The sequence below is a fragment of the Aphelocoma coerulescens genome, unplaced genomic scaffold, assembly GCF_041296385.1.
Source record: "Aphelocoma coerulescens isolate FSJ_1873_10779 unplaced genomic scaffold, UR_Acoe_1.0 HiC_scaffold_238, whole genome shotgun sequence".
Taxonomy (NCBI): domain Eukaryota; kingdom Metazoa; phylum Chordata; class Aves; order Passeriformes; family Corvidae; genus Aphelocoma; species Aphelocoma coerulescens.
Genome location: NW_027183583.1, coordinates 1 through 140,448, shown reverse-complemented (window position 1 = coordinate 140,448; position 140,448 = coordinate 1). Strand labels below are relative to the sequence as shown.

The 140,448-nt window shown below is 49.5% G+C and overlaps 3 protein-coding genes and 1 long non-coding RNA gene across 4 annotated transcripts; 2 read left to right on the top strand and 2 right to left on the bottom strand.

The window, feature by feature from the left end:
• Window positions 1-42,890: 42,890 nt before the first annotated feature.
• LOC138101338 (E3 ubiquitin-protein ligase RNF31-like) lies at window positions 42,891-96,398 on the bottom strand. Its single transcript, XM_068999135.1, has 21 exons — window positions 96,395-96,398; window positions 95,355-95,458; window positions 90,507-90,665; window positions 87,716-87,871; window positions 86,647-86,700; window positions 86,136-86,187; window positions 84,340-84,473; window positions 82,649-83,083; window positions 81,420-81,695; window positions 74,841-75,023; window positions 72,614-72,844; window positions 70,798-70,860; window positions 68,578-68,751; window positions 64,690-64,788; window positions 63,290-63,379; window positions 60,154-60,268; window positions 53,744-53,862; window positions 50,517-50,630; window positions 49,279-49,336; window positions 46,141-46,237; window positions 42,891-43,137 (listed from the first exon to the last, which is right to left on the bottom strand). The coding sequence occupies exons 1-21, from the start codon at window positions 96,396-96,398 to the stop codon at window positions 42,894-42,896; spliced, it is 2,961 nt and encodes a 986-aa protein (XP_068855236.1). The 3' UTR covers window positions 42,891-42,893.
• Window positions 96,399-107,701: 11,303 nt separating this feature from the next.
• On the bottom strand, window positions 107,702-113,435 carry LOC138101334 (uncharacterized). Its single transcript, XR_011147107.1, has 3 exons — window positions 113,391-113,435; window positions 112,736-112,783; window positions 107,702-107,849 (listed from the first exon to the last, which is right to left on the bottom strand). It is a non-coding gene; the product is annotated as an uncharacterized lncRNA (long non-coding RNA).
• Window positions 113,436-113,770: 335 nt separating this feature from the next.
• On the top strand, window positions 113,771-132,797 carry OXA1L (OXA1L mitochondrial inner membrane protein). The gene is made up of 10 exons (XM_068999137.1): window positions 113,771-113,833; window positions 113,938-114,021; window positions 116,676-116,865; window positions 118,327-118,470; window positions 120,361-120,446; window positions 123,478-123,642; window positions 124,632-124,736; window positions 127,188-127,359; window positions 132,434-132,514; window positions 132,638-132,797. Exons 1-10 carry the CDS (start codon window positions 113,777-113,779, stop codon window positions 132,745-132,747), a joined length of 1,194 nt encoding a protein of 397 aa, XP_068855238.1. The 5' UTR covers window positions 113,771-113,776; the 3' UTR covers window positions 132,748-132,797.
• A 1,562-nt stretch (window positions 132,798-134,359) lies between these two features.
• MRPL52 (mitochondrial ribosomal protein L52) lies at window positions 134,360-140,142 on the top strand. The gene is made up of 4 exons (XM_068999134.1): window positions 134,360-134,503; window positions 134,698-134,767; window positions 137,087-137,154; window positions 140,075-140,142. Exons 1-4 carry the CDS (start codon window positions 134,476-134,478, stop codon window positions 140,140-140,142), a joined length of 234 nt encoding a protein of 77 aa, XP_068855235.1. The 5' UTR covers window positions 134,360-134,475.
• Window positions 140,143-140,448: the final 306 nt, after the last annotated feature.

Genomic DNA, 140,448 nt, shown 5'->3' with positions numbered 1-140,448 from the left:
CCCCAAAATCCCTGAAAATTCCCCCAAAAAATCCCAAAAAATTCCCCCGAATTCTCCCCAAATCCCAGAAAATTCCCCCATGAATTCCCCCCCAAAATCCCTGAAAATTCCCCCAAAATTTCCCCCAAAATTCCCCTGAAAATTCGCCCCAAAATCCCTGAAAATTCCCCCAAAAAATCCTCCCAAAATTTTCCCCAAATCCCTGAAAATTCTCCCCAAAATTCCCCCCCAAAATCCCTGAAAATTCCCCCATAATTTCCCCCCAAAATTCGCCCCAAAATCCAAAAAATTCCCCCAAAATCCCTGAAAATTCCCCCCAAAATTCCCCCAAATTTCCCCAAACTCCCTGAAAATTCCCCCAAAAAATCCCAAAAAATTCCCCCGAATTCTCCCCAAATCCCAGAAAATTCCCCCAAAAATTCCCCCAAAATTTCCCCTGAAAATCCCAGAAAATTCCCCCAAAATTTCCCCCCCAAATTCCCCTGAAAATTCGCCCCAAAATTCCCCCCAAATTTCCCCAAAGTCCCTGAAAATTCCCCAAATTTCCTCCCAAAATTTTCCCAAAATCCCTGAAAATTCCCCCAAAATTCCCCCCCAAAATTCCCCTGAAAATTCGCCCCAAAATCCCAAAAATTCCCCAAAAATCCCTGAAAATTCCCCCAAAAATTCCCCCCAAACTCCCTGAAAATTCCCCCAAAAAATCCCCAAAAATTCCCCCAAATTCTCCCCAAATCTCTGAAAATTCCCCCATAAATTCCCCCCCAAAATCCCTGAAAATTCCCCCCAAAAATCCCAAAAAATTTCCAAAATGTTTTCCCAAAATCCCTGAAAATTCCCCCATAAATTCCCCCCCAAACTCCCTGAAAATTCCCCCAAAATTTCCCCCCAAAACCCCTGAAAATTCCCCCAAAAAATTCCCAAAAAATTCCCCCGAATTCTCCCCAAATCCCAGAAAATTCCCCCATAAACTCCCCCCCAAAATCCCCCCAAATTCCCCCAAAAATTCCCCCAAAATCCCTGAAAATTCCCCCAAAAAATCCCCAGAAAATTCCCCCAAATTCTCCCCAAATCCCAGAAAATTCCCCCAAAAATTCCCCCAAAATTTCCCCCCAAAATCCCAGAAAATTCCCCCAAAATTCGCCCCCCAAAATTCCCCTGAAAATTCGCCCCAAAATTCCCCCCAAATTTCCCCAAAGTCCCTGAAAATTCCCCAAAAAAATCCCAAAAAATTCCCCCCAAATTTTTCCAAAAATCCCTGAAAATTCCCCCAAAAATTCCCCCCAAAATCCCTGAAAATTCCCCCCAAAATTCCCCAAAACCCTTGAAAATTCCCCCAAAAAATCCCCAAAAATTCCCAAAAAATTTTCCCAAAATCCCTGAAAATTCCCCCATAAATTCCCCCCCAAACTCCCTGAAAATTCCCCCAAAAATTCCCCAAAACCCCTGAAAATTCCCCCAAAAAAATCCCAAAAAATTCCCTCAAATTCTCCCCAAATCCCAGAAAATTCCCCCATAAATTCCCCCAAAATGTCCCCCCAAAATCCCAGAAAATTCCCCCAAAATTCCTTGAAAATTCCCCCAAAAAATCCTCCCAAAATTTTCCCAAAATCCCTGAAAATTCCCCCATAAATTCCCCCCCAAACTCCCTGAAAATTCCCCCAAAAATTCCCCAAAACCCCTGAAAATTCCCCCAAAAAATCCCAAAAAATTCCCCCAAATCCCTGAAAATTCCCCCAAAATTCTCCCCAAAATTCCCCAAAGCTCCCAGAAAATTCCCCCATAAATTCCCCCCAAATTTTCCCAAAATCCCTGAAAATTCCCCCATAAATTCCCCCCCAAAATCCCACAAAAATTCCCCAAAAAATTCCCCCAACCCCCCCCAAAGTGGGCGTGGCCTAAAGAGGAAGGGGCGTGGCTTAAAGGGAAATGGGCGTGGTTTAAAGGGGGAGGGGCGTGGCTTAAAGGGGAAAGGGGCGTGGCTTAAAGGGGAGGGGGCGTTGCCCAAAGGGGAAGTGGGCGTGGTCTAAAGGGGGCGTGGCTTCAAGGGGGAGGGGCGTGGCTTTTAAGGGGAAACGGGCGTGGTTTAAAGGGGAAATGGGCGTGGCTTAAAGGGAAGGGGCGTGGCTTAAAGGGGGAAATGGGCGTGGCTTAAAGAAGGGGCGTGGCTTAAAGGGGAAAGGGGCGTGGTTTAAAGGGAACTGGGCGTGGCTTAAAGAAGGGGCGTGGCTCAAAGGGGAAAGGGGCGTGGTTTAAAGGGAACTGGGCGTGGCTTAAAGGACAAAGGGCGTGGCTTAAAGGACAAGGGGCAGGGCTTAAAGGGGAAATGGGCGTGGCTTAAAGGGGAAATGGGCATGGCTTAAAGGGGAGATGGGCGTGGCTTAAAGGGGGCGTGGCCAAGGCTCACCCAGGCAGAGGGCGAAGGCCCGGGCCACGAGGGGGCGGGGCCAGGCCGGGTCCAAGATGGCGCCGAGCTCCGCCCCCTGCGGGGCCCGGGCGTGGTCCAGGAGGAGCCTGAGGGGGGGGGGGAGGGGCGGAGAGAGGCGGGGGTTGGGCGGGAAAGTCCCCCCCGAAAATTTCCGGAGAAATTCCCGGAAATCCCCGAAAAATTCCCCCCAAAAAATCCTGAGAAATTCCCAAAAAATCCCCAAAAAATTCCTGAAAAATTCACCTGAAATTCCCAAAAAATTCCTGAGAAATTCCCGGAAAATCCCCGAAAAATTCCTGAAAAATTCACCTGAAATTCCCAAAAAATTCCTGAGAAATTCCCGGAAAATCCCCAAAAAATCCCACCAAAAAATCCTGAGAAATTCCCGAAAAATTCCTGAGAAATTCCCAGAAAATCCCCGAAAAATTCCCCCCAAAAAATTCCTGAGAAATTCCCGAAAAATTCCCCCAAAAAATTCCTGAGAAATTCCCAGAAAAAGCCCAAAAAAATTCCCGAGAAACTCCTGAAAAATTCACCACAAATTCCCAAAAAATTCTGGAGAAATTCCCGAAAAATTCCACCGAAAAATTCCAAAAAAATTCCCCCAAAAAATTCCTGAGAAATTCCCGAAAAATTCCACCAAAAAATTCCTGAGAAATTCACCCGAAATTCCCAAAATTCCGGAGAAATTCCTGAAAAATTCATCCCAAATTTCCAAAAAAATTCCTGAGAAATTCTCGGAAAATTCCCGAAAAATTCCACAAAAAATTCATCCGAAATTCTGGAGAAATTCCCTAAAAAATCTGAAGAAATTCCTGAAAAGTTCATCCCAAAACTCCCAAAAAATTTCTAAGAAATTCCACGAAAATTCCGGGGAAATTTCCGAAGAATTTATCCAAAAATTCCAAAAAACTTCCTCAGAAATTCCACAAAAATTCATCCCAAAGTTCCCAAAAAATTCCTGAAAAGATTCCTGCAAAATTCATCCCAACATTTATAAAAAGTTCCTGAGAAATTCCTGAAAAATTCATCCAAAATTCCCAAAAAAATCCTGAGAAATTCCACAAAAAGTTCCTGAGAAATTTCAGAAAAAAATCCTGAGAAATTCCTGAAAAATTCGTCCAAAAATTTCCAAAAAATTCCTCAAAAAATTCCTGGGAAATTCAAAAAAAATTCCGGAGGAATTTCTGAAAATTTCATCCCAAAATTCCCAAAAAATTCCTGAGAAGTCCCACAAAAAAATTCCTGAAAAATTTCACAAAAATTCCCGAGAAATTCCTGAAAAATTCTTCCAAAATTCCCAAAAAATTCCTGAGAAACTCCACAAAAAATTCCGGAGAAATCCCCAAAAAAATTCATCCAAAAATCCCCCAAAAATCCCCCCAAAAAATCCCAAAAAGTTCCTCAGAAATTCCCACAAAATCCTCAAAAAATTCCCTCAAAAATTCCCAAAGAATTCCCAAAAAAATCCCAAAAAATTCATCCAAAATTCCTCAAAAATTCCCAAAAATTCCGCAAAAATCATGAAAATTTCCCCAAAATTTCCGCCAAGTCTCCCTCCAACCCTCGGAATTCCCCAAATCCCCCGAAAATTCCCAAAATTCCCCGAAATTTCCCCAAATCCCCCCCAAATTCCCGGCCCCACCTCCTGAGGTCGACGGGCGGCGCCTCCGGAAGCTCCGGGAGAACCTCGGGGGGCGGGGCCGGAGGGGGAGGGAGGCTGGGGGAGGGGCGGCAGCGTCAGAGGCCATGCCCACCCCACCCGGAGCCCCGCCCACTTCTTAATCCCCGCCCCGATGCACTTCCGGTATAAAACCCGCCCACTTCCGGTCTAAACCACGCCCCTTCCGGTGTTCACTAAATCGATTTTTGCTTTTCCCCAATCACTTCCGGTTTTTTCACATTCACTTCCGGTTTTTTCACATTCACTTCCGGTTTTTTCACATTCACTTTTGGTTTCTTCGCATTCACTTCCGGGGCTTTTTACACTCACTTCCTGTGTTTTCACATTCACTTCCGGTTTTCCACAGTCACTTCCGGATTGTCACACCCACTTCCGGGTTTCCCACAGTCACTTCCGGCTTTAGCCCCACTCACTTCCGGCCGCCATTTTGATTTCCCCCCTTTTTTCTCCAATTCCCCCCAAATTTCCCAGGATTCCTCCCCACTTCCGGGTTAGGCCCCACCCACTTCCGGCCGCAGTTTTTAACTTCCCCATTTTTCCTCCAATTCCCCCCAAATTTCCCAGGATTCCTCCCCACTTCCGGGCCTGATTTCACCACCCGTTTCACTTCCGGGTTAGGCCCCACCCACTTCCGGCCGCCATTTTGAATTTCCCCCCATTTTCCCTCCAATTTCCCCAAAATTTCCCAGAATTCCTCCCCACTTCCGGTCCTGATTTCACCCCTATTTCACTTCCGGGTTAGGCCCCACCCACTTCCGGCCGCCATTTTGAATTTCCCCATTTTCCCTTTAATTTCCCCAGAATTTCCCAGAATTCCTCCCCACTTCCGGGCCTGATCCCACCCCCTCACTCTACTTCCGGGTTATGACCCCCCACTTCCGCCCGCCATTTTGAATTCTCCCTTTTTCCCTCCAATTCCCCCCAAATTTCCTCCCCACTTCCGGGTTAGGCCCCGCCCACTTCCGGCCGCCATTTTGAATTTCCTTATTTTCCCTCCAATTATCCCCAATTCCCCCCAAATTTCCTCTCCACTTCCGGGTTAGGCCCCGCCCACTTCCGGTCTAGGCCCCGCCCCCTCTCTGACCTGGGCTCCTCCTCCAGCGGCTCCAGGGAAAGCTCTGGGGGGGGGAGGGGCGGGGTCAGATCCAGGGCGGCCCCGAAATCCCCAAAATTCCACCCAAAAATTCCCCAAATTTCCCCAAAATTCACAATTTCCACCCAAAATTCACAAATTCCACCCAAAACTCCCCAAAATTCCACCCCAAAATTCCCAAATTTATCCCCAAAGCACAAAATTCCCCAAAACTCCCCAAAATTCCCCCCAAAAATTCCCCCCAAAATTCCCCAAATTCCTAAAATTCCCCGAAATTCCCCAAATTTCACCCAAATCTCCCAAATTTACCCCAAAATACAAAATTCCTCAAAATTCCTGCAAATTTCCCCCCCAAATTTCCCCGAAATGCCTCAAAATTCCAAATCTCCCAAATTTTCCCCAATTTTTTCCCAAATTCCCCCAAAATTCCCCAAATTTTTCCCAAAATTCCCCCAAATTTCCCAAAATCCCCAAATACCCTTAAAATTCCCCAAATTTTTCCCGAAAATTTCCCAAAATTTCCTCAAATTTCCTCCAAATTTCCGCAAATTTTCCCCAAATTTCCCCCAAATTTCCCCAAATTTCCCCCAAATTTCCCCAATTTTTCCCCAAATTTCCCTTTTTCCCCCCCGAATTCCCGAATTGCCCAAAATCGCCGTTTTTGGCCCCATTTTGGCTCACCGGAAGTGGGCGGGGCCAGGCTCGGCTCCGGCGCCTCCCGCAGCACCTGGGGGGGGAGGGGCGGGAAAGGGGCAGCGAATTTGGGGCCAAATCCCCGGAATTTGGGCAAAATCCAGATTTGGGGCAAAATCCGGAATTTTTGGGGCAAAATTCGGACGTTTCAGAGAAAAATTTGGAATTTTGGAGCGAATTTTGGGGGATTTCGGGCAAAATTTGGTATTTTTGCTCAAAATTTGAGGAATTTTGGGGCAAAATCTAAAATTTTGGGGCGAAATTTGGGATTTGGGGCAAAATTCGGGGATTTTTGGGCAAAATTTGCGATTTTGGGGGGGAAAATTTGGAATTCTGGGGTAAAATTGGGGAATTTTGGGCAAAATTTGGGGATTTTAGGACAAAATTTGGGATTTTTAGGGCAAAATTTGGAATTTTTGCTCGAAATTTGGCGAATTAGGGGCGAAATTTGGGATTTTCAGAGGAATATTTGGAATTTTGGGGTGAATTTCGGGGATTTTGGGCAAAATTCCGGATTTTTGGGGCAAAGTTTGGAATTTTTGCGGCAAAATTTGGGGATTTTAGGACAAAATTTGGGATTTTGAGGCTGAATCCCGGGAATTTGGGCGAAATCCCGATTTGGGGCAAAATTCGGGAGTTTTGGGGAAGAATTTGGGGATTTTAGGACAAAATTTAGGATTTTGGGGCAAAATTTGGGGATTTTGGGAAAAATTTAGGATTTTGGGGCAAAATCGGGAATTTTGGGGCAAAATTTGGGGATTTTTGGGGGAAAAATTTGGAATTTTTGGTGGAAAAATTGGGATTTTGGGGGGAAAATTTTGGGGGCAGAATTTGGTGCCGATGGGGCAGGGTGGGATCTATGGGGCAGAGAGAATCTATGGGTCAGGGGTATCTATGGGGCAGATCTATGGGTCAGATCTATGGGTCAGAGGGGATCTATGGGTCAGATCTATGGGTCAGAGGGGATCTATGGGTCAGATCTATGGGTCAGGGATGGATCTGTGGGTCAGATCTATGGGTCAGAAGGGATCTATGGGGCAGGGATGGATCTATGGGTCAGATCTATGGGGCAGAGGAGATCTATGGGGCAGAATCTATGGGGCAGGGATGGATCTATGGGTCAGGAATTATCTATGGACCAGAGGGGATCTATGGGGCAGGGGATATTCTATGGGTCAGATCTATGGGTTGGGGTGGATCTATGGGTCAGATCTATGGGTCAGGGATGGATCTATGGGGCAGGGCTATCTATGGGTCAGATCTATGGGTCAGGGATGGATCTGTGGGTCAGACCTATGGGGCAGGGATGGATCTGTGGGTCAGGGTTATCTATGGGTCAGATCTATGGGTCAGATCTATGGGTCAGGGTTATCTATGGGTCAGATCTATGGGTCAGAAGGGATCTATGGGTCAGATCTATGGGGCAGGGGTTATCTCTGGGTCAGATCTATGGGTCAGAAAGGATCTATGGGGCAGGGATGGATCTATGGGTCAGGGGTTATCTATGGGTCAGATCTATGGGGCAGGGTTATCTATGGGTCAGGACCTATGGGTCAGAGAGGATCTATGGGTCAGAGGGGATCTATGGGTCAGAGGGGATCTATGGGTCAGATCTATGGGTCAGAAGGGATCTATGGGTCAGATCTATGGGTCAGAGAGGATCTATGGGGCAGGGTTATCTATGGGTCAGATCTATGGGGCAGGGATGAATCTATGGGGCAGGGATGAATCTATGGGTCAGATCTATGGGGCAGGGGTTATCTATGGGTCAGAGGGGATCTATGGGTCAGATCTATGGGTCAGGGGTTATCTATGGGTCAGATCTATGGGTCAGGGATGGATCTATGGGTCAGATCTATAGGTCAGATCGGATCTATGGGTCAGAGAGGATCTATGGGTCAGATCTATGGGTCAGAGGAGATCTATTGGTCAGGGATGGATCTACGGGTCAGATCTATGGGTCAGGGTTATCCATGGGTCAGATCTATGGGGCAGAGAGGATCTATGGGGCAGGGGTTATCTATGGGGCAGGAATGAATCTATGGGTCAGGGATGGATCTATGGGTCAGGGATGGATCTATGGGTCAGATCTATGGGTCAGGGATTGATCTATGGGTCAGAAGGGATCTATGGGTCAGATCTATGGGGCAGAAGGGATCTATGGGTCAGATCTATGGGTCAGGGTTATCTATGGGTCAGATCTATGGGTCAGGGGTTATCTATGGGTCAGATCTATGGGGCAGGGATGGATCTATGGGTCAGAAGGGATCTATGGGTCAGATCCATGGGTCAGGGTTATCTATGGGTCAGATCCATGGGTCAGGGATGGATCTATGGGTCAGATCTATGGGGCAGCCCCACCTCCACCTCGCTGGGCAGCTCCGGGGCCGGCGGGCGGGGCCGGGGGAGGGGCCGGAAGCAGCGAAGCCAAAGCTCGGCCAGGTCGGGGGGCAGCGGGGCTGGGGGGCAGAGAGATGGGGGGCAGGGATGTGTGGGGCAGGGAGAGATGGGGGGCAGGGATGTGTGGGGCAGGGAGAGATGGGGGGCAGGGATGTGTGGGGCAGAGATGGGGGGCAGGGATGTGTGGGGCAGGGATGGGGGGCAGGGATGTGTGGGGCAGGGATGGGGGGCAGGGATGGGCGGCAGGGATGGGGGGCAGGGATGTGTGGGGCAGGGATGGGGGGCAGGGATGGGCGGCAGGGATGGGGGGCAGGGATGTGTGGGGCAGGGATGGGGGGCAGGGATGTGTGGGGCAGGGATGGGGGGCAGGGATGGGCGGCAGGGATGTGTGGGGCAGGGATGGGGGGCAGGGATGGGCGGCAGGGATGGGGGGCAGGGATGGGGGGCAGGGATGTGTGGGGCAAGGATGTGTGGGGCAGGGATGGGGGGCAGGGATGGGGGGCAGGGATGGGGGCAGGGATGTGGGGCAGGGATGGGGGCAGGGATGTGTGGGGCAGCGGGGCTGGGGACAGAGAGATGGGGGGCAGGGATGTGTGGGGCAGGGATGGGGGGCAGAGATGGGGGGCAGAGATGGGGGGCAGGGATGAGGGCTGGGTGTGGGGCAGAGATGTGGGGCAGCGGGGCTGGGGGGACACAGAGAGAGAGAGATGGGGGGCAGGGATGTGTGGGGCAGGGATGGGGGGTGTGGGGAAATGTGGGGCAGGGATGTGTGTGTGGGGCAGCGGGGCTGGGGGGACACAGATGGGGGGCAGGGAGAGATGGGGGGCAGGGATGTGTGGGGCAGGGATGTGGGGCAGCGGGGCTGGGGGGACACAGAGATGGGGGGCAGGGATGTATGGGGCAGGGGGAGATGTGGGGCAGGGATGGGGTGTGGGGCAGGGATGGGATGTGGGGCAGGAGATCTGTGGGGCAGAGCCAGGATGTGTGGGGCACAGGGATCTGTGGGGCAGAGCCAGGATCTGTGGGGCAGCAGAGATGTGGGGCAGGGGGATCTGTGGGGCACAGGGATGTGTGGGGCAGAGGGATGTGTGGGGCACAGGGATCTGTGGGGCACAGGGACCTGTGGGGCAGGGGATCTGTGGGGCAGAGCCGGGATGTGTGGGGCAGGGGATCTATGGGGCACAGGGATGTGTGGGGCAGGGGGGATGTGTGGGGCAGAGCCGGGATGTGTGGGGCAGGGGATCTATGGGGCACAGGGATGTGTGGGGCACAGGGATGTGTGGGGCAGAGCCGGGCTCTCACCGTGGGCGGGGGCGCTCAGGAGCTCACTTGGGGGGCGGCGCATTCTGTGGGGCGGCTCCTGCAGCTCCTGTGGGGCGGAGATGTGGGGCAGGGGGGAGCTATGGGGCAGAGGGGGATCTAGGGGGCAGGGGGGGAGCTATGGGGTGGGGGGATCTATGGGTCGGATCTATGGGGCAGGGGTGGCTCTATGGGATCTATGGGGTGGATCTATGGGGCAGAGGTGGCTCTATGGGATCTATGGGGTGGATCTATGGGGCAGACCCCGATCTATGGGGCAGACCCCGATCTATGGGGCAGACCCACACCTATGGTATCTATGGGTCGGATCTATGGGTCAGACCCGGATCTATGGGGCAGGATCCTCACCCTGGGGGCGCAGTCGAGGCTCTCTATGGGGCAGGGATGGCTCTATGGGGTGGCTCTATGGGATCTATGGGTCAGATCTATGGGGCAGACCCCGATCTATGGGGCAGGATCCTCACCCTGGGGGCGCAGTCGAGGCTCTCTATGGGGCAGGGGTGGCTCTATGGGATCTATGGGGTGGATCTATGGGGCAGGGATGGATCTATGGGTCGGATCTATGGGTCAGACCCACATCTATGGGATCTATGGGTCGGATCTATGGGGCAGGGATGGATCTATGGGTCGGATCTATGGGTCGGATCTATGGGGCAGGGATGGCTCTATGGGATCTATGGGTCGGATCTATGGGTCAGCCCCACATCTATGGGATCTATGGGGTGGATCTATGGGGCCGGGATGGATCTATGGGTCGGATCTATGGGGCAGACCCGGATCTATGGGGCAGGATCCTCACCCTGGGGGCGCAGTCAAGGCTCTCTATGGGGCAGGGGTGGCTCTATGGGATCTATGGGGTGGATCTATGGGGCAGGGGTGGCTCTATGGGATCTATGGGTCGGATCTATGGGGCAGGGATGGATCTATGGGATCTATGGGTCGGATCTATGGGGCAGGGATGGATCTATGGGTCGGATCTATGGGTCGGATCTATGGGGCAGGGATGGATCTATGGGTCGGATCTATGGGTCGGATCTATGGGGCAGGGATGGCTCTATGGGATCTATGGGTCGGATCTATGGGTCAGCCCCACATCTATGGGATCTATGGGGTGGATCTATGGGGCAGGGATGGATCTATGGGTCGGATCTATGGGTCAGCCCCCGATCTATGGGGCAGGATCCTCACCCTGGGGGCGCAGTCGAGGCTCTCTATGGGGCAGGGGTGGCTCTATGGGATCTATGGGTCGGATCTATGGGGCAGGGATGGATCTATGGGTCGGATCTATGGGTCGGATCTATGGGGCAGGGATGGATCTATGGGATCTATGGGTCGGATCTATGGGTCAGCCCCACATCTATGGGATCTATGGGGTGGATCTATGGGGCAGGGATGGATCTATGGGTCGGATCTATGGGTCAGACCCACATCTATGGGATCTATGGGTCGGATCTATGGGGCAGGGATGGATCTATGGGTCGGATCTATGGGTCAGACCCACATCTATGGGATCTATGGGTCAGATCTATGGGTCAGCCCCCGATCTATGGGGCAGGATCCTCACCCTGGGGGCGCAGTCGAGGCTCTCTATGGGGCAGGGGTGGCTCTATAGGATCTATGGGTCGGATCTATGGGGCAGACCCCGATCTATGGGGCAGGGATGGATCTATGGGTCGGATCTATGGGTCAGCCCCACATCTATGGGGCAGACCCTGATCTATGGGGCAGGATCCTCACCCTGGGGGCGCAGTCGAGGCTCTCTATGGGGCAGGGGTGGCTCTATGGGGTGGCTCTATGGGATCTATGGGTCGGATCTATGGGTCAGACCCGGATCTATGGGTCAGCCCTCGATCTATGGGGCAGGGATGGATCTATGGGTCGGATCTATGGGTCAGCCCCTGATCTATGGGGCAGGATTCCTCACCCTGGGGGCGCAGTCGAGGCTCTCTATGGGGCAGGGGTGGCTCTATGGGGCAGGGATGGATCTATGGGTCGGATCTATGGGTCAGACCCACATCTATGGGATCTATGGGTCGGATCTATGGGGCAGGGATGGATCTATGGGATCTATGGGTCGGATCTATGGGTCAGCCCCACATCTATGGGATCTATGGGTCGGATCTATGGGTCGGATCTATGGGGCAGGGATGGATCTATGGGATCTATGGGTCGGATCTATGGGTCAGCCCCACATCTATGGGATCTATGGGGTGGATCTATGGGGCAGGGATGGATCTATGGGTCGGATCTATGGGTCAGCCCCCGATCTATGGGGCAGGATTCCTCACCCTGGGGGCGCAGTCGAGGCTCTCTATGGGGCAGGGGTGGCTCTATGGGTCAGGGATGGCTCTATGGGGTGGCTCTATAGGATCTATGGGTCGGATCTATGGGGCAGACCCCGATCTATGGGGCAGGGATGGATCTATGGGTCGGATCTATGGGTCAGACCCGGATCTATGGGTCAGCCCCCGATCTATGGGGCAGGATTCCTCACCCTGGGGGCGCAGTCGAGGCTCTCTATGGGGCAGGGGTGGCTCTACGGGATCTATGGGTCGGATCTATGGGGCAGGGGTGGCTCTATGGGATCTATGGGTCGGATCTATGGGTCAGACCCACATCTATGGGGCAGGGACAGATCTATGGGGCAGGGGTGGCTCTATGGGATCTATGGGTCGGATCTATGGGGCAGACCCACATCTATGGGATCTATGGGGTGGCTCTATGGGATCTATGGGTCGGATCTATGGGGCAGACCCGGATCTATGGGGCAGGGGTGGCTCTATGGGATCTATGGGTCGGATCTATGGGGCAGACCCGGATCTATGGGGCAGGGACAGATCTATGGGGCAGGGGTGGCTCTATGGGATCTATGGGGTGGATCTATGGGGCCGGGATGGATCTATGGGTCGGATCTATGGGGCAGACCCGGATCTATGGGGCAGGGACAGATCTATGGGGCAGGGGTGGCTCTATGGGATCTATGGGGTGGATCTATGGGGCAGGGGTGGATCCATGGGTCAGACCCGGATCTATGGGGCAGGGGTGGCTCTATGGGATCTATGGGTCGGATCTATGGGGCACACCCGGATCTATGGGGCAGACCCACATCTAAGGGATCTATGGGTCGGATCTATGGGTCAGCCCCCGATCTATGGGGCAGGATCCTCACCCTGGGGGCGCAGTCGAGGCTCTCTATGGGGCAGGGGTGGCTCTATGGGGCAGGGATGGATCTATGGGTCGGATCTATGGGTCAGGGATGGCTCTATGGGGTGGCTCTATAGGATCTATGGGTCGGATCTATGGGTCAGCCCCACATCTATGGGGCAGGATTCCTCACCCTGGGGGCGCAGTCGAGGCTCTCTATGGGGCAGGGGTGGCTCTATGGGTCAGGGATGGCTCTATGGGGTGGCTCTATAGGATCTATGGGTCGGATCTATGGGGCAGACCCCGATCTATGGGGCAGGGATGGATCTATGGGTCGGATCTATGGGTCGGATCTATGGGTCAGCCCCACATCTATGGGATCTATGGGGTGGATCTATGGGGCAGGGATGGATCTATGGGTCGGATCTATGGGTCAGCCCCCGATCTATGGGGCAGGATTCCTCACCCTGGGGGCGCAGTCGAGGCTCTCTATGGGGCAGGGGTGGCTCTATGGGGTGGCTCTATGGGATCTATGGGTCGGATCTATGGGGCAGACCCGGATCTATGGGGCAGGGGTGGCTCTATGGGATCTATGGGTCGGATCTATGGGTCAGCCCCCGATCTATGGGGCAGGATTCCTCACCCTGGGGGCGCAGTCGAGGCCCGGCCGCCGCAGCCGCTCCCGGAGCCGCCCGGGCGGGATTTGGGTCCGGGGGTCCCACAGGGGAGGGGGGAGGGGCCGGGGGGGGGGAGGGGGAGGGGCGGGGGGGGGAGGAGGGGGGGGGAGGGGGACGGGGGGGAGGGGCGGCAGCTCCGGGGGGGCGGGGCCTGCGGGGGAAGGGCGGGAATGGGGAACTCCGGGGAATTCCAGCCAAAAATTCCCCCAAAATTCCCCCAAAATTCCCAAAAAATTCCACCCAAAATTTCCAGAAATTCCCACAAAATTCCCAAAAAATTCCCCCCAAAATTCCCCCAAATTCCACCCAAAATTCCACCCAAAATTCCAGAAAAACCCCCCCCAAAATTCCAGAAATTTCCACCCAAAAATTTCCCCCAAAATTCCACAAAATTCCCCCAAAATTCCACCAAAATTCCACCCAAAATTCCACCAAATTCCCCACAAAATTCCACCTAAAATTCCCCAAAATTCCCCCCAAAAATTCCAGAAATTTCCTCCCAAAATTTCCACCCGAAATTCCCCCAAAATTCCAGAAAATTTCCCCCAAAACTCCACAAAATTCCCCCAAAATCCCAGAGAATTCCGCCCAAAAATTCCAGAAATTTCCTCCCAAAATTTCAACCTGAAATTTCCCCAAAATTCCCACCAAAATTCCAGAAAATTCCCCCCAAAATCCCCCCAAAAATCCAGAAATTTCCTCCCCAAATTTCCACCCGAAAATCCACAAAATTCCCACAAAATTCCCACAAAATTCCTCCCAAAATTTCCAGAAATTCCCACAAAATTTCCAAAAAATTCCTGCCAAAATTCACCCCCAAAACTCCAGAAATTTCCTCCCAAAATTCCCCCCAAAATTCCAGAAAATTCCACCCAAACTTCCCCACAAAATTCCACAACATTCCCTCCCAAAATTCCCCCCAAAATTTCCACCCGAAATTCCACAAAATCCCCCCAAAATTCCAGAAATTTTCCCTGAAATCCCGCCCAAAATTTCCAGAAAATTCCCCCCAAAATTCCCCCAAATTCCACCCAAAATTCCACAAAATTTCACCCAAAATTCCAGGAAATTCCACTCCAAATTCCAGGAATTTCCTCCCAAAATCCCACCCAAAATTCCAATCAAAATTCCAGAAAAATTCCCCCCAAAATTCCAGAAATTTCCACACAAAATTCCCCCAAAATTCCAGAAAATTCCACACAAAATTCCCCCCAAAATTCCCCAAAATTCCACCCAAAAATTCCAGAAATTTCCTCCCAAAATTTCCCCCCAAAATTCCACAAAATTCCCTCCAAAATTCCCCAAATTTCCACCCAAAATTCCAGAAAATTTCCCCCAAATTCCCCCAAAATTCCCCCCAAAATTCCCCCCAAATTTCCTCGCAAAATTCCCACATTTTCCCCAAGAATTCCCCCAAATTCCCGCTTTTCCCCATTTTCTCTCAAGATTTCCCAAAACTTCCCAAATTTCCCCAATTTTTTCCCAAAATTCCCCCAAATTCCCCCAAAATTCCCCGAATTTCCCAACTTTCCACCCAAGATTCCCCCAAAATTCCCCCAAGTTCCCCAGATTCCCCTCAAATTCTCCAAAATTCCCTGAAATTCCCTGAAAATTCCTGAATTTCCCCAAAATTCCAAAAAATTCCCCAAATTCCCCCAAGTTCCCCAAATTTCCACCCAAAATTCCCAAATTTCCACCCAAAATTCCCCCAATTTCCCCCTAAATTCCCAAATTCCCCCCAAATCCCCCAAAATTCCCAAATTCCCTGAAAATTCCACAATTTCCCCCAAAATTCCCCAACTTTCCACCCCAAATTCCCCCCAAATTCTCCAAATTTCCCCAAAATTCCCCAAATTCCAAGTTCCCAAATTTCCACCCAAAATTCCACAAAATTCCCCCAATTTCCCCCCAAAATTCCCAAACTTCCCCAAAATTCCACAAATTTCCACCCAAATTCCCCCAAAATTCCTCCAATTTCTCCAAATTTCCCGAATTCCCACCCAAAATTCCCCAAATTTCCGAAATTCCACCCAAAACTTCCACCTTGCCCAAATTCCCAAAATTCCCCCAAAATTCCCCAAAAATTCCCCAAAAATTCCCCAAAAATTCCTCCAAATTCCCCCAAAACTCCAGATTTCCCAAACTTCCCCAAATTCCCCCCAAATTTCCCCCAAATTTCCCCAAAATTCCCCAAAATTTCCCCAAATTCCCCCAAATTTCCCAAATTTCCACCCAAAATTCTCGAATTTCCCCCAAATTCCCCCATTTTCCCCCAAATTCCCCCCAAAATTCCCCCAAATCTCCCCCAATTTCCCAAAATTTGCCCCAAAATTCCCCAAATTCCCCCATTTTTCCCCCCAAAATTCCCCAAATTCCCGTTTTTTCCCAAATTCCCGCCTTTTCCCCCCGAATTCCCGCGTTTCTCACGGGGGGGGAGGGGCAGCTCCAGCTCCAGCTCCGGCGCCTCCGCTGGGGGGAGGGGAGAGCAAAGTCACCCAAAATGGCCCAAAATGACCCAAAATGGCCCAAAATGAACCAAAAATGGCCCAAAATGAACCAAAAATGGCCCAAAATGACCCAAAATCCACCCAAAGTGACCCAAAATGGCCAAAAAATGACCCAAAACGGCTCCAAATCCACCCAAAATGACCCAAAAATTACCCCAAATCCACCCAAAATGACCCAAAATGACCCAAAAATGGCTCAAAATGGCCCCAAATGACCCCAAATGACCCAAAATGACTCAAAATGGCTCCAAATCCACCCAAAATGACCCAAAATGGCCCAAAATGACTCAAAATCAACCCAAAGTGACCCAAAAATGACCCAAAATCCATCTAAAATGACCCAAAAATGACCAAAAATAGCCCAAAATGGCCAAAAAATGACCCAAAGTGACCCAAAATTCACCCAAAAATGGCCCCTAAATGATCCAAAATGACCCAAAATGAACCAAAATGACCCAAAAAAGGCTCCAAATCCACCCAAAATGACCCAAAATTTACCCAAAATGGCCCAAAATGGCCGAAAATGACCCAAAATGGCTTCAAATCCACCCAAAGTGACCCAAAAATGACCAAAATGCCCTAAAATGACCCAAAAATGGCCCAAAGTGGGCCCAAAATGACCCAGAATGACCCAAAAATGACCCAAAAATGGCCCAAAATGGCCCAAAAACGACCCAAAAATGGCCCAAAACGACCCGAAAATGACCCAAAAAAGGCCCCTAAATGACCCAAAATGGCTCAAAATGAACCAAAGTGACCCAAAATGGCTCCAAATGACCCAAAACGAACCAAAAATGGCCCAAAAATGACCGAAAATGACCCAAAAAGGCCCAAAACGAACAAAAAATGGCTCAAAATGACCCAAAAAGGGCCCAAAATGACCCCAAATGACCCCAAATCCACCCAAAATGACCCCAAAGTGGCCCAAAAATGACCCAAAATGAACCAAAATGACCCAAAAATGGCCCAAAATGAACCAAAATTACCCAAAATGGCCAAAATGACCCAAAATGAACCAAAAATTACTAAAAATTGCCAAAAAATTACCCCAAATCCACCCAAAATGACCCAAAAATGACCAAAACAGGCCCAAAAATGGCCCAAAATGACCCAAAATGAACCAAAAATGGCCCAAAATCCACCCAGAAATGACCCAAAAATGACCCAAAACGGCACAAAAATCCACCCAAAATGACCCAAAATGAACCAAAATGGCTCAAAATCCACCCAAAATGAACCAAAATGACTCAAAAATGACCCAAAATTGCTCCAAATCCACCCAAAGTGAACCAAAAATGGCCCCAAAATGACCCAAAATGACCCAAAAGGACCCAAAAATGACCCAAAATGACCCAAAACGACCCAAAAATGACCCAAAATGACTGAAAACGGCTCCAAATCCACCCAAAGTGACCCAAAAATTACCCCAAATCCACCCAAAATGACCCAAAATGACCCAAAAATGGCCCAAAATGACTCAAAATCAACCCGAAGTGACCCAAAAATGACCCAAAAATGACCCAAAATCCATCTAAAATGACCCAAAAATGACCAAAAATAGCCCAAAATGGCCAAAAAATGACCAAAAATGACCCAAAAATGACCCAAAATGACCCAAAATGAGCCAAAATTCACCCCAAAATGGCCCCTAAATGACCCAAAATGGCACAAAATCCACCAAAAATGACCCAAAATAGCTCCAAATCCTCCCAAAATGACCCAAAAATGACCAAAATGCCCCAAAATGCCCCAAAAATGCCCCAAAATGGCCTAAAATGAACCAAAAATGACCAAAAATGGTCCAAAATGACCCAAAATCCACCCAAAGTGACCCAAAAAGGGACCAAAAATGACCCAAAATGGCTCCAAATCCACCCAAAATGACCCAAAATGACCCAAAATGCCCAAAAATGGCCCCCAAATGACCCAAAAGTGGCCCAAAAACGACCCAAAAAAAGGACCAAAAATGACCCAAAAAGACCCAAAATCCACCCAAAATGACCCAAAATGGCTCCAAATCCACCCAAAGTGACGAAAAATGAACCAAAAATAACTCAAAATCCACCCAAAATGACCCAAAAATGATCCAAAATAACCCAAAATCCACCCAAAGTGACCCGAAATGACCCAAAATGGCCCCAAAATGATCCCGAAATGACCCAAAATGAGCCAAAATTTGCCCAAAAATGATCCAAAATCCACCCAGAAACGACCCAAAAACGGCTAAAAAATGACCCAAAAATGGCCCAAAATGACCCAAAATGGCCCAAAATGACCCAAAAACGACCAAAAAGACCCCAAATGACCCAAAAATGACCAAAATGCCCCAAAATGCCCCAAAAATGGCCCAAAATGCCCCAAAAACGAGCTCTGACCTTCGGCCTCCAGCAGCAGCTGCAGCTCCCGCGGGGTCACCTCGGGCAGCTCCACCTGGGGCACCCAAAATCCCCCAAAATCACCCCAAAATCCCCCAAATTCACCCCAAAATCACCCAAATTCACCCCAAAATCACCCAAAATCACCCCAAAATCACCCAAAATCACCCCAAAATCCCCCAAATTCACCCCAAAATGGCCCAAAATCACCCCAAAATCACCCAAATTTACCCCAAAATCCACCCAAATTCACCCCAAATCACCCAAAATCACCCAAATCACCCCAAAATGGCCCAAAATCACCCCAAAATCCCCCAAATTTACCCCAAAATCCCCCAAATTCACCCCAAATCACCCCAAAATCACCCCAAAATGGCCCAAATTTACCCCAAAATCCCCCACATTTACCCCAAAATCCCCCACATTTACCCCAAAATCACCCAAATTCACCCCAAAATCACCCAAAATTACCCCAAAATCCCCTAAAATCACCCCAAGTCACCCCAAATCCCCCAAATTCACCTAAATTCACCCCAAAATGGCCCAAAATCCCCCAAATTCACCCCAAAATGGCCCAAATTCACCCAAAATGCCTCAAAATCCACCCAAAATCCACCTCAAATCCACCCCAAAATCCACCCAAAATCCACCCAAATTGCCCCAAAATCCACCCAATTTGACCCAAAAAAATCCCCCCTAAATGGACCCAAAATCCTTTTTTTTCCCAAAATCCCCAAATTTCCCCCCAAATTCTCATTCATTTTTCCCCAAAATTCCCTTTTTTAAAGTTTGCCCAAATTCCCAGATTTTTTGCCCAAAATCCCCATTTTCCCCCCAAAATCCCCCAAATTTTTCCCCAAAATCCCCCTTTTTCCCCAAAAATCCCAATTTTTGCCCAAAATCCCCTTTTTTCCCCCCCAAAATCCCCTTTTTCCCAAAATCCCCAAATTTCCCCCCAAAACCCCCCAAAATTTTTCCCCAAATCTCCATTTTTTCCCCAAAACCCCCCTTTTTCCCCCAAAATCCCCAAATTTTGCCCAAATTCCCAGATTTTCTCCCCAAAAATCCCCATTTTTTTCCCAAAATCCCCATTTTTCCCCAAACCCCCCAAATTTCCCCCCAAACCCCCCATTTTTTCCAAAATCCCCATTTTTCCCCCCAAAATCCCCATTTTCCCCCAAAATCCCCAAATTTCCCCCTAAAATCCCAAAATTTTTCCCCAAAAATCCCAATTTTTGCCCCAAATCCCCATTTTTCCCCAAAATCCCCAAATTTCCCCCCAAAAATCCCCAAATTTCCGCCAAAATCCCCATTTTCCACCCAAAATCCCCAATTTTCCCCAAAACCCCCCAAATTTTTCCCCAAAATCCCCTTTTTTTTCCCCCCAAAACCCCCCAATTTCCCCCCAAACCCCCCAAATTTCCCCCCAAATCCCCCTTTTTCACCCCAAAATCCCCAAATTTTGCCCAAATTCCCAAAATTTTCCCCCAAAATCCCAATTTTTACCCAAAATCCCCATTTTTTCCCCCCAAAATCCCCTTTTTCCACCCAAAATCCCCAAAACTTTTCCCAAAACCCCCATTTTTCCCCAAAATCCCCATTTTTCCCCCAAAATCCCCAAATTTCCCCCCAAAATCCCCATTTTTTCCCCAAAATTTTCCCCCAAAACCCCCATTTTTTGCCCAAAATCCTCTTTTTCCCCAAAATCCCCATTTTTCCCCAAAAATCCCAATTTTTGCCCAAAATCCCCTTTTTTTTCCCCCCAAAACCCCCCAAATTTTCCCCAAAATCCCCAAATTTCCCCCCAAAATCCCCCTTTCCCCCCCACCCCCCCCCCCCGTTTCCCCCTCCCCCACTCCCATTTTTCCCCTTTTTGCCCAAATTCCCGGGTTTTGGCCCCAAATTTCACCTCCTCGGGGGGGGGTGGGGGAGGGGCCGGCTCCGCCTCCCGCAGGGTGATGGCCTCGGCCGCGGCCGCCAGGGGGCGCTCTGCGACACAACCACCGTTCGGGGCAAATTCCGGCAATTTTGGGCAAATTCGGGCAAATTCGGGCAATTTTGGGGAATTTTGGGGAATTTTGGGAATTTTGGGAATTTTGGTATTTTTTGGGGATTTTTTTGGGATTTTTTGGGGATTTTTTTGGGGGATTTTGGGGATTTTTTGGGGATTTTTTGGGGGGAAAATTTGGGGGATTTTGGGCAATTTTGGGGAATTCTGGAGAATTTTGGAAAATTTTGGGGAATTTCGGGCAATTTCGGGCAATTTCGGGCAATTTTGGGCAATTTCGGGCAATTTTGGAGAATTTTGGGGATTTTTGGAGAATTTTGGGGGATTTTGGGGAATTTTGGAGAATTTTGGGATTTTTGGGGAATTCTGGGGAATTTTGGGCAATTTTGGGGAAATTGGGCAATTTTGGAGAATTTTGGAGAATTTTGGGATTTTTGGGGGATTTTTGGGGAATTTGGGGGATTTTTTTGGGGGATTTTGGGGATTTTTTGGGGGAATTTTTGGGGGAAAATTTGGGGGATTTCTGGCAATTTTGGGCGATTTTGGGGAATTTTGGGGAATTTTGGGCACTTTCGGGAAATTTTGGGGAATTTCGGGCGATTTTGGGGAATTTTGGGATTTTTTGGGGGATTTGGGGAATTTTGGAGAATTTTGGGATTTTTTGGGGATTTTTTGGGGGATTTTTGGGGGATTTTGGGGAATTTTGGGGGATTTTGGGGAATTCTGGAGAATTTTGGGGAATTTTGGGCAATTTTGGGGAATTTTGGGGGATTTTGGGCAATTTTGGGGAATTTTGGGGAATTCTGGGAATTTTGGGATTTTTTTGGGATTTTTTTGGGGGATTTTTGGGGGATTTTGGGGAAATTTGGGGAAGTTTTGGGCAATTTTTGGTCCCAGTTCCCTCCCAGTTTGTCCCAGTCCGTCCCAGTTCGTCCCAGTTTGTCCCAGTCTGTCCCAGTTCCTCCCAGTTCCCTCCCAGTAAGGCCCAGTCTGTCCTAGTCCATCCCAGTTTGTCCCAGTTTGTCCCAGTTCCCTCCCAGTGCCCTCCCAGTCCTTCCCAGTCCGTCCCAGTTCGTCCCAGTCCATCCCAGCTTGTCCCAGTTTGTCTCAGTTTGTCCCAGTCCCTCCCAGTTTGTCCCAATCCATCCCAGTCTGTCCCAGTCCCTCCCAGTTCCCTCCCAGTCCCTCCCAGTTCATCCCAGTCTGTCCCAGTCCATCCCAGTTCATCCCAGTTCGTCCCAGTCCGTCCCAGTTTGTCCCAGTTTGTCCCAATCCCCTCCCAGTCCCTCCCAGTCCCTCCCAGTTCCCTCCCAATCCATCCCAGTCTGTCCCAGTCTCTCCCAGTTCCCTCCCAGTCCCTCCCAGTTCATCCCAGTCTGTCCCAGTCCATCCCAGTCCGTCCCAGTTTGTCCCAGTTTGTCCCAATCCCCTCCCAGTTCCTCCCAGTTCCTCCCAGTTCCCTCCCAGTAAGGCCCAGTCTGTCCTAGTCCATCCCAGTTTGTCCCAGTCTGTCCCAGTTCCCTCCCAGTGCCCTCCCAGTCCTTCCCAGTCCGTCCCAGTCCTTCCCAGTCTGTCCCCGTTCGTCCCAGTCCGTCCCAGTTTGTCCCAGTCCATCCCAGTCTGTCCCAGTTTGTCCCAGTTCATCCCAGTTCCCTCCCAGTCTGTCCCAGTCCCTCCCAGTCAGTCCCACTCAGTCCCAGTTCCTCCCAATCCCTCCCAGTTTGTCCCAGTCTGTCCCAGTCCGTCCCAGTTTGTCCCAGTTTGTCCCAGTCCCTCCCAACCCCTCCCAGTCCCTCCCAGTTTGTCCCAGTTCATCCTAGTTCCTTCCCAGTATGAACCAGTAACACCCGAGTCCCCTCCCAGTCTGTCCCAGTTCATCCCAGTTCCCTCCCAGTCCCTCCCAGTTCCCTCCCAGTCTCTCCCAGTTTCCTCCCAGTCTGTCCCACTCTGTCCCAGTCCATCCCAGTTTGCCCCAGTCTCTCCTAGTCCCTCCCAGTTCCCTCCCAGTTTGTCCCAGTCCCTCCCAGTCCTTCCCAGTCCGTCCCAGTTCGTCCCAGTCCCTCCCAGTTTGTCCCAGTTCCCTCCCAGTTCCCTCCCAGTATGAACCAGTAACACCCGAGTCCCCTCCCAGTCCCTCCCAGTTCCCTCCCAGTCCAAACCACTCCCTCCCAGTTGGTTCTCTCCCAGTTGCTCCCAGTCTGTCCCAGTTTGTCCCAGTCCATCCCAGTTCCTCCCAGTTCCCTCCCAGTCTGTCCCAGTCAGTCCCAGTTCCTCCCAATCCCTCCCAGTCCATCCCAGTTTCTCCCAGTTCCCTCCCAGTCTGTCTCACTCTGTCCCAGTCCATCCCAGTTTGCCCCAGTCATTCCCAGTCCCTCCCAGTTTATCCCAGTCCCTCTCAATCCCCTCCCAGTTCCCTCCCAGTCCAAACCAGTCCCTCCCGGTTCTCTTCCAGTTGCTCCCAGTTTGTCCCAGTCTGTCCCAGTCAGTCCCAGTCAGTCCCAGTTCCTCCCAATCCCTCCCAGTCCATCCCAGTTTCTCCCAGTTCCCTCCCAGTTCCCTCCCAGTCCATCCCAGTTCCCTCCCAGTCTCTCCCAGTTCCCTCCCAGTCCCTCTCAATCCCCTCCCAGTTCCCTCCCAGTCCAAACCAGTCCCTCCTGGTTTTCTTCCAGTTGCTCCCAGTTTGTCCCAGTCTGTCCCAGTTCCCTCCCAGTCCCTCCCAATCCCTCCCAGTCCCTCCCAGTCCATCCCAGTTTGCCCCAGTCATTCCCAGTCCCTCCCAGTTTATCCCAGTCCCTCTCAATCCCATCCCAGTCCCTCCCAGTCCCGCCCAGTTTGTCCCAGTCCATCCCAGTCTGTCCCAGTCCCTCCCAGTCCAAACCAGTCCCTCCCAGTTCCCTCCCAGTGCTCCCAGTCCATCCCAGTCCCTCCCAGTCCCTCCCAGTTCCATCCCAGTCCCTCCCAGTGCTCCCAGTCCATCCCAGTCCCTCCCAGTCCCTCCCAGTCCCTCCCAGTTCAGACCTGGCAGCTCCGGGAGCTCCTCCGGCAGCAGCGCCTCGGGCTGGGGGGGGGAGGGGAGAGAATTGGGGTGAAAAAGGGGGAAAATGGGAAAAATTTGGGGAAATTTGGGGAAATTGGGCAAAAATGGGAGAAATTTGGGGAAAATTGGGAATTTTTGGGGAAAAATGGGGGAAATTGGGGAGAAATTGGAGAAAAAATGGGAAAAATTGGGGAGAATTTGGGAAAATTTGAGGGGAAAAAGGGAAAAAATGGGGAAAATGGAGGAAAATGGGAAAAATTGGGGAGAAATTGGGGAGAAATTGGGGGAAAAAGGGAAAAACTGGGAAAAATTGGGGGAAATTTGGGCAAAATTGGGGGGGAAATGGGGAAAAATCGGGGAAAAATGGGGAAAAATTGGGGGAAAATTGGGAAATTTGGGAAAAACTGGGAAGAATTGGGGGAAATTGGGGAGAGATTTGGGGAAAAAAGGGAAAAAATGGGAAAAATGAGAAAAATTGGGGGAAAATTGGGGAGAAATTGGGGAGAAATTGGGGGGAAATGGGGCAAAAATGGGAAGAATTTGGGGGAAAAAGGGAAAAAATGGGAAAAATTTGGGGAAATTAGGGAAAAATTGGGGAGAATTTGGGAAAAATGGGGAAAAATGGAAAAATTGGGGAGAAATTGGGGAGAATTTGGGGGAAAAAGGGAAAAAATGGGGGGAAATTGGGTGAGAAATGGAGGACAAATGGTTAAAAATGGGGAGAAATGGGGAAAAATGAGGGAAAAAAGGGGGAAAATGGGGAAAATTGGGGAGAAAAATGGGGAAATGGGGAAAAATTGGGGAAAATTGGGGGAGAATTGGGGGGAAATGAGGAAATTTGGGGAAAAATGGGAAGAATTTGGGGGAAATTGGGGAAAAATGGGGAAAATTGGGAAAAATTGGGGAAAATTGGGGAAAATTTGGGAAAAATTGGGGGGAAAATGGGGAAAAATGGGGAAAAATTGGGGAGAATTTGGGGGAAAATGGGGAAAATGGGGGGAATGGGGAGAAATTGGGGAAAAACGGGGAAAAATGGGAAAAATCAGGGGAAAATTGGGGAGAATTAGGGAGAAAATGGGGAAATTTGGGGGAAAATAGAGAAAAAATGGGAAAAATGGGGAGAAATTGGGGAAAAATGGGAAAAATTGGGGAAAAATGGGGGAAAAATTGGGGAGAAAGAGAAAAAATAGGAAAAATGGGGGCATTTGGGATAAATTGGGGGAGAAATTGAGGAGAAATTAGGGAAAAATGGGGAAAAATTGGAAAAAATGGGAAAAATTGGGGAAAAATTGGGGAGAAATTTGTGAAAAATAGGAAAAAAATGGAAAAAAATGAGGAAAAATGAGGAAAAAATTGGGATAAAAGGCCAAAAAAGAGGAAAAAGGCGGGAAAATTGGGAAAATTGGGGGGAAAAGGGGGAATTTGGGGTGAATTTGGGAGGAATGGGGAAAAATAGAGAAAAATGAGAAAAAATGGGAAGAATTTGGGGGGAAAAGGAAAAAAATGGGGGGAATGGGGGGAAATTGGGGAAAAATGGGGGAAAAGTGGGAAAAAACAGGGAAAAATCAGGGGAAAATTGGGGAGAATTTGGGAGAAAATGGGGAAATTTGGGGGAAAATAGAGAAAAAATGGGAAAAATGGGGAGAAATTGGTGAAAAATAGGAAAAAAATGGAAAAAAATGAGGAAAAATGAGGAAAAAATCAGGAAAAACGGGAAAAAAAGAGAAAAAGGCAGGAAAATTGGGAAAAATGGGAAAAATTGGGGAAAAATTTGGGGAAAAATGGGAAAGAATGGGAAAAAATGGGGGGAAAAGGGAAGAAATGGGGAAAACAAGGGGAAATTGGAGAAAAATGGGAAAAATTGGGGGAAAATTGGGGCGAATTTGGGGAAAAATGGGGAGAATTTGGGTGGAAAAAGGGAAAAATTGGGGAAAATGGGGGAAAATGGAAAGAATTTGGGGGAAAATGGCAGGAAATGGGAAAAATGGGGGAATTTGGGATAAACTGGGGGAGAAATGGGGAGAAATTGGGGAAAAATTGGGGAGAAACAGAGGAAAAATGGGGAAAAATGAGGAAAAAATTGGGATAAAAGATAAAGAGGAAAAACCCAAGAAAATTGGGGAGAATTTGGGGAAAAATGGGAAAAATTGGGGAAAAATGGGGAAAAATGGGGAAAAATGGGGAAAAATGGGGAAAAATTGGGGAAAAATGGGGAAAAAATGGGAAGAATTTGGGGGGAAAAGGGAAAAATGGGGAAAATGGGGGAAAATTGGGAGAAAAAGGGAAAAAATGGGAAAAATTGGGGGAAATTTGGGAAAAATTGGGGAAAAATGGGGAAAATTGGGGAAAAATAAGAAAAAATTTGAAAAAAAATGAGGAAAAATGAGGAAAAAATCAGGAAAACGGGAAAAAAAAGAGGAAAAAAGCAGGAAAATTGGGGAAATTGGGGAAATTGGGGGAAAGGGGGAATTTTGGGCGAATTTGGGAGGAATGGGGAAAAATAGAGAAAAATGAGAATAAATGGGAAGAATTTGAGGGAAAAAGGGAAAAAATGGGGGGAAAATGGGGGGAAATTGGAGAAAATGGGGAGAAAGTGGGAGAAAATGGGGAAATTTGGGGGGAAAAAGGGAAAAAATGGGAAAAATGGGGAGAAATTGGGGAAAAATGGGAAAAAATGGGAAGAATTTGGGGAAAAATTGGGGGAAATTGGGGAAAAATGGGAAGAATTTGGGGAAAAAATGGGGAAAATGGGGGAAAATGGGGAGAATTTGGGGGAAAATGGGGAAATTTGGGGGAAAAAAGGGAAAAAATGGGAAAAATGGGGGGAATGGGGGGAAAAATTGGGGAAAAATTGGGGAGAAATTGGGGAAAAACAGGGAAAAATGGGGAAAAATGGGGGAAAATGGGGAGAATTTGGGGGAAAATGGGGAAATTTGGGGGAAAAATGGGAAAAATGGGGAGAAATTGGGGAAAAATGGGGAGAAATTGGGGGAAAACGGGTGAAAATAAGAAAAAAAATGGAAAAAAAATGAGGAAAAATGAGGAAAAAATCAGGAAAAACGGGAAAAAAAAGAGGAAAAAAGCAGGAAAATTGGGGAAATTGGGGAAATTGGGGGAAAGGGGGAATTTTGGGGTGAATTTGGGGGTTTTTGGGTACCGGGGGCAGCTCCACCCCCATGACCCCGAAGAAGGGGTCGGGAGCGGCCTCGAGCTCCTCCATGAGAGCGCGGGAATCCGGCAGCAGCAGCGGCCTGGGGGGAGATTTGGGGGGAAAAATGGGGATTTTGGGCAAAAATGGGGATTTTGGGGGGAGAAATGGGGATTTGGGGGGGGAAATGGGGATTTTGGGGGGGGAAATGGGGATTTTGGGGGAGAAATGGGGATTTTGGGGGGGGAAATGGGGATTTTGGGGCAAAATTTGGGGATTTTGGGGGGGTTTGGGCGGATTTTGGGGGGAGTTTGGGGGGGGTTTTAGGAATTTTGTGGGGATTTGGGGGAAAAAATGGGGATTGGGGGGGAGAAAATGGGGATTTTGGGGGGGAAATGGGGATTTTGGGGAAAAATGGGGATTTTGGGGGGGGAAATGGGGATTTTGGGGGGGGAAATGGGGATTTTGGGGGGGGAAATGGGGATTTTGGGGGGGGAAATGGGGATTTGGGGGGGAAATGGGGATTTTGGGGGGGGGAATGGGGATTTTGGGGGGAAAAATGGGGATTTTGGGGGGGTTTGCGCGGATTTGGGGGATTTTGGGGGGATTTTGGGGGGGTTTTTGGGAATTTTGGGGGGATTTGGGGAAAAAAATGGGGATTTTGGGGGGAAAATGGGGATTTTGGGGGGAAAATGGGGATTTTGGGGGGGAAATGGGGATTTTGGGGGGAGAAATGGGGATTTTGGGGGGGGAAATGGGGATTTTGGGGGGGGAAATGGGGATTTTGGGGGGGGAAATGGGGATTTGGGGGGGGAAATGGGGATTTTGGGGGGGAAAAATGGGGAATTTGGGGGGATTTTGGGGAGGTTTTTAGGAATTTTGGGGGGATTTGAGGGAAAAAATGGGGATTTTGGGGGGGAAATGGGGATTTTGGGGGGAAAATGGGGATTTTGGGGGGGGAAATGGGGATTTTGGGGGCAAAAATGGGGATTTTGGGGGGAGAAATGGGGATTTTGGGCAAAAATGGGGATTTTTGGGGGAGAAATGGGGATTTTGGGGGGGAAAATGGGGATTTTGGGGGGAAATTTGGGGGTTTTGGGGGAAGAAATGGGGATTTTGGGGGGAGAAATGGGGATTTTGGGGGGAAATTTGGGGATTTTGGGGGGGGAAATGGGGATTTTGGGGGGGAAAATGGGGATTTTGGGGGGAGAAATGGGGATTTTGGGGGGAGAAATGGGGATTTTGGGGGGGAAATGGGGATTTTGGGGGGAGAAATGGGGATTTTGGGCAAAAATGGGGATTTTGGGGGGAGAAATGGGGATTTTGGGGGAGAAATGGGGATTTTGGGGGGGAAAATGGGGATTTTGGGGGGAGAAATGGGGATTTTGGGGGGAGAAATGGGGATTTTGGGGGGAAAAATGGGGATTTTGGGGGGAGAAATGGGGATTTTGGGCAAAAATGGGGATTTTGGGGGGAGAAATGGGGATTTTGGGCAAAAATGGGGATTTTGGGGGGAGAAATGGGGATTTTGGGGGAGAAATGGGGATTTTGGGGGGGGAAATGGGGATTTTGGGGGGAAGAAATGGGGATTTTGGGGGGGAAAATGGGGATTTTGGGGGGGTTTGGGCGGATTTGGGGGATTTTGGGGGGATTTTGGGGGATTTTGGGAATTTTGGGGGGATTTGGGGAAAAAAAATGGGGATTTTGGGGGGAAAATGGGGATTTTGGGGGGGGAAATGGGGATTTTGGGGGGAGAAATGGGGATTTTGGGGGGGTTTGGGGGGATTTGGGGGACTTTGGGTGGATTTTGGGGGATTTTGGATGGATTTTGGGCGGATTTTGGGCGGATTTGGGTGGATTTGGGGGATTTGGGGGGATTTGGGGCATTTGGGGTGGATTTTGAGGATTTTGGGTGGATTTTGGGGTATTTCGAGTGGATTTTGGGTGGATTTAGGGTATTTGGGGTGGATTTGGGGCGGATTTTGGCTGCATTTAGGTGGATTTTGGGGGATTTCGGGTGGATTTGGGGGGATTTTAGGTGCATTTAGGTGGATTTTGGGGTATTTTGGGGTATTTTGGGTCCATTTGGGGGGATTTTGGGTGGATTTTGGGTGAATTTTGGGGGTTTTTGGCACCTGCGGGGGGGGCTGATGTCGATGTCCACCAGGGGGCGCCGCACGCGGTGCAGCCGCTCCAGGATCATCGAGGCGTCCTCTGCAAAAAAAACCCCAAAAAACGGCCCAAAATGCCCCAAAATCCACCCCAAACCCCACAGGAATGGATGGAGAGAGCCTGAATTATCCCAAAACCCCGAAATCCCGGGAAAAAACGGCCCCAAAATGACCCAAAACGACCCCAAAATGACCCAAAAACGGCTCCAGGAACAGCGGAATTTTAAGATGAAAATAACCCGAAAATGACCCAAAAATGACCCAAAATGACCCAAAAATGACCCAAAATCCACCCCAAACCCCACAGGAATGGATGGAGAGAGCCTGAATTGTCCCAAAACCCCGAAATCCCGGGAAAAAACGGCCCCAAAATGACCCAAAACGGCCCCAAAATTACCCAAAAACGGCTCCGGGAACAGCGGAATTTTAAGATGAAAATGACCCAAAAACGACCCAAAATGGCCCAAAATGACCCAAAATTGACCCAAAATCCACCCCAAACCCCACAGAAATGGATGGAGAGAGCCTGAATTGTCCCCAAACCCCGAAATCCTGGGAAAAAACGGCCCCAAAATGACCCAAAACGGCCCCAAAATGACCCAAAAACGGCTCCGGGAGCAGCGGAATTTTAAGATGAAAACGACCCAAAAATGACCCAAAAATGACCCAAAATGACCCAAAAATGACCCAAAATCCACCCCAAACCCCACAGGAATGGATGGAGAGAGCCTGAATTATCCCAAAACCCCGAAATCCCGGGAAAAAACGGCCCCAAAATGACCCAAAACGGCCCCAAAATGACCCAAAAACGGCTCCGGGAGCAGCGGAATTTTAAGATGAAAATGACCCAAAAATGACCCAAAATGACCCAAAAATGGCCCAAAATGACCCAAAATCCACCCCAAATCACCCAAATTCTCTAAAATCACCCCAAATCTCCCCAAAATTGGCCAAAATCCCCCCAAAATTGCCCCAAAAAACCCCCAAAAATCCCCCAAATCTGCCCCGAAGTCCTCCCAAGCCCCACCCCCTTCATTTCCATAGCCACACCCCTCATTTGCATAAACACGCCTCCTCATTAGCATGAACCCGCACTCAGCGCCCCCTAGCGGCCAGGCTGTGACTCTGCCTCCCACAGGCCCCAAAATCTCCCAAAATCTCCCCAAAAATCCCCCAAATTCCCCAAAATCCACCCCAATCCCCCCAAAAATCCCCCAAATTCCCCAAAATCCCCCAAATCTCCCCCAAACCCACCCAAATCTCCCCCCCAATCCCCCCAAAATCCCCTCAAATCCCCCAAACCTCGCCAAAATCCTCCCAAAATCCCCGAAATCCCCCAAAATCCCCCAAAATCCACCAAAAATCCCCCAAATCCCCCCAATCCGCCCCAAAATCTCCCCCAAAATCCCCCAAATCCACCCCAAAATCCCCCCCAAATCCACCCAACCCCCCCCCAAAAATCCCCCCCTAAATTCACCCAAAATCCACCCGAAATCCCCCAAATCCACCCAAAATCGTCCCCAAAATCCCCATTTTCCCCCCAAAATCCCGCAAAATCCACCCAAAATCGCCCAAAGCTCCCCAAAATCGTCCCCAAAATTCTCATTTTCCACCCAAAATCCCCCCCGAAATCCCCCCAAATCCACCCCAATCCCCCAAAATCCCCCCTAAATTCCCCAAATTTCCCTCAAATCCCCCAAAATCCCCCAAAAATCCCCCAAAATCTCCCCAAATCCACCCCAAATCCACCAAAATCCCCCAAACCTCCCCAAAATCGTCCCCAAAATTCCCACTTTCCACCTAAAATCTCCCCAAAATCCCCCCAAAATGCCCCAAAATCCCCCAAAATACCCCCAAAATCCACCCCAAACCCCCCAAAATCCCCCAAATCTATCAAAATCCCCCCAAACCCACCCAAATCCACCCAAAAACCCCCCAAAATTCCCCCCAAATCCCCCAAAATCCCCCAAACCTCCCCAAAATCACCCCCAAAATTCCCATTTTCCACCCAAAATCTCCCCCAAATCCACCCAAAACCCCCCCAAAATACCCCAAAAACCCCCCTTTTTCCCCCCAAAATCCCCCCAAATTCCCCAAATCCGGCCCAAAATCCACCCAAAATCCCCCAAACTCCCCCAAAAATCCCCCAAATTCCACCCCAAAACCTCCCAAAAATCCCCCAAATCTCCCCCAAACCCACCCAAATCCACCCAAAAATCCCTCCAAACCCCCCAAATCCCCCAAATCCACCCCAAAATCCCCCCAATTTCGCCCAAAATCCCGACAAAATCCCCCAAAATCCCCCCAAAATCCCCCAAATCCACCCAAAATCCCCCAAACCTCCCCAAAATCACCCCCAAAATTCCCATTTTCCACCCAAAATCCCCCCAAAATCCCCAAAAACCCCCAAAAATCCCCCAAAATCCCCCCAAGCCCCCCCCAAACCCGCCCCTCCCCACCTCTCATTACCATAACCCCGCCCCCCGCCTCATTAGCATAATCTCGCGGCTGGCGCCCCCTACCGAGCAGGCTGCGGCACTGCCTCCCGTAAACTCTCGCGAGACCCAACTGCAGCAACGCCCCCAGGTAGAGCGAGCAGCGAGGGGGCGGGGCCCCGGCGGGAGGGGGCGGGACTTCCCAACCGCCTCGGCCAATCACGAACGAGGTGACGGCGGCGCTGGGCGGGGCCAAGGAGAACCCGGAAGTGGCCGGTTTGGGGCGAATTCGGGGGGTTTTGGGGTTTTTTTTGGGGGGGAGTTTGAGGGTTTTTGGGGGTTTTGGGGTGGAATTGAGGGGTTTGGGGGGTTTTTGGGGTGATTTTGGGGGGTTTTGGGGAGGTTTGAGGTGGTTTTGGGGTGGTTTTTGGGGGTTTTGGGGGGTTTCTCTCAGGCCGCCATTTTGGATTTTTGGGGTGAATTTGGGGCTTTTTGGGTTTTTTGAGGGGAATTTGGGGTTTTTTGAGGGAATTTGGGGTTTTTGAGCAGAAATGGGAGGTTTTTGGGGGGGTTTTGGGGGGTTTTGGGGTGATTTTGGGGGGTTTTGGGGCGGTTTGAGGTGGTTTTTTGGGGGGGGTTTGGGGGGTTTCTCTCAGGGCGCCATTTTGGATTTTTGGGGTGAATTTGGGGTGAATTTGGGGTTTTTGAGGGGAATTTGGGTTTTTTTGAGGTGAAATTGAGGATTTTGGGTTTTTTGGGGTGATTTTGAGGGATTTGGGGTTGGTTTTGAGGTGATTTTGGGTTGATTTTTGGGGTTTTTTGGGGGGTTCCCCTCAGGGACAGCCAGCCCCGCCTCAGGCCGCCATTTTGGATTTTTGGGGTGAATTTGGGGCTTTTTGGGTTTTTTGAGGGGAATTTGGGGTTTTTGGAGATGAAATTGAGGATTTGGGGTTTTTTGGTTTTTTTTGGGGTGATTTTGAGGGATTTGGGGTTGGTTTTGAGGTGATTTTGGGTCGATTTTTGGGGTTTTTTGGGGGGTTCCCCTCAGGGACAGCCAGCCCCGCCTCAGGCCGCCATTTTGGATTTTTGGGGTGAATTTGGGGCTTTTTGGGTTTTTTGAGGGGAATTTGGGGTTTTTGGAGATGAAATTGAGGATTTGGGGTTTTTTGGTTTTTTTTGGGGTGATTTTGAGGGATTTGGGGTTGGTTTTGAGGTGATTTTGGGTCGATTTTTGGGGTTTTTTGGGGGGTTCCCCTCAGGGACAGCCAGCCCGGCCTCAGGCCGCCATTTTGGATTTTTGGGGTGAATTTGGGGGTTTTTGGGTTTTTTGAGGGGAATTTGGGGTTTTTGGAGGTGAAATTGAGGATTTTGGGTTTTTTTGGGGTGATTTTGAGGGGTTTTGGGTCAGTTTGAGGTGGTTTTGGGGCGGTTTTGGGGGTTTTTTTGGGGGGTTCCCCTCAGGGACAGCCAGCCCCGCCTCAGGCCGCCATTTTGGATTTTTGGGGTGAATTTGGGGCTTTTTGGGTTTTTTGAGGGGAATTTGGGGTTTTTGAGGGGAAGTTGGGGTTTGTGAGGGGAAATTGAAGATTTTGGGATCTTTTGAGGTGATTTTGGGGGGTTTTGGGGTCATTTAAGATGGTTTTGGGTCGATTTTGGGGGTTTATTTGGGGAGTTCCCCTCAGGGACAGCCAGCCCCGCCTCAGGCCGCCATTTTGGATTTTTGGGGTGAATTTGGGGCTTTTTGGGTTTTTTGAGGGGAATTTGGGGTTTTTGGAGATGAAATTGAGGATTTTGGGGTGGGTTTGAGGGTTTTTGGGGCGGTTTTTGGGGTTTTGGGGTCCTTACCAGGTGTGGGGGACGTTGACGCCCAGGTACTCCCGGCGGAGCAGCCGCGAGTGGCAGGTGGCTGCCAGCCTGGAAAATTCCCCAAAATGACCCAAAATCCACCCAAAATGCACCCAAAATGACCCAAAATTCACCCGAAATGATCCAAAATGATCCAAAATCCACCCAAAATCCACCCAAAATGACCCAAAATCCACCTGAAATGATCCAAAATCCACCCCAAAATCCACCCAAAACGCCCCAAAATCCCCCCAAATCCACCCCAAAACGCCCCCAAATCCACCCGAAACGCCCCAAATTCACCTAAAATGCCCCAAAATCCACCCAAAACGCCCCAAATTCACCTAAAATGCCCCAAAATCCACCCGAAACGCCCCAAAATGCCCCAAAATCCACCCAAAATGCCCCAAAATCCACCTAAAATCCCCCAAAACCTACCCCAAAATCCCCCCATAAACGCCCAAATCCACCCCAAAACGCCCCAAATTCACCTAAAATGCCCCAAAATTGCCCCAAAATCCACCTAAAATGCCCCAAAACCCACCCCAAAATGCGCCCCCAAATGCCCCCAAAATGCCCCAAATCCACCCAAAACGCCCCAAAATCCACCCAAAACGCCCCAAATTCACCTAAAATGCCCCAAAATCCACCCCAAAATCCCCCCAAAACGCCCCAAATCCGCCCCAAACGCCCCAAAATCCACCTGAAATGCCCCAAAATGCCCCAAAATCCACCCCAATGTCCCAAAATCCACCCAAGATGCCCCAAAATGAGCCCAAATCCACCTGAAATGCCCCAAATTCACCCAAAATCCACCCCAAATCCACCTGAAATGACCCAAAATCCACCCAAAACGCCCCAAAATCCCCCCAAAATGCCCCAAATTCACCTAAAATGCCCCCAAACCCGCCCTAAATCCACCCCAAAATCCACCTGAAATGCCCCAAAATCCACCCAAATCCCCCCAAACCGCCCCAAAATCCACCCAAAGCGCCCCAAAATCCACCTGAAATCCCCCCAATTCACCTAATATGCCCCAAAACCCCCCCAAAATCCACCCCAAAATGCCCCAAAATCCACCCCAAAGTCCACCCAAAATCCACCCAAAATCCACCCGAAAATCCGCCCAAAACGCCCCAAAATCCACCCCAAAATCCACCAAAAATCCACCCCAAAATCCGCTAAAAACGCCCCAAAATCCCCCCAAATCCACCCAAAACGCCCCAAATCCGCCCAAAATCCACCTGAAATCCCCCAATTCACCTAAAATGCCCCAAAACCCCCCCAAAATCCACCCCAAAATCCACCCAAAACGCCCCAAATCCGCCCAAAATGAGCCCCAAATGCCCCAAAATCCACCCAAAACGCCCCAAATTCACCTAAAATGCCCCCAAACCCACCCAAAATCCGCCCCAAAATCCACCCAAAACACCCCAAAATCCACCCCAAATCCACCCAAAATCCCCCCAAAATGCCCCAAATCCGCCCAAAACGCCCCAAAATCCCCCCAAAATCTTCCCGAATCCCCCCAAAATCCACCCCAAATCCTCCCAAACCGCCCCAAACCGCCCCGAAAAGCCCCAAAATCCCCGGAATTGGCCCCAAAAGGGCCCTCACCAGATGGTGCCGAAGCAGCCGCTGTGGCGCCGCAGCACCTCGGGGTAGTAGAACATTCCGGAAGCTCGATTTGAATAAATTTAAATAAATCTGAATAAATTTGGAGAAGGTTGTTTTTTTCCAAAAAAAAAAAATTTTTTGGAGTTTTTTTTTTTTTGTTGTGGGAGGGGGGAAAAACGGATGGAAAAAAGGCGATTTTGGGCAAATCGGAAGTGTCAGAAATGAGGGGAAATCGGCTGAAAAGTGGCACCAAAATCGATTTTAAATTCACATAAATTTACATAAAATTTACATAAATTTGCATATATTGGCACTAATTTGCATGTATTTGCATAAATTAAAGTGGATTCGAATCGACGCTTAAAAGCCACAAAAGGGCTCAAAAATTTAACCAAAAACCGCCTAAAACGTCAATAAAATTAATGAAAAAAATCGATAAGCAATATTTAAATTATATTTAAATTTGTGGGTTTAAGGCGCCTCGGGAAAGGGCCCGAAAGTTAATTAAGGATTAATTAAAATTTAATTAAAATTTGATTTTAAGTTACGAGGTGTTTGCGAAGTGGGTTTTAAAAGAGCCCCATAAATTTAATTAAAATACTAAATATAATTAAAATTATTAAATTTAAATAAAATTATTAATTTAATTGAAATTATTAAATTTAATTAAAAAGAATAAATTTCATTAAAATTATTAATTTTAATTAAAATTAATTAAAGAATGGTTTTTTTAATTATTTAGGGAAAAGGGGGGTTTTGGCCCCAAAAAATGCCTCAGAAAAGCCCTGGAAAAGCACCCAAAAAAAACCTTTTAAAATTTAATTAAAATTCGGTTTTAAGCGTTAAAAACTCGTTTTAATTAATACCTAATAAATTAAATAAATACTTAATAAATAGAACATTAATTAAATTAATTCTACTTAAGCTAACAATTAATAGAAAATCCTAAAAAAGGGAATTCCGGACCCAAAAACCTGATCCGAAACCCCTCTAAATATCAACCAAATCCGTTAAATTTAATAACTCTGAATAAATATGAATAAATTAGAATAAATTAAGGCAGCACTTAAATTATTTCAACCCCAAGCGGCAGAAAAAGCAAGAAAATGCTTCCAAAAAAGACCCGAAACCGCCTCAAAAAGCTCCAAAAGTGAATAAATTTTGGAGCGAACAATTGGATTTAAATACCAATAAATTAAAGGAATTTTAATTAAGTTTAAAGTTTAATTGGGTCCGAGTTCGTTAATTTAGGCGGGAATTGATGGAATTAAAACGCTTCGAACGCAACTTTGGCCCCAAAGGGGGACAAAACGGCCCGAATTTAATTAAAATTAAAAAGCCCGAGGTAAAAATTGCTTAAAGTTGAATAAACGCGAGGCAATTCAGGTAAATTCGGGCTAAAAACGAGTTTTAAAAAAGCGATTTTTAACCCTAAAATCCCTCAGGAAACGCCCGAGGCGCCTCAAAAAAAAGAACAAAAAGCGCGGCGAAACCCCGCGAGTAAAACTAATTAACCGATCAACTAATTAAACTACTTAAGCAATTAAACGAGGGATTAAATGAAATTAAAACCGGCTTTGAACCCTCACGCCCCTCCCCGGATTTCCGAGTTTCAACCAGTCCCGAATCGCCTCCACCAAACCCTCCGCGGCGCTAATTAGCGCCTTAATTAGCGCCGTAAACGCTCGGCGCGAGCCCCCGCCACTAATTAAGTTAATTAAGTTAATTAAATGGAGCAATTAGTCGATTAAACCGCCGCCGCCTCCGCCGGAAGCGCCGCGCCTCGACCGCCGCCACAGCCGGACTGAGCCCGGCGGCGCCGCGCCGCCCCTTATATAACCTCGGTCGCCCCGCCCCCTTTCCCTCCTTCCAGCCAATCACCGGGCCGCTCGCCTCAGGACGCCCCTCCCTTTTCCCCACCCCTCTTTTTCCCGCCTTTTCCCCGTCCAACCAATCAGCGCGCTTCTCTCCCCTCGGCGACAAGCGCTGACCAATCGGCGAAGAGCTTGGGAAGAGGCGGGAAGCGCCCAGCCAATGGGAGCGCCGGGTGCCTCACGGCGCTCGGCCAATCAGAGCGCCGCAAACGTGAGGGGAGGAAGGTGGTGAGGGAGGAGGAAAATGGCGGCCGGGAGAGACCGGGGGAGGTTTGGGGGGTCCCGGGGGGGTTTTTGGGGGGGATTTGGGGGAAATTTGAGGGAATTTGGGGGAAATTTGAGGGGTTTGGGGGAAATTTGGGGGGAATTGAGGGGGTTTTGGGGGGGTCCCGGGGGGTTTTGGGGTGGATTTGGGGGATTTTGAGGGATTTTTGGGGGGATTTGAGGAGTTTTGGGGGGTCCCTGAGGGGGATTTGGGGAGATTTGAGGGAATTTGGGGGGAATTTGAGGGGTTTGGGGGAAATTTGGGGGGAATTGAGGGGTTTTGGGGGGAATTGAGGGGTTTTGGGGTGGATTTGAGGAGTTTTGAGGGTCCCTGAGGGGTTTTGGGGGGTCCCGGGTGGATTTTGGGGTGGATTTGGGGGATTTTGAGGGATTTTTGGGGGGATTTGAGGGGTTTTGGGGAGTCCCTGAGGGGGATTTGGGGAGATTTGAGGGAATTTGGGGGAAATTTGAGGGGTTTTGGGGAAATTTGGGGGGGATTGAGGGGTTTTGGGAGGAATTGAGGGGTTTTGGGGGGAATTTGAGGGGTTTTAGGGGGGTCCCGGGTGGATTTTGGGGGGATTTGAGGGGAATTTGGGGGTCCCTGAGAGGTTTTGGGGGGTTCGGGTGGGGTTTTGGGGTGGATTTGGGGGATTTTGGGGGAGATTTGAGGGGTTTTGGGGGGGTCCTGGGTGGGTTTTGGGGGGATTTGAGGGGGATTTGGGGAGAATTTGGGGGGAATTTGGGGGAATTTTGGGGATCCCTGAGGGGTTTGGGGGGGTCCCGGGTGGATTTTGGGGTGGATTTGGGGGATTTTGAGGGATTTTTTGGGGGATTTGAGGAGTTTTGGGGAGCCCCTGAGGGGGATTTGGGGAGATTTGGGGGAAATTTGAGGGGTTTTGGGGAAATTTGGGGGGGATTGAGGGGTTTTGGGGGGAATTGAGGGGGTTTGGGGGTAATTTGAGGAGTTTTGGGGGTCCCTGAGGGGTTTTGGGGGGTCCCGGGGGGTTTTGGGGTGGATTTTGGGGATTTTGAGGGATTTTAGGGGGGATTTGAGGAGTTTTGGGCAGTCCCTGAGGGGGATTTGGGGAAGATTTGAGGGAATTTGGGGGAAATTTGAGGGGTTTGGGGGAAATTTGGGGGGAATTGAGGGGTTTTGGGAGGAATTGAGGGGTTTTGGGGTGGATTTGAGGAGTTTTGAGGGTCCCTGAGGGGTTTTGGGGGGTCCGGGTGGGGTTTTGGGGTGGATTTGGGGGATTTTGAGGGATTTTTGGGGGGATTTGAGGAGTTTTGGGGAGTCCCTGAGGGGGATTTGGGGAGATTTGAGGGAATTTGAGGGGTTTTGGGGAAATTTGGGGGGGATTGAGGGTTTTTGGGGGGAATTGAGGGGTTTTGGGGGGATTTGAGGGGTTTTAGGGGGTCCCGGGTGGATTTTGGGGTGGATTTGGGGGATTTTGAGGGATTTTTGGGGGGATTTGAGGAGTTTTGGGGAGTCCCTGAGGGGGATTTGGGGAGATTTGAGGGAGATTTGGGGGGAATTTGAGGGGTTTTGGGGAAATTTGGGGGGGATTGAGGGGTTTTGGGCGGAATTGAGGGGTTTTGGGGAAAATTTGAGGGGTTTTGGGGGGTCCCTGAGGGGATTTGGGGGGATTTTGGGGGATTTTGGGGGGGATTTGAGGAGTTTTGGGGAGTCCCTGAGGAGGATTTGGGCAGATTTGGGGGAAATTTGAGGGAATTTGGGGAAATTTGGGGGGGATTGAGAGGGTTTGGGGGGAATTGAGGGGTTTTGGGGGGAATTTGAGGGGTTTTAGGGGGGTCCCGGGTGGATTTTGGGGGGATTTGAGGGGAATTTGGGGGTTCCTGAGGAGTTTTTGGGGGGATTTGAGGAGTTTTGGGGATCCCGGTGGATTTTTGGGGGGTCCCTGAGGGGGTTTTGGGGGGATTTGAGGGGAATTTGGGGGTCCCTGAGAGGTTTTGGGGGGTTCGGGTGGGGTTTTGGGGTGGATTTGGGGGATTTTGGGGGAGATTTGAGGGGTTTTGGGGGGGTCCTGGGTGGGTTTTGGGGGGATTTGAGGGGGATTTGGGGAGAATTTGGGGGGAATTTGGGGGAATTTTGGGGATCCCTGAGGGGTTTGGGGGGTCTGGGTGGGGTTTTGGGGTGAATTTTGGGGGATTTTGAGGGATTTTTGGGGGGATTTGAGGAGTTTTGGGGGGTCCCTGAGGGGGATTTGGGGGGGATTTGGGGGAGATTTGAGGGGTTTTGGGGTGGTCTGGGTGGATTTTGGGGGGTTTGAAGGAATTTGAGGTTTTTGGGGGGTCCCTGAAGGGGTTTTGGGGGGGTCCAGGTGGATTTTGGGCTGAATTTGGGGCATTTTGGGGTGAATTTGGGGGATTTTGGCACTCCCGGGTGGATTTTGGGGTGAATTTGGGGTATTTTGGGGCTCCTGAGTGGATTTTGGGGCTCCCAGGTGGATTTTGGGGTGAATTTGGGGGATTTTGGGGTGAATTTGGGGGATTTTGGGCTGAATTTGGGGGATTTTGGGCTGAATTTGAGGGATTTTGGGGCTCCCGGGTAGATTTTGGGGTGAATTTGGGGTGAATTTGGGGGATTTTGGGGTGAATTTGGGGGATTTTGGGGCTCCCGGGTGGATTTTGGGGCAAATTTGGGGCACGTTGGTGCTCTCAGGTGGATTTTGGGGTGAATTTGGGGCATTTTGGGGTGAATTTGGGGGATTTTGGGACTCCCAAGTGGATTTTGGGGTGAATTTGGGGGATTTTGGGGCTCCCGGGTGGATTTTGGGGTGAATTTGGGGGATTTTGGGGCTCATTAGCATAAGAGGCGTGGCTCTCCCGGCAGTGACCCCCCACAGCTTTATTTGCATAAAAAGGGGCGTGGCCCCTCCCCGTACAAGCTTCATTTGCATTCATTAATCACCTTCACGGCCCTCATTTGCATAAAGCGCCTCAGCCCCGCCCCCTTCCCCTCTTTAAATGGATTTTTTTACCATTTTGGGGCGTTTTCCCCTTTTTTGGTCATTTTTGCCTTATATGGAAGCTCATTTGCATAGCGGCTGCTTGAGTGACCCCGGAGTGACCCCAAAGTGACCCCTGAGTGACCCCAGACCCCCAAACTGACCCTAAATGATCCCAAAGTGACCCCAGACCCCCAAAATCCTCCTAAAACGACCCCAAACCCCCCCAAAATCACCCCAAAGTGACCCTAAATGACCCCTGGGTGACCCCAAAGTGACCCCAGACCCCCAAATCCTCCTAAAACGACCCCAAAACCACCCCAAAACGACCCAAACCCCCCCCAAAAAAGTCCCAAAAAGACCCCAAAACCCCTCAAAATCACCCCAAACTGACCCTAAATGACCCCAAAGCCCCAAACTGACCCTGAGTGACCCCTGAGTGACCCCAGACTCCCAAAATCCTCCTAAAACCACCCCAAACCTCCCTAAAACCACCCCAAAACGACCCAAAAACTCCTCAAAAAAGACCCAAAACGACCCAAAAAACCCCAAACCCCCTCAAAACCACCCCAAAACCCCCAAACCCCCTCAAAATCACCCGAAAACAACCCAAAAACCCCTCAAAAAAACCCCAAAACGACCCAAAACCCCTCAAAACCACCCCAAAGTGACCCAAAAAAAACCCCCAAAAAAACCCCAAAAAATCCTAAAACGACCCAAACCCCTCAAAACAACCCCAAAACGACCCAAAACTCCTCAAAAAAACTCAAAACGACCCCAAAACCCCTCAAAACCACCCCAAAACGACCCAAAAACCCCTCAAAAAAGACCCAAAACGACCGCAAACCCCCCCCAAAGCCACCCGAAAACGACTCAAAAAAACCCCAAAAAAGACCCAAAACGACCCAAAACCCCCCCCAAAACCACCCCAAAACGACCCAGAAAAAACCCCAAAAAATCCTAAAATGACCCCAAACCCCCTCAAAACCACCCCAAAATGACCCAAAAAATCCCTCAAAAAATCCCAAAACGACCCCAAAACGACCCAGAAAAAAAACCAAAAAAGACCCAAAACGACCCAAAAAACCCAAACCCCCTCAAAACCACCCCAAAACGACCCAAAAAACCTCTCAAAAAACCCTAAAACAACCCCAAAACCACCCCAAAACCCCCAAACCCCCTCAAAATCACCCCAAAATGACCCAAAAAATCCCTCAAAAAAACCCAAAACGACCCCAAACCCACCCAAAACCACCCCAAAACAACCCAGAAAAAACCCCAAAAAATCCTAAAATGACCCCAAACCCCCTCAAAACCACCCCAAAACGACCCAAAAACTCCTCAAAAAAACCCAAAACGACCCAAAAAACCCCTCAAAAAAACTCCAAACGACCGCAACCCCCCCCCAAAACCACCCGAAAACGACTCAAAAAAAACCCCAAAAAAACCCCTAAAATGACCCAAACCGCCCCAAAATGCCCCAAACTGCCCCAAAATCCCCCCGCCCCATATTGCAGGCGCTCATTTGCATAGTGGGCGTGTCCGGAGCGGGCCGGGGGGCGGGGCCTGACGGGCGCCTCCTCCTCCAGCAGCGACCCCGGAGTGACCCCTGAGTGACCCCTGACCCCCAAAATCCTCCTAAAATGATCCCAAACCCCCCAAAAAGACGCCAAAGTGCCCCCAAAATCACCCGAAAATGACCCAAAAAAGCCCCCAAAAAATCCTCCTAAAACGACCCCAAAACCCACCCAAAACTACCCCAAAATGACCCAAAACGACCCAAAAAATCCCTCAAAAAAACCCCAAACGACCGCAAACCCACCCAAAACCACCCCAAAACGACCCAGAAAAAAACCCAAAAAAATCCCAAAACGACCCCAAACCCACCCAAAACCACCCCAAAACGACCCAAAAAACCCCTCAAAAAAACCCCAAAACGACCCCAAACCCACCGAAAACCCCCCCAAAACCCCCAAACCCCCTCAAAATCCCCCCAAAAACAACCCAAAAACCCCTCAAAAAGACCCAAAACGACCAAAAAAACCCCTCAAAACCACCCCAAAACAACCCAAAAACTCCTCAAAAAAACCCAAAATGACCCAAAAAACCCCTCAAAAAAAACCAAAGCGACCCCAAACCTCCCCAAAACCACCCCAAAACGACCCAAAAACCCCTCAAAACCACCCCAAAAGGACCCAAAAACCCCTCAAAAAGACCCAAAATGACCACAAACCACCCCAAAAAAACCCCTAAAATCACCCAAACTGACCCAAAACCGCCCCAAACCGCCCACTCCCCATATTCCAGGCGCTCATTTGCATAGTGGGCGTGTCCGGAGCGGGCCGGGGGGGCGGGGCCTGACGGGCGCCTCCTCCTCCAGCAGCGACCCCGGAGTGACCCTGAGTGACCCCTGAGTGACCCCAAACTGACCCCAAACTGACCCCCAACTGACCCCTAAGTGACCCCTGAGTGACCCCAGACCCCAAAATCCTCCTAAAACCACCCCAAACCCCCTCAAAACCACCCCAAAATGACTGAAAAAAAACCCAAAAAAACCCCAAACCCCACCCAAAACCACCCCAAAACGACCCAAAAAATCCCTCAAAAAACCCAAAACGACCCCAAACCCCCTCCAAAATGACCCAAAAAATCCCTCAAAAAATCCTAAAACGACCCCAAACCCACCCAAAACCACGCCAAAATGACCCAAAAAACTCCTCAAAAAAGACCCAAAACGACCCAAAAACCCCCTCAAATCCCCCCAAAACGACCCCAAAACCCCTCAAAAAAGACCGAAAACGACCCAAAAAACCCCTCAAAAAAACTCCAAAACGACCCCAAACCCCCCCAAAACCACCCCAAAAAAAACCCAAAAAAACCCAAAAAAACCCCAAACCCCCCCAAAACCGCCCCAAACCCCCCCGCCCCCATATTCCAGGAGCTCATTTGCATAGTGGGCGTGTCCGGAGCGGGCCGGGGGGGCGGGGCCTGACGGGCGCCTCCTCCTCCAGCAGCGACCCCGGAGTGACCCCTGAGTGACCCCTGAGTGACCCCTGAGTGACCCTGAGTGACCCCTGACCCCAAAATCCTCCTAAAACCACCCCAAACCCCCTCAAAACCACCCCAAAAAAACCCCTAAAATCACCCAAACTGACCCAAACCCCCCCAAAATCCCCCCAAACCCCCCCGCCCCATATTCCCGCGGGCTCATTTGCATAGTGGGCGTGTCCGGAGCGGGCCGGGGGGGCGGGGCCTGACGGGCGCCTCCTCCTCCAGCAGGTGGCGCAGTCGCGCCTCCAGCTCGGCCTCGCTCTCGCCCGGCCGGCGCCGGGCCCTCCCGGCCGCTAGGTGGCGCTCGGCGGCGGCGCGCAGCTCGGCCCGGTCATAGAGACGGGCGGGGTCCAGGCCGTGGCGGTTGATCAGGGACACCAGGTACTCGCTGTAGTGGGGGCTGGGCGGGGGGGGGATGGCCAGTGAGTGACCAGTGAGTGACCAGTGAGTGACCACTGAGTGACCAGTGAGTGACCACTGAGTGACCAGTGAGTGACCACTGAGCCCTGAGTGAGCCCTGAGTGAGCCCTGAGTGAGCACTGAGCTCTGAGTGAGCCCTGAGTGACCACTGAGTGAGCCCTGAGGGACACCAGGTACTCGCTGTAGTGGGGGCTGGGCGGGGGGGGGATGGCCAGTGAGTGACCAGTGAGTGACCACTGAGTGACCAGTGAGTGACCAGTGAGTGACCAGTGAGCCCTGAGTGAGCCCTGAGTGAGCCCTGAGTGACCAGTGAGTGACCAGTGAGTGAGCCCTGAGTGAGCCCTGAGGGACACCAGGTACTCGCTGTAGTGGGGGCTGGGTGGGGGGGGAGTGACCAGTGAGTGACCAGTGAGTGACCACTGAGTGACCAGTGAGTGACCAGTGAGTGACCAGTGACCAGTGAGGGACCAGTGAGTGACCAGTGACCAGTGAGTGACCACTGAGTGACCCTGGGTGACCCCTGAGTGACCCCTGAGTAACCCCTGAGTGACCCCTGAGTGACCCCAGACCCCCAAACTGACCCCTAAGTGACCCCTGAGTGACCCCTGAGTGACCCCAAACTGACCCCAAGTGACCCCAAACTGCCCCGAAATGACCACAAAGTGGCTCCAGGTGACCCCGGACTGACCCCAAATGACCCCTGAGTGACCCCAGACCCCCAAACTGACCCCTAAGTGACCCCTAAGTGACCCCAGACCCCTGAGTGACCCCTAAGTGACCCCTGAGTGACCCCAAACCGCCCCTGAGTGACCCCAAATGACCCCAAGTGACCCCAAATGACCCCGAGTGACCCTGAGTGACCCCTGAGTGACCCCAGACCCCCAAACTGACCCCTAAGTGACTCCTGAGTGACCCCTGAGTGACCCTGAGTGACCCCAAACCGCCCCTGAGTGACCCCAAACTGCCCCGAAATGACCCGAAATTGACCCCAAACGACCCCGGACTGACCCCAAATGACCCCTGGGTGACCCCTGGATGACCCCCGGGTGACCCCTGCCCCCCAGGTGCCCCCGACTGACCGGCAGAGGCCGGCGTGGCCCTTTGGGGCGCAGCGGCCGCAGGGTTCGTCCCTCAGGGTGACCCCTGAGTGACCCCTGAGTGACCCCTGAGTGACCCTGAGTGACCCCAGACCCCCAAACTGACCCCTGAGTGACCCCAAGTGACCCCAAACTGCCCCGAAATGACCACAAACTGACCCCAAACGACCCCGGACTGACCCCAAATGACCCCGAGTGACCCCTGAGTGACCCCTGAGTAACCCCAGACCCCCAAACTGACCCCTAAGTGACCCCTGAGTGACCCCAGACCCCCAAAATGAGCCCAGAGTGACCCCTGAGTGACCCCTGAGTGACCCTGAGTGACCCCTGAGTGACCCCTGAGTGACCCCTGAGTGACCCTGAGTGACCCTGAGTGACCCCTGAGTGACCCTTGAGTGACCCTGAGTGACCCCAGACCCCCAAAATGAGCCCCAAGTGACCCCTGAGTGACCCCTGAGTGACCCCAAGTGACCCCAAACCGCCCCGAAATGACCCCAAATTGACCCCAAACGACCCCGGACGGACCCCCAAATGACCCCGAGTGACCCCTGAGTGACCCCTGAGTGACCCCAGACCCCCAAAATGACCCCTGAGTGACCCCTGAGTGACCCCAGACCGCCCCTGAGTGACCCCTGAGTGACCCCAAATGACCCCAAAGTGGCTCCAGATGACCCCAAACTGCCCCAAAATGACCCCAAATTGACCCCAAACGACCCCGGACTGACCCCAAATGACCCCTGAGTGACCCCTGAGTGACACCTGAGTGACCCCAGGCCCCCAAACTGACCCCTAAGTGACCCCTGAGTGACCCCTGAGTGACCCCTGAGTGACCCCTGAGTGACCCCAAACCGCCCCAAGTGACCCCAAACCGCCCCGAAATGACCCCAAATTGACCCCAAACGACCCCGGACTGACCCCAAACGACCCCAAATGACCCCGGACGGACCCCCAAATGACCCCGAGTGACCCCTGAGTGACCCCTGAGTGACCCCAGACCCCCAAAATGACCCCTAAGTGACCCCTGAGTGACCCCAAGTGACCCCAAACCGCCCCTGAGTGACCCCAGACCCCCAAAATGAGCCCTGAGTGACCAATGAGTGACCCCGAGTGACCCCTGAGTGACCCCAAGTGACCCCAAACTGCCCCAAAATGACCCCAAAGTGGCTCCAAATGACCCCTGAGTGACCCCAAATGACCCCGAGTGACCCTGAGTGACCCCTGAGTGACCCCTGAGTGACCCCAGACCCCCAAACTGACCCCTGAGTGACCCCTGAGTGACCCCAAGTGACCCCAAACCGCCCCGAAATGACCCCAAATTGACCCCAAATGACCCCCGAGTGACCCCTGAGTGACCCCAAGTGACCCCAAACTGCCCCAAAATGACCCCAAAGTGGCTCCAAATGACCCCTGAGTGACCCCAAATGACCCCGAGTGACCCTGAGTGACCCCTGAGTGACCCCTGAGTGACCCCAGACCCCCAAACTGACCCCTAAGTGACCCCTGAGTGACCCCAAGTGACCCCAAACCGCCCCGAAATGACCCCAAATTGACCCCAAATGACCCCTGAGTGACCCCTGAGTGACCCCTGAGTGACCCCAGACCCCCAAACTGACCCCTAAGTGACCCCTGAGTGACCCCAAACCGCCCCTGAGTGACCCCAAACCGCCCCGAAATGACCCCTGGGTGACCCCAAACGACCCCGGACTGACCCCAAACCACCCCAAATGACCCCGGACGGACCCCCAAATGACCCCTGAGTGACCCCTGAGTGACCCCTGAGTGACCCCAAACCGCCCCTGAGTGACCCCAAACTGCCCCGAAATGACCCCTGGGTGACCCCAAATGACCCCTGGGTGACCCCAGACCCCCAGGTGCCCCCGACTGACCGGCAGAGGCCGGCGTGGCCCTTTGGGGCGCAGCGGCCGCAGGGTTCGTCCCTCAGAGTGACCCCGAGCTGCTTCTGCTCCGGCACCGGGCAGCGGCCTGGGGGGGGGGAGGGGAGGGGAGGGGTTTGGGGAGAGAAACGGGGAGTTTGGGAAAAGTGGGGGGATTGGGGGAAAAATGGGGGGAAATTGGGGATTTTAGGGGGGAAATTGGGGGAAAATGGGGGAAAAATTGGGGGGAAATTGGGGAAAATTGGGGGAAAAATTGGGGACAAAATTGGGGATTTTAGGGAAAAAATTGGGGAAAAATTGGGGGGAAATTGGGGAAAAATGGGGGAAAAATTGGGGGGAAATTGGGGAAAAATTGGGGAAAAAATTAGGGATTTTAGGGGGAAAAATTGGGGGAAATTGGGGGAAAATTGGGGATTTTAGGGGGGAAAATGGGGGAAAAAACGGGGGGAAATTGGGGGAAAAATTGGGGGGAAATTGGGGATTTTTGGGGAAAAATTGGGGGGAAATTGGGGGAAAAATTGGGGATTTTAGGGGGGAAATTGGGGATTTTAGGGGGAAAGTTGGGGACAAAATTGGGGATTTTGGGGAGAAATTTGGGGGAAAAATTGGGGATTTTGGGGGGAAAATTGGGGGGAAATTGGGGATTTTAGGGGGGAAATTGGGGGGAATTGGGGAGAGATTGGGGGGAAATTGGGGATTTTGGGGGAAATTGGGGATTTTGGGGAAAAAAATTGGGGAAAAAATTGGGGATTTTGAGGAAAAAATTGGGGATTTTGGGGGAAATTGGGGGAAAATTGGGGGGAAAATTGGGGAAGAAATTGGGGAATTTTTAGGGTGAAAATTGGGGATTTTGGGAGGAAAAATTGGGCATTTTGGGGGGAAAATTGGGGGAAAATTGGGGATTTTGGGGGAAAATTGGGGGAAAATTGGGGAAAAATTGGGGAAAAATGGGGGAAAAATTGGGGATTTTGGGGAAAAAATTGGGGGGAAATTGGGGATTTTGGGGGGGAAATTGGGGGGAAATTGGGGGAAAATTGGGGATTTTAGGGTGAAAATTGGGAGAGAAATTGGGGAAAAATGGAGGAAAAATTGGGCATTTTGGGGGGAAATTGGGGGGAAATTGGGGGAAAAATTGGGGATTTTAGGGGGGAAAAATTGGGAGAGAAATTGGGGAAAAATGAGGGAACAATTGGGGATTTTGGGGGGAAAAATTGGGGGAAAATTGGGGATTTTAGGGGGGAAAATTGGGGATTTTTGGGGGAAAATTGGGGGAAAAAATGGGGGGAAATTGGGGGGAAATTGGGGATTTTGAGGAAAAAATTGGGGGAAATTGGGGGAAAATTGGGGAAAATATTGGGGATTTTGAGGAAAAAATTGGGGATTTTGGGGCAAAAAATTGGGGATTTTAGGGGGAAAAATTGGGGATTTTGGGGAGAAAATTGGGGGAAAATTGGGGATTTTAGGGGGGGAAATTGGGGAAGAAATTGGGGGAAAATTGGGGATTTTAGCGGGGGAAATTGGGGAAGAAATTGGGGGAAAATTGGGGATTTTGGGGGAAAATTGGGGAAAAAAATTGGGGAAAAAATTGGGGATTTTGGAGAAAATTGGGGGAAAAAATTGGGGAAAAAATTGGGGATTTTGGAGAAAATTGGGGGAAAAAATTGGGGATTTTAGGGGGGAAATTGGGGATTTTGGGGGAAAAAATTGGGGATTTTGGGGGAAAATTTGGGGATTTTGGGGGGGAAATTGGGGAAGAAATTGGGGAAAAATTGGGGGAAAAATGGAGGATTTTAGAGGGAAAAATTGGGGATTTTGGGGAAAAAATTGGGGATTTTGGGGGAAAAATTGGGGAAAAATCGGGGATTTTGGGGAAAAATTGGGGATTTTAGGGGGGAAATTGGGGATTTTGGGGGAAAAAATTGGGGATTTTGGGGGAAAATTTGGGGATTTTGAGGGGAAAAATTGGGGGAAAAATGGAGGATTTGGGGGGGAAAAATTGGGGATTTTAGGGGGGAAATTGGGGATTTTGGGGAAAAAAATTGGGGAAAAAATTGGGGATTTTGAGGAAAAAATTGGGGATTTTGGGGAGAAAATTGGGAGAGAAATTGGGGAAAAGTGGGGAAAAATTGGGGATTTTGGGGGGAAAATTGGGGAAGAAATTGGGGAATTTTTAGGGTGAAAATTGGGGATTGTGGGGAGAAAATTGGAGGAAAAATGGGGGATTTTAGAGGGAAAATTGGGAGAGAAATTGGGGATTTTGGGGAAAAAATTGGGGGGAAATTGGGGATTTTAGGGGGGAAATTGGGGGAAAATTGGGGAAAAAATTGGGGATTTTAGGGGGGAAAAATTGGGAGAGAAATTGGGGAAAAATGAGGGAAAATTGGGGGAAAAAAATTGGGGAAAAAATTGGGGATTTTGGGGAAAAATTGGGGGAAATTAGGGATTTTGGGGGGAAAAATTGGGGGAACAATTGGGGGGAAATTGGGGGAAAATTGGGCATTTTGGGGGGAAAATTGGGGGAAAATTGGGGATTTTGGGGGGAAATTGGGGAAAAATTGGGGGGAAAATTGGGGAAGAAATTGGGGAATTTTTAGGGTGAAAATTGGGGATTTTGGGGGGAAAATTGGGAGAGAAATTGGGGAAAAATGGGGGAAAAATTGGGCATTTTGGGGGGAAAATTGGGGGGAAATTGGGGATTTTGGGGGGAAATTGGGGGAAAATTGGGGAAAAATTGGGGAAAAATGGGGGAAAAATTGGGGATTTTGGGGAAAAAATTGGGGGGAAATTGGGGATTTTGGGGGGAAATTTGGGGAAAAAAATTGGGGAAAAAATTGAGGATTTTGGGGGGAAAATTGGGGATTTTGGGGGATCCCAGCTGGGGTTTCGGACCTCCCAGTTCCCTCCCAGTCCCTCCCAATCCCCTCCCAGTCCCTCCCAGTCCCTCCCAGTCCCTCCCAGTCCCTCCCAGTTCCCTCCCAGTCCCTCCCAGTCCCTCCCAGTCCCTCCCAGTCCCCTCCCAGTTCCCTCCCAGTCCCTCCCAGTCCCTCCCAATCCCCTCCCAGTTCCCTCCCAGTCCCTCCCAGTCCCTCCCAGTCCCTCCCAGTCCCTCCCAGTCCCTCCCAGTCTCACCACTGGGGTTGGGGGGGGCGTCAGGGGGCGGCTCCGTCTCGAAGGGGACGTTCCCATCCTGGGCCAGGAGAGCTCCCAGTAAGGACCAGTTCGGACCAGTGACCTCCCAGTGACCCCAGAACCCCGTCCCAGTCCCCTCCCAGTAACCCCAAACCCCAAACCAGTACAAACCAGTAACCCCCAGCCCTCTCCCAGACCCTCCCAGTAACTCCCAGTAAGAGCCAACCCCGTCCCAGTTCATCCCAGTAAACCTGGACCCCCTTCCCAGACCCTCCCAGTCCCTCCCAGTTCCCTCCCAGTGCCCTCCCAGTGGCTCCCAGTATATCCCAGTAACCCTCTGACACCCTCCCAGTACCTCCCAGTAACCCTGAACTCCCTCCCCAGTTCATCCCAGCACCTCCCAGTTCAAACCAGTTCAAACCAGTGACCTCCCGGCGCCTCCCAGTAATCCCAAACCCCAAACCAGTACAAACCAGTAACCCCAAATCCCCTCCCAATCCCCTCCCAGTCCCTCCCAGTACAAACCAGTTCCCTCCCAGTTCCCTCCCAGTTGCTCCCAGTCCTTCCCAATCCCCTCCCAGTCCCTCCCAGTCCCTCCCAGTCCCTCCCAATCCCCTCCCAGTGCTCCCAGTTCCCTCCCAGTCCCTCCCAGTCCCTCCCAGTCCCTCCCAGTCCCCTCCCAGTCCCCTCCCAGCCCCTCCCAGTCCCTCCCAATCCCCTCCCAATCCCCTCCCAGTCCCTCCCAGTCCCTCCCAGTCCATCCCAATCCCCTCCCAGTCCCTCCCAATCCCCTCCCAGTCCCTCCCAGTCCCTCCCAGTCCCTCCCAGTCCATCCCAATCCCCTCCCAGTCCCTCCCAATCCCTTCCCAGTCCCTCCCAGTTCCCTCCCAGTCCCTCCCAGCCCCTCCCAGTCCCTCCCAGTCCCTCCCAGTCCCTCCCAATCCCCTCCCAGTCCCTCCCAATCCCCTCCCAGTCCCTCCCAGTCCCTCCCAGTCCCTCCCAGTTCCCTCCCAATCCCCTCCCAGTCCCTCCCAATCCCCTCCCAGTCCCTCCCAGTCCCTCCCAGTCCCTCCCAGTCCCCCCCAATCCCCTCCCAATCCCCTCCCAGTCCCTCCCAATCCCCTCCCAGTCCCCTCCCAGTCCCTCCCAGTCCCTCCCAGTCCCTCCCAGTCCCTCCCAGTCCCTCCCAATCCCCTCCCAGTCCCCCCCAGTCCCCTCCCAGTCCCTCCCAGTCCCACCAGTAGCAGCTGCTGCAGCCGCCGGGGCTCCCAGTCCCGCAGGTAGAAGAGGCAGTCCCGGGGGTGGTGCCCGTGCAGGGACCCCCGCAGGGGGCACTGGGGGGAGGGGCAGCTCTGGGGGAGGGGGAGGGGCGGGAGGGGGAGGGGCAGGAAAAGGACAAAAATTGGCCCAAAATTGGACAAAAATCGACCCAAAATTGACCCTAAATTGGCCAAAATTGACTGAAATGGGCCCAAAATTGGCCCTAAATTGGACAAAATTTGGGTAGATTGACCCAAAATTGGCCAAATTTGACCCAAAATGGGCACGAAATGACCCAAAAAAGGTCAAGATTGACCCCAAATTGGCCAAAATTGGGGTGAATTGACCCAAAATTGGCCAAAATTGACTGAAATGGGCCCAAAATTGGCCCTAAATTGGGCAAAATTTGGGTAGATTGACCCAAAATTGGCCAAATTTGACCCAAAATTGGCATGAAATGACCCAAAAAAGGTCAAAATTGACCCCAAATGACCCAAAATTGGCCAAAATTGACCCCAAAATGGTCAAGATTAACCCAAAAGTGGCCAAAATTGGGGTAAATTGACCCAAAATTGGCCAAAATCGACCCAAAATTGGCCCTAAATTGGAGAAAATTGACCCAAAATTGGCACGAAATGACCCAAAAAAGGTTCAAAATGACCCAAAATTGGCCAAAATTGATTCAAAATTGCCCCAAATTGGCCCAAAATTGGACAAAATTGGACCAAAATTGGCCCTAAATTGGACAAAATTTGGGTAGATTGACCCAAAATTGGCCAAATTTGACCCAAAATGGGCACGAAATGACCCAAAAAAGGTCAAAATTTAACCCTAAATTGGCCCAAATTGACCCAAAAGTGGCCAAAGTTGGGGTAAATTGACCCAAAATTGGCCAAAATCAACCCAAAATTGGCCCTAAATTGGACAAAATTGACCCAAAATGACCCAAAATTGACCTAAATTGGTGTCAATTGACCCAGAATTGGCCAAAATTGGCCAAAATTGGCCCAAATTGACCCCAAAATGGTCAAGATTGACCCAAAAGTGGCCAAAATTGGACAAAATTGACTCAAAATTGGCCAAAATCGACCCAAAATTGGCCCTAAATTGGAGAAAATTGACCCAAAATTGGCACGAAATGACCCAAAAAAGGTTCAAAATGACCCAAAATTGGCCCTAAATTGGACAAAATTTGGGTAGATTGACCCAAAATTGGCCAAATTTGAACCAAAATTGGCACAAAATGACCCAAAAAAGGTCAAAATTGACCCAAAAGTGGCCAAAATTGGGGTGAATTGACCCAAAAGTGGCCAAAATTGACTGAAATGGGCCCAAAATTGGCCCCAAATTGGGCAAAATTGACCCAAATTGGCCCTAAATTGGGCAAAATTGGCCCAAATTGACCCAAAATTGACCAGAATTGGTGTAATTTGACCCAAAATTGGCCAAATTTGACCCAAAATTCGCCGAAATTGACCCAAAATTGGCCAAAATTGGTGTGAATTGACTCAAAATTGGCCAAAATTGGCCAAAATTGACCCCAAAATGGTCAAGGTTGACCTAAAAGTGGCCAAAATTGGGGTAAATTGACCCAAAATTGGCCAAAATCGACCCAAAATTGGCTCTAAATTGGACAAAATTGACCCAAATTGACCCTAAATTGGACAAAATTTGGGTAGATTGACCCAAAATTGGCCAAATTTGACCCAAAATTGGCACGAAATGACCCAAAAAAAGTCAAAATTGACCCAAAAGTGGCCAAAATTGGGGTGAATTGACCCAAAATTGGCCGAAATCGACCCAAAATTGGCCCTAAATTGGGCAAAATTTGGGTAGATTGACCCAAAATTGGCCAAATTTGAACCAAAATGGGCACAAAATGACCCAAAAAAGGTCAAAATTGACCCAAGTTGGCCCTAAATTGGACAAAATTGACCCAAATTGACCCAAAATTGACCAGAATTGGTGTAATTTGACCCAAAATTGGCCAAATTTGACCCAAAATTCGCCGAAATTGACCCAAAATTGGCCAAAATTGGTGTGAATTGACTCAAAATTGGCCAAAATTGGCCAAAATTGACCCCAAAATGGTCAAGGTTGACCTAAAAGTGGCCAAAATTGGGGTAAATTGACCCAAAATTGGCCAAAATCAACCCAAAATTGGCCCAAAATTGGACAAAATTGACCCAATTTGACCCTAAATTGGACAAAGTTTGGGTAGATTGACCCAAAATTGGCCAAATTTGACCCAAAATGGGCACGAAATGACCCAAAAATGGTCAAGATTGACCCAAAAGTGGCCAAAATTGGGGTGAATTGACCCAAAAATGGTTGAAATTGACCCAAAATTGGCCCTAGATTGGGCAAAATCGACCCAAATTGACTCAAAATTGACCAAAATTTGGGTACATTGACCCAAAAATGGGCAAATTTGACCCAAAATGACCCAAAATTGGCCCAAATTGGACCAAAATTGGTTGAAATTGACCCAAAATTGGCCCTAAATTGACCCAAAGTCCACCCAAATCCCCTCCCAGTCCTTCCCAGTATAAACCAGTAACCCTAAATCCCCTCCCAGTTCCTCCCAGTAACACTAAAACCCCTTCCCAGTCCCTCCCAGTTCATCCCAGTAACCCCCAAACCCCAAACCAGTCGCTCCCAGTAACCCCGAATCCCCTCCCAGTTCCTCCCAGTCCCTCCCAGTTCCCTCCCAGTCCCTTCCAAGGACCTCCCAGTAACCCTGAACCCTGTCCCCAGTTCCTCCCAGTCCCTCCCAGTTCAAACCAGTGACCTCCCGGCACCTCCCAGTGACCCCAATCCCCAAACCAGTAGAAACCAGTAACCCTAAATCCCCTCCCAGTCCCTCCCAGTGCCCCCCAATCCCTTCCCAGTCCCTCCCAGTCCCCTCCCAGTTCCTCCCAGTCCCTCCCAGTCCCTCTCAATCCCTTCCCAGTTCCCTCCCAGTTCCTTCCCAGTTCCTCCCAGTCCCCCCCAGTCCCTCCCAGTCCCTCAAAGTCCCTTCCCAGTATAAACCAGTAACCCCAAATCCCCTCCCAGTCCCTCCCAGTCCCTCTCAATCCCTTCCCAGTTCCCTCCCAGTTCCTCCCAGTTCCCTCCCATCCCCTCCCAGTCCATCCCAGTCCCTCCCAGTTTGTCCCAGTCCCTCCCAATCCCCTCCCAGTCCCTCCCAGTCCCTCCCAGTCACCTCGGGCCGGTGGAACTGGGCGCCGCAGCCGGCGCAGAACTGGTGCTGGCACTGGGAGCACTGGAAGTGGAGGCAGCCGCCCCGAGCCAGCGCGAAGCACTGGGAGCACTGGGGGCAAACTGGGAGCGGGGGAGGGGCGCACGACTCAGCCCGGGGGGAGTGGAGAGGGAGCCAAAATCACCCGAAATCACCCAAAATCGGCAAAAAATGACCCAAAATGGACCAAAATTGACAAAAAATGACCCAAAATGGGCACGAAATGACCCAAAATGGAACAAAATGGACCCAAAATGGAGCAAAAGGGAGCCAAATGGGCCCGAAATGGAGCAAAATGGGCCCGAAATGACCCAAAATCGACAAAAAATGACCCAAAATGGACCCAAAATGACCCAAAGTTGACGAAAAATGACCCAAAATGGGCACGAAATGACCCAAAATTGACAAAAAATGACCCAAAATGGGCACGAAATGACCCAAAATGGAACAAAATGGACCCAAAATGGAGCAAAAGGGAGCCAAATTCACCCAAAATCGGCAAAAAATGACCCAAAATGACCCAAAATTGACAAAAAATGACCCAAAATGACCCAAAATTGACAGAAAAATGACCCAAAATGGACCCGAAATGACCCAAAATCGACAAAAAATGAACCAAAATGGAGCAAAAGGGAGCCAAAGTCACCCAAAATCACCCAAAATCGGCAAAAAATGACCCAAAATGACCCAAAATTGATAGAAAAATGACCCAAAATGGGCACGAAATGACCCAAAATCGACAAAAAATGACCCAAAATGACCCAAAATTGACAAAAAATGACCCAAAATGACCCAAAATTGACAGAAAAATGACCCAAAATGGACCCGAAATGACCCAAAATCGACAAAAAATGAACCAAAATGGGCACGAAATGACCCAAAATGGAACAAAATGGACCCAAAATGGAGCAAAAGGGAGCCAAATTCACCCAAACTGACCCAAAATGGACCCAAAATGGACCCAAAATGGAGCAAAATGGGCCCGAAATGACCCAAAATCACCCAAAATGACCCGAAATCGGCAAAAAATGACCCAAAATGGACCCGAAATGACCCAAAATCGACAAAAAATGACCCAAAATGGAGCAATATGGACCCAAAATGGAGCAAAAGGGAGCCAAATTCACCTAAAATCGACAAAAAATGACCCAAAATGACCCAAAATTGACAAAAAATGACCCAAAATGGGCATGAAATGACCCAAAATCGACAAAAAATGACCCAAAATGACCCAAAATTGACAAAAAATGACCAAAATGACCCAATATTGACAAAAAATGACCCAAAATGGACCCGAAATGACTCAAAATTGACGAAAAATGACCCAAAATTGACAAAAAATGACCCAAAATGGACCCGAAATGACCCAAAATGGGCACGAAATGACCCAAAATTGACGAAAAATGACCCAAAATGGACCCAAAATGACCCAAAATCGACAAAAAATGAACCAAAATGGGCACGAAATGACCCAAAATGGAACAAAATGGACCCAAAATGGAGCAAAAGGGAGCCAAATTCACCCAAAATGACCCAAAATGGACCCAAAATGGACCCAAAATGGAGCAAAATGGGCCCGAAATGACCCAAAATCACCCAAAATGACCCGAAATCGGCAAAAAAAGACCCAAAATGGACCCGAAATGACCCAAAATCGACAAAAAATGACCCAAAATGGAGCAATATGGACCCAAAATGGAGCAAAAGGGAGCCAAATTCACCCAAAATCGGCACAAAATGACCCAAAATGACCCAAAATGGGCACAAAAAATGACCCAAAATGGGCACGAAATGACCCAAAATGGAACAAAATGGAACAAAATGGACCCAAAATGGAGCAAAAGGGAGCCAAATTCACCCAAAATGACCCAAAATGGACCCAAAATGGAGCAAAATGGGCCCAAAATGGAGCAAAATGGGCCCGAAATGACCCAAAATCACCCAAAATGACCCGAAATCGGCAAAAAAAGACCCAAAATGGACCCGAAATGACCCAAAATCGACAAAAAATGACCCAAAATGGAGCAATATGGACCCAAAATGGAGCAAAAGGGAGCCAAATTCACCTAAAATCGACAAAAAATGACCCAAAATGACCCAAAATTGACAAAAAATGACCCAAAATGACCCAAAATTGACGAAAAATGACCCAAAATGGGCATGAAATGACCCAAAATGGAACAAAATGGACCCAAAATGGAGCAAAAGGGAGCCAAATTCACCCAAAATGACCCAAAATGGACCCAAAATGGAGCAAAATGGGCCTGAAATGACCCAAAATCACCCAAAATGACCCGAAATCGGCAAAAAATGACCCAAAATGGACCCGAAATGACCCAAAATTGACAAAAAATGACCCAAAATGGAGCAATATGGACCCAAAATGGAGCAAAAGGGAGCCAAATTCACCTAAAATCGACAAAAAATGACCCAAAATGACCCAAAATTGACAAAAAATGACCCAAAATGGACCCAAAATGACCCCAAATCGACAAAAAATGACCCAAAATGGGCACGAAATGACCCAAAATGGAACAAAATGGAACAAAATGGACCCAAAATGGAGCAAAAGGGAGCCAAATTCACCCAAAATGACCCAAAATAGACCCAAAATGGAGCAAAATGGGCCCAAAATGGAGCAAAATGGGCCCGAAATGACCCAAAATCACCCAAAATGACCCGAAATCGGCAAAAAATGACCCAAAATGGACCCGAAATGACCCAAAATCGACAAAAAATGACCCAAAATGGAGCAATATGGACCCAAAATGGAGCAAAAGGGAGCCAAATTCACCCAAAATCGGCACAAAATGACCCAAAATGACCCAAAATTGACAAAAAATGACCCAAAATGGGCCCAAAATGACCCAAAATTGACAAAAAATGACCCAAAATGACCCAAAATTGACAAAAAATGACCCAAAATGGGCAAGAAATGACCCAAAATGGAACAAAAAGGACCCAAAATGGAGCAAAAGGGAGCCAAATTCACCCAAAATGACCCAAAATGGGCCCGAAATGACCCAAAATCACCCAAAATGACCCGAAATCGGCAAAAAATGACCCAAAATGGACCCGAAATGACCCAAAATGGGCCCAAAATGACCCAAAATGGAGCAATATGGACCCAAAATGGAGCAAAAGGGAGCCAAATTCACCCAAAATGACCCAAAATGGACCCAAAATGGACCCGAAATGACCCAAAAGGGAGCCAAATACACCCAAAATGACCCAAAATTGACAAAAAATGACCCAAAATGGGCACGAAATGACCCAAAATTGACAAAAAATGACCCAAAATGGACCCAAAATGACCCAAAATGACCCAAAATGGACCCAAAATGACCCAAAATGGAGCGAAATGGACCCGAAATCACCCATTTTTCCTCCCCTTTTTTTCTGTTTCCCCCCAATTTTTCCCATTTCCGCCCATTTTCCCCCATTTTTCCCATTTTCCCCCTATTTTCCCCCATTTTCCCCCATTTTTTCCCAATTTCCTCCCCTTTATTTCCCAATTTCCCCCTTTTTTCCCAATCCCCCCCCATTTACCCCCATTCCCCCCCATTTCCCCCCTTTTTTCCCAATTTCCCCCATTTCCCCCCATTTTCCCCCCATTTTCCTCCCCCTCCCCCCCATTTTTCCCATTTTCCCCCATTTTCCCCCATTTTCCCCCATTTTTCCCCATTTTTCCCAATTTCCCCCCATTTCCCCCCTTTATTTCCCAATTTCCCCCCCCTTTTCCCCCTTTTCCCCCATTTCCCCTCCCTTCCCCCCCCATTTTTCCCGATTTCCCCCCATTTTCCCCCTTTCCCCCCCCTTTATTTCCCAATTTCCCCCCATTTCCCCCCATTTTTTCCCCATTTCCCCCCTTCCCCCCCTTTTTTCCCCATTTCCCCCCTTTTTTCCCAATTTCCCCCCTTTTCCCCCCATTTTCCCCCCCCTTTTCCCCCCATTTATCCTGATTTCCCCAATTTCCCCCATTTTCCCCCCATTTTCCTCCCCCTTCCCCCCCATTTTTCCCATTTTCCCCAATTTTCCCCCATTTTTTCCCGATTCCCCCCCTTTATTTCCCAATTTCCCCCCATTTTTTCCAATTTCCCCCAATTTCCCCCCTTTATTTCCCAATTTCCCCCCTTTATTTCCCAATTTCCCCCCGTTTTTCCCCCTTTTCCCCCATTTCCCCCCATTTTCCCCCCCATTTCCCCCCCTTTTTTCCCAATTCCCCCATTTTCCCCCCATTTCCCCCCCTTCCCCCCGTTTTTCCCGATTTCCCCCCTTTTTTCCCCATTTCCCCCCCATTTCTCCCCATTATTCCCCCCATTTTTCCCCCATTCTTTCCCCATTTTTCCCCCATTCTTTCCCCCATTTTTGCCCCATTTTTTCCCCATTATTTCCCCCATTTTCTCCCCATTTCCCCCCCTTTTCCCCCCATTCCCCCCCTTTTTTCCCAATTTCCCCCATTTTCCCCCCATTTTCCTCCCCCTTCCCCCCCATTTTTCCCGATTCCCCCCTTTTCCCCCATTTTCCCCCATTTTTTCCCGATTTCCTCCCCTTTATTTCCCAATTTTCCCCCGTTTTTCCTAATTTCCCCCCATTTTCCTCCCCCTTCCCCCCCATTTTTCCCAATTTCCCTCCATTTTCCCCCCTTTATTTCCCCCTTTCCCCCCCTTTTTACCCGATTTCCCCCATTTTTTCCCCATTTCCCCCCCATTTTCCCCCCTTTATTTCCCCATTCCCCCCCATTTCCCCCCCTTCCCCCTCTTTTTTCCCAATTTCCCCCCATTTTTTCCCAATTCCCCCCCATTTTCCCCCCTTTATTTCCCCATTCCCCCCCTTTATTTCCCAATTTCCCCCCATTTCCCCCCATTCCCCCCCATTTTTCCCAATTCCCCCCTTTTTTCCCCATTTTTCCCCATTTTCCCCATTTCCCCCCATTTCCCCCCATTTTTTCCCAACTTCCCCCCAATTTCCCCCCTTTATTTCCCAATTTCCCCCCATTTTTCCCCTTTTTTCCTGATTTCCCCCCATTTCCCCTCATTTTCCCCCCATTTTTCCCATTTCCCCCCCATTTTTCCCCCATTTTTTCCCAATTTCCCCCCCTTCCCCCCCTTTATTTCCCAATTTCCCCCCGTTTTTCCCCCTTTTTTCCCCCATTTCCCCCCCCTTCCCCCCCATTTTTCCCATTTCCCCCCCATTTCCCCCCGTTTTTCCCCATTTTCCCCCAATTCCCCCCATTTCCCCTCACTTTCCCCCCCATTTTTCCCAATTTCCTCCCTTTTTTCCCCATTTCCCCCCTTTTCCCCCTTTCCCCCATTTCTCCCCGTTTTTCCCATTTCCCCCCCATTCCCCCCCCATTTCCCCCCTTTTTTCCCAATTTCCCCCATTTTCCCCCCATTTTCCTCCCCCTTCCCCCCCATTTTTCCCGATTTCCCCCCTTTTCCCCCCTTTTTCCCCCATTTTTTCCCATTTTCCCCCATTTCCCCCATTTTTTCCCAATTTCCCCCCTTTATTTCCCAATTTCCCCCCGTTTTTCCCCCTTTTCCCCCATTTCCCCCCATTTTCCCCCCATTTCCCCCCCTTCCCCCCGTTTTTCCCGATTTCCCCCCTTTTTTCCCCATTTCCCCCCCATTTTCTCCCCATTATTCCCCCCATTTTTCCCCCATTCTTTCCCCCATTTTTGCCCCATTTTTTCCCCATTATTTCCCCCATTTTCTCCCCATTTCCCCCCCTTTTCCCCCCATTCCCCCCCATTTCCCCCCTTTTTTCCCAATTTCCCCCATTTTCCCCCCATTTTCCTCCCCCTTCCCCCCCATTTTTCCCGATTTCCCCCCTTTTCCCCCATTTTCCCCCATTTTTTCCCGATTTCCTCCCCTTTATTTCCCAATTTTCCCCCGTTTTTCCCAATTTCCCCCCATTTCCCCCCCTTCCCCCCCATTTTTCCCAATTTCCCCCCATTTTCCCCCCTTTATTTCCCCATTTCCCCCCTTTATTTCCCCCTTTCCCCCCCTTTTTACCCGATTTCCCCCATTTTTTCCCCATTTCCCCCCCATTTTCCCCCCTTTATTTCCCCATTCCCCCCCATTTCCCCCCCTTTCCCCCCCTTTTTCCCCAATTTCCCCCCTTTTTTCCCCATTTCCCCCCCATTTTTCCCCTTTATTTCCCCATTCCCCCCATTTTCCCCATTTTTCCCCCCTTTTTTCCCAATTTCCCCCCAATTTCCCCCCTTTATTTTCCAATTCCCCCCCATTTCCCCTCCCTTCCCCCCCTTTATTTCCCAATTTCCCCCCATTTCCCCCCTTTTTCCCCCTTTATTTCCCCCTTTCCCCCCCATTTTTCCCGATTTCCCCCCTTTTTCCCCCGTTTTCCGCCCTCACCGATGCCGAGCTCTCCCAGGAAGGCTCCGAGCCCCGGGGGGGGTCCCGGGGGGTCCCTGGAGCCGATCCAGGCCCCGAACTCCGCGCACGACAGCGCCGCGTGCCGGGGGTCCCACTGCGGGGGGACGGGGGGCATTGAGGGGCCCAAAACCGCCCCGATTCACCCCAAAATGGAGCCAGAAACGGGCCAGAAACTGCCCCAAATACAGACCCAAAACTGCCCCAATTCAGCCCAAAATAGCCCCAAATACAGACCCAAAACTGCCCCGAAACGGCCCCGATTCACCCCAAAATGGAGCCAGAAACAGCCTCAAATACAGACCCAAAACGGCCCCGATTCACCCCAAAATGGAGCCAGAAACAGACCCAAATACAGACCCAAAATGGCCCCGATTCACCCCAAAATGGAGCCAGAAACTGCCCCAAAACAGCCCCAAACACAGACCCAAAACGGCCCCGATTCACCCCAAAATGGAGCCAGAAACTGCCCAGATTCACCCCAAAATGGAGCCAGAAACGGGCCAGAAACAGCCCCAAATACAGACCCAAATACAGACCCAAAATGGCCCCAAAACAGCCCCAAATACAGACCCAAAAGTGCCCCAATTCACCCCAAAATGGAGCCAGAAACAGCCCCAAATGCAGACCCAAAACTGCCCCGAAACGGCCCCGATTCACCCCAAAATGGAGCCAAAACTGCCCCGATTCACCCCAAAACGGAGCCAGAAACGGGCCAGAAACAGCCCCAAATACAGCCCCAAATACAGACCCAAATACAGACCCAAAATAGCCCCAAAATAGCCCCAAATACAGACCCAAAACGGCCCAAATTCACCCCAAAATGGAGCCAGAAATGGGCCAGAAACAGCCCCAAATACAGCCCCAAAACTGCCCCGAAACGGCCCAGATTCACCCCAAAATGGAGCCAAAACTGCCCCGATTCACCCCAAAACGGAGCCAGAAACGGGCCAGAAACAGCCCCAAATACAGCCCCAAATACAGACCCAAATACAGACCCAAAACGGCCCCGATTCACCCCAAAATGGAGCCAGAAACAGCCCCAAATACAGACCCAAAACGGCCCCGATTCACCCCAAAATGGAGCCCGAAATGGCCCCAAAATAGCCCCAAATACAGACCCAAAACTGCCCCAAAACTGCCCAAATTCACCCCAAAATGGAGCCAGAAACAGCCCCAAATACAGACCCAAAATGGCCCAAATTCACCCCAAAATGGAGCCAGAAACAGACCCGGAAACGGCCCCAAATACAGACCCCAAAACTGCCCCAAAACTGCCCAAATTCACCCCAAAATGGAGCCCGAAATGGCCCAAAAATAGCCCCAAATACAGACCCAAAATAGCCCAAATTCTCCCCAAAATGGAGCCCAAAACAGCCCCAAAACTGCCCAGATTCACCCCAAAATGGAGCCAGAAACGGGCCAGAAACAGCCCCAAATACAGACCCAAAACTGCCCCAATTCAGCCCAAAATGGAGCCAGAAACGGCCCCAAATACAGACCCAAAACTGCCCCAAAACTGCCCCAATTCACCCCAAAATGGAGCCAGAAACAGCTCCAAATACAGACCCAAAACGGCCCCAATTCACCCCAAAATGGAGCCAGAAACGGGCCAGAAACAGCTCCAAATACAGACCCAAAACGGCCCCAATTCACCCCAAAATAGCCCCAAATACAGACCCAAAACTGCCCCGAAACGGCCCCGATTCACCCCAAAATGGAGCCAGAAACAGCCCCAAATACAGACCCAAAACAGCCCCAAATACAGACCCAAAACAGCCCCAAAACTGCCCAGATTCACCCCAAAATGGAGCCAGAAACGGGCCAGAAACAGCCCCAAATACAGACCCAAAACTGCCCCAATTCAGCCCAAAATGGAGCCAGAAACAGCTCCAAATACAGACCCAAAACGGCCCCAATTCACCCCAAAATGGAGCCAGAAACGGGCCAGAAACAGCTCCAAATACAGACCCAAAACGGCCCCAATTCACCCCAAAATAGCCCCAAATACAGACCCAAAACTGCCCCGAAACGGCCCCGATTCACCCCAAAATGGAGCCAGAAACAGACCCAAATACAGACCCAAAACGGCCCCGATTCACCCCAAAATGGAGCCAGAAACAGACCCAAATACAGACCCAAAACGGCCCCGATTCACCCCAAAATGGAGCCAGAAACAGCCCCAAAAACAGACCCAAAATGGCCCCGATTCACCCCAAAATGGAGCCAGAAACTGCCCCAAATACAGACCCAAAACTGCCCCAAAACTGCCCAAATTCACCCCAAAATGGAGCCAGAAACAGCTCCAAATACAGCCCCAAATACAGACCCAAAACTGCCCCAAAATGGCCCCGATTCACCCCAAAATGGAGCCAGAAACGGGCCAGAAACAGCCCCAAATTCACCCCAAAACTGCCCCAAAACGGCCCCGATTCACCCCAAAATGGAGCCCAAAACAGCCCCAAAACGGCCCCAAAACGGCCCCAAAATTCCCCCCAAAAATTCCACAAAATCTCCCCAAAAATCCCCAGTTCCCTCCCAGTCCCTCCCAGTCCCTCCCAGTCCCCTCCCAGTAACCCCAGACCCCACCCCAGTACAAACCAGTACAAACCAGTATAAACCAGTACAAACCAGTAACCCCAAACCCCCCTTTTCACCCCTCCCAGTCCCTCCCAGTCCCCTCCCAGTCCCCTCCCAGTACCCCCAAACCCCAAACCAGTACAAAACCAGTACAAACCAGTACAAAACCAGTACAAACCAGTATAAACCAGTACAAACCAGTAACCCCAAACCCCCCTTTTCACCCCTCCCAGTCCCTCCCAATCCCCTTCCAGTGCCCTCCCAGTATAAACCAGTAACCCCAAATCCCCTCCCAGTCCCTCCCAGTCCCCTCCCAGTACCCCCAAACCCCAAACCAGTACAAAACCAGTACAAACCAGTACAAACCAGTATAAACCAGTACAAACCAGTAACCCCAAACCCCCCTTTTCACCCCTCCCAGTCCCTCCCAATCCCCTCCCAGTCCCTCCCAGCTCCCCCCCGAGCCCAAACCAGTAACCCCAGACCCCAACCCAGTCCAACCCAGTCCAAACCAGTATAAACCAGTATAAACCAGTACCGGCAGCTGGCAGCGGGGGCAGCAGCACTGGTGGCACTGGGGGCACTGGGCCGGGCCCCGCTCGCCCTCGAAGATGAAGCCGAAGGAGCACTGGGAGAGGGGGGGAGGGGTCGGGGGGGGTACTGGGAGCCTCCCAGTATGAACCAGTAAGTCCCAGTTCAAACCAGTAACTCCCAGTATGGAACCAGTAAGAAACCAGTAAGGAAAAAGGGCAAACCAGTATAAACCAGTAAGACATAAACAGCCTCCCAGTTCATCCCAGTGCCCTCCCAGGGCCTCCCAGTCCCTCCCAATTCATCCCAGTATGAACCAGTAAGTCCCAGTTCAAACCAGTAACTCCCAGTATGGAACCAGTAAGAAACCAGTAAGGAAAAAGGGCAAACCAGTATAAACCAGTAAAACATAAACAGCCTCCCAGTTCATCCCAGTGCCCTCCCAGTCGCTCCCAGTGCCCTCCCAGTCCCTCCCAGTGCCCTCCCAGTATGAACCAGTAAGTCCCAGTTCGAACCAGTAACTCCCAGTATGGAACCAGTAAAAAACCAGTAAGGAAAAAAGGCAAACCAGTATAAACCAGTAAGATCCAAATGCCATCCCAGTTCATCCCAGTGCCCTCCCAGTCGCTCCCAGTGCCCTCCCAGTCCCTCCCAGTGCCTCCCAGTTCATCCCAGTTCAAACCAGTAACTCCCAGTATGGAACCAGTAAGAAACCAGTAAAGAAAAAGGGCAAACCAGTATAAACCAGTAAGCCCCAAACGCCCTCCCAGTTCATCCCAGTGCCCTCCCAGTCGCTCCCAGTGCCCTCCCAGTCCCTCCCAGTGCCCTCCCAGTATGAACCAGTAAGTCCCAGTTCAAACCAGTACCTCCCAGTATGGAACCAGTAAAAAACCAGTAAAGAAAAAGGGCAAACCAGTATAAACCAGTAAGCCCCAAATGCCATCCCACTTCATCCCAGTGCCCTCCTAGTAGCTCCCAGTCCCTCCCAGTGCCTCCCAGTTCATCCCAGTTCAAACCAGTAAGTCCCAGTATGGAACCAGTAAAAAAGCAGTAAAAAAAAAGGGCAAACCAGTATAAACCAGTAAGCCCCAAACGCCCTCCCAGTTCATCCCAGTGCCCTCCCAGTTGCTCCCAGTGCCCTCCCAGTCCCTCCCAGCGCCTCCCAGTATAAACCAGTAACCCCAAATCCCCTTCCAGTCCCTCCCAGTGCCCTCCTGGCCTCCTCCCAATATAAACCAGTACAAACCAGTACAAACCAGTAACCCCAAATCCCCTCCCAGTCCCTCCCAGTCCCTCCCAGTCCCTCCCAGTTCCCTCCCAGTTCCCTCCCAGTCCCTTCCAGTCCCTCCCAGTCCCTCCCAGTGCCCTCCCGACCCCCTCCCAGTATAAACCAGTATAAACCAGTACGTGAGGGCACCACAGGAACTGGGGGTCCCTGAGCAGCTCCAGCTCCGTCAACTTCCGGGTCACGAGGCCGAAGGTGTCGGGGTCCAGGCAGTGCCGCAGCTGCTTCCAGTACAAACCAGTATGAACCAGTATAAACCAGTATGGACCAGTATAAACCAGTATAAACCAGTATGAACCGGTATAAACCCAGAAATCCCTCCCAGTATCAACCAGTAAAGAAAAAAACCACCAAACCAGTATAAACCAGTACGGGCAAAGGGCAAACTGGGAGTTCCCAGTGGCTCCCAGTCGCCCTCCCAGTATAAACCAGTACAAACCAGTATAAACCAGTATAAACCAGTACAAACCAGTATAAACCGGTAACCCCAATCCCCTTTTTCCCCCCTTTAATCCCCTCCCAGTCCCTCCCAGTTCATCCCAGTCCCCGTCCCAGTTGCTCCCAGTAGCCCCAAACCCCCTCCCAGTCCCCTCCCAGTACAAACCAGTATAAACCAGTACAAACCAGTAACCCCCAAACCCCATTTTCCCTCCGTTTTTAACCCTTTAACTCCCTCCCAGTCCCTCCCAGTCCCTCCCAGTTGCTCCCAGTCCGCTCCCAGTTCATCCCAGTACAAACCAGTCCCCTCCCAGTCACTTCCCAGTCCCCTCCCAGTATAAACCAGTATAAACCGGTAACCCCCAAACTCCCTCCCAGCCCCTCCCAGTTGCTCCCAGTCCCCTCCCAGTTCATCCCAGTACAAACCAGTCACTCCCAGTCCCCTCCCAGTCCCTCCCAGTTCCCTCCCAGTCTCTCCCAGTTCCCTCCCAGTTCATCCCAGTCCCTCCCAGTCCCCTCCCAGTACAAACCAGTACAAACCAGTAACCCGAAATCCCCATTTTTCTCCATTTCCCCCATTTTTAACCCTTTAATCCCCTCCCAGTCCCTCCCAGTTCATCCCAGTCCCTCCCAGTAACCCCCCAGTACTCTCCCAGTCTCCTCCCAGTATAAACCAGTCCAAACCAGTAACCCCAAACCCCAATTTAACCCTTTTTTAACCCTTTTCCCTCCATTTTTAACCCTTTAACCCCCTCCCAGTCCCTCCCAGTTCCCTCCCAGTTGCTCCCAGTCCCTCCCAGTTGCTCCCAGTGACCCCCCAGTCCCCTCCCAGTCCAAACCAGTAACCCCAAACCCCAATTTAACCCTTTTTTAACCCTTTTCCCTCCATTTTTAACCCTTTAACTCCCTCCCAGTCCCTCCCAGTTCCATCCCAGTTGCTCCCAGTGACCCCCCAGGCCCCTCCCAGTTCCCTCCCAGTGCAAACCAGTAACCCCAAACCCCAATTTAACCCTTTTTTAACCCTTTTCCCTCCATTTTTAACCCTTTAACCCCCTCCCAGTCCCTCCCAGTTCATCCCAGTTGCTCCCAGTCCCTCCCAGTTGCTCCCAGTGACCCCCCAGTCCCCTCCCAGTCCCCTCCCAGTTCCCTCCCAGTCCAAACCAGTAACCCCAACCCCCAATTTAACCCTTTTTTAACCCTTTTCCCTCCATTTTCCCTCCGTTTTTAACCCTTTAACTCCCTCCCAGTCCCTCCCAGTCCCTCCCAGTCCCTCCCAGTCCCTTCCCAGTCCCTCCCAGTCCCCTCCCAGTACAAACCAGTACAAACCAGTAACCCCAAATCCCCATTTTCCCCCATTTCCCCCCATTTTTAACCCTTTCTCCTCCATTTTTAACCCTTTTTAACCCTTTAACCCCTCCCAGTCCCTCCCAGTCCCTCCCAGTCCCTCCCAGTCCCCTCCCAGTCCCCTCCCAGTACAAACCAGTACAAACCAGTAACCCCAAATCCCCATTTCCCCCCATTTTTAACCCTTTCTCCCCCACTTTTAACCCTTTCTCCCCCATTTCTCCCCCGTTTTTCCCCGTTTTTTCGCCCTTTCACCCCTCCCAGCCCCCTCCCAGTACAACCCAGTGCTCCCAGTTACCCGGGGCTCCAGCGTGGACCAGTAGCAGAGGCGCCACCAGTCCGAACCAGTCCGAACCGGTCCAAACCAGTAACCCCAGACCCCAATTTAACCCTTTTTTAACCCATTCCCCTCCGTTTTTAACCCTTTAACCCCCTCCCAGTCCCTCCCAGTTCATCCCAGTTGCTCCCAGTCCCTCCCAGTTGCTCCCAGTGACCCCCCAGTCCCCTCCCAGTCCAAACCAGTAACCCCAAACCCCAATTTAACCCTTTTTTAACCCTTTTCCCTCCATTTTCCCTCCGTTTTTAACCCTTTAACTCCCTCCCAGTCCCTTCCCAGTCCCTCCCAGTCCCCTCCCAGTACAAACCAGTACAAACCAGTAACCCCAAACCCCCATTTTCCCCCATTTCCCCCCACTTTTAACCCTTTCTCCTCCATTTTTAACCCTTTTTCAACCCTTTAACCCCTCCCAGTCCCTCCCAGTCCCCTCCCAGTCCCTCCCAGTACAAACCAGTACAAACCAGTACAAACCAGTAACCCCAAACCCCCATTTCCCCCCATTTTTAACCCTTTCTCCCCCAATTTTAACCCTTTTTTCCCCGTTTTTTCCCCCTTTCACCCCTCCCAGTCCCTCCCAGTCCCCTCCCAGTACAAACCAGTACAAACCAGTAACCCCAAATCCCCCCATTTCCCCCCATTTCCCCCCATTTTTAACCCTTTCTCCCCCACTTTTAACCCTTTCTCCCCCATTTTTCCCCGTTTTTCCCCGTTTTTTCGCCCTTTCACCCCTCCCAGCCCCCTCCCAGTACAACCCAGTGCTCCCAGTTACCCGGGGCTCCAGCGTGGACCAGTAGCAGAGGCGCCACCAGTCCGAACCAGTCCGAACCAGTAACCCCAAACCCCCATTTCCCCCCGTTTCTCCCCATTTTTAACCCTTTCTCCCCATTTTTAACCCTTTTCCCTCCATTTTTAACCCTTTAACCCCCTCCCAGTCCCTCCCAGTCCCTCCCAGTCCCTCCCAGTTCATCCCAGTCCCCTCCCAGTACAAACCAGTACAAACCAGTAACCCCAAATCCCCATTTCCCCCCATTTCCCCCCATTTTTAACCCTTTCTCCCCCACTTTTAACCCTTTTTTCCCCGTGTTTCTCCGTTTTTTCGCCCTTTAACCCCTCCCAGTCCCCTCCCAGTACAAACCAGTACAAACCAGTAACCCCAAACCCCCATTTCCCCCCATTTTTCCCCATTTTTAACCCTTTCTCCCCCATTTTTAACCCTTTCTTCTCCATTTTTAACCCTTTTTTCCCCGTTTTTTCGCCCTTTCACCCCTCCCAGTCCCCTCCCAGTGCCCTCCCAGTACAAACCAGTACAAACCAGTAACCCCAAATCCCCATTTCCCCCCATTTCCCCCCATTTTTAACCCTTTCTCCCCCATTTTTAACCCTTTTTTCCCCGTGTTTCTCCGTTTTTTCGCCCTTTAACCCCTCCCAGTCCCTCCCAGTCCCCTCCCAGTACAAACCAGTACAAACCAGTAACCCCAAATTCCCCCATTTCCCCCCATTCCCCCCATTTTTAACCCTTTCTCCTCCATTTTTAACCCTTTTTCAACCCTTTAACCCCTCCCAGTTCCCTCCCAGTCCCTTCCCAGTCCCTCCCAGTCCCCTCCCAGTACAAACCAGTACAAACCAGTAACCCCAAATCCCCCCATTTCCCCCCATTTTTAACCCTTTCTCCTCCAATTTTAACCCTTTTTCCCCCATTTTTCCGCCCTTTAACCCCTCCAGTCCCCTCCCAGCACAAACCAGTACAAACCAGTAACCCCAAACCCCCATTTCCCCCCATTTCCCCCCATTTTTAACCCTTTCTCCCCCATTTCTCCCCCGTTTTTCCCCATTTTTTCGCCCTTTCACCCCTCCCAGCCCCCTCCCAGTACAACCCAGTGCTCCCAGTTACCCGGGGCTCCAGCGTGGACCAGTAGCAGAGGCGCTGGGCCTCGTCTCGCAGGTCGGGCCGGCCGCAGCTGGGGCAGCCCAGGGCGGCCACGCCGCGCTCGCGGACGCCCACGGTGAAGTGCAGCCGGAAGCACTCGGGGCACAGCGGGCACGAGCAGCCCGGCAGCCACTGCATCTGCACCAGTATAACCAGTATAAACCAGTACGGACCAGTATGGACTGGTAGAAATCGGTATAAACCACTAGGAACCAGTAGGAACCAGTATGAGCCACTATGAACCAGTAGGAGCCACTATGAACTACTACAGACCAGTATGAACTAGTATGGACCAGTATAACCAGTATAAACCAGTATGGACCGGTATGGATCGCTATAAACCAGTATAAACCAGTAGGAACCAATAGAAACCGCTATGAGCCACTATGAACCAGTAGGAACCACTATGAACCGCTACGGACCAGTATGAACTAGTATGGACCAGTATAACCAGTATAAACCAGTACGGACCAGTACGGAGCGGTAGAAAGCGGTATAAACCAGTAGGAACCAGTACGAACCAGTATGGATCACTATGAGCCATTATGAACCAGTAGGAGCCACTATGAACCTCTACGGACCAGTATGAACTAGTATGGACCAGTATAACCAGTATAAACCAGTATGGACCAGTATGGACCAGTATGGATCGCTATAAACCAGTATAAACCAGTAGGAACCAGTATGGACCACTACGAACCACTATGAACCAGTAGGAACCACTATGAACTACTACAGACCAGTACGAACTAGTATGGACCAGTATGGACCAGTATGGACCAGTATGGACCAGTATAACCAGTATAGACGAGTATGGACCAGTATAAACCAGTACGGACCACTATGAACCAGATGGAACCACCATGAACTTCTACGAACCAGTACAAACTAGTATGGACCAGTATAACCAGTACGGACCAGTATGGACCAGTATGGACCAGTACAAACCAGTAGAAACCAGTATAAGCCAATACAAACCGGTATAAACCAGTATAAACCAGTATGAACCAGTATAAACCAGTGAGGTGTAAAACCCATTGGAGCTGCTGCCCCCAGGTGGCCGCGGAGGGAATTGCAGCCATTAAAACACCAAACCAGTACAGACCAGTTCATCCCAGTTCATCCCAGTTCATCCCAGTAACCCCGAGCCCCAAACCAGTCCATCCCAGTCCATCCCAGTTCATCCCAGTCCATCCCAGTAAGCGGCTCCCGGCCCCCCAGTGCAGCCGGAAGCACTCGGGGCACAGCGGGCACGAGCAGCCCGGCAGCCACTGCATCTGCACCAGTATAACCAGTATAAACCAGTAAGGACCAGTATGGACTGGTAGAAATCGGTATAAACCACTAGGAACCAGTAGGAACCACTATGAGCCATTATAAACCAGTAGGAGCCACTATGAACCGCTACGGACCAGTATGAACTAGTATGGACCAGTATAACCAGTATAAACCAGTATGGACCAGTACGGAGCGGTAGAAATCGGTATAAACCAGTAGGAACCAGTATGAACCAGTATGAGCCATTATAAACCAGTAGGAGCCACTATGAACCGCTACGGACCCCTATGAACTAATATGGACCAGTATAACCAGTATAAACTAGTATGAACCAGTATGGACTGGTATGGATCAGTATAAACCAGTATAAACCAGTACAAACCAGTATGGACCACTATAAACCAGTACGAACCAGTAGCAACCACTATGAACTACTACAGACCAGTATGAACTAATATGGACCAGTATGGACCAGTATGGACCATTATAACCAGTATAGACCAGTATGGACCAGTATAAACCAGTACGGACCACTATGAACCAGATGGAACCACCATGAACTTCTACGAACCAGTACAAACTAGTATGGACCAGTATAACCAGTACGGACCAGTATGGACCAGTATGGACCAGTACAAACCAGTAGAAACCAGTATAAGCCAATACAAACCGGTATAAACCAGTATAAACCAGTATGAACCAGTATAAACCAGTGAGGTGTAAAACCCATTGGAGCTGCTGCCCCCAGGTGGCCGCGGAGGGAATTGCAGCCATTAAAACACCAAACCAGTACAGACCAGTTCATCCCAGTTCATCCCAGTTCATCCCAGTAACCCCGAGCCCCAAACCAGTCCATCCCAGTCCATCCCAGTTCATCCCAGTCCATCCCAGTAAGCGGCTCCCGGCCCCCCAGTGCAGCCGGAAGCACTCGGGGCACAGCGGGCACGAGCAGCCCGGCAGCCACTGCATCTGCACCAGTATAACCAGTATAAACCAGTACGGACCAGTATGGACTGGTAGAAATCGGTATAAACCAGTAGGAACCAGTAGGAACCACTATGAGCCATTATAAACCAGTAGGAGCCACTATGAACCGCTACGGACCAGTATGAACTAGTATGGACCAGTATAACCAGTATAAACCAGTATGGACCAGTACGGAGCGGTAGAAATCGGTATAAACCAGTATAAACCAGTAGGAACCAGTATGAATCACTATGAGCCACTATGAACCAGTAGGAGCCACTATGAACCGCTACGGACCAGTATGAACTAGTATGGACCAGTATAACCAGTATAAACCAGTATGGACCAGTATGGACCGGTAGAAATCGGTATAAACCAGTAGGAACCAGTAGGAACCAGTATGGACCACTACGAGCCACTATGAACCAGTAGGAGCCACTATGAACCGCTACGGACCAGTATGAACTAGTATGGACCAGTATAACCAGTATAAACCAGTATGAACCAGTATGGACCGGTATGGATCAGTATAAACCAGTATAAACCAGTACAAACCAGTATGGACCACTATAAACCAGTACGAACCAGTAGCAACCACTATGAACTACTACAGACCAGTACGAACTAATATGGACCAGTATGGACCATTATAACCAGTATAGACGAGTATGGACCAGTATAAACCAGTACGGACCACTATGAACCAGATGGAACCACCATGAACTTCTACGAACCAGTACGAACTAGTATGGACCAGTATAACCAGTACGGACCAGTATGGACCAGTATGGACCAGTACAAACCAGTAGAAACCAGTATAAGCCAATACAAACCGGTATAAACCAGTATAAACCAGTATGAACCAGTATAAACCAGTGAGGTGTAAAACCCATTGGAGCTGCTGCCCCCAGGTGGCCGCGGAGGGAATTGCAGCCATTAAAACACCAAACCAGTACAGACCAGTTCGTCCCAGTTCATCCCAGTTCATCCCAGTTGCTCCCACTCGCTCCCAGTCCCTCCCAGTCCCCTCCCAGTATAAACCAGTAACCCTAAATCCCCTCCCAGTCCCTCCCAGTCGCTCCCAGTTCCCTCCCAGTCCCCTCCCAATCCCCTCCCAGTCCCTCCCAGTCCCTCCCAATCCCCTCCCAGTCCCTCCCAGTCCCTCCCAGTTCCCTCCCAGTCCCTCCCAGTCCCCCCCATTCCCCTCCCAGTCCCTCCCAGTTCCCTCCCAGTCCCTCCCAGTCCCCCCCATTCCCCTCCCAGTCCCTCCCAGTTCCCTCCCAGTTGCCTCCCAGTCCCTCCCAGTACAAACCAGTCCCCTCCCAGTCCCCCCCAATCCCCCCCAATCCCTCCCAGTTCCCTCCCAGTCCCCTCCCAGTTCCCCCCCAGTTCCCTCCCAGTCCCTCCCAGTCCCTCCCATTCCCCTCCCAGTCCCTCCCAGTCCCTCCCAGTCCCTCCCAGTCCCTCCCAATCCCCTCCCAGTCCCTCCCAGTCCCTCCCAGTTCCCTCCCAATCCCTCCCAGTCCCTCCCAATCCCTCCCAGTCCCCCCCAATCCCATCCCAGTCCCTCCCAATCCCCTCCCAGTCCCTCCCAGTCCCTCCCAGTCCCCCCCATTCCCCTCCCAGTCCCTCCCAGTTCCCTCCCAGTCCCTCCCAGTCCCTCCCAGTCCCTCCCAGTCCCCCCCAATCCCCTCCCAGTCCCTCCCAGTCCCCTCCCAGTCCCTCCCAGTCCCTCCCAGTCCCTCCCAGTACGCACCAGTTGCCGGGGCAGCCCCCAGCCGCACACGGCGCACTCGCAGCGCAGGCGTCTGCGCAGGGCAGCCCGGTCCGGGCAGGACCCCACGGCCTCCACCAGTTCTCCCAGTAAAGGTTCCTTACTGGGATCGCCCACCAGCCCCAGGCCCAGCTCGCGGCCCAGCCCGGCCACCAGCGAGGCCCGGCCCCAGCTGGCCACGGGCAACGTGGCCAGGATCTGCCGCACCAGGGCCTGCGGGGGGCCAGGGGCACCAGTAAGAACCAGTAAGAACCAGTAACAAAAAACCCCAAACCAGTATGAACCAGTATAAACCAGTAAGGAAAAAACCCCATACCAGTAAACCTGAAACCCATCCCAGTCCTCCCAGTGACCCCAAATGCACTCCCAGTTCATCCCAGTTCATCCCAGTTCATCCCAGTTCATCCCAGTAACCCCAGACCCCAAACCAGTAGAAACCAGTATAAACCAGTAAGGAAAACACCCCAAACCAGTATGAACCACTAAGGAAAAAACCCCAAACCAGTGACTCCCAGTAGGCCCAAATCCACTCCCAGTGACCCCAAATCCACTCCCAGTCCATCCCAGTTCGTCCCAGTTCATCCCAGTAACCCCAGACCCCAAACCAGTAAGAACCACTATAAACCAGTAGAAACCAGTAAGGAAAAAACCCCAAACCAGTAAGCCTGAAACCCATCCCAGTCCCTCCCCGTGACCCCAAATGCACTCCCAGTTCATCCCAGTTCATCCCAGTTCATCCCAGTAACCCCAGACCCCAAACCAGTACAAACCAGTACAAACCAGTACAAACCAGTAAGGGAAAAACCACCAAACCAGTGACTCCCAGTAGGCCCAAATCCACTCCCAGTGACCCCAAACCCACTCCCAGTTCATCCCAGTTCATCCCAGTTCATCCCAGTAACCCCAGACCCCAAACCAGTACAAACCAGTATGAACCAATTAAGAAAAAACCCCAAACCAGTACGAACCAGTAAGGGAAAAACCCCAAACCAGTGACTCCCAGTAAGCCCAAATCCACTCCCAGTGACCCCAAATCCACTCCCAGTTCATCCCAGTTCATCCCAGTTCATCCCAGTTCATCCCAGTTCATCCCAGTAACCCCAGACCCCAAACCAGTAAGAACCAGTATAGACCAGTATAAACTAGTAAGGAAAAAACCCCAAACCAGTAAGCCTGAAACCCATCCCAGTCCCTCCCAGTGACCCCAAATGCACTCCCAGTTCATCCCAGTTCATCCCAGTTCGTCCCAGTTCATCCCAGTAACCCCAGACCCCAAACCAGTACAAACCAGTATGAACCAATTAAGAAAAAACCCCAAACCAATATGAACCAGTAAGGGAAAAATACCAAACCAGTAAGGACCAGAGACCCCAAACCCACTCCCAGTGACAACAAATCCACTCCCAGTTCATCCCAGTTCATCCCAGTTCATCCCAGTAACCCCAGACCCCAAACCAGTAGAAACCAGTAGAAACCAGTAAGGGAAAAACCCCAAATGAGTAAGCCTGAAAACCATCCCAGTCCCTCCCAGTCCCTCCCGGTCCCTCCCAGTTCCCTCCCAGTTCGATCCCAGTTCCCTCTCACTCCCGTCCCAGTTGCTCCCAGTCCCTCCCACTATAAACCAGTAACCCCGAATCCCCTCCCAGTCCCCTCCCAGTCCCTCCCAGTCCCTCCCAGTCCCTCCCAATCCCCCCCAATCCCCTCCCAGTCCCTCCCAGTCCCTCCCAGTTTGTCCCAGTTCCCTCCCAATCCCCTCCAATCCCCTCCCAGTCCCTCCCAGTTCCCTCCCAGTCCCTCCCAGTTCCCTCCCAGTTCCTCCCAGTTCCTCCCAGTTCCCTCCCAATCCACTCCCAGTCCCTCCCAATCCCCTCCCAGTCCCTCCCAGTCCCTCCCAATCCCTCCCAATCCCCTCCCAGTCCCTCCCAGTCCCTCCCAGTCCCCCCCAATCCCCTCCCAGTCCCTCCCAGTCCCTCCCAATCCCCTCCCAGTCTCTCCCAATCCCCTCCCAGTCCCTCCCAGTCCCTCCCAATCCCTCCCAGTCTCTCCCAATCCCCCCCAGTTCCCTCCCAGTCCCTCCCAGTCCCCTCCCAGTCCCTCCCAGTCCCTCCCAGCCCCTCCCAATCCCCTCCCAGTCCCTCCCAATCCCCTCCCACTCCCCCCCACACCCCCCCAATCCCCTCCCAGTCCCTCCCAGTCCCCTCCCAGTTACCTGCTGGTCGGCCCTGTTGAAGTCCAGCCCTGGCTCCTCCCCCCGGAAGTGACGTAAGCGGAGGGGGCGGAGCCTCCGCCCCTGCAGCTCGCACAGCGCCCCCCAGTGGCCGCCCCCGTGCCGCTGCAGCGCCGCCGCCGCCGCCGCTCGCTCCGGGAAGCCCAGGCCGGACAGCAGCTGCAACTGGGACCAGTATGGACCAGTTCGGACCAGTTCAGACCAGTATGGACCGATATGGACTGGTTCGGACTGGTTTGGAGCGGTCTCGACCGGTTTGGAGCGGTTTGGAGCAGGAGAAACCAGTAGAAACCAGTAAAAAAACCCATTTTGGGGCCAAAAAGTGGCCTGAAATGGACCAGTTTGGACCAGTTTGCACCAGTACAGACTGGTTCGGACTGGTTTGGACGGGTTCGGAGTGTTTTGGAGTGGTCTCGACCGGTTTGGAACGGTTTGGACCAGTACAAACCAGTATAAACCAGTAAAAAATGCCATTTTGGGGTGAAAAATGGCCTGAAATGGACCAGTTTGGACCAGTATGGACCAGTACGGACTGGTTCGGACTGGTTCGGACTGGTTCGGACTGGTTTGGAGTGGTCTCGACCGGTTTGGAGCAGGAGAAACCAGTAAAAACCAGTAAAAAATGCCATTTTGGGGTGAAAAACGGCCTAGAACAGACCGGTTTGGACCAGTATGGACCAGTACGGACCAGTGCCGACCGTTTTAGACTGGCTCAGACTGCTTTAGACCGGTTTGGAGCAGTTTGGACCAGTATAAACCAATATAAACCTGTATAAATCCCCATTTTGGGATAAAAATCGGCCTAAAATGGACCAGTTTGGACCAGTTCGGACCGGTTCGGACCAGTATGGACCAGTGCCAATCGTTTTAGACTGGCTCAGACTGGTTTGGACTGGTTTGGAGCAGTTTGGAGCAGTAGAAACCAGTATAAACCAGTAAAAAATGCTGTTTTGGGGTGAAAAATGGCCTAAAATGGACCGGTTTTGACCAGTGCGGACCAGTTTGGACCAGTACGGACCGGTTCGGACCAGTACGGACTGGTTCGGAGTGGTTCGGAGTGGTCTCGACCGGTTTGGAGCGGTTTGGAGCAGGAGAAACCAGTAGAAACCAGTAAAAAAACCCATTTTGGGGCCAAAAAGTGGCCTGAAATGGACCAGTTTGGACCAGTTTGCACCAGTACAGACTGGTTCGGACTGGTTCGGACTGGTTCGGACTGGTTTGGAGTGGTCTCGACCGGTTTGGAACGGTTTGGACCAGTACAAACCAGTATAAACCAGTAAAAAATGCCGTTTTGGGGTGAAAAATGGCCTGAAATGGACCGGTTTGGACCAGTATGGACCAGTACGGACTGGTTCGGACTGGTTCGGACTGGTTCGGACTGGTTTGGAGTGGTCTCGACCGGTTTGGAGCAGGAGAAACCAGTATAAACCAGTAAAAAATGCCATTTTGGGGTGAAAAATGGCCTGAAATGGACCGGTTTGGACCAGTATGGACCAGTACGGACCAGTGCCGACCGTTTTAGACTGGCTCAGACTGCTTTAGACCGGTTTGGAGCAGTTTGGACCAGTATAAACCAGTATAAACCAGTATAAGTCCCCATTTTGGGATAAAAATCGGCCTAAAATGGACCAGTTTGGACCAGTTTGGACCAGTTCGGACCAGTATGGACCAGTTCCGATCGTTTTAGACTGGCTCAGACTGGTTTGGAGTGGTCTCGACTGGTTTAGAGTGTTTTGGACCAGTATAAACCAGTACAAACCAGTAAAAATGCCGTTTTGGGGTGAAAAATGGCCTAAAATGGACCGGTTTTGACCAGTGCGGACCAGTTTGGACCAGTTTGGACCAGTACAGACCGGTTCGGACTGGTTCGGACTGGTTCGGAGTGGTTTGGAGTGGTCTCGACCGGTTTGGAGCGGTTTGGAGCAGGAGAAACCAGTAGAAACCAGTAAAAAACCCCATTTTGGGGTGAAAAATGGCCTAAAATGGACCAGTTCGGACCAGTATGGACCAGTATGGACCAGTGCCGATCGTTTTAGACTGGCTCAGACTGGTTCGGACTGGTTTGGAGCGGTTTGGACCACTATAAACCAGTAAAAACCAGTATAAACCAGTAAAAAACCCCATTTTGGGGCCAAAAAGTGGCCTGAAATGGACCAGTTTGGACCAGTTTGGACCAGTACGGACTGGTTCGGACTGGTTTGGACTGGTTCGGACTGGTTTGGAGTGGTCTCGACCGGTTTGGAGCGGTTTGGAGCAGTAGAAACCAGTAGAAACCAGTAAAAAATGCCGTTTTGGGGTGAAAAATGGCCTAAAACGGACCGGTTTGGACCAGTTTGGACCAGTATGGACCAGTGCCGACCGTTTTAGACTGGCTCAGACTGCTTTAGACTGGTTTGGAGCAGTTTGGACCAGTATAAACCAGTATAAACCTGTATAAGTCCCCATTTTGGGATAAAAATCGGCCTAAAATGGACCAGTTTGGACCAGTTCGGACCAGTTCGGACCAGTATGGACCAGTTCCGATCGTTTTAGACTGGCTCAGACTGGTTTGGAGTGGTCTCGACTGGTTTAGAGTGTTTTGGACCAGTATAAACCAGTACAAACCAGTAAAAATGCCGTTTTGGGGTGAAAAATGGCCTAAAATGGACCGGTTTTGACCAGTGCGGACCAGTTTGGACCAGTTCGGACCAGTACGGACTGGTTCGGACTGGTTCGGAGTGGTTTGGAGTGGTCTCGACCGGTTTGGAGCGGTTTGGAGCAGGAGAAACCAGTAGAAACCAGTAAAAAACCCCATTTTGGGGTGAAAAATGGCCTAAAATGGACCAGTTCGGACCAGTATGGACCAGTATGGACCAGTGCCGATCGTTTTAGACTGGCTCAGACTGGTTCGGACTGGTTTGGAGCGGTTTGGACCACTATAAACCAGTAAAAACCAGTATAAACCAGTAAAAAACCCCATTTTGGGGCCAAAAAGTGGCCTGAAATGGACCAGTTTGGACCAGTTTGGACCAGTACGGACTGGTTCGGACTGGTTTGGACTGGTTCGGACTGGTTTGGAGTGGTCTCGACCGGTTTGGAGCGGTTTGGAGCAGTAGAAACCAGTAGAAACCAGTAAAAAATGCCGTTTTGGGGTGAAAAATGGCCTAAAACGGACCGGTTTGGACCAGTTTGGACCAGTATGGACCAGTGCCGACCGTTTTAGACTGGCTCAGACTGCTTTAGACTGGTTTGGAGCAGTTTGGACCAGTATAAACCAGTATAAACCTGTATAAGTCCCCATTTTGGGATAAAAATCGGCCTAAAATGGACCAGTTTGGACCAGTTCGGACCAGTTCGGACCAGTATGGACCAGTTCCGATCGTTTTAGACTGGCTCAGACTGGTTTGGAGTGGTCTCGACTGGTTTGGAGTGTTTTGGACCAGTACAAACCAGTATAAACCAGTAAAAAACGTCATTTTGGGGTGAAAAACGGCCTAAAGTGGACCAGTTTGGACCAGTTTGGACCAGTACAGACTGGTTCGGACTGGTTCGGACTGGTTCGGAGTGGTTTGGAGTGGTCTCGACCGGTTTGGAGCGGTTTGGAGCAGGAGAAACCAGTAGAAACCAGTAAAAAAACCCATTTTGGGGTGAAAAATGGCCTGAAACAGACCGGTTTGGACCAGTTTGGACCAGTATGGACCAGTGCCGACCGTTTTAGACTGGCTCAGACTGGTTCGGACTGGTTTGGAGCGGTTTGGACCAGTATAAACCAGTATAAACCTGTATAAGTCCCCATTTTGGGATAAAAATCGGCCTAAAATGGACCAGTTTGGACCAGTTCGGACCAGTTCGGACCAGTATGGACCAGTTCCGATCGTTTTAGACTGGCTCAGACTGGTTTGGAGTGGTCTCGACTGGTTTGGAGTGTTTTGGACCAGTACAAACCAGTATAAACCAGTAAAAAACGTCATTTTGGGGTGAAAAACGGCCTAAAGTGGACCAGTTTGGACCAGTTTGGACCAGTACAGACTGGTTCGGACTGGTTCGGACTGGTTCGGAGTGGTTTGGAGTGGTCTCGACCGGTTTGGAGCGGTTTGGAGCAGGAGAAACCAGTAGAAACCAGTAAAAAAACCCATTTTGGGGTGAAAAATGGCCTGAAACAGACCGGTTTGGACCAGTTTGGACCAGTATGGACCAGTGCCGACCGTTTTAGACTGGCTCAGACTGGTTCGGACTGGTTTGGAGCGGTTTGGACCACTATAAACCAGTAAAAACCAGTATAAACCAGTATAAGTCCCCATTTTGGGATAAAAATCGGCCTAAAATGGACCAGTTTGGACCAGTTTGGACCAATTTGGACCAGTTCAGACCAGTATGGACCAGTATGGACCAGTTCCGATCGTTTTAGACTGGCTCAGACTGGTTTGGAGTGGTCTCGACTGGTTTGGAGTGTTTTGGACCAGTACAAACCAGTATAAACCAGTAAAAAACGTCATTTTGGGGTGAAAAACGGCCTAAAGTGGACCAGTTTGGACCAGTTTGGACCAGTACAGACCGGTTCGGACTGGTTCGGACTGGTTCGGAGTGGTTTGGAGTGGTCTCGACCGGTTTGGAGCGGTTTGGAGCAGGAGAAACCAGTAGAAACCAGTAAAAAATGCCGTTTTGGGGTGAAAAATGGCCTAAAACGGACCAGTTTGGACCAGTTTGGACCATTGTGGACCAGTTCAAACCAGTAGCGGCCACTTTAGACTGGTTTGGACTGGTTTGGACTGGTTCAGAGTGGTTTCGACCAGTAGAAACCAATAGAAACCAGTAGAAACCAGTATAAACCAGTCGAAATCCCCATTTTTGGGCAAAAAGCAGCCTGAAATGGACCGGTTTGGACGAGTTTGGACCAGTATGAACCAGTACGGACTGGTTCGGACTGGTTTGGAGCAGTTTGGACCAGTATAAACCACTATAAACCAGTATAGGTCAGTACAAACCAGTACAAACTACTTAAAAACCCCATTTGGGACTAAAAATGGACCGGTTTTGACCAGTGCGGACCAGTTTGGACCAGTACGGACCGGTTCGGACCAGTACGGACTGGTTCGGAGTGGTTTGGAGTGGTCTCGACCGGTTTGGAGCGGTTTGGACCAGTACAAACCAGTATAAACCAGCAAAAAATGCCATTTTGGGGTGAAAAATGGCCTAAAACAGACCGGTTTGGACCAGTATGGACCAGTATGGACCAGTCTGGACGAGTATGGACCACTTTAGACTGGTTTGAACTACTTTGGACTGGTTTGGACCAGTACAAACCAGTATAAACCAGTAAAAAACCTCTAAAAATCCCCATTTTCTGAAGCCCCGCCCCCAAATTCCGCCATTTTGAATCCAAATTTTTAGGCCACGCCCCCAATTTCCGCCATTTTGACCCCAAATTTTCAGGCCACGCCCCCAAATTCCGCCATTTTGAACCCAAATTTTTAGGCCACGCCCCCAAATTCCGCCATTTTGAACCCAAATTTTTAGGCCACACCCCCAAATTCCGCCATCTTGAATCCAAATTTTGAAGCCCCGCCCCCAAATTCCGCCATTTTGAACCCAAATTTTTAGGCCACGCCCCCAAATTCCGCCATCTTGAATCCAAATTTTGAAGCCACGCCCCCAAATTCCGCCATTTTAAACCCAAATTTTCAGGCCACGCCCCCAAATTCCGCCATTTTGAATCCAATTTTTAGGCCACGCCCCCAAATTCCGCCATTTTGAATCGACATTTTGAGGCCACGCCCCCAAATTCCGCCATTTTGACCCCAAATTTTGAAGCCCCGCCCCCAAATTCCGCCATTTTGAATCCAAATTTTCAGGCCACGCCCCCAAATTCCGCCATCTTGAATCCAAATTTTCAGGCCACGCCCTCAAATTCCGCCATTTTCGCCCCAAAATTTTACGCCACGCCCCCAAATTCCGCCATTTTGCCCACAAATTTTTAGGCCACGCCCCCCAAATTCCGCCATTTTGAATCCAAATTTTTAGGCCACGCCCCCAAATTCCGCCATTTTGACCCCAAATTTTGAAGCCCCGCCCCCAAATTCCGCCATTTTGAATCCAAATTTTCAGGCCACGCCCCCAAATTCCGCCATCTTGAATCCAAATTTTGAAGCAACGCCCCCAAATTCCGCCATTTTGAATCCAAATTTTGAAGCCCCGCCCCCAAATTCCGCCATTTTGACACCAAATTTTAGGCCACGCCCTCAAATTCCGCCATTTTGAATCCAAATTTTTAGGCCACGCCCCCAAATTCCGCCATTTTGAATCGAGATTTTGAGGCCACGCCCCCAAATTCCGCCATTTTGAATCCAAATTTTGAAGCCCCGCCCCCAATTTCCGCCATTTTGAGCCCAAATTTTCAGGCCACGCCCCCAAATTCCGCCATCTTGAATCCAAATTTTTAGGCCACGCCCACAAATTCCGCCATTTTCACCCCAAATTTTGAAGCCCCGCCCCAATTTCCGCCATTTTGACCCCAAATTCCAAAGCCCCGCCCCCAAACTCCGCCATCTTGAACCCCGACCCCGCAGCCCCTCCCCCCTTTACCTGCTGCTTCCTGCGGCCAATCAGAGCGCGGCGAGCTCGGTCCAGGCTCCCCTCCCCCTCCAGCCACGCCCAGGCGGCTTCGGCCAATGAGAAAGGCCCCAGCGAGGCCCCGCCCCCTTCAGGCTCCGCCCCCTGCAGGGCCTTGAGGACCCCTCCGAGGTGGCTCCGGAAGTGCCGGATTTGGGATTCGGGGGAGGTGGGGGAGGGGCCCGGGGGGGGAGGGGCGAGGAGGGAGGGGCTGAGGGATTCTGGGGGGAGGCCCTGGGATTCGGCGGCCTGGGGGGGGGGGAGGGGAGGGTGAGGGAGGAGTGGGGGAGGGGAAAAAGGGGGAGGTTGGGGGGGAAAAAGAGAAAAATTGGGGGAATTCTGGGAGAATTCCCAGAATTCCCTAAAAAATCCCGAGATTTTGGAGAATTTTGGGGATTTTTGGGATTTTGGGGAGTTTTTGGGAATTTCTGTGATTTTTTTGCAAATTTTTGCAAATTTTGGAAAATTTGGGGGGATTTTTGTGAAATTTTGTGTATTTTTATGAGTTTTAATGAATTTTTGTGTATTTTTACGAATTTTTACGAATTTTTAGGAATTTTTGTAAATTTTTGTGAATTTTTGTGACTCTTGGAAAATTTTAGGGGATTTTTAGGAGTTTTTATGAATTTTTGCGAATCTTTATGAATTTCTACATTTTTTTGTGAATTTCCATGAATTTTTGTGAATTTTGGTGACTTATGGAAAATTTGGGGGGATTTTTGTGAATTTTTGTGAAGTTTTGGGACTTCAAAAATTTAGGAGAATTCTTGTGAATTTTTGTGAGTTTTTGGAAAATTTTTGTGAATTTTTGTGAACTTTTCTGACTTTGGGAAAATTTTTGCGCGTTTTTGTGAACTTTGTGACTTTTGGAAAATTTTGAGGGATTTTCGTGAATGTCTCTGAATTTTTGTGACTTTTGGAAAATTTTGGGGAACTTTGGGGAATTTTGGGGAATTTTTGTGAACTTTTGTGAATTTTTATGAATTTTGGAAATCCCCGAAAATTCCCAAAAATCCCCAAAATTCCCCAAAAAATCCCCAAAAACTCCTCAAAAATCCCTAAAATCCCCAAAAATCCCCTAAAAATCCCCAAAATTCCTAGATTCTTTGAAAATCTACTCAAAATTCCCCAAAATTCCCCCAAATCCCCAAAACTGCCCCAAAATCCCCAAATCTCCCTCCCCACCCCCGACATCTCCTCACCCTCACGAGCGCCACCAGGCGGCGCCCTTCCTCCAGCATCTTCCGCTGCCGCAAAGCATCACGGGAAGGGGCGGGGCCACACCCGGAAGTCGAAATCCCACCACCGGAAGGGGCGGAGTCAAACCCGGAAGTGACATCATTCAACCCGGAAGAGGCGTGGCCAACACAGGAAGTTGTTGTTTCCAACCCGGAAGTGGCGCGGTCAGAACCGGAAGTGGGCGGATCCAATCCGGAAGGGGTGTGGCTAGAACCGGAAGTGGGTGGATCCAACCCGGAAGTGGCGGGAACAGCAGCGGGAGGGGGTGTGGGCTGGCAGGAAGTGACGTCACCGGCAGGGGGCGGGGCCTCCCCGCAGGCCTCACAGGTGGGGGAGGGGCCGGGGTTCAGGAAGGTGCAGCGGGGGCAGGGCCAGGCCTGGGCGGGCTCCAGGCGGGGCTGGAGGCACCCAAATCCAAGTGAGAACCCCAAAATCGCCGTTTTTCCACCCAAAATTCCCACTTTCCCACCAAATCCTGGTTTTCCACCCAAAATCTCTCATTTTTCTCTGAAATCCCCATTTTTTTCTGGTAAAAACACCAATTTTATCTAAAAAAGCCCAAAATTCCCAATTTTTCCCCCAAAATACCCATTTTTTCCCCCACACTCCCCCTTTTTTGCCCAAAATCCCCATTTTTCCCCCCAAAATCCCCATTTTACCCCCGAAAGCCCCATTTTACTAAAAAAAACCCCAAATTTTTCTCCCAAAAATCCCCATTTTTCCCCCAATCTCCCCCCTTTTTTCCCCAAACTCCCCCCTTTTTACCCAAAATCCCCATTTTTCCCCTCAAAATCCCATTTTACCCCCAAATCCCCAAGTTTTTCTCCAGAAAATCCACATTTTTACCCCCAAAATCCCCATTTTTCTCCCAAAAATCCCCAAAATTTTCCCCCCAAATCCCCCAATTTTTCCCCCCAAAACTCCCCTTTCTTACCCAAAATCCTCATTTTTCCCCCCAAACCCCCTCTTTTCCCCAAACTCCCAAATTTTTCGCCAAAAATCCCCCTTTTCCCCCCAAACTCCCCCATTTTTACCCAAAATCCCCATTTTTCCCCGCAAAATCCCCCTTTTTCCCCCAAATCCCCTTTTTTCCCCCAAATCCCCAAATTTTTCCCCCAAAATCGCCATTTTTCCCCCCAAACTCCCAAATTTTTCCCCAAATCCCCATTTTTCCCCCCAAACTCCCCTTTTTCCCCCCCAAACCCCAAATTTTTTTCCAAACTCCCAATTTTTTCCCCCAAAACCCCCTTTTTCCCTCCAAAAATCCCCATTTTTACCCCCCAAATCCCCATTTTTTTTCCCCAAACTCCCCCTTTTTACCCAAAATCCCCATTTTTCCCCCCAAACCCCCCTTTTTACCCAAAATCCCCATTTTTCCCCCCAAACTCCCCATTTCTTTCCCCAAATCCCCATTTTTCCCCCCAAATCCCCATTTCTTTCCCAAAATCCCCATTTTTCCCCCCAAACCCCCCTTTTTACCCAAAATCCCCATTTTTCCCCCCAAACCCCCATTTCTTTCCCAAAATCCCCATTTTTCCCCCCAAACCCCCATTTCTTTCCCAAAATCCCCATTTTTCCCCCCCAAACTCCCCGTTTTCCCCCCCAAATCCCCCTTTTTGCCCAAAATCCCCCTTTTTCACCCCAAATCTCTCACCGGAGGCCTCCGGGCCAGCCGGGGGCGCTCGCACACCTGGCACAGCACGTGGGGGGAGGGGTTCCGGAAGGTGCAGCTGCGGCAGCTCCAGCCCCGCCCCTCCCCCACCCCCTCCTCGGGGGGGGCGCCGCCGCCTGGGGGGGGGAGGGGACATCAAAGCAACCCCGCCCTGCCCCGAAATTCCCATTTTTTAAACCCAAAATTCCCAATTTTTAGCCAAAATTGTCATTTTTAAACCCAAAATTCCATTTTTTAACCGAAATTCCCACTTTTTCCCCTAAAATTCCGGGGTTTTTAACCAAAATTCCCCTTTTTTAAACCAAAATCCGCATTTTTTAATCAAAATTGCCATTTTTTAAACCAAAATTCCCAGGTTTTAACCAAAATTACCATTTTTAAACCCAAAATTCCCAATTTTTAACCAAAATTGTCATTTTTAAACCCAAAATTCAATTTTTTCCTCAAAATTCCCACTTTTTCCCCGAAATTCCTGCGTTTTTAACCAAAATTCCCCCTTTTTAAACCAAAATTCCCCTTTTTTCCCCCAAAATTGCCGAGTTTTAACCAAAATTGCCATTTTAAAACCCAAAATTCCATTTTTTCCTCAAAATTTTCCTTTTCTCCCCCCAAATTCCCACGTTTTTAACCAAAATTGCCATTTTTAAACCCAAAATTCCCCGGGTTTAACCAAAATTCCCCTTTTTTAAACCAAAATTGCCATTTTTTAAACCAAAATTCCCAGGTTTTAACCAAAATTCCCCTTTTTTCCCCCAAAATTGCCGAGTTTTAACCAAAATTGCCATTTTTAAACCCAAAATTCCATTTTTTCCTCAAAATTCCCTTTTTCCCCCCCTAAATTCCCACGTTTTTAACCAAAATTGCCATTTTTAAACCCAAAATTCCCCAGGTTTAACCAAAATTCCCCTTTTTTAAACCAAAATTCCCGGGTTTCAACCAAAATTCCCTTTTTTTAAACCCAAACTCCCATTTTTTAACCAGAATTGCCATTTTTAAACCCAAAATTCCCCAGTTTTTAACCAAAATTGCCATTTTTAAACCCAAAATTCCATTTTTTCCTCAAAATTCCCATTTTTTCAAACCCAAAATTCCCGGGTTTTTCCCAAAATTACCATTTTTTAAACCCCAAAATTCCCTTTTTTCCCCCCCAAATTCCCTTTTTTCCCTCAAAATTGCCATTTTTTAAAGCAAAATTCCCAGGTTTTTCCCAAAATTGTCATTTTTACAACCAAAATCCCCTGGTTTTTAACCTAAATTGCCATTTTTTAACCAAAATTGTCATTTTTTCACCCCAAAAGTTTCTTTTTTCCCCTCAAAATTCCCAGTTTTTAAACCAAACATCCCAGTTTTTTCCCCAAATTCCCACTTTTTTCCCCCAAAATCCCATTTTTTTCCCCAAAATTCCCATTTTTCCCCAAAATACCCATTTTTAAAACCAAAATTCCCAATTTTCCCCCCAAAAAATCCCAATTTTCCCCCCAAAATTCCCATTTTTTTCTCAAAAATTCCCTTTTTTTCCCCAAAATCGCCCGTTTTTCCCCCAAATTCCCATTTTTTAACCGAGATTCCCATTTTTTCCCCCAAAAAATCCCCATTTCCCCCCCAAATTCCCATTTTTTTCCCCCAAAATCCCCTTTTTCCCCCACCCCTCCCCCTCCTGCCCCCCCAAACCCCACCCGGGACCCCCCAAATTCCCCCAAATTCCCCCAAATTTCCCCAAATTCCCCCAAATTCCCCCCAAAATCCCCCTGGGCCCCTCCCGTGAGAGCGCCCCCTACCGGCCGGGAGGACCTCGCTCGCCGCCGGCAGCGCGTCCGACGCCAGCGGCCACTAGGGGGCGCCAAACGGCCGCCAGTTCAAACCAGTTCGAACCAGTATGGACCGATTTGATCCCTCCCAGTTTGTCCCAGTTCTCTCCCAGTTCCTCCCAGTTCCCTCCCAAAACCTCCCAGTCCCTCCCAGTCCCTTCTCAGTCCCTCCCAGTCCCTCCCAGTATAAACCAGTAACCCCGAATCCCCTCCCAGTCCCTCCCAATCCCCTCCCAGTCCCTCCCAGTCCCTCCCAGTCCCCTTCCAGTCCCTCCCAGTTCATCCCAATCCCTTCCCAGTCCCTCCCAGTCCCTCCCAGTTCCCTCCCAGTACGCACCAGTAATCCTGAATCCCCTCCCAGTTCCCTCCCAGTCCCTCCCAGTCCCTCCCAGTCCCTTCCAGTTCCCTCCCAATCCCTCCCAGTCCCTCCCAGTCCTTCCCGGTCCCCTCCCAGTTCCCTCCCAGTATAAACCAGTCTCACCTCATCCCCTCCCAGTAAGATCTCGGTGAAAAACTGGGGGTTTGGGTGTCGGTTCTGGAAGGAGAGAGAAGGAGTCAAGAGGCTCCCAGTATAAACCAGTACAAACCAGTACGGACCAGTGACCCTCCCAGTGCTCTCCCAGTACAAATCAGGTAAGCCCCAGTATAAACCAGTAAAGCCCAGAACGCTCCCAGTGCAAACCAGTATCCCCAAAAGCTCTCCCAGCTCCTTCCCAATCCCCTCCCAGTCCCTCCCAGTCCCCTCCCAGTATAAACCAGTAACCCCGAATCCCCTCCCAGTCCTTCCCAGTCCCTCCCAGTTCCCTCCCAGTCCCTCCCAGTTCAACCCAGTTCCCTCCCAGTATAAACCAGTAACCCTAAATCCCCTCCCAGTCTCCTCCCAGTTCATCCCAGTTCATCCCAGTCACCCCAGACCCCAAACCAGTACAAACCAGTAAGGCAAAAACCCCAAACCAGTGACTCCCAGTAGGCCCAAATCCACTCCCAGTGACCCCAAACTCTCTCCCAGTTCATCCCAGTAACCCCAGACCCCAAACCAGTAGAAATCAGTACAAACCAGTATAAACCAGTAAAGAAAGAACCCCAAACCAGTAAGCCTGAAACCCATCCCAATCCCTCCTAGCGACTCCAAACCCCATCCCAGTCGCTCCCAGTCACTCCCAGTTCATCCCAGTTAACCCAAGAGCCCAAACCAGTCCAAACCAGTATAAATCAATACAAACCAGTAAAGGAAAAACCCAAACCAGTAAGCCTGAAACCCATCCCAGTCCCTCCCAGTGACCCCAAACCCCACCCCAGTGACTCCTAACTCTCTCCCAGTCACTCCCAGTCCCTCCCAGTACCCCCAGACCCCAAACCAGTAGAAACCAGTACAAACCAGTAAAGGAAAAACCCCAAACCACTAAGCCTGAAACCCATCCCAGTCCCTCCCAGTGACCCCAAACCCCACCCCAGTGACCCCAAGCTCTCTCCCAGTCCCTCCCAGTCCCTTGCAGTACCCCCAGACCCCAAACCAGTCCAAACCAGTCCAAACCAGTACAAACCAGTACCTGCAGCAGCAGGTCGAGCTCGGCGCGCAGCAGCAGCACCTCGGCCGTGACCGCGGCCACCAGGGGGCGCTGCGGGCCCGCGGGGGGGGGAGGGAAACTCAGCCCCTCCCCCGACTCCTGCGTGTAACCGAGGAGACGGAGCACGGAACGGCCCCCCTGCGGGGATACTGGTTTGTACTGGGAGGGACTGGGAGGGACTGGGAGGGGATTGGGAGGGACTGGGAGGGGATTGGGATGGACTGGGGGGGACTGGGAGGGACTGGGAGGGAACTGGGAAGGGATTGGGATGAACTGGGATGAACTGGGAAAAACTGGGAGGGACTGGGAGGGACTGGGAGGGGATTGGGAGAGACTGGAAGGGATTGGGAGGGGACTGGGATGAACCGGGGAGGACTGGGAGGGACTGGGAGGGGATTGGGAGGGGACTCGGGTGTTACTGGTTCATACTGGGAGGGGAACTGGGATGAACTGGGAGGGACTGGGAGGGACTGGGAGTGACGGGGAGGGAACTGGGAGAGACTGGGAAGGACTGGGAGGGACTGGGATGAACTGGGACAAACTGGGAAGGGACTGGGAGGGAACTGGGAGGGGATTGGGAGGGGACTCGGGTGTTACCGGTTCATACTGGGAGGGAACTGGGATGAACTGGGACAAACTGAGAGGGACTGGGAGGGACTGGGAGGGAACTGGGAGGGACTGGGAGGGACTGGGAGGTGATTTAGGGTTACTGGTTTATACTGGGAGGGGACTGGGAGGGAACTGGGAGGGACTGGGAGGGACTGGGAGGGACTGGGAGAGGATTGGGAGGGGACTCAGGTGTTACCTGTTCATACTGGGAGGGAACTGGGATGAACTGGGACAAACTGAGGGGGACTGGGAGGGACTGGGAGGGAACTGGGAGGGACTGGGAGGTGATTTAGGGTTACTGGTTTATACTGGGAGGGGACTGGGAGGGAACTGGGAGAGACTGGGAGGGACTGGGAGGGGATTGGGAGGGGACTGGGAGTGAACTGGAAGGGGGCTGGGAGGGGATTGGGGGGAACTGGGAGGGACTGGGAGGGGGCTGGGAGGGGACTGGGATGAACTGGGACAAACTGGGAAGGGATTGGGAGAGACTGGGAGAGACTGGGAGGGACTGGGAGGTGATTTAGGGTTACTGGTTCGTACTGGGAGGGGACTGGGAGAGGACGGGGAGGGGCAGTGGGCGTGGCTTAGAACAGTGGGCGTGGCTTGGGGTGATGGACGTGCCTGGAGCAGTGGGCGTGGCTTAGAACAGTGGGCGTGGCTTTGCTCAGTGGGCGTGGCTTTGCTCAGTGGGCGTGACGTAAGCAGTGGGCGTGGCTTTGCCCAGTGGGCGTGGCCTGTGTGAGGGGGCAGAGCCGGGGCCCGGGGGGGGGAATTTGGGGCGGATTTTTGGGAAAAAAAGGGGGATTTTTTTGGGGAAAAAAAACGGGATTTTGGGGAAAATATGGAATTGGAGCCTCCCAGACCTGGATGGCGCCGATGGTGCTGCGGAAGACGGGGTCGGAGGGGAGAAGAGGGGATTTGGGGGGAAAAATGGGGATTTTGGGGAAAAAATTGGGGACTTTTTTGGTAAAAAATGGGAATATTTTTGCAAAAATCGCAAATTTTTTGAGGAAAAATCAGGGATTTTTTTGGTAAAAAAATGCGAATTTTTTTAAGAAAAATCGGGGATTTTTTCGTAAAAAATGCGATTTTTTTGGTAAAAAATGGGAATTTTTTTGGTAAAAAATGGGAATTTTTTGGCAAAAAAATGGAATTTTGAGGAAAAATCGGGGATTTTTTTTGTTAAAAATGGGATTTTTTTGGTAAAAAATGGGAATTTTTTGGGTAAAAAAACGCAAATTTTGTGGTAAAAAAAAGGGAATTTTTGGTTAAAAAATGGAAATTTTTGAGGGAAAAATTGGGGATTTTTTTGGGAAAAAATGCAATTGTTTGGGTAAAAAATGTGAATTTTGGGGGGAAAAAATGGGAATTTTTTTGGGAAAAATTGGGAATTTTTTGGTAAAAAAATGGGAATTTTTTGGTGAAACATGGGAATTTTTTGGCAAAAAAATGCGAATTTTTTTGGAAAAAAATGGGAATTTTTTGGTAAAAAATGGGAATTTTTGGGGTAAAAAATGGGAATTTTTTTGGTAAAAAATGGGAATTTTTTGGGAAAAAAATGTGAATTTTTTGGTAAAAAATGCCATTTTTTGGGTAAAAAAACGCAAATTTTTTGGTAAAAAAATGGGAATTTTTGAAGGAAAAATCAGGGATTTTTTGGGTAAAAAATGCCATTTTTGGGTAAAAAAAAGGGATTTTTTTGGGGAAAAATGGGAATTTTTTTGGCAAAAAAATGGGAATTTTTTGGTAAAAAAATGGGAATTTTTTTGGTAAAAATACGCAAATTTTTTGGTAAAAAATGGGATATTTTTGGCAAAAAAAATGGGAATTTTTTGAGGAAAAATCAGGGATTTTTTTGGTAAAAAATGCCATTTTTGGGTAAAAATATGGGTATTTTGGGGGGAAAAAAACGGGAATTTTTTAATAAAAAATGGGAATTTTTGGTAAAAAAATGGGAATTTTTTGGTAAAAAATGGGAATTTTTTTGGCAAAAAAATGGGATTTTTTGGGGTTAAAAATGGGAATTTTTTGGTAAAAAATGGGCATTTTTTTGGCAAAAAAACGGGATTTTTTGGGTAAAAAAAAGGGGATTTTTGGGGTAAAAAAAGGGGATTTTTGGGGAAGAAGTGGGGGATTTTTGGGGGGAGAAGTGGTGGCTCGGTACCTGGATGGCGCCGACGGTGCTGCGGAAGACGGGGTTGCCGAAGCGCACGGCTCTCCAGTGGCGCGGCGGGCGCGGGCTCAGCAGGTTGCGGCCGTACTTCTCCAGGATGCTCAGGGCCGTGCGCAGCGAGGCCAGGCCGCGCGGGGGCCCCTGGGGATCCTGGGAAAAACGGGAATTCCGGAAGGTTCTGGGGCGTTCCCGAAAAAAAACCGGGAAAATCGGGGCAAATTTGGGGGAATTCCGAGAAAAAACGGGCGGGATTAGAGGGAAAAGCGGCCGAAACGGGAAGAAAATCAATGGAAATTTGGGATTTTGGGGTGTTCCCAATTTGGGATTGGGTGAAAAGTGCCCGGAATTCCTAAAAAAATCAGGAAATTTGGGGGAAATTTGGTGAAATTTTGGCGAAATTCCGAGAAAAAACGGGCGGGATTTGAGGGAAAATCACCCAAAACGGGAGGAAAATCGAGGGAGGTTTGGGGGTTTGGGGTGTTCCCAAATTTTGGGAGGGGGGGAATTTGGGATTGGGTGAAAAGAGCCCGGAATTCCTAAAAAAATGGGGAAATTTGGGGAAATTTGGTGAAATTTTGGCGAAATTCCGAGAAAAAACGGGCGGGATTGGAGGGAAAATGGGAATAAAATCAATGGAAATTTGGGATTTTGGAGTGTTCCCAAATTTTGGGAGGGGAGAGAATTTGGGATTGGGTGAAAAGAGCCCGGAATTCCTAAAAAAATGGGGAAAATTGGGGGAAATTTGGTGAAATTTTGGTGAAATTCCGAGAAAAAACGGGCGGGATTTGAGGGGAAATCGGCCGAAACGGGAGGAAAATCGAGGGAAGTTTGGGGGTTTGGGGAGTTCCCAAATTTTGGGAGGGAGGGAATTTGGGATTGGGTGAAAAGTGCCCGGAATTCCTAAAAAAAAAAGGGGAAATTTGGGGGAAATTTGGTGAAATTTTGGGGAAATTCCGAGAAAAAACGGGCGGGATTGGAGGGAAAATGGGAATAAAATCAATGGAAATTTGGGATTTTGGGGTGTTCCTGAATTTTGGGAGGGGGGGAATTTGGGATTGGGTGAAAAGAGCCCGGAATTCCTAAAAAAAATGGGGAAATTTGGGGGAAATTTGGTGAAATTTTGGTGAAATTCCGAGAAAAAACGGGCGGGATTTGAGGGAAAATCACCGAAAACGGGAAGAAAATCAATGGAAATTTGGGATTTTGGAATGTTCCCAAATTTTGGGAGGGGGGGAAATTTGGGATTGGGTGAAAAGTGCCCGGAATTCCTAAAAAAATCAGGAAATTTGGGGGAAATTTGGTGAAATTTTGGCGAAATTCCGAGAAAAAACGGGCGGGATTGGAGGGAAAATGGGAATAAAATCAATGGAAATTTGGGATTTTGGGGTGTTCCCGAATTTTGGGAAGGGAGAGAATTTGGGATTGGGTGAAAAGTGCCCGGAATTCCTAAAAAAATAGGGAAAATTGGGGGAAATTTGGTGAAATTTTGGGGAAATTCCGAGAAAAAACGGGCGGGATTTGAGGGAAAATGGGAATAAAATCAACGGAAATTTGGGATTTTGGAGTGTTCCCAAATTTTGGGAGGGGGGGAATTTGGGATTGGGTGAAAAGAGCCCGGAATTCCTAAAAAAAAATGGGGAAATTGGGAGAAATTTGGTGAAATTTTGGTGAAATTCCGAGAAAAAACAGGCGGGATTTGAGGGAAAATCACCCGAAACGGGAAGAAAATCAATGGAAATTTGGGATTTTGGGGTGTTCCCAAATTTTGGGAGGGGGGGAATTTGGGATTGGATGAAAAGAGCCCGGAATTCCTAAAAAAATGGGGAAAACTGGGGGAATTTGGTGAAATTTTGGGGAAATTCCGAGAAAAAACGGGCGGGATTTGAGGGAAAATGGGAATAAAATCAACGGAAATTTGGGATTTTGGGGTGTTCCCGAATTTTGGGAAGGGAGAGAATTTGGGATTGGGTGAAAAGTGCCCGGAATTCCTAAAAAAATCGGGAAATTTGGAGGAAATTTGGTGAAATTTTGGGGAAATTCTGAGAAAAAATGGGTGGGATTTGAGGGAAAATCACCCAAAAGCTTCCAAAAATCACTAAGTTTGATGCTAAAGTGAAGCAAAATCCCGCAAAATTCTCAAATCCCCGAAAATCCCTGAAAATCCCCTCAAAATCGCCTCCGAATTTCCTCAAATGCAACAAAATCCCCTCAGAATTCCCTCCAAAACCCCTCAAAAACCACCTCAAAAGCACTCAAAATCCCCCCCAAAAACCCAAAAATCGCTCAAATTGATCCCAAACTGAACCAAAATCCCTCAAAATTCTCAAATCCCCAAAAGTCTCTGAAAATCTCCTCAGAAACCCCTCAAAATCTCCTCACAATCCCCTCACAATCCCCTCCAAAACCCTGCTCAAACCCCCTCAAAAGCACTCAAAATCCCCCAAAAAATCAACCAAAAAACCCCCAAAATCGCTCAAATTGATCCCAAACTGAACCAAAACCCCTCAAAATTCCCAAGTCCACAAAAATCCCTCAAAATCTCCTCAAATGCAGCAAAATCCCCTCAGAATCCCCTCAGAATCCTCTCAAAACCCCCCTCAAAATCGCCTCAAAATCCCCTAAAATTCCCCATAAAATCCCCCCCAAAAACCCAAAAATCGCTCAAATTGATCCCAAAATGAACCAAAATCCCTCAAAATTTTCAAGTCCTCAAAATCCCCTCCAAATCGCCTCAAATGCAACAAAATCACCTCAGAATCCCCTCAGAATCTCCTCAGAATCCCTTCAGAATCCCCTCAAAAACCCCCTCAAAACCACCCAAAAAAAACCCCAAAAAAACACCCAAAACCCCCAAAAATCACTGAAATTGATCCCAAAATGAACCAAAACCCCTCAAAATTCTCAAGTCCCCAAAAGTCGCTGAAAATCTCCTCAAAATCGCCTCAAATGCAACAAAATCCTCTCAGAATCTCCTCAGAATCCCTTCAGAATCCCCTCAGAAACCCCCTCAAAACCACCCAAAAAGACCCCAAAAAACCCAAAAAATCGCTCAAACTGATCCCAAACAGTACCGAAATCCCTCAAAATCCCCCCAAATTCCCAAATCCCTCAAAAATCCCTCAAAATCTCCTCAAATGCAACAAAATCCTCTCAGAATCCCCTCAGAATCCCCTCAGAATTCCCTCCAAAACCCCTCAAAAACCACCTCAAAAGCACTCAAAATCCCCCCCAAAAACCCAAAAATCGCTCAAATTGATCCCAAACTGAACCAAAACCCCTCAAAATTCCCAAATCCCCAAAAGTCTCTGAAAATCTCCTCAGAACCCCCTCAGAATCTCCTCACAATCCCCTCACAATCCCCTCCAAAACCCTGCTCAAACCCCCTCAAAAGCACTCAAAATCCCCCAAAAAATCAACCAAAAAACCCCAAAATCGCTCAAATTGATCCCAAACTGAACCAAAACCCCTCAAAATTCCCAAGTCCACAAAAATCCCTCAAAATCTCCTCAAATGCAGCAAAATCCCCTCAGAATCCCCTCAGAATCCTCTCAAAACCCCCCTCAAAATCGCCTCAAAATCCCCTAAAATTCCCCATAAAATCCCCCCCAAAAAACCCAAAAATCGCTCAAATTGATCCCAAAATGAAGCAAAATCCCTCAAAATTTTCAAGTCCTCAAAATCCCCTCCAAATCGCCTCAAATGCAACAAAATCACCTCAGAATCCCCTCAGAATCTCCTCAGAATCCCTTCAGAATCCCCTCAAAAACTCCCTCAAAACCACCCAAAATCCCCCAAAAAAAACACCCAAAACCCCCCAAAATCACTGAAATTGATCCCAAACTGAACCAAAATCCCTCAAAATTCTCAAGTCCCCAAAAGTCGCTGAAAATCTCCTCAGAAACCCCTCACAATCTCCTCACAATCCCCTCCAAAACCCTGCTCAAACCCCCTCAAAACCACTCAAAATCCCCCAAAAAATCAACCAAAAAACACCAAAAATCGCTCAAATTGATCCCAAACTGAACCAAAACCCCTCAAAATTTTCAAGTCCTCAAAATCCCCTCCAAATCGCCTCAAATGCAACAAAATCCCCTCAGAATCTCCTCAGAATCCCTTCAGAATCCCCTCAAAAACCCCCTCAAAACCACCCAAAAAAAACCCCAAAAAAACACCCAAAACCCCCAAAAATCACTGAAATTGATCCCAAAATGAACCAAAACCCCTCAAAATTCTCAAGTCCCCAAAAGTCGCTGAAAATCTCCTCAAAATCGCCTCAAATGCAACAGAATCCCCTCAGAATCTCCTCAGAATCCCCTCAAAACCACCCAAAAAGACCCCAAAAAACCCAAAAAATCGCTCAAACTGATCCCAAACAGAACCGAAATCCCTCAAAATCCCCCCAAATTCCCAAATCCCTCAAAAATCCCTCAAAATCTCCTCAAACGCAACAAAATCCCCTCAGAATCTCCTCAGCATCTCCTCAGAATCCCCTCAGAAACCCCCTCAAAAAAACCCTCAAAGCCACCCAAAAACCCCAAAAATCACTGTAATTGATCCCAAACTGAACCAAAATCCCTCAAAATTCCCAAATTCCCAAAAATCCCTCAAAATCTCCTCAAAATCCCCTCAAAAGCAACAAAATCCCTTCACAATCCAATCACAATCGCCTCAGAATCTCCTCAGAATCCCCTCAGGATGCCCTCAAAACCCCCCTCAAAACCACCCAAAAAAACCCCCAAAAAAACCCCAAAAATCACTGAAATCGACCCAAATCGATCCCGAATCCCCGGGAAACCCCAGAACTGCCCCGTTTTTTTCCCGAAACGCGCGGATTCTCACCCATTCCAGGTTGTCGCGGAGCAGGCGCGCCCCGTCCAGCCGCCTCAGCTTGCGGCCCGGGGGCAGCGGCAGCCGCAGGATCCCTCCCCAAACCCGCCCCAAACCTCCCCAAAAACCGCTCCAATCCAGCCCAAACTCAACCGAAATCCCTCCAAATCCCCCCAAAATTCCCAAATCCCTCAAAATCCCTGAAAATCCCCTCCAAATCTCCTCAAAATGCCTCAAACTCTCCTCAGAATCCCCTCAGAATCGCCTCAAAGGCAACAAAATCACCTCAGAATCCCCTCAGAATCTCCTCAGAAGTCCCTTCAAAATCCCCTCAAAAACCACCTCAAAAGCACTCAAAATCCCCCAAAAAACCCAAAAATCGCTCAAATTGATCCCAAACTGAACCAAAATCCCTCAAAATTCCCAAATCCCTCAAAATCCCTCAAAATCTCCCCAAAATCTCCTCAAATGCAACAAAATCCCCTCAGAATCCCCTCAGCATCCCTTCAGAATCCCCTCAAAAACCCCCTCAAAACCACCCAAAAAGACCCCAAAAAACCCAAAAAATCGCTCAAACTGATCCCAAACAGAACCGAAATCCCTCAAAATCCCCCCAAATTCCCAAATCCCTCAAAAATCCCTCAAAATCTCCTCAAACGCAACAAAATCCCCTCAGAATCTCCTCAGCATCTCCTCAGAATCCCCTCAGAAACCCCCTCAAAAAAACCCTCAAAGCCACCCAAAAACCCCAAAAATCACTGTAATTGATCCCAAACTGAACCAAAATCCCTCAAAATTCCCAAATTCCCAAAAATCCCTCAAAATCTCCTCAAAATCCCCTCAAAAGCAACAAAATCCCTTCACAATCCAATCACAATCGCCTCAGAATCTCCTCAGAATCCCCTCAGGATGCCCTCAAAACCCCCCTCAAAACCACCCAAAAAAACCCCAAAAAACCCCCAAAAATCACTAAAATCCACCCAAATCGATCCCGAATCCCCGGGAAACCCCAGAACTGCCCCGTTTTTTTCCCGAAACGCGCGGATTCTCACCCATTCCAGGTTGTCGCGGAGCAGGCGCGCCCCGTCCAGCCGCCTCAGCTTGCGGCCCGGGGGCAGCGGCAGCCGCAGGATCCCTCCCCAAACCCGCCCCAAACCTCCCCAAAAACCGCTCCAATCCAGCCCAAACTCAACCGAAATCCCTCCAAATCCCCTCAAAATTCTCAAATCCCCAAAAGTCGCTGAAAATCTCCTCAGAACTCCCTCAAAATCTCCTCACAATCCCCTCACAATCCCCTCCAAAACCCTGCTCAAACCCCCTCAAAAGCACTCAAAATCCCCCAAAAAATCAACCAAAAACCACCAAAAATCGCTCAAATTGATCCCAAACAGAACCGAGATCCCTCAAAATTCTCAAGTCCCCAAAAGTCGCTGAAAATCTCCTCAAAATCTCCTCAAATACAACAAAATCCTCTCAGAATCTCCTCAGAATCCCCTCAGCATCCCTTCAGAATCCCCTCAAAAAAACCCTCAAAGCCACCCAAAAACCCAAAAATCACCCAAATTGATCCCAAACTGAACCAAAATCCCTCAAAATTCCCAAATTCCCAAAAATCCCTCAAAATCTCCTCAAAATCCCCTCAAAAGCAACAAAATCCCTTCACAATCCAATCACAATCGCCTCAGAATCTCCTCAGAATCCCCTCAGGATGCCCTCAAAACCCCCCTCAAAACCACCCAAAAAAACCCCAAAAAACCCCCAAAAATCACTAAAATCCACCCAAATCGATCCCGAATCCCCGGGAAACCCCAGAACTGCCCCGTTTTTTTCCCGAAACGCGCGGATTCTCACCCATTCCAGGTTGTCGCGGAGCAGGCGCGCCCCGTCCAGCCGCCTCAGCTTGCGGCCCGGGGGCAGCGGCAGCCGCAGGATCCCTCCCCAAACCCGCCCCAAACCTCCCCAAAAACCGCTCCAATCCAGCCCAAACTCAACCGAAATCCCTCCAAATCCCCCCAAAATTCCCAAATCCCTCAAAATCCCTGAAAATCCCCTCCAAATCTCCTCAAAATGCCTCAAACTCTCCTCAGAATCCCCTCAGAATCGCCTCAAAGGCAACAAAATCACCTCAGAATCCCCTCAGAATCTCCTCAGAAGTCCCTTCAAAATCCCCTCAAAAACCACCTCAAAAGCACTCAAAATCCCCCAAAAAACCCAAAAATCGCTCAAATTGATCCCAAACTGAACCAAAATCCCTCAAAATTCCCAAATCCCTCAAAATCCCTCAAAATCTCCCCAAAATCTCCTCAAATGCAACAAAATCCCCTCAGAATCCCCTCAGCATCCCTTCAGAATCCCCTCAAAAACCCCCTCAAAACCACCCAAAAAGACCCCAAAAAACCCAAAAAATCGCTCAAACTGATCCCAAACAGAACCGAAATCCCTCAAAATCCCCCCAAATTCCCAAATCCCTCAAAAATCCCTCAAAATCTCCTCAAACGCAACAAAATCCCCTCAGAATCTCCTCAGCATCTCCTCAGAATCCCCTCAGAAACCCCCTCAAAAAAACCCTCAAAGCCACCCAAAAACCCCAAAAATCACTGTAATTGATCCCAAACTGAACCAAAATCCCTCAAAATTCCCAAATTCCCAAAAATCCCTCAAAATCTCCTCAAAATCCCCTCAAAAGCAACAAAATCCCTTCACAATCCAATCACAATCGCCTCAGAATCTCCTCAGAATCCCCTCAGGATGCCCTCAAAACCCCCCTCAAAACCACCCAAAAAAACCCCAAAAAACCCCCAAAAATCACTAAAATCCACCCAAATCGATCCCGAATCCCCGGGAAACCCCAGAACTGCCCCGTTTTTTTCCCGAAACGCGCGGATTCTCACCCATTCCAGGTTGTCGCGGAGCAGGCGCGCCCCGTCCAGCCGCCTCAGCTTGCGGCCCGGGGGCAGCGGCAGCCGCAGGATCCCTCCCCAAACCCGCCCCAAACCTCCCCAAAAACCGCTCCAATCCAGCCCAAACTCAACCGAAATCCCTCCAAATCCCCTCAAAATTCTCAAATCCCCAAAAGTCGCTGAAAATCTCCTCAGAACTCCCTCAAAATCTCCTCACAATCCCCTCACAATCCCCTCCAAAACCCTGCTCAAACCCCCTCAAAAGCACTCAAAATCCCCCAAAAAATCAACCAAAAACCACCAAAAATCGCTCAAATTGATCCCAAACAGAACCGAGATCCCTCAAAATTCTCAAGTCCCCAAAAGTCGCTGAAAATCTCCTCAAAATCTCCTCAAATACAACAAAATCCTCTCAGAATCTCCTCAGAATCCCCTCAGCATCCCTTCAGAATCCCCTCAAAAAAACCCTCAAAGCCACCCAAAAACCCAAAAATCACCCAAATTGATCCCAAACTGAACCAAAATCCCTCAAAATTCTCAAATCCCCAAAAGTCTCTGAAAATCTCCTCAGAACCCCCTCAAAATCTCCTCACAATCCCCTCCAAAACCCTGCTCAAACCCCCTCAAAACCACTCAAAATCCCCCAAAAAATCAACCAAAAAACAACAAAAAGCGCTCAAATTGATCCCAAACTGAACCAAAATCCCTCAAAATTCTCAAGTCCCCAAAAGTCGCTGAAAATCTCCTCAAATACAGCAAAATCCCCTCAGAACCTCCTCAGAATCCCCTCAGGATGCCCTCAAAACCCCCCTCAAAACCACCCAAAAAAACCCCCAAAAAAACCCCAAAAATCACTGAAATCGACCCAAATCGATCCCGAATCCCCGGGAAACCCCAGAACTGGCCGTTTTTTTCCCGAAACGCGCGGATTCTCACCCATTCCAGGTTGTCGCGGAGCAGGCGCGCCCCGTCCAGCCGCCTCAGCTTGCGGCCCGGGGGCAGCGGCAGCCGCAGGATCCCTCCCCAAACCCGCCCCAAACCTCCCCAAAAACCGCTCCAATCCAGCCCAAACTCAACCGAAATCCCTCCAAATCCCCCCAAAATTCCCAAATCCCTCAAAATCCCTGAAAATCCCCTCCAAATCTCCTCAAAATGCCTCAAACTCTCCTCAGAATCCCCTCAGAATCGCCTCAAAGGCAACAAAATCACCTCAGAATCCCCTCAGAATCTCCTCAGAAGTCCCCTCAGAATCCCCTCAAAAACCACCTCAAAAGCACCCAAAATCCCCCCAAAAAACCAAAAATCACTCAAATTGATCCCAAACTGAACCAAAATCCCTCAAAATTCCCAAATCCCTCAAAATCCCTCAAAATCTCCTCAAAATTGCCTCAAATGCAACGAAATCCCCTCAGAATCCCCTCAGAATCTCCTCAGCATCTCCTCAGAATCCCCTCAAAACCACCCAAAAAGACCCCAAAAAACCCAAAAAATCGCTCAAACTGATCCCAAACAGAACCAAAATCCCTCAAAATCCCCCCAAATTCCCAAATCCCTCAAAAATCCCTCAAAATCTCCTCAAACGCAACAAAATCCCCTCAGAATCCCCTCAGAATCTCCTCAGAATCCCCTCAGGATGCCCTCAAAACCCCCCTCAAAACCACCCAAAAAAACCCAAAAAAACCCCCAAAAATCACTGAAATCCACCCAAATCGATCCCGAATCCCCGGGAAACCCCAGAACTGGCCGTTTTTTTCCCGAAACGCGCGGATTCTCACCCATTCCAGGTTGTCGCGGAGCAGGCGCGCCCCGTCCAGCCGCCTCAGCTTGCGGCCCGGGGGCAGCGGCAGCCGCAGGATCCCTCCCCAAACCCGCCCCAAACCTCCCCAAAAACCGCTCCAATCCAGCCCAAACTCAACCGAAATCCCTCCAAATCCCCCCAAAATTCCCAAATCCCTCAAAATCCCTGAAAATCCCCTCCAAATCTCCTCAAAATGCCTCAAACTCTCCTCAGAATCGCCTCAAATGCAACAAAATCACCTCAGAATCCCCTCAGAATCTCCTCAGAAGTCCCCTCAGAATCCCCTCAAAAACCACCTCAAAAGCACCCAAAATCCCCCCAAAAAACCAAAAATCACTCAAATTGATCCCAAACTGAACCAAAATCCCTCAAAATTCCCAAGTCCCCAAAAGTCTCTGAAAATCTCCTCAGAACTCCCTCAAAATCTCCTCACAATCCCCTCACAATCCCCTCCAAAACCCTGCTCAAACCCCCTCAAAAGCACTCAAAATCCCCCAAAAAATCAACCAAAAAACACCAAAAATCGCTCAAACTGATCCCAAACAGAACCGAAATCCCTCAAAATTCTCAAGTCCCCAAAAGTCGCTGAAAATCTCCTCAAAATCTCCTCAAACGCAACAAAATCCCCTCAGAATCCCTTCAGAATCCCCTCAGGATGCCCTCAAAACCACCCCAAAAACCCCCAAAAAAACCATCCAAGATCCCCAAAAATCACTAAAATCCACCCAAATCGATCCCGAATCCCCGGGAAACCCCAGAACTGCCCGGTTTTTTCCCGAAACGCGCGGATTCTCACCCATTCCAGGTTGTCGCGGAGCAGGCGCGCCCCGTCCAGCCGCCTCAGCTTGCGGCCCGGGGGCAGCGGCAGCCGCAGGATCCCTCCCCAAACCCGCCCCAAACCTCCCCAAAAACCGCTCCAATCCAGCCCAAACTCAACCGAAATCCCTCCAAATCCCCCCAAAATTCCCAAATCCATCAAAATCCCTGAAAATCCCCTCCAAATCTCCTCAAAATGCCCCAAACTCTCCTCAGAATCCCCTCAGAATCGCCTCAAAGGCAACAAAATCACCTCAGAATCCCCTCAGAATCTCCTCAGAAGTCCCCTCAGAATCCCCTCAAAAACCACCTCAAAAGCACTCAAAATCCCCCCCAAAAACCCAAAAATCGCTCAAATTGATCCCAAACTGAACCAAAATCCCTCAAAATTCTCAAGTCCCCAAAAGTCGCTGAAAATCTCCTCAAACGCAACAAAATCCCCTCAGAACCTCCTCAGAATCCCCTCAGGATCCCCTCAAAACCCCCCTCAAAACCACCCAAAAAACCCCCAAAAAAACCCCAAAAATCACTGAAATTGACCCAAATCGATCCCGAATCCCCGGGAAACCCCAGAACTGGCCGTTTTTTTCCCGAAACGCGCGGATTCTCACCCATTCCAGGTTGTCGCGGAGCAGGCGCGCCCCGTCCAGCCGCCTCAGCTTGCGGCCCGGGGGCAGCGGCAGCCGCAGGATCCCTCCCCAAACCCGCCCCAAACCTCCCCAAAAACCGCTCCAATCCAGCCCAAACTCAACCGAAATCCCTCCAAATCCCCCCAAAATTCCCAAATCCATCAAAATCCCTGAAAATCCCCTCCAAATCTCCTCAAAATGCCCCAAACTCTCCTCAGAATCCCCTCAGAATCGCCTCAAATGCAACAAAATCCCCTCAGAATGCCCTCAGAATCTCCTCAGAAGTCCCCTCAGAATCCCCTCAAAAACCACTTCAAAAGCACTCAAAATCCCCCAAAAAACCCAAAAATCGCTCAAATTGATCCCAAACTGAACCAAAATCCCTCAAAATTCTCAAGTCCCCAAAAGTCGCTGAAAATCTCCTCAAACGCAACAAAATCCCCTCAGAACCTCCTCAGAATCCCCTCAGGATCCCCTCAAAACCCCCCTCAAAACCACCCAAAAAACCCCCAAAAAACCCCCAAAAATCACTGAAATCGACCCAAATCGATCCCGAATCCCCGGGAAACCCCAGAACTGCCCGGTTTTTTCCCGAAACGCGCGGATTCTCACCCATTCCAGGTTGTCGCGGAGCAGGCGCGCCCCGTCCAGCCGCCTCAGCTTGCGGCCCGGGGGCAGCGGCAGCCGCAGGATCCCTCCCCAAACCCGCCCCAAACCTCCCCAAAAACCGCTCCAATCCAGCCCAAACTCAACCGAAATCCCTCCAAATCCCCCCAAAATTCCCAAATCCCTCAAAATCCCTGAAAATCCCCTCCAAATCTCCTCAAAATGCCTCAAACTCTCCTCAGAATCCCCTCAGAATCGCCTCAAAGGCAACAAAATCACCTCAGAATCCCCTCAGAATCTCCTCAGAAGTCCCCTCAGAATCCCCTCAAAAACCACCTCAAAAGCACTCAAAATCCCCCAAAAAACCCAAAAATCGCTCAAATTGATCCCAAACTGAACCAAAATCCCTCAAAATTCCCAAATCCCTCAAAATCCCTCAAAATCTCCCCAAAATCTCCTCAAATGCAACAAAATCCCCTCAGAATCCCCTCAGCATCCCTTCAGAATCCCCTCAAAAACCCCCTCAAAACCACCCAAAAAGACCCCAAAAAACCCAAAAAATCGCTCAAACTGATCCCAAACAGAACCGAAATCCCTCAAAATCCCCCCAAATTCCCAAATCCCTCAAAAATCCCTCAAAATCTCCTCAAACGCAACAAAATCCCCTCAGAATCTCCTCAGCATCTCCTCAGAATCCCCTCAGAAACCCCCTCAAAAAAACCCTCAAAGCCACCCAAAAACCCCAAAAATCACTGTAATTGATCCCAAACTGAACCAAAATCCCTCAAAATTCCCAAATTCCCAAAAATCCCTCAAAATCTCCTCAAAATCCCCTCAAAAGCAACAAAATCCCTTCACAATCCAATCACAATCACCTCAGAATCTCCTCAGAATCCCCTCAGGATGCCCTCAAAACCCCTCTCAAAACCACCCAAAAAAACCCCAAAAAACCCCCAAAAATCACTAAAATCCACCCAAATCGATCCCGAATCCCCGGGAAACCCCAGAACTGCCCCGTTTTTTTCCCGAAACGCGCGGATTCTCACCCATTCCAGGTTGTCGCGGAGCAGGCGCGCCCCGTCCAGCCGCCTCAGCTTGCGGCCCGGGGGCAGCGGCAGCCGCAGGATCCCTCCCCAAACCCGCCCCAAACCTCCCCAAAAACCGCTCCAATCCAGCCCAAACTCAACCGAAATCCCTCCAAATCCCCCCAAAATTCCCAAATCCCTCAAAATCCCTGAAAATCCCCTCCAAATCTCCTCAAAATGCCTCAAACTCTCCTCAGAATCCCCTCAGAATCGCCTCAAAGGCAACAAAATCACCTCAGAATCCCCTCAGAATCTCCTCAGAAGTCCCCTCAGAATCCCCTCAAAAACCACCTCAAAAGCACTCAAAATCCCCCCAAAAAACCAAAAATCACTCAAATTGATCCCAAACTGAACCAAAATCCCTCAAAATTCCCAAATCCCTCAAAATCCCTCAAAATCTCCTCAAAATCGCCTCAAATGCAACGAAATCCCCTCAGAATCTCCTCAGCATCTTCTCAGAATCCCCTCAAAAACCCCCTCAAAACCACCCAAAAAGACCCCAAAAAACCCAAAAAATCGCTCAAACTGATCCCAAACAGAACCGAAATCCCTCAAAATCCCCCCAAATTCCCAAATCCCTCAAAAATCCCTCAAAATCTCCTCAAACGCAACAAAATCCCCTCAGAATCCCTTCAGAATCCCCTCAGGATGCCCTCAAAACCGCCCTCAAAACCACCCCAAAAACCCCCAAAAAAACCATCCAAGATCCCCAAAAATCACTGAAATCGACCCAAATCGATCCCGAATCCCCGGGAAACCCCAGAACTGGCCGTTTTTTTCCCGAAACGCGCGGATTCTCACCCATTCCAGGTTGTCGCGGAGCAGGCGCGCCCCGTCCAGCCGCCTCAGCTTGCGGCCCGGGGGCAGCGGCAGCCGCAGGATCCCTCCCCAAACCCGCCCCAAACCTCCCCAAAAACCGCTCCAATCCAGCCCAAACTCAACCGAAATCCCTCCAAATCCCCCCAAAATTCCCAAATCCATCAAAATCCCTGAAAATCCCCTCCAAATCTCCTCAAAATGCCTCAAACTCTCCTCAGAATCCCCTCAGAATCTCCTCAGAAGTCCCTTCAAAATCCCCTCAAAAACCACCTCAAAAGCACTCAAAATCCCCCAAAAAACCCAAAAATCGCTCAAATTGATCCCAAACTGAACCAAAATCCCTCAAAATTCTCAAGTCCCCAAAAGTCGCTGAAAATCTCCTCAAACGCAACAAAATCCCCTCAGAATCCCCTCAGAATCTCCTCAGAATCCCCTCAGGATGCCCTCAAACCCCCCCTCAAAACCACCCCAAAAACCACCCAAAAAAAAACCCCCAAAACCCCAAAAAATCACTGAAATCCACCCAAATCGATCCCGAATCCCCGGGAAACCCCAGAACTGCCCGGTTTTTTCCCGAAACGCGCGGATTCTCACCCATTCCAGGTTGTCGCGGAGCAGGCGCGCCCCGTCCAGCCGCCTCAGCTTGCGGCCCGGGGGCAGCGGCAGCCGCAGGATCCCTCCCCAAACCCGCCCCAAACCTCCCCAAAAACCGCTCCAATCCAGCCCAAACTCAACCGAAATCCCTCCAAATCCCCCCAAAATTCCCAAATCCATCAAAATCCCTGAAAATCCCCTCCAAATCTCCTCAAAATGCCTCAAACTCTCCTCAGAATCCCCTCAGAATCGCCTCAAAGGCAACAAAATCACCTCAGAATCCCCTCAGAATCTCCTCAGAAGTCCCCTCAAAATCCCCTCAAAAACCACCTCAAAAGCACTCAAAATCCCCCCCAAAAACCCAAAAATCGCTCAAATTGATCCCAAACTGAACCAAAATCCCTCAAAATTCTCAAATCCCCAGAAGTCTCTGAAAATCTCCTCAGAACCCCCTCAAAACCTCCTCACAATCCCCTCCAAAACCCTGCTCAAACCCCCTCAAAAGCACTCAAAATCCCCCAAAAAATCAACCAAAAAACACCAAAAATCGCTCAAACTGATCCCAAACAGAACCGAAATCCCTCAAAATTCTCAAGTCCCCAAAAGTCGCTGAAAATCTCCTCAAAATCTCCTCAAACGCAACAAAATCCCCTCAGAATCCCTTCAGAATCCCCTCAGGATGCCCTCAAAACCACCCCAAAAAACCCCAAAAAAACCATCCAAGATCCCCAAAAATCACTAAAATCCACCCAAATCGATCCCGAATCCCCGGGAAACCCCAGAACTGCCCCGTTTTTTTCCCGAAACGCGCGGATTCTCACCCATTCCAGGTTGTCGCGGAGCAGGCGCGCCCCGTCCAGCCGCCTCAGCTTGCGGCCCGGGGGCAGCGGCAGCCGCAGGATCCCTCCCCAAACCCGCCCCAAACCTCCCCAAAAACCGCTCCAATCCAGCCCAAACTCAACCGAAATCCCTCCAAATCCCCCCAAAATTCCCAAATCCATCAAAATCCCTGAAAATCCCCTCCAAATCTCCTCAAAATGCCTCAAACTCTCTCCTCAGAATCCCCTCAGAATCTCCTCAGAAGTCCCTTCAAAATCCCCTCAAAAACCACCTCAAAAGCACTCAAAATCCCCCAAAAAACCCAAAAATCGCTCAAATTGATCCCAAACTGAACCAAAATCCCTCAAAATTCTCAAATCCCCAAAAGTCGCTGAAAATCTCCTCAGAACCCCCTCAGAATCTCCTCACAATCCCCTCACAATCACCTCCAAAACCCTGCTCAAACCCCCTCAAAAGCACTCAAAATCCCCCAAAAAATCAACCAAAAAACACCAAAAATCGCTCAAATTGATCCCAAACTGAACCAAAATCCCTCAAAATTCCCAAATCCCTCAAAATCCCTCAAAATCTCCTCAAAATTGCCTCAAATGCAACGAAATCCCCTCAGAATCCCCTCAGAATCTCCTCAGCATCTCCTCAGAATCCCCTCAGAACCCCCTCAAAACCACCCAAAAAGACCCCAAAAAACCCAAAAAATCGCTCAAACTGATCCCAAACTGAACCAAAATCCCTCAAAATTCTCAAGTCCCCAAAAGTCGCTGAAAATCTCCTCAAATGCAACAAAATCCCCTCAGAACCTCCTCAGAATCCCCTCAGGATCCCCTCAAAACCCCCCTCAAAACCACCCAAAAAAAACCCCAAAAAACCCCCAAAAATCACTGAAATCCACCCAAATCGATCCCGAATCCCCGGGAAACCCCAGAACTGGCCGGTTTTTTCCCGAAACGCGCGGATTCTCACCCATTCCAGGTTGTCGCGGAGCAGGCGCGCCCCGTCCAGCCGCCTCAGCTTGCGGCCCGGGGGCAGCGGCAGCCGCAGGATCCCTCCCCAAACCCGCCCCAAACCTCCCCAAAAACCGCTCCAATCCAGCCCAAACTCAACCGAAATCCCTCCAAATCCCCCCAAAATTCCCAAATCCATCAAAATCCCTGAAAATCCCCTCCAAATCTCCTCAAAATGCCCCAAACTCTCCTCAGAATCGCCTCAAAGGCAACAAAATCACCTCAGAATCCCCTCAGAATCTCCTCAGAAGTCCCCTCAAAATCCCCTCAAAAACCACCTCAAAAGCACTCAAAATCCCCCAAAAAACCCAAAAATCGCTCAAATTGATCCCAAACTGAACCAAAATCCCTCAAAATTCTCAAGTCCCCAAAAGTCGCTGAAAATCTCCTCAAACGCAACAAAATCCCCTCAGAATCCCCTCAGAATCTCCTCAGAATCCCCTCAGGATGCCCTCAAACCCCCCCTCAAAACCACCCCAAAAACCCCCCCCAAAAAACCCCCAAAACCCCCAAAAATCACTGAAATCCACCCAAATCGATCCCGAATCCCCGGGAAACCCCAGAACTGCCCGGTTTTTTTCCCGAAACGCGCGGATTCTCACCCATTCCAGGTTGTCGCGGAGCAGGCGCGCCCCGTCCAGCCGCCTCAGCTTGCGGCCCGGGGGCAGCGGCAGCCGCAGGATCCCTCCCCAAACCCGCCCCAAACCTCCCCAAAAACCGCTCCAATCCAGCCCAAACTCAACCGAAATCCCTCCAAATCCCCCCAAAATTCCCAAATCCCTCAAAATCCCTGAAAATCCCCTCCAAATCTCCTCAAAATGCCTCAAACTCTCCTCAGAATCCCCTCAGAATCGCCTCAAATGCAACAAAATCACCTCAGAATCCCCTCAGAATCTCCTCAGAAGTCCCCTCAGAATCCCCTCAAAAACCACCTCAAAAGCACTCAAAATCCCCCAAAAAACCCAAAAATCGCTCAAATTGATCCCAAACTGAACCAAAATCCCTCAAAATTCCCAAATTCCCAAAAATCCCTCAAAATCTCCTCAAAATCCCCTCAAAAGCAACAAAATCCCTTCACAATCCAATCACAATCACCTCAGAATCTCCTCAGAATCCCCTCAGGATGCCCTCAAAACCCCTCTCAAAACCACCCAAAAAAACCCCAAAAAACCCCCAAAAATCACTAAAATCCACCCAAATCGATCCCGAATCCCCGGGAAACCCCAGAACTGCCCGTTTTTTTTCCCGAAACGCGCGGATTCTCACCCATTCCAGGTTGTCGCGGAGCAGGCGCGCCCCGTCCAGCCGCCTCAGCTTGCGGCCCGGGGGCAGCGGCAGCCGCAGCAGCGGCTCCAGCTCCGGGGGCTCGGCCTGGCCGGGGGCTCGGAGCAGCGCGGCCTCCAGGGAGCTCCACAGCGCCTGCGCGGGGGGCGGGTTTGGGGTCAGTTTGGGGGATTTTGGGCAATTTGGGTGGGTTTGGGGTGGATTTGGGGGGATTTTGTGGAAATTTGGGTGGGTTTTGGGTGGGTTTGCGGGATTTTGTGGCTTCCAGGGAGCTCCGCAGCGCCTGCCCAGGGGGCGAACTTGAGGGGATTTTGGGTGGATTTGAGGTGATTTTGGTGAATTTTGGTGAATTTGGGTGGACTTTGGTGGATTTGGGGTGGATTTGAGGTGATTTTGGGTGGATTTTGTGGAAATTTGGGTGGATTTTGGGTGGATTTGGGGGATTTTTGCAGCCTCCAGGGAGCCCCGCAGCGCCTGCCCAGGGGGCGAATTTGAGGGGATTTGGGGTGGATTTGAGGTGATTTTGGTGGATTTTGGTTTATTTTGGTGAATTTGGGTGGATTTTGGGTGGATTTGAGGTAATTTTGGGTGGATTTTGTGGAAATTTGGGTGGGTTTTGGGCAGATTTTTGCAGCCTCCAGGGAGCTCCACAGCGCTTGCCCAGGGGGTCAATTTGAGGGGATTTTGGGTGGATCTGAGGTGATTTTGGTGGAATTTGGTTTATTTTGGTGGATTTGGGTGGATTTTGGTGAATTTTGGTGATTTTGGGTGGATTTGGGTGGATTTTGTGGAAATTTGGGTGGGTTTTGGGTGGATTTTGGGTGGATTTGGGGGATTTTGCAGCCTCCAGGGAGCCCTGCAGCACCTGCCCAGGGGGCGAATTTGAGGGGATTTGGGGTGGATTTGAGGTGATTTTGGTGGATTTTGGTTTATTTTGGTGAATTTGGGTGGATTTTGGGTGGATTTGAGGTAATTTTGGGTGGATTTTGTGGAAATTTGGGTGGGTTTTGGGCAGATTTTTGCAGCCTCCAGGGAGCTCCACAGCGCTTGCCCAGGGGGTCAATTTGAGGGGATTTTGGGTGGATCTGAGGTGATTTGGGTGGATTTTTGTTTATTTTGGTGGATTTGGGTGATTTTGAGTGGATTTGGGTGGATTTTGTGGAAATTTGGGTGGATTTTGGGTGGATTTTGGGCGGATTTTGTGGCCACCAGGGAGCCCCACAGCGCCTGCCCAGGGGGCGAATTTGAGGGGATTTGGGGTGGATTTGAGGTGATTTTGGTGGAATTTGGTTTATTTTGGTGAATTTGAGTGGATTTTGGGTGGATTTGGGGGGATTTTGGGTGGATTTTGTGGAAATTTGGGTGGGTTTTGGGTGGATTTTGGGTGGATTTTGGGCGGATTTTGCGGCCACCAGGGAGCCCCACAGCGCCTGCCCAGGGGGCGAATTTGAGGGGATTTTGGGTGGATTTGAGGTGATTTTGGTGGATTTTGGTGAATTTGGGTGGACTTGGGTGGATTTGGGTGGATTTTGGGTGGATTTGAGGTGATTTTGGGTGGATTTTGTGGAAATTTGGGTGGATTTTGGGTGGATTTGGGGGATTTTTGCAGCCTCCAGGGAGCCCCGCAGCGCCTGCCCAGGGGGCGAATTTGAGGGGATTTGGGGTGGATTTGAGGTGATTTTGGTGGAATTTGGTTTATTTTGGTGAATTTGGGTGGATTTGAGTGGATTTGAGGTAATTTTGGGTGGATTTTGTGGAAATTTGGGTGGGTTTTGGGCAGATTTTTGCAGCCTCCAGGGAGCTCCACAGCGCTTGCCCAGGGGGTCAATTTGAGGGGATTTTGGGTGGATCTGAGGTGATTTTGGTGGATTTTTGTTTATTTTGGTGGATTTGGGTGATTTTGGGTGGATTTGGGTGGATTTTGTGGAAATTTGGGTGGGTTTTGGGTGGATTTTGGGTGGATTTGGGGGATTTTGCAGCCTCCAGGGAGCCCCGCAGCGCCTGCCCAGGGGGCGAATTTGAGGGGATTTGGGGTGGATTTGAGGTGATTTTGGTGGATTTTGGTTTATTTTGGTGAATTTGGGTGGATTTTGGGTGGATTTGAGGTAATTTTGGGTGGATTTTGTGGAAATTTGGGTGGGTTTTGGGCAGATTTTTGCAGCCTCCAGGGAGCTCCACAGCGCTTGCCCAGGGGGTGAATTTGAGGGGATTTTGGGTGGATTTGAGATGATTTTGGTGGATTTTGGTGAATTTGGGTGGACTTGGGTGGATTTGGGTGGATTTTGGGTGGATTTGAGGTGATTTTGGGTGGATTTTGTGGAAATTTGGGTGGATTTTGGGTGGGTTTGGGGGATTTTTGCAGCCTCCAGGGAGCCCCGCAGCGCCTGCCCAGGGGGCGAATTTGAGGGGATTTGGGGTGGATTTGAGGTGATTTTGGTGGAATTTGGTTTATTTTGGTGAATTTGGGTGGATTTTGGGTGGATTTGAGGTAATTTTGGGTGGATTTTGTGGAAATTTGGGTGGGTTTTGGGCAGATTTTTGCAGCCTCCAGGGAGCTCCACAGCGCTTGCCCAGGGGGTCAATTTGAGGGGATTTTGGGTGGATCTGAGGTGATTTTGGTGGATTTTTGTTTATTTTGGTGGATTTGGGTGATTTTGGGTGGATTTGGGTGGATTTTGTGGAAATTTGGGTGGATTTTGGGTGGATTTTGGGCGGATTTTGTGGCCACCAGGGAGCCCCACAGCGCCTGCCCAGGGGGTCAATTTGAGGGGATTTTGGGGTGGATTTGAGGTGATTTTGGTGGAATTTGGTTTATTTTGGTGAATTTGAGTGGATTTTGGGTAGATTTGGGTGGATTTTGGGTGGATTTTGTGGAAATTTGGGTGGATTTTGGGCGGATTTTGTGGCCACCAGGGAGCCCCACAGCGCCTGCCCAGGGGGCGAATTTGAGGGGATTTGGGGTGGATTTGAGGTGATTTTGGTGAATTTTGGTGAATTTGAGTGGATTTTGGGTGGATTTGAGGTAATTTTGGGTGGATTTTGTGGAAATTTGGGTGGGTTTTGGGCAGATTTTTGCAGCCTCCAGGGAGCTCCACAGCGCTTGCCCAGGGGGTCAATTTGAGGGGATTTTGGGTGGATCTGAGGTGATTTTGGTGGATTTTTGTTTATTTTGGTGGATTTGGGTGGATTTTGGTGAATTTTGGTGATTTTGGGTGGATTTGGGTGGATTTGGGGGAAATTTGGATGGGTTTTGGGTGAGTTTGGGGGATTTTGCAGCCTCCAGGGAGCCCTGCAGCACCTGCCCAGGGGGTCAATTTGAGGGGATTTTGGGTGGATTTGAGGTGATTTTGGTGGAATTTGGTTTATTTTGGTGAATTTGAGTGGATTTTGGGTGGATTTGGGTGGATTTTGGGTGGATTTTGTGGAAATTTGGGTGGATTTTGGGCGGATTTTGTGGCCACCAGGGAGCCCCACAGCGCCTGCCCAGGGGGCGAATTTGAGGGGATTTTGGGTGGATTTGAGGTGATTTTGGTGGAATTTGGTTTATTTTGGTGAATTTGGGTGGATTTGAGTGGATTTGAGGTAATTTTGGGTGGATTTTGTGGAAATTTGGGTGGGTTTTGGGCAGATTTTTGCAGCCTCCAGGGAGCTCCACAGCGCTTGCCCAGGGGGTCAATTTGAGGGGATTTTGGGTGGATCTGAGGTGATTTTGGTGGATTTTTGTTTATTTTGGTGGATTTTGGTGAATTTTGGGTGGATTTGGGTGGATTTTGTGGAAATTTGGGTGGGTTTTGGGTGGATTTTGGGTGGATTTTGGGCAGATTTTGTGGCCACCAGGGAGCCCCACAGCGCCTGCCCAGGGGGCGAATTTGAGGGGATTTTGGGTGGATTTGAGGTGATTTTGGTGGATTTTGGTTTATTTTGGTGGATTTTGGTGAATTTGGGTGACTTTTGGGTCAATTTGGGTGGATTTTGTGGAAATTTGGGTGGGGTTTGGGTGGATTTGGGTGGATTTTGTGGCCACCAGGGAGCCCCGCAGCGCCTGCCAAGGGGGCAAATTTGAGGGGATTTTGGGTGGATTTGAGGTGATTTTGGTGGAATTTGGTGAATTTGGGGGAATTTGGGTGGGTTTGGGTGGATTTTGGGTGGATTTGAGGTGATTTGGGGTGGATTTTGTGGAAATTTGGGTTGGTTTTGGGTGGATTTGGGGTGGATTTTGGTGACTTTTGGGTGGATTTGAGGTGATTTGGTGAATTTGTGTGAATTTTGGGTGGGTTTGGGTGGATTTGAGGTAATTTTGGGTGAATTTGGTTGGGTTTGGGTGAATTTGGGGTGGATTTGAGGTGGATTTTGGGTGGGTTTCAGAGATTTTGGGTGGGTTTTGGAGATTTTGGGTGGATTTTGGGTTGATTTGGGGTGGATTTGGGGGGATTTTGGGTGGGTTTTGGTGGATTTTGAGTGGATTTGGGGGGATTTTGGGTGGATTTGAGGTGATTTTGAGTGGATTTGAGTGGATTTTGTGGAAATTTGGGTGGATTTTGGGTGGATTTGAGGTGATTTTGGGTAGATTTGGGGTAATTTGGGTAATTTTGGGGGATTTTGGGTGGATTTTGTTGGATTTTTGTGGCTTTTGTGTGGAATTGGGGGGATTTTGGGGGTTAGACAAATTTGGAGGAGCATTTGGGAGAGTTGGACGCGATTTTGGGGGAATTTTCTGAGATTTTGGAGGAATTCAAAGCGTTTTTGGGGCTATTTTGGGAGTTTTGGGGCATCCCAGCTTTTTGGGACCCCGAGTCCCCCCAAAATTGGGATTTTGGGTGGTTTTGGCTTAATTTAGGGTCATTTTGAGTGGATTTTATGCAATTTTGGAACAATTTGGGGGGATATGAGGAGGGATTTTGTGGATTAGGAGAATTTTGGAGCGATGTGAGGGAGATTTGGGCAATTTTGGGGGGGTTTTGGGGAGGATTTGGGGGGTCTGGGAGGGATTTGGGGGGATTTTGGGGTCGGGGGGGGCTCACCTGGAGAGACCCCAAATCTGGGGGGGCTTTGGGGGTGTCTGGCATCACCTGAGGGGGAGAAAGAGAAAATTTGGGGAGATTTTAGGGAAATTTGGCGAGATTTGGGGGAAATTTGGGGTCTGGGGGTACCTGGGACCTCCAAAATTGGGGAGAGGGGGAGATTTGGGGGGGGGGGGTCTCTGGGTGGGGTTTCACCTGAATTTTGGGGGTCTTTTGGGTGTCTCAAGGCCTCTTCAGACCCCCCCAAATTTAGGGCGCTTTTGGGGCCTCTTTGGACCCAAAATTCGGGGGTGTTTTGAGGGTCTGGATCCCCTTAAACCTTCCCAAAATTGGTGAGATTTTGGGGGGCGTTTTGAGGGTCCGGGCTCCCCTTCAGTCCCCCAAAATTTCGTGCACTTTTAGGGGTGTTAAGACACCCGATTTCGGAGGTGTTTCCACGCTTTGCGGCCCCTTAAACCACCCCCCACCCCCCCCCAAATTTGGGGGGACATTGCGGGGAGTCTCTGGGTGAGTTTGAGGGTGTGGGGCCCCTTAACCTCCCCCCATCCCCCCCAAATTTGGGAGGATTTTGGGGGTGTTTTAGAGCTGTTTCAGGGGGTTTGATGCCTCCTCAGCCCCCCCCCAAATTTGAGGCGGGGTCGCCCCCCGTCGTTACCTCAGGGAGCGGCGGCGGCTCCAAAATGGCGGCGAGTCCTGAGGGGGAAGGGGGGGGGGGGGGGAGAAGTGGGCGTGGCTTCCCGCCGCGTGACGTCACGCCCTCACTCTTGCCCTCACCCAACATGGCGCTTCGCGCGCTTTTCCCCCGGCGCTTCTGCGCATGCGCCAACCCAAACCCAGCTCTCCTATTGGTTGATTCATTTCCCGCCTCCCCCCTTGGCCACGCCCCAGTGAGGGTTGCCCTCAGGTAAAATGGCGCTTCCCGCCTTTCCCTCAGGGCGCATGCGCCGCTCTCCGCTGACCAATCAGAAGCCGCGCTTTTGGCGGGCCCGCCCCGTCAGGGTTTAAGCCCCGCCCTCCTTCCCCTCATCCCCTCAGGCCGCCATGATGGCGGCGGCGACCCCGCGGCTGCAGCCGCTGCTCCGCGCCCTGAGGGCTCAGGTGGGGGTTTGGGGGGAAAAATCGGGGTTTTTTGGGAGCGGGAGAAGTTATGACGTCAAGGAGGTGGTGTTGACGTCATAAGCGCACCCCGTTTTTCTCCACAGAGGTTTCGGGCTCCCGTGTGGTGCTGCGGAGCCCCCCCCGCGCTGCGCCTGGCCGTGAGGGGGGTGGCGAGCGGCGGAGAGCAGGTGAGGGAAAAGGGGCGGGAAAAAGGAATTTGGGGGGAAATTTGGGGGGTTTTGAGGGGGTTTGGGTGGGAATTGAGGGGTTTAGGGGTGACTTTGAGGGGGTTGGGGTCACATTGAGAGGTTTGGGGTGAGATTTGGGAGTCAAATCTGGCGGGCCCGTGGGGTAAATTTGAGGCTGGGGGTTTAAAATCGGCATTTTTGGGGGGGGGTCCGGGGATGAATTGGGGGCTGGGGTGGGAATTTGGGGGGTTCCGGTGTCCAATTTGGGGGTCTCGGGGGGGTTAAATTTGGGGTTGGGGTCGCGGAGGGGCGAATTTGGGGGGAGGTTTGGGGAGTTAAATTTGGGTCAGGTCAAGCTCGGCGGGTTTTGGGTTAAATTTGGAGGGTTTGGGGTCCAATTTTGGGGTTTTGAGTTGAATTTGGGGGGGTCTGGGGTCTAATTTGGGGGGATTTGTGTCAAATTTTGGGGGTTTTGAGTCAAATTTGGATCTGAGATCAAATTTTGGGGGTTTCTAGTCAAATTTTGGGGTCAAATTTGGGGGTTTGGGGTCAAATTTGGATCTGAATTCAAATTTCGGGGATTTTGAGATGAATTTTGGGGGCTTTAGGTCAAAATTGGGGGGTATTGAGTCAAATTTTGGGTTTTTTTTGTGTCAAATTTGGATCCGAGATCAAATTTTGGGGGGTTTTGAGTTGAATTTTGGGGTCAAATTTAGGGGTTTGAGTCTAATTTGGGGGGTCTTGGGGTCAAATTTGGGTCTGGGGTCAAATTTGGGGGAGGTTGAGTCGGATTTTGGGGTTTTGGGTCAAATTTTGGGGGGGTTGGGGTCAAAATTGGGGAGTTCGTGGTCAAATTTTGGGGGTTTCGGCTGAATTTTTGATCTAGGATCAAGTTTGGGGGGTTTCGAGTCAAATTTTGGGGAACCTTGGGTCAAATTTTGGGCGTTTTGGGTCAATTTTCGATCTGAGATCAAACTTGGGTGGTTTTCAGTCAAATTTTGGGGATTTTTGTGTCAAATTTCGGGGTTTTGAGTCAAATTTGGATCTGGGATCAAACTGGTTTTTTTGAGATGAATTTTGGGGATTTTTGTGTCAAATTTTGGGGGTTTTAAATCGAATTTTGGGGATTTTGGGGGGTTTTGGGTCAAATTTGGATCCGGGATCAAACTTGGGGCGGTTTTGAGTCAAATTTGGGAGATTTTGTGTCAAGTTTTGGGGGTTTTGAGTCAAATTTTGGGGGTTTTTGTGCCAAATATGGATCTGGGATCAAATTTGGGGGGATTTGAGTCGAATTTTGGGGATTTTTGTGTCAAATTTTGGGGATTTTGGGTCAAATTTTGGGCGGTTTTGCGTCAAAGTCGGATCCAAGATCAAACTTTGGTGGTTTTGAGTTGGATTTGGGGATTTTTGTGTCAAATTTTGGGGATTTTGGGTCAAATCTGGGGGGTTTTGAGTCAAAGTTGGATCCGGGATCAAATTTTGGGGGGTTTTGGGTCAAATTTGGGGGGTTTTGAGTCAAACTTAAATCTGGGATCAAACTTGGGCGGTTTTGAGTCAAATTTGGGGATTTTGGGTCAAATTTTGGGGATTTTGGGTCAAATTTTGGGGATTTTGGGCCAAATTAGGGGGGTTTTGAGTCAAACTTAGATCTGGGATCAAATTTGGGGCGGTTTTGAGTCAAATTTTGGGGATTTTGTGTCAAATTTTGGGGGTTTTGAGTCAAATTTGGGGGGGTTTGGGGTCAAATTTGGATCTGGGATCAAACTTGGGTGGTTTTGATTAGAATTTTGGGGATTTTGGGTCAAATTTTGGGGGTTTTGGGTCAAATTTTGGGGGTTTTGAGTCAAATTTGGATCTGGGATCAAACTTGGGTGGTTTTGAGTCGAATTTTGGGGATTTTTGTGCCAAATTTTGGGGGTTTTGAGTCAAATTTGGGGGATTTGGGGGGGTTTGGGGTCAAATTTGGATTTGGGATCAAACTTGGGGCGGTTTTGAGTCAAATTTGGGAGATTTTGTGTCAAGTTTTGGGGGTTGTGAGTCAAATTTTTTGGGGGTTATGGATCTGGGATCAAATTTGGGGGGATTTGAGATGAATTTTGGGCATTTTTGTGTCAAATTTTGGGGATTTTGGGTCAAATTTTGTGGGGTTTTGTGTCAAATATGGATCTGGGTACAAACTTCGGAGGATTTGAGTTGAATTTTGGGAATTTTTGGGGTCAAATTTTGGGGATTTTGGGTCAAATTTGGCGGCAAATTTGGGTCAAAGTTGGATCCGGGATCAAATTTTGAGGGTTTTGTGTCAAATTTTGGGGAACCTTGGGTCAAATTTTGGAGGTTTTGAGTCAAATTTAAATCCGGGATCAAACTTGGGGCGGTTTTGAGTCGAATTTTGGGGATTTTGTGTCAAATTTGGGTGGTTTTCAGTCAAACTTGGCTCCAGGATCAACCCTTAGTGCTTTCAACTCAAATTTTGGGCATTTTTGAGCCAAACTTGAGTATTTCGGGTGAAATTTCGGGGTTTTTCTTCAACTTCCAACCCCACCCCACCCTTCCCTAACCCCCCCTCAAACTTTCCCCCATTTTTTCCCAAATCTGACTTTTTTTTTCCCCCCCATCCCCCCCCTCTTTTAACCCCGTTTTTTTTCCCTCCGCAGCCCCCTCCCCCCCCCGCCCCTCCCCCACCCCTGGACCCCCCCGAATTTGGGGGTCCCGGGGGGGTTTTGGGGTCGGGGCGGCTGCAGGAGCTGGGCCTGGGGGGCTCCAGCCCGGTGGGGCTGATCCAGAACCTTCTGGAATGGCTGCACCTGGAGCTGGGAATGCCCTGGTGGGCGGCCATCGCCGCAGGTGCGCGGGGCTGGGGGGGAAAGGGGGGGTTGGGGAAATTTGGGGGAAAAAGGGGGGTTTGGGGAAATTTGGGGGGTTTGGGGGGAAATTTGGGGGGAAAATTGGGGATTTTTGGGGGAAAAAATGGGGATTTTGTGGGGAAAAATGGGATTTTTGGGGGGAAATTTGGGGGGAAAAATGGGATTTTTGGGGGAAAAATGTGAGGATTTGGGGGCAATTTGGGGATTTTGGGGGCAAAAATGGGGAATTTGGAGGAAAAATGGGGGTTTTGGGGGGAAATTTGGGGGTTTTGGGGAGAAATTTGGGGATTTTGGGGGGAAAAATGGGGGTTTTGGGGGAAAAATTGAGAGGTTTGGGGGGAAAAAATGGGGATTTTGGGGGGGAAATTTGGGGTTTTTGGGGGAAATTTGGGGATTTTGGGGGGAGAATTTTGGGGAATTTTGGGGAGAAAAATGGGGAATTTTGGGGGGAAATTGGGGGGTTTCAGGGGAAAATTTGGGGGTTTTGGGGGGAAATTTAGGGGGGGAAACTTGAGGATTTTGGACAAATTTGGTGGGAAAAAATGGGGATTTTGGCCAAAATTTGGGTGTTTTGGGGGTAAACTGACGGATTTACGGGGGAATTTGGGGATTTAGGGGGAAATTTGGGGGAATTTGTGGGGAAGTTTGGGAATTTTGGGGGGAAATTTGGGAGTTTTGGGGGAAATTTGGGGGAAAAATGGGATTTTTGGGGGGGAAAATGTGGGGATTTGGGGGTTTTGGGGGGAAAAATGGGGAAATTTGGAGGAAAAATGGGGGTTTTGGGGGAAATTTGGGGGTTTTGGGGGGAAATTTGGGGGTTTGGGGGGAAAAATGGGGGATTTTGGGGAAATTTGGGGTTTTGGGGGAAATTTGGGGGGTTTTTGGGGGAAAATTGGGGATTTTGGAAGGAAAAATGAGGGAATAATGGGGGGTTTGGAGGGAAATTTGGGGATTTTGGGGGGAAATTTGGGGATTTTTGGGAGGAAATGTGGGATTCTGGGGAGAAATGTGGGGAATTTTGGGTGCAAAAATGGGGAATTTGGGGGAAAAATGGGGGGTTTGGGGGAAATTTGGGGGTTCTGGGGAGAAATTTGGGGAATTTGGGGGGAAAAAGGGGGAATTTGGGGGGAGAAATTGGGGGGAAATTTGGGATTTTAGGGGTAGAAATGGGGATTTTGGGGGGAAATTTGGGAAGAGAAATGGGGATTTTGGGGTGGGAAATTTGGGTCTTTTGGGGCGAATTTTGATGCTTTTGGGGGAGAAAATTTTGATTTAGCGGGGCAAAAATTTGCCGATTTCCCGCTCCGAAACCGCCGATTTCGGGTGGAATTTCCGGATTTCGGCGGGGATATTTTTTTCCTTGTGAAGCTCCCCTTCCTCCCCAGCGGATTTTGGGGTGAATTGGGGCGATTTTGGGGGGTTTTTGGTGCGTTTTTTGCAGGCACGGTGGGCGCGCGGGCGCTGCTGCTGCCGCTGGTGGTGCGAGGGCAGCGCGAGGCCGCCCGGCTGGGCCGGCACCTCCCGCAGCTGCAGCGGCTCTCGCGGCGCCTGGCGCAGGCGCGGCGCGGCAACGACCACAGCCAAGGTGCCGAAAGCGGGGGGGAAATGGGGGGAAAAAGGGGGGGAAAAAGGGGGGAATAATGGGGGAGAAATGGGGAATAATGGGGAAAAAACCAGAAAAAAGTGGGGAAAAAATGGGGAAAAAACAGGGAAAAAATGGGGAAAAAAATAGTAAAAAATGGGAAAAAATGGAGGAAAAATGGGGGAAAAATGGGGGAGAAATGGGGGAAAATGGGGGGAGAAAATGGGGAAAACTGGGGGAAAAATGGGGGAAAAATGGGGCAAAAATGGGGGAAAAATGGGGAAATAATGGGGGAGAAATGGGGGGAAAATGGGGAAAGAATGGGGAGAAAATGGGGGAATAATGGGGGAGAAATGGGGAAAAAGTGGGGAAAAAATGGGGGAGAAATGGGGAAAAAATGGGGAGAAATGGGGAAAAAATGGGGGAAATAATGGGGAAAAAATGGGGGAGAAATGGGGAGAAAATGGGGGAAAAATGGGGAGAAAATGGGGGAGAAATGGGGAGAAAATGGATAAAAACGGGGCAAAATGGGGGAGAAATGGGGGAAAAATGGGGAAAAAATGGGGAAAAGGGGGGGAAAAATGGGGAAAAAATGGGGGAAAAATGGGGAGAAAACGGGGAAAAAATGGGGGGAAAAGGGGGAGAAAATGGGGAAAAAACGGGAGAGAAATGGGGAGAAAATGGGGGAAATAATGGGGAGAAAATGGGGGAAAAAATGGGGGAAATAATGGGGAAATAATGGGGAGAAATGGGGAAAAGTGGGGGAAAAAATGGGGGAAAAATGGGGAGAAAATGGGGAAAAAATGGGGAGAAAATGGGGGAGAAATGGGGGAAAATGGGGCAAAAATGGGGGAAAGAATGGGGGAAAAATGGGGAAAGAATGGGGAAAAATGGGGGAGAAATGGGGGGAAAATGGGGAAAAAATGGGGGAAAAATGGGGGAGAAATGGAGAAAAAACAGGGAAAAAAATAGTAAAAAATGGGAAAAAATGGAGAAAAAATGGGGCAAAAATGGGTGAAAAATGGGGAAAAAATGGGGGGAAAATGGGGAAAGAATGAGGGAAAAATGGGGAAAGAACGGGGAAAAAAACGGGGGAAAAATGGGGGAAGTAATGGGGGGAAAATGGGGAAACATGGGGGAAATAATGGGGGAAAAATGGGGAAAAAACGGGGAAAAAAATAGTAAAAAATGGGAAAAAATGGAGAAAAAACGGGGCAAAAATGGGGGGAAAATGGGGGAGAAATGGGGGGAAACGGGGAGAAAATGGGGCAAAAATGGGGAGAAAATGGGGAAAGAATGAGGGAAAAATGGGGAAAGAACGGGGAAAAAACGGGGAAAAATGGGGAGAAAATGGGGGAATAATGGGGAAAAAATGGGGGAGAAATGGGGAAAAACGGGGGGAAAATGGGGAAAGAATGGGGAGAAATGGGGAAAAAATAGGCGGAAAATGGGGAGAAATGGGGCAAAAATGGGGGAGAAATGGGGGGAAAAAGGGGGGAAAATGGGGGAAAAAAATAGTAAAAAATGGGGCAAAAATGGGTGCGGCTGCATTGGGGGCGTGGCCTAATTGGGAGTGGGCGTGGCTTCAAATTGGGTCTCAAATGAGGGAAATTTGGTTAAAAACGGGGAAAACTGAGGAAATTCAAAGGGGCGTGGCCAATTATGGGCCCCAAAATCACCCTGATTTGCATGAAAAGAGGCGTGGCCTCCTCATTTTGCCTTATAAGGGCGTGGCCTCTTAAAGGGGACGCACCCTATTTTTAATTTTTGGTGGTTTTCCCTTTTTTTGGCGGTTTTGTTGTTCATTTGAGGGGCGTGGCTTGGCAGGGGTGGGTGTGGCTTGCTGGCCACGTCCCCTCCGGGCTGACCACGCCCCCTTTTTTAACCCCTCAGTGGCCATGGCGTACGCGGAGCTGGCGGCGTATCAGCGGCGCCACAACGTGAATCCGCTCCGGGGTTTCCTGGTGCCCCTGGTGCAGGTTTGGGAACGGCCCGAAATATCCCCAAAAAATCCCCAAAAAGTCCCCAAAACCGTCCCAAAAAAATCCTAAAAGTTCCTGAAAAAAATTGTAGAAATTCCCCGAAAAATCCCTAAAAAATTCCCCGAAGGATTCTCAAAAAATTCTTTAAAAATTCCTGAAATGTTTCTTAAAAAATTCTAAAAAATGCCCAAAAAATCAAAAAAAAAATCCCAAAAAATGCCCAAAAAGTTCCCCGAAGGATTCCCAAAAAATTCCCAAAAACTCCCCAAAAAATCCCCAAAACCTTCCCAAAAAAATCCTAAAAGTTCTGGAAAAAAATGGTAGAAATTCCCCAAAAAATCCCTAAAAAATTCCCCGAAGGATTCTCAAAAAATTCTTAAAAAATTCCTGAAACGTTTCTTAAAAAATTCTAAAAAATGCCCAAAAAATCAAAAAAAAAATCCCAAAAAGTGCCCAAAAAATTCCCAGAAGGATTCCAAAAAAATTCCCAAAAACTCCCCAAAAAATCCCCAAAAGCATCCCAAAAAAATCCTGAAAGTTCTGGAAAAAAATTGTAGAAATTCCCCAAAAAATCCCTAAAAAATTTCCCTAAGGATTCTCAAAAAATTCCTAAAAAACTCTTGAAACGTTTCTTAAAAAATTCTGAAAAATGCCCAAAAAATAAAAAAAAAAATCCCAAAAAATGCCCAAAAAATTCCCCAAAATTCCCCAAAGGACTCCCAAAAAATCCCCCCAAAATGCCCAAAAAATCCTAAAAAAATCCCAAATATTCCACAAAAAAACCGCAAAAGATTCCCAAAAAAATGCGAAAAAAATGCCAGAAAATCCAAAAAAAAATCCCCAAAAAATCCTAAAATAATCCTAAAAAATTCCCATAAATTCCACCAAAAATGCCACAAAAGATACCCCCAAAAAATCCTAAAAAAGTCCCCAAAAATGCCCAAAAAATTCCCCAAAATTCCCCAAAGAATTCCTAAAAAAATCCCAAAAAAATCCCAAAAAATCCCCCAAAAAAATCCTAAAAAATTCCAGTTTGTTTCCAAAACTTTCCCAGATTTTTCCCTGATTTTGGGGGATCCCAAACCCCAAAAATCTCATTTAAAAATCCTAAAAAAATGCAAAAAAAATCCCAAAAAATCCTAAAAAAATCAAAAAAAACCCTAAAAAAAATCCCAAAAAATTCCCAAAAAATCCTAAAAAATTCCAGTTTTTTTCCCAAACTTTCCTAGATTTTTCCCTGATTTTGGGGCGTCCCAGACCCTAAAAATCCTCTTTAAAAATCCTAAAAAATCACCAAAAAATCCCCAAAAATCCTAAAAAAATCCTAAAATAATCCCAAAAAAATCCAAAACAATTGCTCAAAAAATTCTCAAAAAAATCCCCAAAAATTCCAGTTTTTATCCCAAGCTTTCCCAGATTTTTCCCTGATTTTGGGGGATCCCAGACCCCAAAAATCTCATTTAAAAATCCTAAAATAATGCAAAAAAAATCCCAAAAAATCCAAAAAAACCCTAAAAAAATCCCAAAAAATTCCCAAAAAATCCTAAAAAATTCTAGTTTTTATCCCAAACTTTCCCAGATTTTTCCCTGATTTTGGGGGGTCCCAGACCGCAAAAATCCCCTTTAAAAACCCTAAAAAATCACCAAAAATCCCCAAAAATCCTAAAAAAATCCCAAAAAATTCCCTAAAAAAATCCTAAAAAATTCTAGTTTTTATCCCAAACTTTCCCAGATTTTTCCCTGATTTTGGGGGGTCCCAGACCCCAAAAATCCGCTTTAAAAGCCCTAAAACATCCAAAAAATCCTAAAAAAATCCTAAAAAAATCCCAAAAAATTCCCTAAAATAATCCTAAAAAATTCTAGTTTTTATCCCAAACTTTCCCAGATTTTTCCCTGATTTTGGGGGATCCCAGACCCCAAAAATCCCCTTTAAAAACCCTAAAAAATCACCAAAAAATCCCCAAAAATCCTGAAAAAATCCCAAAAAATTCCCTAAAAAAATCCTAAAAAATTCTAGTTTTTATCCCAAACTTTCCCAGATTTTTCCCTGATTTTGGGGGGTCCCAGACCCCAAAAATCCGCTTTAAAAGCCCTAAAACATCCAAAAAATCCTAAAAAAATCCTAAAAAAATCCCAAAAAATTCCCTAAAATAATCCTAAAAAATTCTAGTTTTTATCCCAAACTTTCCCAGATTTTTCCCTGATTTTGGGGGATCCCAGACCCCAAAAATCCCCTTTAAAAACCCTAAAAAATCACCAAAAAATCCCCAAAAATCCTGAAAAAATCCAGAAAAATCCTAAAAAAATCCTAAAAAATCCTAAAAAAATCCCAAAAAATCCCCAAAAAAATCCTAAAAAATTCCCTTTTTTTCCCCCAAACTTCCCAAAATTCCCTCTAATTTTTGGGGGGTCCCAGACCCCCCTTTTCGTGTCGTTCTTCCTGGCCCTGCAGGGGATGGCGGCGGCGCCGGTGCCGGGGTTCCTGCAGGGGGGGCTGGGCTGGTTCCAGATCCCCAAAATCCCCCAAAAATCCCTTCAAAAAGTGCTTCAAAAACCCTAAAAATTCCTCAAAAAGTCCTAAAAAAAACCACCAAAAAATCCTAAAAAAATTTCTGAAAAATTCCTAAAAAATCCCCAAAAAAATCCTAAAAAATTGCTGGATTTTTCCGAATTTTTTCTGGATTTTTCCCTCGTTTTGGGGCATCCCAGACCCCAAAATTCCGTTTTAAAAATCATAAAAAAATGCAAAAAAAATCTCAAAAAATCCCCAAAAAATCCTCAGAAATTCCAGTTTTTTTCCCAAACTTTCCCAGATTTTTCCCTGATTTTGGGGGTCCTAGACCCCAAAAATTTCATTTAAAAATCCTAAAAAATCCACAAAAAAATCCCCAAATAATCTTTAAAAAATCCTAAAAAAATCCTAAAAAATCCTAAAAAAATCCCAAAAAATTCTCAAAAAAATCCTAAAAAATTCCGGTTTTTTCCCCCAAACTTCCCAAAATTCCCTCTAATATTTGGGGGGTCCCAGACCCCCCTTTTCGTGTCGTTCTTCCTGGCCCTGCAGGGGATGGCGGCGGCGCCGGTGCCGGGGTTCCTGCAGGGGGGGCTGGGCTGGTTCCCCAATTTGGCCGCCCCCGACCCCTTCTACGTCCTGCCCGTGCTGGTCACCGCCTCCACCTGGCTCGTGCTCGAGGTTTTGGGGCCAAAAAGGGCGATTTTGGGCAAAAAGATGGCGAGGGGGGGAAAAAAACGGGGGTTTTGGGGGGGAAAATGGGGATTTTGGGGAGAAAAATGGGATTTTTCGGGGGAAATTTGGGGGTTTGGGGGGGAAATTTGGGGGTTTGGGAGGGAAATTTGGGGGTTTGGGAGGAAAATGGGGGTTTTGGGGGAAAATTGGGGAATTTAGGGAAAAAACGGATTTTGGAAGAAAAGTGGGGATTTTTAGGGGAAAATGGGGATTTTTGGGGTAAAAATGGGGATTTTTGGGGTAAAAATGGGATTTTGAGGGGAAATTTGGGGGTTTTGGGGGGAAAATAGGGAATTTTGGGGGAAAATACTGGGATTTGGGGGCAAAAATGGGGAATTTTGGGGGAAAATATTAGGACTTGGGGTAAAAATGGGGATTTGGGGGCAGAAATGGGAATTTAGAGAGGAAAATAAGGATTTGGGTGAAAAAATGGGGATTTTGGAGGGAAAAATGGGGTGTTTGGGGGAAAATACTGGGATTTGGGGGAAAATGGGGATTTTTGGGGCAAAAAAGGGAATTTGGGGAGGAAAATAAGGATTTCAGGGGGAAAATGGGGATTTTGGAGGGAAAAATGGGGATTTTGGGGGAAAATGGGACTTTGGGGAGGAAAATGGGGATTTGGGGGAAAAAATGGGGATTTGGGAAAAAACGGGGATTTTTGGGGGAAAAATGGGAATTGTGGGGGAAAATACTGGGATTTGGGGGAAAAATGGGGATTTTTGGGGCCAGAAAGAGAATTTGGGGAGGAAAATATTGGGATTTTGGGGAAAGTGGAGATTTTTGGGCCAAAAATGGGGAATTTGGGGAGGAAAATGGGGATTTGGAGGAAAACATGGGGATTTTGGGAAGTTCTACCAGAACTAACGGGGAAAGGGGGTGGGGAATCTTTATGCAAATGAGGGGGCGTGGCTAATTAGAGTTCGCTCTGCCCGCAGCTGGGGGCGGAGACGGGCGTGTCAGCGCCGGGGGCGGGGCCTGTCCGTCAAATCCTGAGGCTCCTCCCCCTTTTCTTCCTGCCCTTCATCCTCCACTTCCCCACCGTGAGTCGGGGGCGGGGCCATTTACAAGGGGGGTGTGGTCACTTTAAATTTGGGTGTGGTCGCTTTAAATTTAGGTGTGGTCACTTTAAGAGGGGGTGTGGTCACTTTAAAAGGGGTGGGGTCTGTTTAAGAGGAGCGTGGTCACTTTAAAAGGCGGTGTGGTCACTTTAAAAGGAGTAGGGTCACTTTAAGAGGAGCGTGGTCACTTTAAATGGGGTGTGATCACTTTAAATGGGGTGTGGTCACTTTAAAAGGAGTGGGGTCAGTTTAAGAGGAGCGTGGTCACTTTAAATGGGGCGTGGTCACTTTAAAAGGGGGTGTGGTCACTAAAAGGAGTGGGGTTACTTTAAGAGGAGCATGGTCACTTTAAACTTAGGTGTGGTCACTTTAAAAGGGGGTGGGGTCACTTTAAGAGGAGTGGGGTCACTTTAAGAGGAGTGTGGTCACTTTAAATGGGGTGTGGTCACTTTAAATGGGGTGTGGTCACTTTAAATTTGGGTGTGGTCACTAAATGGGGTGAGGTCACTTTAAAAGGGGGTGTGGTCACTTTAAAAGGGGTGGGGTCAGTTTAAGAGGAGCGTGGTCACTTTAAATGGGGCGTGGTCACTTTAAATGGGGTGTGGTCACTTTAAAAGGGCGTGGGGTCACTTTAAAAAGGGGTGTGGTCACTTTAAATGGGGTGTGGTCACTTTAAAAGGGGGTGGGGTCACGTTGAGAGGGGGTGTGGTCACTTTAAATGGGGCATGGTCACTTTAAAAGGAGTAGGGTCACTTTAAGAGGAGTGGGGTCACTTTAAATGGGGCGTGGTCACTTTAAAAGGGGGTGTGGTCACTAAAAGGAGTGGGGTCACTTTAAGAGGAGCGTGGTCACTTTAAACTTAGGTGTGGTCACTTTAAAAGGGGGTGTGGTCACTTTAAAAGGGGTGGAGTAAGTTTAAGAGCAGCGTGGTCACTTTAAATGGGGTGTGGTCACTTTAAATTTGGGTGTGGTCACTAAATGGGGTGAGGTCACTTTAAAAGGGGGTGTGGTCACTTTAAAAGGGGTGGGGTCAGTTTAAGAGCAGCGTGGTCACTTTAAATGGGGTGTGGTCACTTTAAAAACGGGTGGGGTCACGTTGAGAGGGGGTGTGGTCACTTTAAATGGGGTGTGGTCACTTTAAGAGGGGGTGTGGTCACTTTAAATGGGGCGTGGTCACTTTAAAAGGGGGTGTGGTCTTTTTTAGAGGAGTGTGGTCACTTTAAATGGGGCGTGGTCACTTTAAAAGGGGGTGGGGTCACTTTAAATGGGGTGTGCTCCCTTTAAAAGGGGGGGGTCACTTTAAAAGGAGTGGGGTCAGTTTAAGAGGAGCATGGTCACTTTAAACGGGGTGTGATCACTTTAAATGGGGTGTGGTCACTTTAAAAGGAGTAGGCTCAGTTTAAGAGGAGCGTGGTCACTTTAAATGGGGCGTGGTCAGTTTAAAAGGGGGTGGGGTCACTTTAAAAGGGGTGGGGTCACTTTAAGAGGAGCATGGTCACTTTAAACGGGGTGTGGTTACTTTAAGAGGGGGTGTGGTCACTTTAAATTGGGGTGCGGTCATTTTTAAAGGGGCGTGGTCCCTTGAAAAGCTGTGGTCACTTTAAATGGGGTGTGGTCCCTTTAAGAGGAGGTGTGGTCATTTTAAAGGGGATGTGGCCACTGTTATAAGGGGTGTGGCCACTTTTAAAGGGGCGTGTTCACTTTAAATGGGGTGCGGTCCCTTTAAAAGGGGTGTGGTCACTTGAAAAGGGGGTGTGGGAACTTTTAAAGGGCCATGGTCACTTTAAAGGGGGTGTGGTCCTTTTAAGAGTGGGTGTGGCCTCTTTAAAAAGGGGGTGTGGTCACCTTGGCAGGGTGTGGTCACTTTAAAAGGGGGTGTGGTCTCTTTAAAAGAAGGCATGGCTTTCTCTTAAAGGGGCATGGTCAATTTAAAAAGTGGGTGTGGCCATTTCAACCAGACGCGGTCACTTTAAGAGGGGCGTGGCCCCTTTAAAAGAGGGCGTGGCCTGTTAAAAAAAGGGGGTGTGGCCATTTAAAGTCACCCCTGTCACTTTAAGAGGGGCGCGGTCACTTTAAGGGGGCGTGGCCACTCTCAAAAACAACCGCGGGCTCTTTAAAAAGGGGCGTGGCCTCTTTAAATCGAGGTGGGAGGAGCTTCCAAAAAAGGGGGCGTGGCCTCCCCATGGAAATTTAATCCCAAAAAAGGGGCGGAGCTTCAAAAGTGGGCGTGGCCTCCAAATTCGACCCCCCCCCCCCCACCCTCCAATCAGAGCCTCCCTCCCCAAATCCCCTCCTTTTTCCCCAAAATCCCCGAATTTCCCCCCAAAATCGCCGCCATTTTCCCACCCCCCCCCCCCTTCCACTTCCTGGTTCGCCGCGTGGCCCCGCCCCTCGTGGGCGTGTCCCGGCTGCTGATTGGTTCCTTCGCCGCAGGCCGTCTTCACCTATTGGCTGACGTCCAACGGCTTCAGCCTATTGCAGACGGGGCTGCTGCGAGTCCCCGCCCTCCGCGCCAAACTGGGCGTGGCCCCGCCCCTGGCCCCGCCCCCCGGCGCTGGCCCCGCCCCCTCGGAAAAAGGCGGGATCCTGAGGCAGCTCAAGAAGGGTGAGGGGGGAAAATGGGGCGAAATCCCGGGATTTTGGGGCTTTTTGGGGGGAAATTCGGGGGTTTTGGGGGGTTTTGTGTGGGGAAATGGGGGAAATCTTGGGGTTTTGGGGGGAAATCCCGGGATTTTGGGGGTTTTTGGGGGGAAATCTGGGGTAAAATCCCGGGATTTTGGGGCTTTTTGGGGGGAAATTCGGGGGTTTTGGGGGGGTTTGTGTGGGGAAATGGGGGAAATCTTGGGGTTTTGGGGGGAAATCCCGGGATTTTGGGGCTTTTTGGGGGGAAATATGGGGGGTTTGGGGGGGATTTTGGGGTTTTTTTTTGTGGGAATTGAGGGAAAATCCCGGGATTTTGGGGCTTTTTGGGGGGAAAGCCGGGGGTTTTGGGGGGTTTTGTGTGGGGAAATGGGGGAAATCCTGGGGTTTTGGGGGGAAATCCCGGGATTTTGGGGTTTTTTTGGGGGGAAATCTGGGGTAAAATCCCGGGATTTTGGGGCTTTTTGGGGGGAAATTCGGGGGTTTTGGGGGGTTTTGTGTGGGGAAATGGGGGAAATCTTGGGGTTTTGGGGGGAAATCCCGGGATTTTGGGGCTTTGTGGGGGGAAATCTGGGGTAAAATCCCGGGATTTTGGGGCTTTTTGGGGGGAAATCCCGGGATTTTGGGGGTTTTTTTGTGGGGAAATGGGGGTAAAATCCCAGGATTTTGGGGGGAAATCCCGGGATTTTGGGGTTTTTTGGGGGTTTTTTGGGGGGATTTTGGGTTTTTTTTTGTGGGAATTGAGGGAAAATCCCGGGATTTTGGGGCTTTCTGGGGGGAAATCCTGGGGTTTTGGGCGGTTTTGTGTGGGGAAATGGGGGAAATCCTGGGGTTTTGGAGGGAAACGGGGCAAAATCCCGGGATTTTGGGGCTTTTTGGGGGGAAATTCGGGGGTTTTGGGGGGTTTTGTGTGGGGAAATGGGGGAAATCCTGGGATTTTGGGGCTTTTTGGGGGGAAATCCGGGGGTTTTGGGGATTTTTTGTGGGGATTTTGGGGGGTTTTTTTGTGGGAATTGAGGGAAAATCCCGGGATTTTGGGGCTTTTTGGGGGGAAATCCGGGGGTTTTGGGGGGTTTTGTGTGGGGAAATGGGGGAAATCCTGGGATTTTGGGGCTTTTTGGGGGGAAATCTGGGGGTTTTGGGGATTTTTTGTGGGGATTTTGGGGGGTTTTTTTGTGGGAATTGAGGGAAAATCCCGGGATTTTGGGGCTTTTTGGGGGGAAAGCCGGAGGTTTTGGGGGGTTTTGTGTGGGGAAATGCGGGAAATCTTGGGGTTTTGGGGGGAAATCCCGGGATTTTGGGGTTTTTTGGGGGGAAATCTTGGGATTTTGGGGCCTTTTTGGGGGGATTTGGGGGGTTTTGTGTGGGGAAATGGGGGAAATCCTGGGGTTTTGGGGGGAAACGGGGCAAAATCCCGGGATTTTGGGGCTTTTTGGGGGGAAAGCCGGGGGTTTTGGGGGGTTTTGTGTGGGGAAATGGGGGAAATCCTGGGGTTTTGGGGGGAAATCCCGGGATTTTGGGGCATTTGGGGGGAAATATGGGGGTTTTGGGGGGGATTTTGGGTTTTTTTTTGTGGGAATTGAGGGAAAATTGTGGGATTTTGGGGCTTTTTGGGGGGAAATTCGGGGGTTTTGGGTTTTTTTTGTGGGGAAATGGGGGTTTTTGTGGGGAATTGGGGGAAAATCTGGAATTTTGGGCCTTTTTTGGAGCGATTTTAGGGGGTTTTTTTGTGGGAATTGAGGGAAAATTGTGGGATTTTGGGGTGAAATCGGAGGATTTTGGGGCTTTTTGGGGGGAAATCCCGGGATTTTGGGGTTTTTTTTGTGGGGAAATGGGGGAAATCCTGGGGTTTTGGGGTGGAAATCAGGGATTTGGGGTTAAATGTGGGGATTTTGGGGTTAAATCTTAGGATTTTGGAGGTAAATCCAGGGGATTTTGGGGCCTTTTGGGGTGGAAATCAGGGATTGTGGGGGTAAATCCAGGGATTTTGGGGAGGAAATCGGGGATTTGGGGTAGAAATCAGGGATTTGGGGTTAAATTCTGGGATTTTGGGGCTAAATCCTGGGATTTTGGGGTGGAAATCAGGGATTTGGGGTTAAACGCAGGGATTTTGGGGCGAAATCCTGGGATTTTGGGGAGGAAATCGGGGATTTGGGGACATTTTGGAGGAAAATCCTGGGATTTTGGGGTGAAAATCAGGGATTTGGGGTTAAATGGGGGGATTTTGGGGTTAAATCCTGGGATTTCGGGGCTAAAACCTGGGATTTTGGGGTGGAAATCCGGGATCTGGGGACATTTTGGAGGAAAATCCGGGGATTTTGGGGTGCAAATCAGGGATTTGGGGTTAAATCCTGGGATTTTGGGGTGGGAATCAAAGATTTGGGGTTAAATGTGGGGATTTTGGGTCTAAATCCTGGAATTTTGGGGTGCAAATCAGGGATTGTGGGGGTAAATCCAGGGATTTTGGGGTGGAAATCGGGGATTTGGGGTTAAATGCAGGGATTTTGGGGCTAAATCCTGGGATTTCGGGGCTAAATCCTGGGATTCTGGGGTGGAAATCAGGGATTTTGGGGCTAAATTCTGGGATTTTGGGGTGGAAATCAGGGTTCTGGGGACATTTTGGAGGAAAATCCGGGGATTTTGGGGTGAAAATCAGGGATTTGGGGTTAAATGGGGGGATTTTGGGGTTAAATCCGGGATTTCGGGGCTAAATCCCGGGATTCTGGGGTGGAAATCAGGGATTTTGGGGTGCAGCTCAGGGAGTTGGGGTTAAATGCAGGGATTTTGGGTTAAACGCAGGGATTTTGGGGCGAAATCCTGGGATTTTGGGGTGGAAATCGGGGATTTGGGGTAGAAATCAGGGATTTGGTGTTAAACGCAGGGATTTTGGGGCGAAATCCTGGCATTTTGGGGTACAAATCCGGGATCTGGTGGGACTTTGGGGCTCTTTTCCCCCGCTCCGGCTCCGTTTCGGGTGCATTTGGGGCAATTTCGGGCTGCCCCGCCCCATTCCGGAGGCTCCCGCGCTGATTTGGGGTCTCCCCTCGCCCATTTCGGGGTGGAAATCAGGGATTTTGGGGCTAAATCCAGGGATTTTGGGGTGGAAATCGGGGATTTGGGGTTAAACCCTGGGATTTTGGGGTGGGAATCAAAGATTTGGGGTTAAATGTGGGGTATTTTGGGGTTAAATCCTGGGATTTCGGGGCTAAATCCTGGGATTCTGGGGTGGAAATCAGGGATTTTGGGGTTAAATCTTGGAATTTTGGGGTGTAAATCAGGGATTTGGGGTTAAATCCTGGGATTTGGGGTGGAAATCAGGGATTTTGGGGTTAAACGCAGGGATTTTGGGGTAGAAATCAGGGATTTGGTGTTAAATGCAGGGATTTTGGGGTGCAAATCAGGGATTTTGGGTTAAACGCAGGGATTTTGGGGCGAAATCCTGGCATTTTGGGGTACAAATCCGGGATCTGGTGGGACTTTCGGGCTCTTTTCCCCCGCTCCGGCTCCGTTTCGGGTGCATTTGGGGCAATTTCGGGCTGCCCCGCCCCATTCCGGAGGCTCCCGCGCTGATTTGGGGTCTCCCCTCGCCCATTTTGGGGTGGAAATCAGGGATTTTGGGGCTAAATCCAGGGATTTTGGGGTGGAAATCGGGGATTTGGGGTTAAACCCTGGGATTTTGGGGTGGGAATCAAAGATTTGGGGTTAAATGTGGGGTATTTTGGGGTTAAATCCTGGGATTTCGGGGCTAAATCCTGGGATTCTGGGGTGGAAATCAGGGATTTTGGAGTTAAATCTTGGAATTTTGGGGTGGAAATCAGGGATTTGGGGTTAAATGCGGGGATTTTGGGGTTAAATCCTGGGATTTTGGGGCTAAATTCTGGGATTTTGGGGTGGAAATCAGGGATCTGGGGACATTTTGGAGGAAAATCCGAGGATTTTGGGGTGAAAATCAGGGATTTGGGGTTAAATCCTGGGATTTTGGGGTGGGAATCAAAGATTTAGGGTTAAATGTGGGGATTTCGAGGGTAAATCCTGGGATTTTGGGGTAGAAATCAGGGATTTGGGGTTAAATGTGGGGATTTTGGGGCTAAATCCAGGGATTTTGGGGTGGAAATCGGGGATTTGGGGTTAAATCCTGGGATTTTGGGGTGAAAATCAGGGATTTGGGGTTAAATGCGGGGATTTTGGGGCTAAATTCTGGGATTTCGGGGCTAAATCCCGGGATTTTGGGGTGGAAATCAGGGATTTTGGGGTTAAATCTTGGAATTTTGGGGTGCAAATAAGGGATTTGGGGTTAAATCCTGGGATTTGGGGTGGAAATCAGGGATTTTGGGGTTAAACGCAGGGATTTTGGGGTAGAAATCAGGGATTTGGTGTTAAATGCAGGGATTTTGGGGTGCAAATCAGGGATTTTGGGTTAAACACAGGGATTTTGGGGCGAAATCCTGGCACTTTGGGGTACAAATCCGGGATCTGGTGGGACTTTCGGGCTCTTTTCCCCCGCTCCGGCTCCGTTTCGGGTGCATTTGGGGCAATTTCGGGCTGCCCCGCCCCATTCCGGAGGCTCCCGCGCTGATTTGGGGGCTCCCCTCGCCCATTTCGGGGCTCCCCTCGCCCATTTTGGGGTGGAAATCGGGGATTTTGGGGCTAAATCCAGGGATTTTGGGGTGGAAATCAGGGATTTTGGGGTTAAATGTGGGGATTTTGGGGCTAAATCCTGGAATTTTGGGGTGGAAATCAGGGATTTTGGGGTTAAATCCAGGGATTTTGGGGTGAAAATCAGGGATTTGGGGTTAAATGGGGGTATTTTGGGGTTAAATCCTGGGATTTCGGGGCTAAATCCCGGGATTCTGGGGTGGAAATCAGGGATTTTGGGGCTAAATTCTGGGATTTTGGGGTGGAAATCAGGGATCTGGGGACATTTTGGAGGAAAATCCGGGGATTTTGGGGTGAAAATCAGGGATTTGGGGTTAAACACAGGGATTTTTTTTCCCCTCGCCCATTTCGGGGCTCCCCTCGCCCATTTTTGGGGCTCCCAGAGTGGCGAGAGGCGCAGGCCACGCACGAGGCCCAGCAGCGCCAGTGGCGCCTCAAGAACCACCTCGACCTGGCGGCCAAAGGTGACCCAAAACCCCCCGAAATCCCCCCAAAAATCAACACCCTCAGACCTCTGAGGACCCCTCAAGGACTCCCCAAAATCCCTTTTTCCCGCTTTTTTTTTGTTTTGTTTTTTTTTTTTCCAGGTCCTCTCCGCCAAACCTTCGCCCAAAACCCCCTGAGCCCCCCCGGGGGAGGGGGGGCGGCGGCGCCCTCAGAGCCCCCAAAAAGGCCCTGGAAGGACACGTTGGGTTGAGGGGGGGGGGGATGGGGGGGACCCCAAATAATAAAATCCGCGCGCTTGGAGACCCCCGACTCATTATTTTGGGGGGTTTGGGGGTGTTCCGAGGTGGTTTGGCCGCGCAGGGCCGCCGTACAAGATGGCGGCGCGCGGCTGAGGGGAGCGCAAGATGGCGGCGCGCGGGGGTTTTGCCGTACAAGATGGCGGCGCGCGTACAAGATGGCGGCGGCGTCCTGCGTCAAGATGGCGGCGACGCCGTGCGTCAAGATGGCGGCGCGCGGGGGTTTTGCCGTACAAGATGGCGGCGCGCAGGGGTTTTGCCGTACAAGACGGCGGCGCGCTGAGGGTGGTGCCGTACAAGATGGCGGCGGCGCATGCGCGGAGATGGCGGCGCGGGTTCTGCGGCAGAAGGGGCCGAAAAGCGCCGGAATTGGGGGAAAATCCCGGGATTTTGGGGCTTTTTGGGGGGAAATTCTGGGATTTTGAGGGGTTTTTTGTGGGAATTGAGGGGAAAATCCTGGGGGTTTGGGGGGAAATCCGGGGATTTTGGGGCTTTTTAGGGGGAAATCCCGGGATTTTGGGGCTTTTTTTTGTGGGAATTGAGGGGAAATCCCGGGATTTTGGGGCTTTTTTTTGGTGGGATTTTGGGTTTTTTTCTGGGAATTGAGGGGAAATCCTGGAATTTGGGGATTTGGGGGGAAAATTCTGGGATTTTGGTGGTTTTGGAGGGGAAAATCCCGGGATTTTGGGGTTTTTGGGGGGGAAATGCCGGGATTTTGGGGCTTTTTGTGGGAATTGGGGGGAAAATCCTGGGATTTTGGGAGGAAATCCGGGGATTTTGGGGTTTCTGGGGGGAACTGGGGGAAAATCCCGGCTTTTTGGGGGGATATCCCGGGATTTTGGGGCTTTTTGGTGGGAATTGGGGAGAAATCCTGGGGTTTTGGGGGGAAATCCGGGGATTTGGGGCTTTTTGTGGGAATTGAGGGAAAATCCTGGAATTTTGGGGCTTTTGGGGAGGGAAATCCCAGGATTTGGGGGGGTTTTGAGGTGAAAATCCCGGGATTTTGGGGCTTTTGGGGGGGAAATCCTGGGATTTTGGGGCTTTTTTGGTTTTGTTTTTTTTTTCTGTGGGAATTGAGGGAAAATCCCGGGATTTTGGGGCTTTTGGGGGGGAAATCCGGGGGTTTGGGGGTTTTTTGTGGGGAAATGGGGGAAATCTTGGGGTTTTGGGTTTTTTTGGGGGGGAAATCTGGGGATTTTTGGGCTTTTTGGGAGAAATCCGGGGGGTTTGGGGGTTTTTGGGGGTTATCGGGGGGAATTCAGGGAAAATTGTGCGATTTTGAGGCTTTTTTGGAGGGAAATCCCAGGATTTGGGGGGTTTTGAGGTGAAAATCCCGGGATTTTGGGGCTTTTTTGGGGGAAATGCTGGGATTTGAGGGCTTTTGGAGGGGAAATCCTGGGATTTGAGGGCTTTTTTTCTGGGATTTTGGGGCTTTTTTCTGGGATTTTGGGGGGAATCCTCCCGTTCCTTTTCACCCCCGTTGCCTCGGCAACCGCTCGGCTCCCTCCAACATGGCGGCGCCGCCGAGCGGAACTGACGTCATCACGCCCACGCCAACATGGCGCCGCGCCGTCCCTTTGCCGTACAAAATGGCGCCTCCCCTTCTCCCCTCCGTACAAACCCGGCACTTCCGCGTCTCGCGACGCGCGTGCGCTCTCGCGTCACTTCCGGCCTGACCCAACATGGCGGCGCGCGGGATCCTCCGGCTCGGTGCGTCCTGAGGAGGCCTCGGGGGGGGGTCCCCGAGGGTGGGGGAGGACCTGGGGGGGTCCCTAAAGTGGGGAGGGGTCTGTGGGCGTGGCTTTGAGGGGTGGGCGTGGCTTTCCCGCGGGGTTTTACCGGGGAGGTGGGCGGGGCTTCTGTGGGGAGTGGGCGGGGCTCTGACGGACGTTGCCGCCCCCTAGCGGAGCGCCAGGCGCGCTGGCCACGCCCCCTGCCCCGCCCCCCGCAGCGGATCGGCCAATGGCGAGCGGCGTGAGTGCAAAGGGGGCGGGGCTTGGGGGCGGGGCCTCTTCCGGGGGGGGATTTCCTTTAAATTTGGGGCGTTTTCGTGAAATTTGGGGGTTTTTCCTGAAATTTGGGGGTTTTTCCTGAAATTCGGGGGTTTTTCTTTAAATTTACAGGTTTTTCTTTAAATTTGGGGGTTTTCCTTTAAATTTGGGGGTTTTTCCTGAAATTTGGGGGTTTTTCTTTAAATTTGGGGGTTTTTCTTTAAATTTGGGGGGTTTTCCTTAAATTTAGAGGTTTTTCTTTAAATTTGGGGTTTTTCCTGAAATTCGGGGGTTTTTCTTTAAATTTGGGGGTTTTTCTTTAAATTTGGGGGTTTTTCCTGAAATTTGGGGGTTTTTCCTTAAATTTGGGGGTTTTTCTTTAAATTTGGGGGTTTTCCTGAAATTTGGGGGTTTTTCCTGAAATTTGGAGGTTTTTCTTTAAATTTGGGAGTTTTTCCTTAAATTTGGGGGTTTTCCTGAAATTTGGGGGTTTTTCCTGAAATTTGGGGATTTTTCCTGAAATTTGGGGGTTTTTCCTTAAATTTGGAGGTTTTTCCTTAAATTTGGGGGTTTTTCTTTAAATTTGGGGTTTTTCCTTAAATTTGGGGGGTTTTCTTTAAATTTGGGGGTTTTTCTTTAAATTTGGGGGTTTTTCCTTAAATTTGGGGATTTTTCTTTTAATTTGGGGGTTTTCCTTTAAATTTTGGGGTTTTTCCTGAAATTTGGGGGTTTTTCCTTAAATTTGGAGGTTTTTCCTTAAATTTGGGGGTTTTTCTTTAAATTTGGGGTTTTTCTTTAAATTTGGGGGGTTTTCTTTAAATTTGGGGGTTTTTCTTTAAATTTGGGGGTTTTTCCTGAAATTTGGGGGTTTTTCCTTAAATTTGGGGGTTTTTCCTGAAATTTGGGGGTTTTTCCTTAAATTCGGGGATTTTTCCTGAAATTTGGGGATTTTTCTTTAAATTTGGGGGTTTTTCTTTAAATTCGGGGTTTTTTCCTGAAATTTGGGGGTTTTTCTTTAAATTTGGGGGTTTTTCTTTAAATTTGGGGGTTTTTCCTGAAATTTGGGTCTTTTTCCTTAAATTTCGGGATTTTTCCTTAAATTTCGGGGTTTTTCTTTAAATTTGGGGGGTTTTCCTGAAATTTGGGGGTTTTTCCTGAAATTTGGGGGTTTTTCTTTAAATTTGGGGGTTTTTCCTGAAATTTGGGGGGTTTTCCTGAAATTTGGGGGATCTCGGGTGGATTTAGGGGAATTTTGGGCAGAAAATCCCAAATTTTCGGGGTTTTCCTGAAATTCGGGGATTTTTTCCCAAATTTGGGGGATTCCGGGTGGATTTCGGGGATTTTTACAGGGAATTTTGGGTCAAAATTCCCAAATTTGGGGGGTTTTCCCCAATTTTGGGGTTTTTCCCCCCCAAATTCGAGGATCCCGGGTGGAATTTTGGGCTGAAAATCCCAACTTTTGGGGTTTTTTTTCCCAAAATTTTGGGATTTTTCCCCAATTTTTGGGATTTTTTCCCCAATTTTGGGGATTTTCCCCCAATTTTGGGGGTTCTTTTCCCCAAATTCAAAAATCCCGGCTGGAATTTTGGGCTGAAAATCCCAAAGTTTGGGGTTTTTTCCCAAAATTTTGGGATTTTTCCCCAATTTTTGGTTTTTTTTCCCAATTTTTTGGGATTTTTCCCCAATTTTTGGGGTTTTTCCCCAATTTTTTGGGATTTTTCCCCAATTTTCGTGGTTTTCCCCTAAATTTGGGGATCCCGGGTGGAATTTTGGGCTGAAATTGCCCAATTTTGGGGTTTTCCCAAAATTTTGGGATTTTTCCCCAATTCTTTGGACTTTCCCCCAATTTTTGGGATTTTTCCCCCCAAATTTCAGGATCCTGGCTGGAATTTTGGACTGAAATTTTGGAATTTTGGGTGTTTTCCCCCAAATTTGGGGATCCTGGGTGGATTTGGGATCGTTTGGGGTGGAATTTTGGGCTGAAATTCCCAAATTTTGGAGTTTTTCTCTCTGGCTTTTGGGATTTTTCCTCAAAATTTGGGATTTTTCCCCCAATTTTTGGGATTTTTCCCAATTTTTTGGGATTTTTTCCCCAATTTTCGTGGTTTTCCCCTAAATTTGGGGATCCCGAGTGGAATTTTGGGCTGAAAATCCCAACTTTTGGGGTTTTTTTCCCAAAATTTTGGGATTTTTCCCCAATTTTTTGGGATTTTTTCCCCGATTTTCGTGGTTTTCCCCTAAATTTGGGGATCCCGGGTGGAATTTTGGGCTGAAATTGCCCAATTTTGGGGTTTTCCCGCAGCCTGGGGCTCTCCCCGAGCCCCTCCGGGCCCGGCCCCGTCCGGGACCTCCCGGATTGGAGCTTTTCAGGTAAAAAACGGCGATTTTGGGAAAATTGGGGAGTTTGGGGAAAAAAAAGGGAATTTTGGGGGGAAAAAACGGGAATTTGGGGGAAATTTGGGAATTTCGGGGGGTCCCAGGTGGGGTTTGGGGGGGGGAAATGGAAATTTGGGGGGAAAAGGGAAATTTTGGGGAGAAAAAAGGGAAATTTGGGGCGAAAACGGGATTTGGGGGGGAAAAATGGGAAATTTGGGCTAAAAATGGGGATTTTGGGCCAAAATTTGGGGAGAAAATGGGAAAAAAGGGGATTTGGGGGGATATTCGGGAATTTGGGGGAAATTTGGAATTTTCGGGGATCCCAGGTGGGGCTTGGGGGGAGGAAAATGGGAAATTTGGGGGGAAAAGGGGAATTTTGGGGAGAAAAAAGGGAAATTTGGGGAAAAACGGGATTTTGGGGGGGAAATGGGAAATTTGGGAAAAAAATGGGAATTTTGGGGGAAAAAAAAGGGAAATTTGGGGAGAAGATGGGAATTTGGGGGAAAAATTGGGATTTTGAGAAAAAAGGGAATTTTGGGGAAAAAAATGGAAGTTTGGGGGGAAAAAAGGGAAATTTGGGGGAAAAAAAGGGGAAATTTGGGGAAAAAATGGGAATTTGGGGGAAAAATGGGAAATTTGGGGGGAGAAATCAGGATTGGGAGAAAAAAAGGGAATTTTTGGGGAAAAAACGGGATTTTTGGGGGGAAATGGGAAATTTGGGCTAAAAATGGGGATTTTTGGCCAAAATTTGGGGGATTTAAGGGGAAAAAGGGGATTTGGGGGGAAAACGGGAAATTTGGGGGAAAAGGGGAATTTTGGGGAGAAAAAAGGGAAATTTGGGGGAAAAACGGGATTTTGGGGTGGAAAAATGGGAAATTTGGGAAAAAAATGGGAATTTGGGGGGAAAAAAAAGGGAAATTTGGGGAGAAGATGGGAATTTGGGGGAAAAATTGGGATTTTGAGAAAAAAGGGAATTTTGGGGAAAAAAATGGAAGTTTGGGGGGAAAAAAGGGAAATTTGGGGGAAAAAAAGGGGAAATTTGGGGAAAAAATGGGAATTTGGGGGAAAAATGGGAAATTTGGGGGGAGAAATCAGGATTGGGAGAAAAAAAGGGAATTTTTGGGGAAAAAACGGGATTTTTGGGGGGAAATGGGAAATTTGGGCTAAAAATGGGGATTTTTGGCCAAAATTTGGGGGATTTAAGGGGAAAAAGGGGATTTGGGGGGAAAACGGGAAATTTGGGGGAAAAGGGGAATTTTGGGGAGAAAAAAGGGAAATTTGGGGGAAAAACGGGATTTTGGGGTGGAAAAATGGGAAATTTGGGAAAAAAATGGGAATTTGGGGGGAAAAAAAAGGGAAATTTGGGGAGAAAATGGGAATTTGGGGGAAAAAAGGGAAATTTGGGGGGAGAAATCAGGATTGGGAGAAAAAAAGGGAATTTTTGGGGAAAAAATGGGATTTTTGGGGGAAAAATGGGAAATTTGGGGGAAAAATGGGAATTTTGGGGAGAAAAAGGGAAATTTTGGGGAAAAACGGGATTTGGGGTGGAAAAATGGGAAATTTGGGAAAAAAATGGGAATTTGGGGGGAAAAAAAGGGAAATTTGGGGAGAAAATGGGAATTTGGGGGAAAAATTGGGATTTTGAGAAAAAAAGGGAATTTTGGGGAAAAAAATGGAAATTTGGGGGGAAGAAAGGGAAATTTGGGGAAAAAAAGGGGAAATTTGGGGAAAAAATGGGAATTTGGGGGAAAAATGGGAAATTTGGGGGGAGAAATCAGGATTGGGAGAAAAAAAGGGAATTTTTGGGGAAAAACGGGATTTTTGGGGGAAAAATGGGAAATTTGGGCTAAAAATGGGGATTTTGGGCCAAAATTTGGGGGGAAAAAGGGAAAAAAGGGGATTTGGGGGGAAAAACGGGAAATTTGGGGGAAAAGGGGAATTTTGGGGGGAAAAAGGGAAATTTTTGGGAAAAAACGGGATTTTTGGGGGGAATAATGGGAAATTTGGGGAAAAAATGGGAATTTTGGGGGGGAAAATGGGAATTTGGGGGAAAATGGGGATTTTGGGGGAAAAGGGGAAACTTTGAGGGAGAAAAGTGGAAATTCTGGGAAAACCGGGAATTTCGTGGGGAAAAATTGGGATTTTGAGGGGAAAAAAGGGAATTTTGAGGGAAAAAAAAAAGATTTTTTGGGAAAATTTGGGAATTTTAGGGGAAAAGGCGGAATTTGGGGGGAAAATGGAAATTTTGGAGGAAAACCGGGAATTTTGTGGGGAAAAATTGGGATTTTGAGGGGAAAAAAGGGAATTTTTGGGGGAAAAAAGGGGAAATTTCGGGAAAAAATGGGGATTTTGGGGAAAAATGGGGATTTTTGGGGAAAATTTGGAAATTTTGGGGGAAAAAAAGGGAATTTTAAGGGAAGCATGGAATTTTAAGGGGAAAAATGGGAAATTTGGGATGAAAAATTGGGATTTTGGGGAAGAAAAGGGAATTTTGGGGGAAAAAACAGGAAATTTGGGGAAAAAACTGGGAATTCGGGGGAAAAGCGGGAATTTTGTGGCAAAAAATGGGAATTTTGAGGGAAAAAAGGGAAATTTTCGAGAAAAAAAATGGGAATTCTGGGGAAAAAATGGGGATTTTTGGGGAAAAGGGGAATTTTGGAGGAAAAAAGTGGGAATTTGCGGGGAAAAACGGGAATTTTGGAGGAAAGGGGGATTCTGAGGGAGAAAATGGAAATTTTTGGGGAAAAAAATGGGAATTTTGGGGGAAAATTTGGGGATTTTGGTAAAATTTGGGGGTTTTTGGGAAAATTTGGAGATTTCGGGGAAATTTGGGGAGTTTTGGGGATTTTGGGGGGGAAAATTTGGGGATCTGGGGAGGCCCCGCCCCCTCCCTGACCCCGCCCCCTCCCCCCAGACGGGCGCCCCTCCCCCCCCTGGCGGGGCAGCTCCGGAGGCGCCGCGAGAACGAGGAGCTGGCGGTGAGTGCCCAGTACGGACCAGTATGGACCAGTATGGACCAGTAGGGGCCAGGGTGGGCCGGGGACGCCTCCCAGTACAAACCAGTACAAACCAGTGAGCCCCCCGGACCCCAAACCAGTAACGGGAAACCCCGAACCAGTACAAACCAGTAACCCAGCGCCCCTCCCAGTCCCTCCCAGTGACTCCCAGTTCGTCCCAGTAAGGCCCAAACCCCATCCCAGGGACCCCCAGTCACCCCAGACCCCAAACCAGTACAAACCAGTAAGGAGATACCACAAACCAGTAACTCCCAGTAGGCCCAAATCCCCT

Excerpts from the sequence above, each read along its gene's own strand:
- MRPL52 (XM_068999134.1), top strand. The coding sequence starts at position 134,476 with ATGGCGGCGCGCGGGATCCTCCGGCTCG. Across the intron at positions 134,768-137,086 it reads ATCGGCCAATGGCGAGCGGC|CCTGGGGCTCTCCCCGAGCC; the intron begins GTGAGTGCAAAG and ends GTTTTCCCGCAG. Across the intron at positions 137,155-140,074 it reads CCCGGATTGGAGCTTTTCAG|ACGGGCGCCCCTCCCCCCCC; the intron begins GTAAAAAACGGC and ends CCCTCCCCCCAG.
- OXA1L (XM_068999137.1), top strand. The coding sequence starts at position 113,777 with ATGATGGCGGCGGCGACCCCGCGGCTGCAGCCGCTGCTCCGCGCCCTG. Across the intron at positions 120,447-123,477 it reads TCCTGGTGCCCCTGGTGCAG|ACCCCCCTTTTCGTGTCGTT; the intron begins GTTTGGGAACGG and ends GGGGGGTCCCAG. Across the intron at positions 123,643-124,631 it reads CCACCTGGCTCGTGCTCGAG|CTGGGGGCGGAGACGGGCGT; the intron begins GTTTTGGGGCCA and ends CTCTGCCCGCAG.
- LOC138101338 (XM_068999135.1), bottom strand. Across the intron at positions 90,666-95,354 it reads TCCGCGACAACCTGGAATGG|GATCCCCAGGGGCCCCCGCG; the intron begins GTGAGAATCCGC and ends CGTTTTTCCCAG. Across the intron at positions 75,024-81,419 it reads TTGGCCGCAGGAAGCAGCAG|TTGCAGCTGCTGTCCGGCCT; the intron begins GTAAAGGGGGGA and ends TACTGGTCCCAG.